A 144,179-nucleotide genomic window follows, 5' to 3' on the forward strand; every position below is an offset into this window, starting at 1 on the left:
ATAAATAGAATAGGGAATATTCCATAGAATCATTAACTTCGAGTTTGGGAAACTTTGGTCGATGGTCTTGGTCGATGGCATCGACCAAAGAGGATCAACCAAAACATTTTTCAACAGAAAATCCAGAATTAGTTCAGCAACTTTGGGCAGGGATTTGGAGGGCTATACAGGGTCAAATTGAGTGGGGTTTTCTTCTACAAGTTAACCAAGAAGTCTAGTTTTGGGAAATACCTTCGAATTATGCACTGGGAGTCCATTAGGTACTTCAAATAATTCATTCTTCCTCGATGCGCAGATTCTCACTAAACACCAACAATGTACTCAAGCAAGGGGTATCATCATCAATGTCCATGGGCTCGGACTCCGAATCAAAATTATCAAACAAAAGGGTCCACAAGTCTCTTCTACCACCGCTTTGGGTCTTCGGACCTATAAACAACAATGGATCCAGGTCAAGGTCAGGGTTAGGATAGGGCTGGATTTTACAACTAACTTGATGAACATTGTACTCCCATCACAATTCAACATGAAATTGATGATGGACTGTCTAGTGGGACCAGTCCCACCATTGGCCATCACAGTCACTCCATAATGAGCCCACATGTGCTTTAATCCATTAATATACTCATTTAACTCCTTATGCTTAGGCAAATAGACACTATATATCTCATATGAAGTGGACCCTGTACACCACTCCTAGCCCTACCTATCTCCTCAACCATATCCCTATACTAGGGCCCTTGGGCTGTATGTGCTGGAATACTATGGTAATAAGCCCCTTTTGAGAAAGTCATCCCCACTTTTTCCTTCACACTCCCCCATAAGTGCTTCAACTTTCTCTACTTTTTCTTAGGTTTTCTGTATAGGGCCAGATCATTGCGAAGAATCTCCAGATCCGGATCTATAGGATGTGTTGATGAAGCTCAACCCCTTGTTGGGGCCCGTGGGATAGGAACCTCTTGCCTCACACTCGACTCCTCATAGGGACTTGGGAGCTACCTGAGCCTCCCATACATGTTGGTTCTCTAAAGGACCCACAACCCATAGACCTATGTTGCCTCCTCATGTCATCAACCCTCTACTGCTCCCTACTCACCATCATCGCCCTCCTGATCTGTTCGGCCTCTAGGTCAAGGTGACATCCATACTCTCTTGGCTCCTCTAGATCATAATCCTCGGGCTCTCGAATGTCATCTAGGCATGCATCCTCGAACTCTTGCCTCTATGTTCTCTTCTCTTTCCTCTTTTGCTTTCCCCCACTAATATATGAAATTATTGCCTTCTTGACCTTTGAGGGCACCTTTTGGCACCCTACTATATCCCTGTTTCCATCAACTAGATGCATCTTTAGTCTAGTGGCCCCACCTCCTCCTATTTTTTCTTGTAGTAATTACACTCGCTCTTCCATCAATTGTCAATGGCTGCCCGTGTTGCCAAGCTATGTTTGACTACTTTGAAAGAGAGTGCCTAATACAATAAATACACACTAAATATCTTGGAAAGCTCCACAATATGCTCCAAAAATTCCATACATGTTTCTAATAATAACATTTTATTTATAAAAAATATATAAAAAAATTTTTAGTATATAATAATTTTAAAAAATATAAAATACACACTAATTATCTTAAAAAGCTCCAAAACATGCTCCAAAATTGCATCCATGTTTCCACTAATACTCTCCTATTTTTAAATTTAAAGAAATTAATTTTTTTAATTTTTAAATATTTTTAAAATTATTTAAATATATATTAAATATAGTAAAAATAGATAATTAACAAAACAAAATTTGATTCAACACCATCACAGCAATATGGTGTCTCAACACTCACATACATTAATTTGAAGCTCATACATCTACTATACATACACATTTTTAGCAATATACATAATTTACAAAATAATTTTTAATAATAGAAAAATAAAAATAGTAGGAAGAACCAAAAATTAATTTTGACACTACAAATTCATAGATCGACACTCTAAAGTAAACATACTTAAATTTGGAAGCAATCCAAGAATAATTAAGGCACAAACAAAACAAAAATAAAAAAAATGAAGTTGGTTACTCACCTTGCAAAATTTGAGAAAATCCACAAATGGAGGACCAAATCTAGTGTTTGAATGAATGGAGTTCTAGAGATTAGGTGAAAAGAGGGATGAAAGCAAGAGAAAGATAAAAAAAAATTAAAATAAGGTCGAAATCAGAGAGGCAATAGGATCGATATGGTCAAAAATCTCGAAAATCACGATGTGTCAAAATAACAATCGAAAAAGGTGATTTTATAAATTGCGAAGGTATTGTTTCGGGTTGATACGAAATATCGTGCCGTATTGACCAAAATATTGTCGTATCGATTGAAATATTGTGTCGTATTGATCAATACGATACATTTCGTGTTCCTATCCTTGCATTTCGTTTAGTTTTTTAAAATTGCAGACATTTCGACCGAAATTGTCGAAATTTCGGTTGAATTTTCTTCTATGATTCTAACATGTAATAACTAATGTTGCTCCTTATCCTACAATCCTAGATTTATTTGGGTGGTCAGACTATTCAATTCTACAATGTTTTGGTTGTTTCGTAAGGGTGAAGAAATGAAGAACAAAAGTTTTTTGAAAACAATACAACCACCAATGGTACTACTGCTCCAACTGGCTTGAAACGTTATCCTACTCTTCCTCCTCTTTTGGTAAGATTTGATGGGACAAACTTGATTTGATCTCATTTAGCATATCTGACAATTGCCGGAAGGACTGGTTGGCCACATTATGGGCACTACAGTCAAGCCTACAAACACCGACACTTCTCAAGATAAGTGGATTTCGAATGAGTCTCTCATTATGTCGTTTCATCTGAATTCCATGAATCTAAATATTGCCAGGGGATATTTATTTCATGATACTGCAACCTAGATCCGGAAGGCAATACTAGAGGTTGGGGAATAATGCAAAAGTTTATGAGCTACATAAGAAGCTTTATGAGACTACACAAAAGGAACAAACTGTTGTCCAATATTATGCTGAGTTGCGATCTCTTTGGCAAGAGTTGGATCATTATGGGGATTATCAACCCACTAATCCGGATGATGTGGCTACTTACAGGAAGCATGTTGATAAGATTCAGGTATATGACTTCTTAGCTAGTTTGAATGTGGAATAAAATTAAATCATGGTACAAGTATCGAGTCGTTCTCCCTTGCTACACTAGAACAGTCTTATGCCCTTGTTTGGTGTAGGAAAGTCGTTGCTTAGCCATGCTTCATGGTCAAACTGTGGAGAAATCAACCCTATGGTCTACTAGCACCAAATTTTATCCAACCAAGGAGATTGTCAAGTATGAGCATTGTAAAAAACCATATTATACCAAGGCCAACTGTTGGAAGCTCCATGGAAAGCCTAATGAGCAAAAGAGGGCACAAAGGAGGGGCAAACCAAAGGAAAATCTTTCTGAGACGGTTCCCACAACAACTACTGCGGACATTGGTCTTTCCTAAGAGTAATTAGCCACTTTGCAATGTATTTAGCAACCTTCTACTGCTAATGCTGCCTTTACTACTGCTCCTTCCACTTCCCAAACCAATTATTATCATGCTACATCAAGTAACACTTTTAAAGGCTTCCATGTTTCTTTTGTGTATGCTCCTTAGATTATTAACACAGGAACTACAAATCATATGATAGGTTCTGCATCCTCTTTTTTATATTATTCTCCTGCCTTAGGGAAAGATAAAGTTCGCATTGCTGATGGTTCTCATTCTTCCATTATTGGGAAAAGGGACCATTCAACATTCTTCGTCTCTTTCTTTGTCTATAGTTTTGCATGTTCCCTCTTTCTCTAACGATCTACTTTCTATTTGTAGTCTTACACATGACTTGAATTGTAAAGTGACAATTTTCCCTTCCTATTGTGTCTTTTAGGATCTGGTCATAAGGAAGGAGATTGGATGTAGTAAGCTAGACAATGAATTGTACTTATTGGAACCGATTGAAGGATCTCCTTCAAGTATGACTGCATCTCCTCATCAAGTTCATTCAGTTTTGTCAGACATTCATCAGTGGCATCGTAGGCTAGGTCACCCCCTCTAGGAACCCTCAAGAAAGTATCCCTTAATTTAGTTTCCTCTTGTAATAAAGAGGATTTTTTTTTTTTTATGAATCTTGCATTTTTTTTTAGCAGACTTGTTCTACTTATTTACCTTCTCTTAATAATAGAAAATCTATTCCTTTTGTTTTGATTTATATTGATGTGTGGGGCCCTTGCCAACATGTGTTTGTTACTGGTCATAGATACTTTGTCACTCTCCTACTTGGATTTATCTTCTAAAGCAAAAATATGAGGTTTTTCGATGTTTTCAAGATTTTCATAATATGGTTAAAACTCAGTTTAATGCGACTGTGAAGATCCTTCACAGTGACAACAGCGCAGAGTATATTGATAGTGAATTTCAGAGATCTCTCTTTGATTCTAACGTAATACACCAAACCAAGTGTGTTGATAAAGTTGCCCAACATGGGGTTGCCGAAAGAAAAAAAGGGCATCTATTAGGGATCAAGGGCGGACCTACATTGGAGCCGGGGGCATGCCCCCCCCCCCCCCCCCCTGGAAAAGGTCACTGCCTTTTTTTCTTTTTTTTTTTCACATGTGAAATATCACTATTTGGCCCCCCCCTCAATATTGAGAACAATTTTTAAAGGTAAACTAATGGGTATAAATGGCATTCCTAATTAAAAACTAACTCCTCAATCCCTATTTATTCTCCTCTCTCTTCTCTCTCATCTTATCTTCTTATTTATTCTCTTCTCTTTCTATAAATGTGGGTTAAGGAAATTTTGAAAATAAAAATATTATTAGTTATTCAAAGTGTCATTCCTAATCAGAAACTAACTCCTCAATCCCTTTTTATTCTCTTTTGTCTCCTCTCTCCTCCCTCCTCTTTTCTTCCTATTCTATAACCGTGGGTTAAAGAAAATTTGGAAAAAAAAATCTTATCCACAATTAAGTACTCTTTTTCTTTCTCAATTTATTTATCTTTTCTCCTTTTTTTTGTAATTCTTTTTATTTAATTTTATATTCTCCTGCAATTTTTGTTATTTGATTTTATATTGTGAATAAAATATCTATAGTTAGTAAAGTAACTAACTACCATTGGTTTGCATCTCCTACCAAAAAAAAAAATTTTGGTTTGCATCTCCTACCAAAGAAAATTTTGGTTTGCATCTAACCTTTTAGGGTTGAAGTCATGTGTCATTTTTTTTTTTTTTATTGTTGTTTTAATTTACCTATATTTTGTTTGGAAAAAAAATTATCATCATTAATAAAAAAATTCAAATATGTGTGGGCCCCACAAAATATATATGGGCCTATGCTTTAATATAATAAAATAATTTAGAGGTGGGACTCCCAATGGGTCTTATAAGGACCCACACATTATGTGTGGTGAAAAAGCATTAGTTCTTCTCCAATGGAAATGTCATCTGGGACTTTCATTCTTGGCCCCCCAGTTGAATCCTAGTTCCGCCCCTGTTAGAAATAGCCCATTCTATTATGGTTGCTATGAATGTCTCTGACTAATACTGAAGTGATGTAATACTCAATGCCTCTTACCTTATAAATAGGATGCCTAGTAAGATACTTGGTTTTAAGTGTCCTAATGAAATGCTCCAAGGAGACCCTTTATTTGTTATTCTCCTAAAAGTTTTTAGATGTGTGTGTTATGCTAGAATCATATCCCACCAGAGTAAGTTGATTCCCCACAGCCTATGATGCATATTACTTGGGTATTCTACTACTCATAAGAGGTACAAATATTATCATCCTCCTTCCAGGAGAACCATTGTGTCCATGGATGTGATATTTAATGAGTTTTACCCTCACTATACACCTCTCCAAGGGGAGAGTCGTAGAGGAGAGGTGTTCTTTCCAACTTTGAACTTTCCTACCACACACGACCACAACACAACTTAGAAGTTCAAAAAGAGATTCCTGACTAGGGAGAGACTTCGGCCAATACACCTAAGGACTCTAATTCTCCCCCTCTTTTTTTCGAACCCTGTGAGGAACCTGATCAAAGGGAGACCACGCCTATGAGGCACACTATCGAGGTCTTTCAAAACAAGATTGACTAGAACAAGGAGGTACATACTTGTTAGAGGAAGAATTACAATGGGCCAAAGTAGGTGGAGAAAATTGACATGTTATCAATTCAGTCTCTTACTCCAAGATCAGATTCTACTGTTCCCCATAAGTGTCTTCTTCTATCTTCCTCTTGCTATCAGAAAAAGAGTTAGATCATTTACTCAACATCCCATTGGTAAACATGTTTCTTATGACTCTTTGTTTGACCCCTACCATACTTTTATATCACCTCTATCATTTGTTTCTGATCCTAAGAGTAGGCAAAAAGCCTATGTTGGTAGAAGACGAGACGGAAGGCAGCTATGGTAGAGGAAATGCGGACAATGAAAAAAATGATACTTAGGAGCTGGTTATACTTCCTATAAGGAAAAAACCCGTGGACTATAAGTTGGTGTTTGTGGTTAAACAGAATATGGATGGATCAGTCAATTGGTTGAAGGCTACATTGGTTGCAAAGGGGTTTGCCCAGACCTATGGAGTTGATTATCAAGAGACTTTTGCCCTTTTACAACACTGAACACTTTTAGAAATAGAAGCATACTTACATATCTATCTCATATCATATTGCATCATGTATGTTCTGCTATCATGTTATATGAGTTGTTTGTGGAATGAACTACCTTGCTAAGTTCTTTTGAACTCATCCTTTTTGGAACAACTTTGTTAGATCTTTCTATAGGTACTGATGACTATGAGAACCAGTACTAAGAGACCACAGCGGATGAGTCATACGGTTCCCAAAGTGCTGGCTGTTATGACTACGATGATGAAGACTACCAGTGTGAAGTTGGAACTTTTCAAGATTAGTCGGACTCAGGTGCTTGTGTGTCAGCATTGGGATACTGAAGTCTTTACGTTTAGATATACCTTTTATAGATTTGAAGAGACTTATGTTTAGACTTAGTTTATTTCTTTTCTTATACTCTTGAGATGATTGTAATTTCATTTACATTTTGATCTACTTTTTCCATTCTTGCTGTTATAGAGTGATTTTCCACTACACTCTATATTTGATTTATTCTTTTTGGTATCTTTGATTATTCATTTATAATATTTACACATTGATTTAGTCTTGTTCTCAATTATATTATTGTGAATGTGGGAGGATGATTTTCACGAACTGATCTTTGGGGCTATGGATCACAAACTCGATTATCGCGGTTAGGGTATTGGCTGGGTGGATGTTACAACCACTCTCTCACTCCACCGTTGGTGTAAGTATTGGCACATGTCAAGGTTATACCTAGCCCAATGCAAGTCATCTACTGAGTCATATCAACTTAGGGTGGATACTTCCCTTTCTTACCTCTTGCAATCTGTTTCGTTATCTTTCCCGTAGAGTCATCCTATCCTATGGCTCCAACAAACTCGAACTATGGACTCTTAACCCTATTAGTCATCCACATATAATAAACGGGAAGCTCTCATGTCCTCTCATGGGTTGTCTACAGGTCTTGAGCACCCATGAGCCTAGGCTTATTATAATGCGACCCTACCAATGAATGGCCCCAACAATGTGATTGTGTCCTCTCAAGTTGCATACCAATCTTGAGCGCCCGCAATCCCCATTGTTTCCACTGGGTCACTTGCCTTCAATACCCATGCCGATAGGGTGAGATATGCCGGGGTTTCTAACCAATCACTTTTAGACAACCTAGGTATGACATCTAGTAATCATGGAAAGCGCCAAGGGGCATCATAGGAATGCATCCCATTCCACTTCTACTGATGTCCCAAGACAGAAACACCCAATTGGCATTCCCCATTCCACAATCACAACCTAAGGAATCTTATTACAATATGATTTCAAACATAATATTATATCATAACTCATTCACATTCAACAAAGATGCATAACACTATTGCTAAAACATTCTAAAATTGCAAAGGCATATCTATCATGAATAAGTCCTAAAATAGTAATGTAGATCAAGCATTCAAGTACTATTGCAAAATAAGAAAGTAACTTACGTTATTTGTAAGTGAATGTTCGCACCTTGTTATCGACTTGAAACCGTTGAAGAGTAGCCCAAAAGGTAGAATCAAACTTGCCAAAGAAGCCCTAATATTATGATGATTTAATGTTAGGAACAAACCCTAAAGGTTCGAAGATGAAAAGAGGGCAAATCAAGGCATTCTGCTGTCTCGGTACCCTTTGGTTGCCCGGGGTTGCCAAGCCAATTGACCAAGGCTACTATGTTCGGACAGTAAAACCTATAATCAATCAGAAACTCATCGTTTGGGTTCCAAATCACTCCAAAGTTAATTAGAAAACTCTGAAATAATGGTAGAACACTATCTAGTATGACTTAGGCATCAATCAATGCCAAAGGAATGAAAACCTAATGAGTCCCATATTATGTTTCATCCAAAATCAAACCGCAAATTCACGAATAGACTAGAGTGAATGGAGATCACTCTAAGACTAAGAAGACAAAAGAATAAGGTCTAAAAACAACATAGATTATGATCTAGCATGGATTGGAATCAAACTAATCAAAGAGAAAAACAATCATACAAATTTATGCTAGGTCTTTACTGAAATCATATCGTGAAGTTCAAGGAAGAGCTAGAGTGAATGGAGATTCACTCTAGAACTAAGAGAATGAAAGAGTAGGTCATTACAATAACTTTAGACCTTCTTCAAAGTCTCTACAGTAGGTAGAAACAATAGAGAAAGTAGAATTAAAGAGAAGATAATGATTGCTAACCTTGTAGAAGAAGAATCATCGGACAAAAAACTTCACGAATGCTTGGAAATCTTCCTTCACCTTGGAGAGAGAGCTCTAGAGTGTCTCTAACATTTTTTGATGGTCTTATGATATAATGACACGATTTAGAATGAAAAATACTTAAATAGGGCTTCGAAAACCTAATTTCCCAAAAGTGACAATTTTGCCCAGATTGGTTGGTCGCTTGGGGTGACCAAGGCAGGCTACCAACTATCCCCTTTTTGGTCAAAATGAAATTTTTGTACTTCAAAAGCTCTAACTTCTTCTTGAGTCCTTTTCCAAGTTATAGAAGGATCTTACCTGGTTTTCCGGGACCTTCCACTTGTATCATTACTGTATTCTTGGTCCATCTACCAAGTCCGTCATCATTCAAGCTAAATCCTATTTCAAAATCAAACAAGGTTTCTATCTTAGCATCATCTCCATCTACTTCCATTGGTTCTAAGTCACAACTAATGGGTTCAATTTGGATGGCCCATAGATGTCTTTGTCACATCCCTCCAGCCAGTACCCTATCTAGAATACCCAGAGGTGTGATCTACAGCCCCAAAGATCAAGTTTAGGGCGATCATACCCCACATAGCACAATAATATAATCAAGAGCAAGAACAAATCATTGTATTAAAGTAAATTAAGAAACAATCAAGTGTGGATCTCAAAAGGATCACAAAAGAAAATCAAAGTGCAGAATAAAAGATACCCAACAAAGAGATAATTGTAGAGTATAACAGAAAATAACTCTACAAACCAATGCGGAAGGTAGATCGAATCTAAGATAATACAACTAAATAAACTACGGAAAGTAAATAAACAAAGAAGTCTAAGGGTCAAATCAAGTCTTCCATCAGTTCTTCTTCTTCTTCTTCGATCTTCGTCTTCTTCACCTTGGGCTTATGCACTTGCATCTTTGGATCTTCATCTAACTCTCGATCCCAACGGCGAGCAAGACGGTGTCTATTACTATCAATATGAGCCATCAAAGTGGTCCATACCGGTGTATAGGTCGTACCACTGGTCACTAGCTTCTCCCACTTTGTCCGCAACTGTATTATATAAGGAAGGGTCCTCCATACTGGTGCACGTGATCTCTTCTGAACTTACAAAGTCATCTAAAAACATATTCCCCGAAGGGTGAGCTCAAAAGAACTCAGCAAGCAGTTCAAACACAATTAACAATTATAAACAATCACAATCTCAAGATCAAGAACAAGGCATGAATGCAAATGATATGAAACAGTATGCAAGAATGCTTCTAACTCTATATATGTTGGTCTCTATTGACAGACATGCTTTAAGATAGAACACCATACTCCTCTGGGTTATGTTAAATCACTCTCTCTCAAGCATCTCGGTGTCTTGGGTTCTCCGGTGGTAATTGGGTCCTACATCCTTCTCGGACATTCCATGGCTGGGGTTTAGGTCAACACTATCGCTCACCACCATTGGTTTGAGTATTGGCGCATGTCAGGGTTAATCTTAACCCAATGCAAGTCATCTACTTAGTTATATCACCTCAAGGTTAGATACTTCCATTCCTCGCCTCTCGCGATCCTTTCTGGTATCCTTCCCACTAGAGTCATCGTATCCTATGGCACTATCCAACTCGGACTACGGACTCATTAACCCTATTGGTCGTCCACAAATAGTGAACGAGAAGCTCTCATTTCCTCTCACGGGTTGGTTACCGGTCTTGAGCACCCACAAATCCCCATTGTTGCCACATGTCACTTTGTTTCAATTCCTTTCTGAATCGGGTCTAATATAATAGGGTAATCCTAGCCAAACACTGCTAGACAAGTCCGAGGTATGTCAACCAATAATTAGGGAAAGCGCCAAGGAGCACCATAGTAAAACGTCAAGGGGCACCATAGGAAAGCGTCCCATATCACCTCCACTTGTGTCCAATGACAGAAATGCCAAATGGGCATTCCCCATTCCCTAATCACAACCTAGGCAATCACACCATGATTCCATACATATATCAAAGCAAGATCCATTCACAATCCAATCATTCCCATTCATAATAAAAATGTAAATCACATCAAGAATAGTATATTGTAATTGCATAATTAAAACAATATAGAAAAGAATATAATATAGTAGCTATCATATGCAAACCAAATCAAGCAACATATAGAATGCAATATGTCAATTGTGAGTGAATGTACTCACCTTGAATTCAACTTCATAAACTTCGAGAAAAAGATCAATGGGCAAGTCCAAAATCACCAAAATAACCCTAAACAAACATGTATTGAACATAAGGAGCAAACCCTCACTATCGGAGACAAAACGGAAGCAAAACAGAGAAAATTTGTTGTCATTGACTCTGTTGGTCGCTCAGGGGTTGGTCTCTCCAAGCGACCAAAGGTGAGCGACCAACGCATTGTTCTATAGACAGAAAACACTAAATTGGCCATAACTTCTTTGTTTGAAGTCCAATTATTCCTAAATTCAAAGGGGAGTTCCACAAAAATATAGTAAGACTATATATGATGATATAACCATCAAACATGGTCAATGGAATAAAATTCTAATCGAATCATAAAATAGGGTTTTTACCGAAATCCGTCCGTGTATCTCACGGAAAGACTAGAGAGAAAGGGGTTTCACTCTAGGAAAGAAAGAATAGTAGTTCAAAATCAAGAATTGGCATTGTGAAGGGTCTAACATGAAATAGTAATCAAGGTCTTCGAATGGATACCCATTCTTGAAGGTTACCCTAGAATTTCTCCACAAAATCAAACCACAGCAGATTCACAAAGTGATAGAGAGAAAAGGGATTCACCCTAAAAATATGGGGATAAAAGGGAGGTCAAGGTAATGGTATGAGACCTTCCTCATAATCACTAGAGGTAGATAGAAAACAATGAGAGAGTAAATCTCGAGAGAAACCGGTCGATTACTAACCTTGTAGAAGAGGATTCGATGGAGAAACTCTAACGGATGCTTGGGGATTTTCCTTGGCTTTCAAGAGGAGGTTCTAAGGTTCTTCCCACGTTATCCAGAGGCTTTAGAACATTATGGGACGAATTAGAACGAAAAACACTTAAATAGGACTTCAAAATCCTAATTCCAAGGAATTGACCAAACTGCCCCTGTCACCTTTGGTCGGTCAGGGTTGGTCACTTGGAGAGACCAAGCTTGCCAGTAAGGTCAAAAATAGGTTTTGATCCCCAAAGGCCACTAGAGGGATGTGACAGTTCCCTACTTGGAAACCTTGTCTGATTTGGGGAAGAAACTACATCTTGATGTTGAAGAGCTTGGTTGATGAACTTGAGGCCTAGTTGGACATGTTTTGGAAGGTCCCTCAATGCTAGGTAAGTCACTTGTTGAGTTGGGAGAAGCCCCATTGAAAATTTTGAGGTTTGGAGCTTGAATTCCCTGTTTTTGGGCTTGTTGTCAGCCTGGGTTGATCAAACTAAGCAACCCACCGAGAGACCCACAATGACAAGGGCTTATGTGTAAATTGCTGGATTTTAGGTTTTTAAAGCTCTATTTAATAAAACTTCGTGGTAATCAGCCCCTCATTGTTTTAAAGCCTCCAGAAAATGTGGGAACCCTCTCTCAAGCATTCACATTGGAGTTGTGTAGATCCTCATCGAATCCTCAAAGCTTTTTGGCGATTCTTCTTCTTTAAGGTTGGTATTCACTACTACCCACACTTCATCTTCTATTTCTTTTGGTTTCTTCTATTCTCTTTGTTTTGGAGGACGATCATATGTCATTCCCATGATTGATCCTCCAATCCTTGTTGTTCTAGAGTGGATCTGTGAAACCCAGCCCTAACCTTGACCCGGAAACCTTGTTATTTGTAGGTCCGATGACCCGAAGTAAAGTAAGAAGTCAGCTTTGGGCCATCCCAGTAGAGGACTTGGTGTCTGGCTTTGAATCCATGAAGGTTGATGATGAGGTTCTATTTATGGAAACAGAATCCTGATGAAGATCTAATTAGTTGATGGACTTGGAGTGCTCTCTATCTTGGTTTGAAGGCATTTCTACCTACTAGGTAAGTCACTTGACTTGTGTGCAAAACCCCTTTAGGTTTGGATTTGATCTGGGCCTTCAATTCCCTGTTTTGGCCTTGCTGTCTGCATTGGTCGACTGATTGGTCGATCAGGCCGCCGACCAATCCACTCGACCAATGGGTGCTGTCTTTGGCAATTAGGTTGATTCTTGCTCTATTTAAGTCTAACCTCGAGTCCACTTCGTATTTGCTGCCTCCAAACCCTCTGGAACGAACCAAAGACCTCTGCAAGTCATCTCTCTTGCATCCTTGGAGTTTTCTTGGCGGATCTTCGTCGGAACTCTTCTTTTTGCATCAAAAGGTATGTCTACTCTCTCTTCTTCTCCTACATCTTTGTTTTTCTTTCCTTTTTGAGTTGAGACAGTAGAAGAGATGCTGCATCCTCTGTTGCAAACATCTCTGAACATGTTCTCATGATCATCCTAAGGATTTAAGGCTAGAACAATGATCTTAACCATGATCATTGCAAGCTTTTGAAGGATTCATGATCAAACCATGATTTAATCTCTCGTTAATTTCCTAATCTGAATTCTGATCTCTTTGGATCTTCTTTCATTGATCATGTTAGTGGTTAATGGTTGTGTTTTCTTTCTATGATCCATAATCTATAGAATTCTAGTTGTTCTCTTCTACCTTACTATGTGTTCTTCATGATGCATGATAGTACATATATGGTAGGTTTTATTTCCTTATTTAGATTTATGCTTCTAAGCCTTATTCTATGAAGACCTATGCATGTTTTCATGTTTTCATCACCGAAAGCAATGATCCATCCTCCTATTGTTCTTGTCCTTGTTTTCTATTTCAAAATTCATCAAGATCCATGTTTGATTTATTTATGGTAACTTTTTGTTTCCTAATTTGGATCTTGATACCTTGATTTGATTAGTGTTTTGAGGTCCCCTATATGCTAGAATACTACCGATGTAGTCTACCCCTTGATTAGTACCCTTTTGAACCACCAAATTCGGATTTCATATCTCAAAACTCCGATTTTTCTAAGCTATCGTCTGCATTGGTCGACTGATTGGTCGACCGGACCACTCGACCAATCCACTCGACCAATGAGTACAAAGCAACTCCAGCATTGGTCCGTTTCGGATGCTTTGCTATATTTTCTGTTAGGGATCTTTCCTAATATGTTGTATATACTTGTTTAGGACCTTCTTCTCAAGTTTGCCAAGATCTTACTTGATTTCTTAGGATTCTTTGCGAGTTATAAAAGGTAAGGATGGTTATTTCCTTAATTACATAGATAGCATGAATCTAGTTTCTATATTTGAATATCATTAATATGTTTCCTAAATTAGATTCTTACAATGATATTCTACTGTTGCATAACTTTGATTACAGTAGCATTACTTATTCATATTGAATTGATTCATGTATGATTTACTTGCCAATGTTATACAAATGATTGTAAATATTGATTTCTTTCCATATATGGAGTTACCATATATGTGATGATATGAATTGATGCATGTGTATGCTTACGTATGGTTTGGAAAGGAGAGGTGTCCTTTTGACATTTCTGTCCTTGGACTACTACGGGAATATTATGGGATGTTTCCGGAGATGCCCTCTGGACACCTTCCTAAACCGTTGGATGACATATATAGGATTGTCTAGTAGTGTTTGGCTAGGATGTCCTGTTATGTCGGACCCTAATCGGAGGGGTATTGAGACCGAACGACCCGTGGTAGCAATGGGGATTCATGGGCGCTCAAGACCGGTAACCAACCCGTGAGAGGACAGGAATCACATTGTGGGGGCCATTTATTGGTAGGGTTGCATATGGTTAGACTTGGGCTCACGGGCGCTTAAGACCGGTAACCAACCCGTGAGAGGACGTGAGAGCTTCCCGTTTACCATATGTGGATGATCAATAGGGTTGGTGAGTCCGTAGTCGGGGACTATGAGGACTCTAGTGTGAAGGATACCGGAAAGGATCGTCGGGACGAGGAATGGAAGTATCTCGGATCTGACTTGATGTAACCAAGTAGAAGACTTGCATTTGGCTAGGTATTACCCCCGACATGCGCCAAGACTTATACCAAATGGTTGTGAGAGAGTGTGTTGACTTAACCCCCCTGCCAAGGTTTGTCCCGAGGGATGAAGGACCCATTACCAATCGGTCGCCCGAGATATCTTAAATGGTTGGAGGGAATCCAAGATATCTTAAATGGTTGAGGATGTGAGTGGACTTTCCTAAAGAAGTACGGTGCTATGACTTAAAGCATGTCTGCCAATAGAGACCAGCATACATAGAGTTAGAATCATTCATTCATTGTTTGTCTCATATCATATTGCATTTATGTTTGTTCCGGAATTCTGCCATTTATGTTATTATGGATTTTAATCGCCTTACCGAGTTTCTTTGAAACTCATTCCTTTATTGTACAATGTTGTTAGACTATCCTGCAGTACGGAATACTATGACGGTCCCTATGAAGAAGCGCAAGGCGAAGAGGCATATCTCCAGGGAAGGTGATTGCGGTTACCACAATTACTCGAAGATCCCGCGGGTGGTTATGCTCCGTACGATGCTTAGTCCGACCATTGAGTGGAAGCGTCCTTGTGCTATTTATGAGATCTACACCTACAAGGATGTCGTCTACAAAGTGGAGAATAATTTAGTTACCCAATGTACTTGCTACTGGGATTAGCTTTTATCTAGTTTATTCTTTCGAGCTACTTTTCCGCTGGATGTAAAGTGGGATTTTTGCTTCACTTTACTTATCTGTTTGACACTCTGATTATATCTATTATTCTGTTTCGTTTATGATTCATTCTTTCATTATTGGATCTATGATTTATCTTCCGCACTCTTGTTATGGTTGTTCATGATTATGTTATTGTTTATGTGGGAGGTTGATCACTCGATACCTGATCTTCGGGCTGTGGATCACACTCTCGGGTATGCCGATAGGGTACCGGGCTGGGAGGGCGTGATGATTGGTATCAGAGCCCAAGGTTCGAGGAGATCCTAACCACAAAAGGCAACAACTGAACATTCCCTGAGTCATTGATCTGAAGTGACTCTTCTACTCTTAGAAGTGAATAATAGAACACCTGAATTAGAAACTTGAACTTTGAGGCATAACAGAACATTTCGAATAACATACCATAATTATACTTGAACAAATGTCACTAATGCAAGGAAAAGAAAAGTGCATAACATACAATAATTAAAGAGAAACAAAATGAACTTCATTAATTTCAAAAGTTTTTACAATGATTACATCTGAAATGCATAAATGGGAAATCCTAAGGTACAGTCTATCTAGGTGATCTACTCGATCTCTATATGCTCCGAACTCCTCTCGCTAGCCGAGTCACCCGATGCTCTATCCTCGTCTGTCGAGACTCCATCCTCTCGTACATCTGCTCTGTCCGACCTCCATCCTCTCTAGCATGGAAGTCATCGATCTCATCTGTGCACCAAGATCTGAAGTCTCCGGAACCGCATGTGAAGGGCCACCGCCTCGAAGTGTGATGAAGGAAACTCGTGATGCACGGGCTCGACCTCGCGCATATCTGTATCATCTCCGGCCTGATCATCACTATCGGGACCGATATCCTCTCCTCCATCCTCTCGATCCCTCATCCTCATCCTCCGATCCATCATCATCCTCACCCTCTGGACCGGAGATCTCTCCTAACCGATGTAGTCTCATCCGTCGAATGGTCCGAGTCCCAATGGGGTATCCCCGTGATCTAGTGTCCATCGGAGTATCCTCGAAACTCACCCCGAAATGCCCGAAGATCAAAGTAAGAAGCCTCCCATAGCAAAGGTTCCGCATGCTAGGCCGCAGAACTAAGTCCAGCATGACCTGCTGAATGATGTAAGAAAGATCGATCTCGAAGCCCATGTAGATGCGGTAAATGACCAAGGCCTCCATCACCGTGACCCGATGGTGATGTCCGGCTTTCGGCATGATGTTTCGGCCGACTATGCGACCGATAATACGTGCAGAACCCGTCATCCGTCCGCTAGTCCACGGTGTGAAGCATCGGCGGCTATCCCATAGCGTAGAGCATATCTCGCGAAGCTCGTACGGCATCGATGGCTGTCCAGTGTCTGCTCCGGCAGGTATCCACACACACTGCTGTGGGTAGTAAGGAACCTCGCAAGATCTCGGCCGTTGTCCGGGTAGAGAAGCGAATCCGAGTCGAAGGACCCCGCTCCCCGAGGACAAGTCCGAGTGGATGTCCCCGGCCCCGAGCCTCCTCTCGTGTAAGTAAGGTTGCTGAAGAACAACCTCACTAGCTCCGGGTATACCGGCAAATCCTCGGTGAAGAGGTGAGTCCACCGTAAAGTGTCGAACCTCTGCCGGATCCTGAAGGCTCCGAGCTGGCGTAAGTGAAGTAGACGCCCCATCTCGATGTTACAATAGCTGAAGTAGGCCTCGTACGAAACTCGGCCCGAGGTGTGTCAAATAGGTCCGGTCTCCTAACCTCCTCTCCGGGCTCAAAAGGAACCCGACCTCTGCCCCCGAGAGCACCTACGATGCGACCTCTACCTCTACCTCCTCCTCGTCCTCCCCTCTGCATGATGTATCTGTGGAAGAGACAAGAGACAATTCCAATTAGTGCTATTTCAAGATTTGAGCCAAAAGGGTATTTTCGTAATTTTCCGGAAAATTTCAAATTTGGGGGAAATTTGATTTGAACATACTAGCATGTGCACAATACTTGGAATTTCATGTCTATGAAGTTGTTTTGATGAAAATCGATCGAAAACATGGATTAAAGCGAAAATTCAGCAAGAAGAAATTTGGGGATTTTGCAATTTAGGTCAAAATTGGATTTTTGAAAAGTTGAAATTGGTTAAATCAAATTGTATGGACCTATCTACAATGTCATCTTGAGCATGTAGCATTTGATCTCGTGCGAAAATTTCAAGCGGTTTGAGAGAAAACGAAATTTTTCTAAAGATATCGATTTCGGTATAAAACTTTGCGAGATGAGCACCAAATGTGTTAAAACTTGTTGTCTATGCATGTCATTGTGTTTAAAACCTAGGGAATATGTTTCTAAGCATTCCTAAGCATGATTTCTAGCAGTGGATACAAGTAAAGCATGGTTTTATTGAAATGCAAGCATGAGAAGATGAAAATGGAAGAAAGAATGAGAGATTTACCTTGTTTGTGAAGATGGTGTGTTGTGTTGTTGTTGTTGAAGCACTAAATCACCTCAAGAACACTTGTGGGAACTCTTGGATATTTTCCCTAGAGCTCTCTCACCTTTGGAAGAAGTTAGAATGAGGTTGGAATGTGAAAATGGGGCTTATAATGCGAATTTTCGCATTCTGTCTTCATTGGTCGACTGATTGGTCGACTGGGTCACTCGACCAACCACTCGACCAATGGTCACAGTGGACCTCATTTGCTGTTGAATTTTTGGAAAATGTGATTTTTGCCTTATGGAATATTGTTTGATGACTATATGGATATATTTGAGCATGATTTAAGTTTTCAAATCATTTGGACTTGTGGTTTATGTTGAATCTTCGAAAATTCGGTATTTTGATGTTCTCGGTTTTGCGTAATGGTTACTCCGAGAAGTGGGCGTGGTGAATCCAAGTGGTCATGGAGGTGGTGAAATACCTCGGGGAGGTGGTGAAGTACCTCATGGAGGTGGTGAGATACCAAATGCTGATCAGGGTACTCATGAGATCCCCGGTGCCCCGAATGTTGGAAGTTTCAGGAGATATTGCCAATATTATGGGCAATATGATGCAGCAGACAAGCGGCTCGGTTCAACCAGATGTTGGTGGGTTTCATGACTCTGCATAATGAGACCCGGGCTGGTGCTAATGTGAATCCTCATGCCGCAGTCCCGAATGCGGGAGGTTTAGCTGGAACTCCTCATACTCGCCTTTGATGGAGAGTTTTCCGAAGATGCAAGTACCCACTTTCTACTGGAGTTACCAAGGACCCCTTGTTTCCTAACAAGTGGCTTCGTGAGTTGGAGAAGGCTTTCCGACATCTGCAATGCTCGGAAGCTCGAAGATTTTGTTTGCGGAGCAGAAGTTGCAACAAGAAGCCGATGCATGGTGGATCTCCACTCGTCTCGTTTTGGAAGGTTTGCATGCGGGAGTTGTAACTTGGGAGTTATTCAAAGAGGCTTTTTGTATGAACTACTTTCCCGAGGCGGTGAAGGATGCAAAGGAAGCTGAGTTTATGATTCGACTCAAGGAACTTTGTCCGTGTTGGAGTACCAACGAAGTTCGAGGAGCTTCATTTCTTTGCTCCAGATTCTTTGAAGGAAGACCTCGCCAAAGCAAAGAAGTTCTTCAAAGGACTGCGCCTCGCCATTAAAGCTTATCTCACAGTCCAGCCTATAGTGAGCTATGCTCAAGTGGTGCGAGAACTCGAAGAAGTTGGAAGAAACAGAGAAGGAAAGTGCTCGTGTGCGGAAGCCTTGGCGAGTCAAGGAATTCTGGTCCGTGCGTGGATCGCAATGACCGTCGTTATGTGAGACCTACACCCTACCCCACTCCTACCTTTCGGGCTAAGAGTGTAGGTCGAACACGGGGTTTCAGCAGCCCGGCCGGTTTAAACAAGATGGCGGAAACCGACCACCAGCAAATGCAAGTGCAAGTGCAAGTGCGAGTGCAAGGCCTTTTGTTCGAAGTCCTCTGTTGCAGCCACCCCCTGTTGGATCCAGCAATCCTGTTTGCTTCTACCGCAAGCAAGCTGGTCATTTTGCTCGTGCCTGTCCGAGCGGCCCGCCAGCAGCCTGCCCCAGTGGTGAAGAGTGCTCCTGCTCCTCCCTCTGGTAGAGTTTTCAGTATTTCCGATGCTTGAGCAGGATCCAAGCCATGATGTGATTACAGGTACATTGTTAGTCGCTTCTATTTCTGCATTTGTCTTATTTGATACGGGTGCATCTCATTCGTTCATGTCATCTCGCATTCATCAAGAAGACTAACCTAATCCCCGAGAAGTTGTCTAGTTGTTTATTGATTAGTACACCTACTGGTCCTGTTGTGAAACTAGATAAGGGGTTATCTAAATGTCCCGTGTTGATTGGTGAGAAGAACTTGGAAGCCAATTTTGTGATTCTTGACATGAAGGACTTCGATGTTATTTTGGGAATTGATTGGTCGACAGCCCATAAAGCCGTGTTCCTTTGTTCCTCAAAGAAGATTCAGTTCCATATTTGTGGAAGTCCGGTCTTTGAATTTCAAGGTGAAAAGAGAAGGGTTTGTAAGAAGGTGCTGTCTGCACCGATGCAAGTCTATGCCCTAGTGGATGATGCTTCATCCGAAGGCAAGGGTATAGTGGAGAAAAGAGTCGACGAAGTCGAGTTGTCTGCGACTTTGTTGATGTCTTCCCGATGATCTATCGGGAGTGCCTCCGGACAGAGATGTCGAATTCTCTATTGATCTCGTCCCCGGTGCCGCTCCGGTATCTAAAGCTCCGTATAGGATGGCTCCTACCGAGTTGAAAGAGTTGCAAAATCAGTTGAATGAGCTCATTGATAGAGGTTTCGTACAGCCTAGTGTGTCACCTTGGGGAGCTCCGGTCTTGTTCGTCAAGAAGAAAGACGGTAGTATGCGCTTGTGCATCGACTACCGTGAGTTGAATAAGTTGACTATCAAGAATAGATATCCACTGCCCGTAATCGATGATCTCTTCGATCGGTTGAAGGGTGCAGTTGTGTTCTCGAAGATTGACTTAAGGTCCGGATATCACCAATTGAAAGTGAAGTCTAGTGATATCTTCAAGACAGCTTTTCGAACGCGGTATGGTCACTACGAGTTTAGAGTCATGCCTTTCGGATTGACCAATGCTCTGCGGTGTTCATGGACCTCATGAACCGAGTATTTCATGATGTGCTTGATAAGTTTGTGATTGTTTTCATTGATGACATCTTGATCTATTCGAAGAGCGAAGAAGAGCATGCGAGTCATCTAAGTTTCACTTTGCAAAGGTTGCGGGAAAAGAAGTTGTTTGCTAAGTTTAGCAAGTGTGATTTACGGCTTAAGAGAGTGGTTTTCCTTGGTCATGTAGTTTCAGCCGAAGGTATTCGTGTCGATCCCGAAAAGGTCCAAGCTGTGGCTGATTGGGAGAGACCGAAGTCGATGAACGGAAATAAGAAGTTTTCTTGGATTGGCGGGTTACTACCGAAGGTTTATTGAGAACTTTTCTCGGTTGGCTGCTCCTATGACTAAGTTGACCAGGAAAGAAGAGAAGTTTGTTTGGTCTGACGCCTGTGAAAAGAATTTTCAGGAGTTGAAGGATAGATTGACAAGTGCCCCGGTTTTGACTATACCTGATAGTTCCGGTGGTATGACAGTTTATACCGATGCGTCAAAGATTGGTTTGGGTTGTGTACTGATGCAACATGGCAAGGTCGTAGCCTATGCTTCTCGGCAATTGAAGGATTATGAGCGGAATTACCCCACTCACGATCTAGAACTTGCCGCCGTTGTCTTTGCTTTGAAGATTTGGAGACATTATCTTTACGGTGAGAAGATTGCCATTTTCACGGATCATAAGAGTTTGAAATACTTCTTTACCCAAAAGGAGTTGAACATGAGACAAAGGAGATGGTTGGAACTCATCTCCGATTATGATTGTGATATTCAAGTATCATCCTGGGAAAGCAAATGTTGTTGCCGATGCTCTTAGTAGGAAGAACCAGGAAGAAGACTTTGGATTTAAATGCTTTGAGTTTACCATTGTGGTCTTCTATTGAGAGTTTTGGTTTGGAAATCGTCCCCGAGAATTCTGATTTTATTCTTTCGCCATGACGGCAAGATCTGGTCTTAGAGATAAGATTGTTGCTCTGCAGAGTTCCGATCGGGAGTTTTTGACCAAAGTTGAGAAGATTTCTTCGAATCCCGAGTCGGATCCCGACTTTGGTATATCCATGGATGGTGCTTTGTTGTTTAGAGGAAGACCGTGTGTGCCTGCAAACGATGAAGTTAAGAATGAAATATTGAAGGAAGCACACCGATCGGTCTTTACTATACACCCGGGAAGCACCAAGATGTACAAGGACTTGAAGGAACATTTTTGGTGGATTGGTCTAAAGGCGGATGTTGACGATTTTGTTGCCAAGTGTGAGACTTGCCAACGTGTTAAAGCCGTTCGACAACCTCCATCTGGATTACTTCAACCCCTTCCTATTCCTAGTTGGAAGTGGGAAGATATCTCCATGGACTTTGTGACTAGCTTGCCTCGGACAAGTAAAGGCAATGACACCGTGTGGGTGATTGTTGATAGGTTGACCAAATCAGCCCATTTCATTCCTATGAAGATCACTCATACTCGGATAAGCTAGCCAGGCTTTATGTGGATAATGTGGTTCGTCTGCATGGTGTGCCTTTGAGTATTGTTTCGGATCGTGATCCTAGGTTCACCTCAAGGTTTTGGAACAGGTTTGCGAAGGCCTTGGGAACCCAATTGAACTTGAGTACAGCTCATCATCCACGGTCGATGGACAATCCGAGCGGACAATTCGGACATTGGAAGACATGCTCGATCTTGTGTGGTGGATATGGGTGGTAATTGGGATGAACACCTAGCTTTGGTTGAGTTTGCCTATAACAACGGTTATCAAGCAACAATAGGCATGGCTCCATTCAGGGCTTTGTATGGTAGTACTTGTAGGACACCTTTGTACTTGGATCGAGACAGGTGAAAGAAAAGTCTTAGGTCCCGAGATGATTGAAGCTACAAGTGCTATGGTAGATATGATAAGAGAGAGGATTAAGTCCGCCTGATCGAGAGCAGAAATCTTATGCTGATAAGAGAAGGACCGATTTGGAATTTCAAGTTGGAGAGAAAGTTTTTCCGAAGGTCTCACCAATGAAGGGTGTGATGAGATTCAATGTTAAGGGTAAGCTTAGCCCTCGTTACATTGGACCTTTCGAGATTTTGGAAAAGGTTGGACCTCGTTGCGTATCGATTAGCATTACCTCCGCCTCTTGCTGGTGTGCACAATGTGTTTCATATTTCGATGCTCCGAAAATACATAGAGAATCCGAAACACATTTTGCAGCAAGCACTCGAAGGACTTAGTGCTGATTTGACCTATGATGAAGAACCGGCCGAAATCCCGGATAGGAAGGACAAGCAGCTGCGGAATCGCGCCATTCCTTTGGTGAAGATTCGGTGGAAGAACCATACCCCTGAAGAAGCTTCTTGGGAGAAGGAAGAAGACATGAAGGAGAAGTTTCCTTACCTCTTTGGAAGCACAGTGCGCTTTCCAATTTCGGGACGAAATTTCTTTAAGGGGGGGGAGAATGTGAAACCCAGCCCTAACCTTGACCCGGAAACCTTGTTATTTGTAGGTCCGATGACCCGAAGTAAAGTAAGAAGTCAGCTTTGGGCCATCCCGAAGAGAGGACTTGGTGTCCGGCTTTGAATCCATGAAGGTTGATGATGAGGTTCTATTTATGGAAACAGAATCCCGATGAAGATCTAATTAGTTGATGGACTTGGAGTGCTCTCTATCTTGGTTTGAAGGCATTTCTACCTACTAGGTAAGTCACTTGACTTGTGTGCAAAACCCCTTTAGGTTTGGATTTGATCTGGGCCTTCAATTCCCTGTTTTGGCCTTCTTTGTCTCGCATTGGTCGACCGATTGGTCGACCGGGCCGTCGACCAATCCACTCGACCAATGGGTGCTTGTCTTTGGCAATTAGGTTGATTCTTGCTCTATTTAAGTCTAACCTCGAGTCCACTTCGTATTTGCTGCCTCCAAACCCTCTGGAACGAACCAAAGACCTCTGCAAGTCATCTCTCTTGCATCCTTGGAGTTTTCTTGGCGGATCTTCGTCGGAACTCTTCTTTTTGCATCAAAAGGTATGTCTACTCTCTCTTCTTCTCCTACATCTTTGTTTTTCTTTCCTTTTTGAGTTGAGACAGTAGAAGAGATGCTGCATCCTCTGTTGCAAACATCTCTCGAACATGTTCTCATGATCATCCTAAGGATTTAAGGCTAGAACAATGATCTTAACCATGATCATTGCAAGCTTTTGAAGGATTCATGATCAAACCATGATTTAATCTCTGTTAATTTCCTAATCTGAATTCTGATCTCTTTGGATCTTCTTTCATTGATCATGTTAGTGGTTAATGGTTGTGTTTTCTTTCTATGATCCATAATCTATAGAATTCTAGTTGTTCTCTTCTACCTTACTATGTGTTCTTCATGATGCATGATAGTACATATATGGTAGGTTTTATTTCCTTATTTAGATTTATGCTTCTAAGCCTTATTCTATGAAGACCTATGCATGTTTTCATGTTTTCATCACCGAAAGCAATGATCCATCCTCCTATTGTTCTTGTCCTTGTTTTCTATTTCAAAATTCATCAAGATCCATGTTTGATTTATTTATGGTAACTTTTTGTTTCCTAATTTGGATCTTGATACCTTGATTTGATTAGTGTTTTGAGGTCCCCTATATGCTAGAATACTACTGATGTAGTCTACCCCTTGATTAGTACCCTTTTGAACCACCAAATTCGGATTTCATATCTCAAAACTCTGATTTTTCTAAGCTATCGTCCGCATTGGTCGATTGATTGGTCGACTGGACCACTCGACCAATCCACTCGACCAATGAGTACAAAGCAACTCCAGAATTGGTCCGCTTTCGGATGCTTTGCTATATTTTCTGTTAGGGATCTTTCCTAATATGTTGTATATACTTGTTTAGGACCTTCTTCTCAAGTTTGCCAAGATCTTACTTGATTTCTTAGGATTCTTTGCGAGTTATAAAAGGTAAGGATGGTTATTTCCTTAATTACATAGATAGCATGAATCTAGTTTCTATATTTGAATATCATTAATATGTTTCCTAAATTAGATTCTTACAATGATATTCTACTGTTGCATAACTTTGATTACAGTAGCATTACTTATTCATATTGAATTGATTCATGTATGATTTACTTGCCAATGTTATACAAATGATTGTAAATATTGATTTCTTTCCATATATGGAGTTACCATATATGTGATGATATGAATTGATGCATGTGTATGCTTACGTATGGTTTGGAAAGGAGAGGTGTCCTTTTGACATTTCTGTCCTTGGACTACTACGGGAATATTATGGGATGTTTCCGGAGATGCCCTCTGGACACCTTCCTAAACTGTTGGATGACATATATAGGATTGTCTAGTAGTGTTTGGCTAGGATGTCCTGTTATGTCAGACCCTAATCGGAGGGGTATTGAGACCGAACGACCCGTGGTAGCAATGGGGATTCATGGGCGCTCAAGACCGGTAACCAACCCGTGAGAGGACAGGAATCACATTGTGGGGGCCATTTATTGGTAGGGTTGCATATGGTTAGACTTGGGCTCACGGGCGCTTAAGACCGGTAACCAACCCGTGAGAGGACGTGAGAGCTTCCCGTTTACCATATGTGGATGATCAATAGGGTTGGTGAGTCCGTAGTCGGGGACTATGAGGACTCTAGTGTGAAGGATACCGGAAAGGATCGTCGGGGACGAGGAATGGAAGTATCTGGATCCGACTTGATGTAACCAAGTAGAAGACTTGCATTTGGCTAGGTATTACCCCGACATGCGCCAAGACTTATACCAAATGGTTGTGAGAGAGTGTGTTGACTTAACCCCCCGCCAAGGTTTGTCCCGAGGGATGAAGGACCCATTACCAATCGGTCGCCCGAGATATCTTAAATGGTTGGAGGGAATCCAAGATATCTTAAATGGTTGAGGATGTGAGTGGACTTTCCTAAAGAAGTACGGTGCTATGACTTAAAGCATGTCTCGCCAATAGAGACCAGCATACATAGAGTTAGAATCATTCATTCATTGTTTGTCTCATATCATATTGCATTTATGTTTGTTCGGAATTCTGCCATTTATGTTATTATGGATTTTAATCGCCTTACCGAGTTTCTTTGAAACTCATTCCTTTATTGTACAATGTTGTTAGACTATCCTGCAGGTACGGAATACTATGACGGTCCCTATGAAGAAGCGCAAGGCGAAGAGGCATATCTCCGGGAAGGTGATTGCGGTTACCACAATTACTCTGAAGATCCCGCGGGTGGTTATGCTCCGTACGATGCTTAGTCCGACCATTGAGTGGAAGCGTCCTTGTGCTATTTATGAGATCTACACCTACAAGGATGTCGTCTACAAAGTGGAGAATAATTTAGTTACCCAATGTACTTGCTACTGGGATTAGCTTTTATCTAGTTTATTCTTTCGAGCTACTTTTCCGCTGGATGTAAAGTGGGATTTTTGCTTCACTTTACTTATCTGTTTGACACTCTGATTATATCTATTATTCTGTTTCGTTTATGATTCATTCTTTCATTATTGGATCTATGATTTATCTTCCGCACTCTTGTTATGGTTGTTCATGATTATGTTATTGTTTATGTGGGAGGTTGATCACTCGATACCTGATCTTCGGGCTGTGGATCACACTCTCGGGTATGCCAGATAGGGTACCGGCTGGGAGGGCGTGACAGGATCTCCATACACTCAATGACTTTGCAAATCTCCACAACATGATTTCGAAGGGATATCAAGTGTGATCTTCATGGTTGACTATCCCTTCTATGTTTTTTATTTCTAAAACATGATAGAATCATTCCCATGATTATTTCCATCTAAGATTTATTGTTCTTTTCTTTCTAGAGTGAATTCTCACTCTCTAGCCTCTTCGTAGAATTCACGGTTTGATTTTGATAAAACCTAGCTTTTGATTAATTTAGAATTCTACTCTATTGATCATTATTGATTCATAATCTATGCTAGATAGTCTTAGACTACTATTCCAGAGTCTCCCTTAAAATTTCGGAGTGTTTCGAATCCCGGAAGTTGAGTTTCGGATCAAAATTTAGGGTTTTTGTTTGTACAAAACACCGGTGGTCGATCAGTGGGTCTATCAAACTGAGCAATCCAGCTAAGCTGCCCACAGTGTCAATGATAGCAAGTTTGGTCTATTTTTGTCCATTTCACTTCCAATCTTCGAGGGTTTGTTCCTAATGCTTAACCTATGTTTGTTTAGGGTTTAATTGCTAACTTTGGACCTGTCCTCATTCTTTTCTTTGGAATTCTTCGAAGTTAAAAAAGGTAAGGACGTTTGTTCCCTAATAACCTAAAATACAAGTTTGCTTGTATTTGATTCGGATTGCATGATCAGACTACTGTTCTTATAATTTTCTTATAGTTATATTGCTGCTGTAATTACTTTAACTACAGTAGGACTTGCTCATGTAATTCAATTGTTATTTTGATCATGTGTGATTGGTTTTTTCCCTATGTATTGATTCATCAATTGTGCTTATGAATGACTGATTTGGAATGTGATTGCTTAAGTGTAATTGGGGAATAGGGAATGTCCTTTTGACATTCTATCTTTAGACATTAGTGGAGGTGGTATGGGACACTTTCCTATGGTTCCTATGGTTCCCCTTGACTCTTTCCCTAATTATTGGTTAACATACCTAGGGCTTGTCTAGTAGTGTTTGGCTAGGATTACCCTATTATATCATACCTGATTAGGAAAGTAATTGAGACCGAGTAACCCGTGGCAGCAATGGGGATTTGTGGGCACTCAAGACCAGTAACCAACCCGTGAGAGGACATGAATCACATTGTGGGGGTCATTCATTAGTAGGGTTGCAATAGCAAACTTGGGCTCATGGGCACTCAAGACCGGTAACCAACCTGTGAGAGGACATGAGAGCTTCCCGTTTACTATTTGTGGATGACCAATAGGGTTGATGAGTCCGTAGTCCGAGTTGGTTGTAGCCGTAGGATACGCTGACGCTAGTGGGAAGGATATCGGAAAGGATCGCGAGAGGCGAGGAATGGAAGTATTTAACTCTAACTTGATATAATAAAGTAGAAGACTTGCATTGGGCTAAGTTTAACCTTGACATGCGCCAATACTCAGACCAATGATGATGTGAGAGAGCGGTGACCTAAACCCCATCCATGGAATGTCCTAGAGGGATGCAGGACCCAATTACCACCGGAGAACCCAAGATACTGAGATGGTTGAGGGAGAGTGATTTGAGACCTACTGTCACACCCCGCCCGCCAGGCCCGGTTAACCGCCCGACAACCTGCGGATGTGAACCGTCACAGGATCCATGGTTTTAGTCTATCAATAATAATAAATACAAATACAGATAATCAAGAGCAAGAATAGTGCAATAATTAATAAACAGGTTACAGGAGTCCAAATACTCCGATAAATATCCAAGAAATAATCAAAGGAAAGAATCAAGAATCAAATGTAATATCGAGTTCAGCGGAAGCAAAAGAATAATTAAATAATCTTCATCTTCAGGAGGCTTCATGCTCTGCAAGTTCATGTATCACTGTCTGTGCCACATCAGCTTCAAACGAGAAGGCTCTTTCATACGAATCATCTCCAACTTCCTACGTTGTGCAACCATCTGTACAGTTTATATAATACATACAATGAAAGGAATGAGTTCCAACGAACTCAGTAAGGAACAAGCAATTCTCATATATATGTCAATACAATCCACGAATGCACATATGAAATGATATGGATGATATGCAGAAATATAAATGCTACTAAGATCTAACTATGCAAGTCTCTAATGGCTGACATGCTTTAAGATATACACCAGTCCTCCTTTGGGTAAGTCTCATCACTCTGATCCGGCAAGGACTGGTTACCTCTCAGAGGGATCCTGGGCAAAGGGGTAAGTCCACACCTGGCTCTCAAACCATGGCTGGGGGTTAAGTCAACACTCTCTCACCACAACCATTGGCAATGAGTACTGGCGCATGTCGGGGTTTCTAATCCAATGCAAGGTCATAATGGTAACATACTATATGGAGTCTAGATACTTCCCCTATGGCACCGACCAACTCGGTTCAGTATCCTTCACAACCTAGGAGTAAGAATCCTCACGGACTGGCTACCTCTGTTGGACTCTACTCCTTAACCCTATGGTCATCCACATATTATTGGGGCGGATGCTCTCATGACTCCTCATGACACCCGGTCCGTTCCTTGGACGTCCATGAGCCCAACCCTAACATATGCAACCCTACCATTACATGACCAACAGTGGACCACTGAGTCTCTGCACAGACTGGTTACCGCTGTTGGATGAAACATAGTCACGTCACCATTGTCACGGGTCACCCGGCTTCAATCCCCCTGCCGAAAGGGTAATAGCATGTGGGGTACCTAGCCATGCAATTCTAGACACTCCTAAGTATGTCATCCAGTAATCATGATACTGCTGGAGACATCAGCAGGCATGTGTCCCATTCCACAGCCTTCTGATATCCCAAGCCAAGATATCCCAATGGAATACCCCTTCCATCACAATCACACTACATCACTCTTTATCATATCATGAACAATTGTGCAATATCATAAAAGATGAAGTACATCAAGGAACACCACAAACAGCAAGTGTACAATAAGATTCACATGCTTTATACAATTACAGCAAGTTACATGATCAAAGAATAATAAATAGAACAACAGAATCATCATGTATATGCAATTGCATATAAATAAGAATGCATGTCCTTACCTGTAATTTAGTAGAAGTCCTCTAACTTGCAATCCAAAAACTATTATAAGACTTTTATTTGAAACAGAGAACACCTAGGCATAGGGTTACAAGAATGTATAAGAGTCAAGAGTCAAAACAAATCCAAAATCAAACTTACACAGACACTGGAAACCGGCCGGTCGCTTGAGCCGGTCGCTTAAGTTGAGCGACCGCCACTAGTGACCGCCCCAAAAACAGAGAGTTTCAGATCCGAAACTCAGGCTTCTGATCATCCGTTTTCAATCCGGATTTCGAGTGATCATGGCCAAAGTCTCGAATCTAACACTCCAAGAGACACTAGGTGAAAAGAAACCTAACAATTATCATAAATGGATTACCCAGAAACTCTCCCCTTGACTGGATCTATCCATTAACAAATGCAGGGATTCGTTTCTGGACAGGATCTCATCAAGAACATTGGAAAGGGAGTACAACAAATCAAATGGGTAACCACTAACAAAAAGGGAATGGGTTCATATCAATTAGAGGTTAAAAAGAAGAGAATTGCAGATGGAGATTCATTACCTTAATCAGAATCACCAAGAATAGAAGAGAAAAGGTTTCATATCATTAACAGCACTTCAGACCTGAATCCTGCACGATTCCACTGCTGCCTAATCGCCCAAAATAGCAATCCCGAACATAATAATGCGTTAATAGGGCGAGGGATGCTATTTATAACGAACAGGGGGCAAAATAGGGCATTTTCTCGCAAGCAGAACCGGGCGGTCGCTTAAGGCGGTCGCTTGGTTTAATCAACCGCCACTAGCAACCGCCCCCATGTATATTGCTATACAAGGGTGCTTTGCTCATGGGGTTAAAGACCAAGTACAACCTAACCTAAATGAAGACATGGGGGAGATCATAGTCCGAAAAATCAATCATAATAGGTTTGTAACAAAGAGGTTAGGGTTTCATCATAACATATGGCTCATGAAAAGGTTATGATCACGGAAAGAGAGAGAATGATTGTTATCAAGAAATAACAAGAAATCATAGGAAATATAGTTTAGGTTAACAGAAACATTACCCATGAGGTTTCCCTCACATGGAAGGTTACAAGAGGTTTCCAGAAAGATCATTCAAGGGTTAGGGTTTCAAGGAATTTATTTGGCTAGGGTTAAGATCATGATGATGATCATAGATCTCAAAGAATAGAATGAGATCATGGAATAGATGGTTGCAAGGATGCATCATCTTTTTCCTGATCTCAAACAAGAACAAGAATGAAGAAAGAGTAATTAGAAATCCTAATTAGGTTAAACATGGATCCTGTGACGAATCGCACCCGCGGGTCGTGGGGCGGTAACCGGGCCTGGCGGGCGGGGTGTGACACCTACCCAGAGGAGTATGGTGCTATGACTTAAAGCATGTCTGCCACTAGTGACCAGTATGCGTAGAGTTAAAATCATACTTGCATGTCTGTTTCATATCATATTGCATCCTTTATGTTTTGCTATCATGTTATATGTGTTGTTGTGGAATAAACTGTCTTGTTGAGTTCTTTTGAACTCACTCCTTGTTAGATCTATCTACAGGTACAAATGAGTATGAAGGACAATTATATGAAATTGCCCCGGATTATAATTGTCCCGGATGACTCATACTACTCCCAAGGTGCTAGTTGTTATGACTACTACGGTGAGGACTACCAAGGTGACTGTGGAGCGTATCAAGATCAGTGCAACTCTAATGCTAGTGCAGCGGCACTGGGATATTGAGACTTATACTCATAGAAGGATTTGGTTTAAGTTTAAAGAGATATTAGAATTAGTTTTCTTCTTTTCTTTCCATTTTTGGAATCGATTGTAATCTTAGTTTAGTTTTTGAGCTACTTTTCTATTGCTATTGTAGAGTAATTTTCCGCTACACTTTACATTGATTTATTCTATTGATATCATTTTCCACACTCTGATTATATTGTAGACTCTCTTTGAATCTTGCCTTGATTATTCAATTATAATAATTAAACATTGATTTTGTCTTGTTCTTGATTGTATTATTGTAGATGTGGGATGTTGATTTCCTCGAGCTGATTTTTGGGGCTGTGGATCACACACTCAAGTACGCCAGATAGGGTATCGGCTAGGTAGAATGTGACATTCAGTGCACCTCAAGCTTTAGAGAACAAAGAGCTTCAACTGCACCTTCGACCAACACCTTCTGTCGAGAGAACACAAGACTCGTTCAAGGTTCTCATTCCGTCAAGTTGAATAGCGTGAATCCCCCAATGTCTCACCCTTTTATAGTCAGGGTAGATTCCTCTCATTCCACCCAATCCCCAAAAATGGCCTCATTCACATTTTTACTCTAAAAATTGAAATCCTTTTCCGACCAAATGGGGTCAAAGATCCGGTTCATGAATCCAGCGATTTCACAACCAAACAAGCCCTTAAGACTTTTTCTTTCCTCTAAGCCCCGTAAAACTGCACTGACTGCCCCTAAATCTTGATGCAACAAAACCTATGCCTGAGACCCCCTAAATCTTCTCCTCATGAATCTTGCATCATGTTTTTGGAAGTTCAAGCTAGTGATGTATTTGCTTCATTGGTCTCATGAGGCCTTTTGGATTTTTTTTTTTCTCTCAAGACTTTCGGTTCTTTTGTTTCTTTCTTCCTTTTTTTTTTTTTTTTGGGGGGGGAGTTGGGGTGGTTTTTGGAATCTCATTTGGAAGTTCAAGCTAGTGATGTATTTGCTTCATTGGTCTCATGAGGCCTTTTGGATTTTTTTTCTCTCAAGATTTTCGATTCTTTTGTTTCTTTCTTACTCTTCTTTTTTTTTCTTCTTCTTTTGTTGTTGTTTCTTTTTGGTTTTTTTTGTTTTTTTGTTTTTTTTTTTTTGAGTTGGGGTGGAGGGGGATAATAGATTCAAGATATCAAGCCTCTGGATTCTGCAGGTTTCTTTTCCTTTACGATTTCAGATTTAAATGGAACCGATTAGGGCTTCGGGTTTTATGGTGGAAACATGTTTTGGGAAGGGAAACTATGATAAATATTGTGGACGTTGAAGAATAATGATTAAGGATTTCTCATCACCCATCTATTAGACACTTGATTTCAATATGGGGTAAGACAGATCTTTTCGTTCTAACACTTTTTTTTTTTTGATCGAAAAAAAAACTATATTACTAAAAAGAGTTTATGTGAGGTACACTTCTGCTCACTAATAAAAACAATATTGCTGCTATTACTATTTGCAGACCATAATGCTAAATTAGTAAAATTAGAGAGAAGTGAAGGGGATTTGAAACTACAAAACGCTGTTCCATCATAGTTTGTCAAAATAGCGATCAACTGTGTTGTCAAATGCATCAGCCAAGCCTGTTGATATGGTTTGGGTAGCAAATCAAAGACCATTTCCAAGTTGCACCAAATTTCATATGGTCTCGTGCCCATAGATGATGTTATAGATAGTCCCACTTGAATTGCCCCCATCAATGCCTTTATGCTTTCATTGTTTTCTATTTTTTTTCACTAAAAGGGTCATTTTATAACGCGAAGAAAAAAAAGGAAAAAAAAAATACAACAATTAGAACCTTAATATGAACCATCCTCGCTCACCCGCAACAACAGTTGCCCCCAATACAACTTTCCTCACTGGTTCCTACTCACATTTGATAACAATTAAACCATTATAATTGGACACTTCAATTTCTAACACTTAATAGCTACTTAACACCGTTTGAAGGAAGAGAACAGTAGTTTTCATAAATGCACGGTTTATGTACATTTTCTATCGAAGAGAGTTACCAATAATTTTCCTTCTTTTATTTTTAATTTTTTTTATTATTCTTCTAATTTTTATACCATAGGTCATCTAACACAATACCTGATAGAATACATTTCTTTTGTACCATGACTCGTTTTAGGTTCTGAGATCACCATTCAGTTGATCTCACCAACGAACCAACATTAGATAAAAGGGTTTGTTGATGAGATCAGCTCAATAGGTGATTTTCACAACCTAAACAAATCATGGCACACAAAATTGTACTGCACTAAGAATCAAAATATAGAATTCTGACAATTCCATGAATTTCAGATACACATATTTGTCACAAGTTTTCGTAAATCTCATTATAATTGGAGCTTCTTTACATCTTTGTATACAAAATTCTACATTGGCTTCAATGAAAATACTAGCAGCCTCCGGGTCAAAGAAGCAAAGACCAGCACAAATGCTATTACTCAAGAACCATTATTATGTTTCCACCCCAAAAAAAAAAAATTCATCATTATGGGGAAGGACCTATTGGATTGTGGGCTTCAATATCAACATGACGGATCCCAGGAACAATCGCCTGGATTTCCTGCTCCAGTCTATCAACTTCACTTCCTAGAGCTGTCACCACTTCCTCACCTGTCATAAGGGGATTCTAAGTCATTAGTATTTAATTAAATGTGCAATGTTAGTATATCAAAATCCCTGAGGTTCACACATACCATAGCATGACATTGTCTTCAGAAGCAGAGCATCATCTTTATGCTTTGCAGCTTCTCGAAACTGTCCAGAGCATCAGTGCGTATTACTTCTTGTATGCAAGCCAATAATTTCATATAAAATAAGAAGACTACAATATTATCCAAAGAACAGCTTGAGAATTTATCCAATAGTCGGCCTTGTTGAGAACTAACAATAAAAGTAAACTACACAAAAATAAGAGCTATGGCAGGACCAAAATACCATCATTAAGACCATTAGTCAGTTCTGCTTATTTCAACTTATGAATATCCTTCAAAAATCAAAACTATAGTACCATTCATAAGAAAAACTACCCTCATCTCTCCAACACATGAAAGCTGCTCAATGAAACTGAATTCATTGTTGGCCTGGATCCAAATCAATGAACAAGACATCTTTTTCTCTTGGCAAATTACACCTCCGGTGTCCAGTCTTCAAAAGTGGGACTCAAGGACTTGAGGTGTCCTTTTAGTTAGTCCTACTCTAAAAATGACAATTTTCAAATTTATCCCCATCAATTCCATGTTAACTCCAACTTCCTAACCCTGCCGCTCCTAATGCTCACAGCCTCGCTCCACCACGTCTTCCCCAGATTGTGTGCATGTCCAACCTAGAGGTATGACGCTGACCTCAGTTTCCAGAGGCACCATGTCAAGAAACTTGGGTATATATGCTCAACTATTCCACCAATACACATAAATATTCTCATTCACAGTTTCTTTTAATGAATGATGATTTAATTATAATTGATAATGCTTGAAGAACAGATAAAACTGGAATTACCTGTCGAGCCCATTCATCACGTCCAGTCCTTTCAAGATAATTCTGCACCACCATAACACCATTGAAATCTGTGGAGTAATAACTATCAGTCAGATTTTATTGGGGCGGATAAACAAACAAGATTTTATGGGCTGTTAAGTAAAATAAGCTGAAAGATATACAACATCTGTACAGGCTGTACATGTGACGTTTCCATAGTAGTCATCTTAGAATAGCAAAATTGGCCTCCCTTCATTCTGGCAATCGAGCTACTTTCCAGAAACCTCATTGAACTTAGGAATCTTAAACTTCTCAAAGTTATCATGTTGCTGGATAGCACCAGCCATCTCATCTTTCATCGCTGTCAGGCAACTAAGTAAAACCTTCCTAGTATTAAGGCGAACCATTCTCTCAACTTTCTGGCCAAACCATTAAACTCAGAAAAAGCAGTCTCTTTTTCAGAAAAATTGTTTCCAAATAAGACTGCCTTTCATCCTTTCTGGGGATCAAAGAAATGGACATAGGTTCAACTTACTTGGGAACTGACCTCTTTTCTTCTAGATCAGAATCTAATGACTCAGCCTTTATTTTTTCTAGAATAAAGAATGCTTGACTACTTGGAAATTTAACCATCTCTCTTTTGTAAGAAAGGAAATATTAATTCGACATGTTAAATGAATATTATGCTTATAAGACACAATCATAATTATCATTGTCAAGTAAAATAATAATGATAATTTTACATGACTACACTTATACACAACATAGAAGCCCCTATTATTCACAGAAGAAAAAACAAAGCATCCCTATCGACACTTATTTAGTGTAATTATCCAAATGATGACACCATATATGAAAGTCAAATTACAATAAACAAAAGCAGAAACACTAAAAAGCATAACAATAATATAAAGCAATGTAATCATATAAAGGGTCAACATGGTGCACTGTCAACTTGAACCCAAGAAAGAACCTGGATGCCCAGCAGATTCTTTGACAACCACGTTAGTTAGTAAGATACAAGCTTCATATCTAAAGTAGAAAAACAGAAATAAAGATCACCTATTTCTGCTTTAAATCTAAACAATCCAAGTCCAATGACCTTACTTTTGCAATCACATACAGCATCCACAACCTTCTTTGACAACCATGCTAGTTAGTAAGATATAAGCTTAATAGTAGAAAAACAGAAATAAAGATCACCTATTTCTGCTTTAAATCTAAAGAATCCAGGTCCAATGACCTCACTTTTGCAATCATATACAGCATCCACAACCTACAAATGTCAAGACACCTATCAATAATAAAACAGGAGAAGCACGAATACCAAAGTATAAAACAAAACAGTAAGTATGATATATACCAGATCATTCTTCAAAAAATGAAGGACCTTTTCCATATCATTATCATCAATTGCTCTGCCAATCAAAGCATGACGATTTCTCTGGATGAGAAAAATAGCAACCTGCAAGACAATTACAGCTCATTCACATTTTTGAACAAATATTCATGCATAAAGTCAAAGGTTCCTTCCCACTAAATCCAGTAGAGCACTTAAAACAAACTTGAAATAAGGAATTCATATAGGCATATATAAATCAACCTCTGGAAAGATTCTGTTCGGCTCTGTCAGAAGATGAGGAACCTAGGTTATGAATTTAACCACACTAGGAACATGAAAAATCTGGACCCGTTCTGAACAACCCAAGAGTTCTTTTTTACTGGCAGCTCACTGCATAAGGAGCCATTTGGTTGTGTAATTCTGTGGAATTGGAAACATTTGAATCACGACTCTGCACTTGAAAATTTGTGTGGCCGAGGAAAAAAAAGTCGGAGTCACTAGACTCCAATGCATCACCTAAATACACATTTTACACTAAATGCTGACTTCTTGTTGAGAGGTGATCTCAGAAACACATCCACATACTTTACCCTTAATATAAAAAAGATGGACTCAGAAAACTAGACAGGTTTTTTAGGTAGACTTAATTCTAGGGCTCAAGATAACCAAATAGTTTTATATTACCATAGGTTTTACAGAACTATTCCCATTGCAACTAGATTCCAAATCAAAACATGATACAAAATTACGCAACCAAACACCTCCTAGGAGATTCCTGTGGAAATACCAAATCCAATGGGAGCTTCTTTTTTCTTGTAAAAATAGTTCTTGGATTCCTTCTTAATTGAATCTTACCAAAAAGATGATTAGCAAAAATCAACAAAGGGATTCAATGTCCTATTTAAAATGTGATTTCAGGACAGAAATCAAATATCCATTTTGCTTTGGTAGGTAAAACCAAAATCTCAAAATCTCTAGTTGAGTATACCCCAAAGAGACAAAAACAGAGATCCTCAGATCACTGAAGCTATATCATGGACTCTCACACAGCACAACCTGTCAACCAGAATAAGCTTCAATCGTGCATCTTTTCCAAAGAAGGGAGCAAGTCAAGAGATATTAACCATTTGCTAATTTTCCTGACTGATCATTTAACTGCCCACCAGTTCATGATTCCCAACATCAAATTTTTTTTCCAGCAAACCCCCATTTTTTATGTCAGAGATTGAATATGTTGCTTTCTTTTTCATCTAAAAATCTATCAGATAGGAAATCCCAAAATAGCACCTCTCTGTCTTTCCAACAGCTGCTGGGATCTGCATCCAGTGGATGCTAATTGAGAACCTGACTCCAACTACCTACTCTTCTTCCCTCGTGCTTCAGAACCAGATTCAAAATGTTATGTAACCTGAACTAATGCAACTGGGAATGCCTAAGTTTCCCTCTCGACTTTGGATCTTAGCACCCAAAAAGTCTGTCAGTGTTTGATCCCATTTCCTTGGCTTTCAACTGCAGCTCTCATATCGAGTTAGCCTAATCAAAGCTAACTCCAGTAACACACATATCCTTTTCTCAAAGTTGAAAAGTGAGGAGCGACTTAGATTGAGAAATTACACCATGATCCCTATTTTTTGTAAGACTTTTGATTCTGGGTCTCCGTTTTTCGAAACAATTTGAGGATGGAGAAGATTTCTTCCTCTTCTTTATATATACACAATTAGATGAATAGCCGCATCGAATAAAGGAAGTAAGAGCCCCTTCTATCAATAGATCTACTCCAGTCCCAGAAAGAAAAGAAGCAACTCCCCTAACGAACAGATTTCAGGAAAGTGATAAACAGAAAAATAATGTAGTAAATCATAGTTCTCAAGGCATCGTTAAGTGTATACTAGACACTGCCTAGGCATCCAGGGGGCCTAGGCAACAGCCATCTTTATGGTATTGAACGGCTTGCTTTTATTTATGCTAAATATCATTTAAACTAATTTTTAACTTAAGATATTTTTCATAGATAAGCAAATTTACTTCTATTTGAATCTTAATAGGGTAATTTTCATCTGGACCCCCTGAGGTTTGGTCCATATCATTTTTAGTCCAAATAAATGGAAACTTTGCATCTGCCTCCCCTGAGGTATCCAATCAGATCAATTAAGGACAAATTATGATTTTTATGACCAAAATACCCTTAACTATAACTTCACAATTAAATCAAACAGTGAAAATAAAAAGAGTGGGATATTTACTCCATTAAACTAGAAACCTAGAAATCCTCAACTATGGCCGCTTCGATTCCTTTACTTCCTCCGCTCTAAAACTCCAACAGCGTCCTGAATTGTGTAGCTCTAGCCTTCTATGCTTTCATTCAAGCAGAGACATGAATCATTTCAAGTTAAAAGGGAAATTATTCTTTCCCGTCAAAAGAACAGACCAAAAGGCCTACCGTCAAGAAGCAAACCTCACAATAGTACTTTCTACACCTTCTTCTACACTCAAGACTCCAACCTGATAGTCGAAGTCGGTTTTGACACAACCAGGACAAACGCAATTCATAGAGATTCTAGGAAACTTTTTGGAAAAAATCCTTGTGTAATCATTCAATGCTGCCTTGGAGACTATATAAGCAGCCATGTGAGTAGGCCAATCTTTTGTTTCTGCAACTTCACACTCCTTGAAATTCTTCAGAAGTTCATTCAATAGTTCATCCAATCTCTCATCTGTAAGACCCTCATCACTGAGCAGTACCTTCCTAATCCTTTCACCAGAAAATTTATGGGAAAAAAAGAAAAAAGAAAATATCCCAATTCACAGAATTCAATCGTCTCTTCCCTAAACAGAGACCTTTGTTCATAGTTCATACCTTCAGCATTTCATGGAGGAAGGAACATTTCATCTCAAACCTTTCTCATCTCTAGCTGTTAGCACCACTGCAACTTTATTAGAAACTAACTGGCGGCAAATCCCAAGTCCAAATCCCCTATTCCCTCCTATAACCACTGCAACCCTGTAACGGAATGGTGATCAATGTTACTAGTAATAGGATTTTTTTCAAGAAGAAGAAAGAAAAATTGAACCATGGAAGAAGAGAGAAAATCCCTCATCGGAAAGAAGAATGTCCCTTTTAACTAGAAATGGTTCATGTCTCTGCTTGAATGAAAGCATAGAAGGCTAGAGCTACACTGTTCATGATGTTGTTGGAGTTTTAGAGCCGAAGGGAGTAAAGGAATCGAAGCGGCCATAGCAGGATTTGGAGGTAGGTTTCATGTTTAATGGAGTAAATATCCCATTCTTTTTATTTTCACTGTTTGATTTAATTGTGAAAATCCTACTGTAGAATAGATGTAAGGGTATTTTGGTCATAAAAATTATAATTTGTCCTTAATTGATCTTATTGGATACCTCAGGGGATATGCAAAGTTTCCATTTATTTGGACTAAAAATGACTTGGATCAAACCTCAAGGGGTCCAGATGAAAATTACCCATCTTAATACAAATAGTACAAAATCAAATTCCAAAGGGACAAAAAAATCAAAAACCCTCATTCAAGAACAAAAACTAGATTTTTAGTGGTAGGTGAAACTTTCAACTTTCTAATGCTGGAGTTTTTCTCAAATCTAAAAATTTCATATATCTTAATATCATAAATATGTACAAACCAAAAGTAAAATAAAATAGTCCATTTGTTTTTATATAAAAATAGATATTTTCATCCAAGGCAATTTCAACAGCATGCGTACACATCAAATTAGGTTTAACTGGAATATGTCTCCTTCAATATAAATTAGATATGAGAAATCGTGGATTTGTTGGAAAGCTGGTCTTGAGTTCTGCCTAATAAAAAATGATCCATTAAAATTAAAACCATTTGACCAGTAAACTTTTCTTAAGACAAAAAAATTTCTCCAAATCTGGAATGATTTAATTTTTCATAGAATAATCATATTTTTCTAAGAATAGTATTAACCAAATGTGAGACTAGTTGTACAACAAACATGACTAATTCCAACTTCCAAGAACAGTATAAATCAAATGCACAAATTATCTGTCTTAATCTTCCAATGGTTTGCTGACTCATAGTTTTATGTTGATTTAGAAACAGCCTTTATGCGATAGCAGGGGTAAGGTTGCATTCCAGACCCAGTAGAAGCTAAGTGTCAAGCACTGGATATGCTCTTTTTCTGTTAATGTAATGCAACTTCACAATTACCTGTTACAGCTATTTAATAATTAACCACAATCACCATGGGGACCAGGTAAGTGTGTAAATGCCAGGAACCCGCTTGGATGCCAAGGTATGTTTAGGCAGGGACTAGGCAGCAAAGCTAGCAGTATACTTAAGAGGGTATGAGTGACAACTATTTTGAAGAATATGGACATCTATACATTACAATAAAGAAAGGGAATGTTATGTAAATGAAACAAAGTTCAATATTGAAATAAGAAATTATCCCTAACACTATACTTGAAAGAGCCAAACAGGCTTTCATTGGTGTGCTCTGGGAATGGGGGGAAACAGCTCCAGCATTGAATTCCATCCTTTTCTTGTTTTCTGCCCCATCTTCCTAATACCCTACTTCCGTCTCCTCTGCTCAACTACCTTCTTCATCATCCCTTCTTCGACCCTTGGGTCTTCTTCCTCTACGTTATCAACATCCTCTTTCTTCATCATTGCTTCCCACTACTTCCTCCTCTACCTCCTGCTCCTCCGCCTTCATCTCTGCTCCCAACTATTTCTTCCTCTACCTGCTCTTCCTTCCTCCACCTCCAACCCCTCGTCTTCCTTCCTCCACCTCCACCTCCTTTTCCATCTTCTCCTTATTCTTCTCCCTCACTCTAGTCCTTCCTTCCTCTGCCACTGTCCTTCTGTGGTGGCAGTGGTGGTAGTAGTGGCCAGTGGCAGCACTGCTCAAAGTTATCACAGTATCTACGCGACCCAAGTTGTTGTAGGGAACCTGCACATGGTTGACCAAGAAAACAGAATATGCAATCAAGGCCCCCACCTAGGTGATACATTGAAAACTATGCTGCTCCCTCTCCTTTTTATTTCCACTTTCCTCTTATCTATCCCTTCTCTACAATCCACCAATTTCCATTTCCCCTTCCTTCTCACTGCTTCATTCCACCTGGGAGCCTCTAGGGTTCCTCTGCTACCTAGGCAACACTAAAGTCACATTTCATGACTAGAAATAAGAAACAATCATAGCTTTCTCATATGCAACCATGAACCATCCATGATACAAAATGATATTCAACTTCAAAGCAGAAGAAAGAAAAATTAGGGAGAGAAGCATGACATACAATTCCAAGTAGATTACCGACAACAATAGAACCGATGGGATCATAAATTGCATTTCCTGTCTTATTTACAGCCACTAGTGATGCTGCAGCAATAAGAAGGCCAGTTACTGCGGCACCATCCTGCATATGATAATTATGAATTATCTAAGAAAGGCAAAATAAACTTTAAGCAAATGTGCATAAAATGTAAATAGAAAAAAATTAATAAACACAATAAACAAAAGGATATGGTGCTGCAGAAAACTGAATGCATGACTGGAAAGAATGATATAAGGTGACCTGCCACTCCACATACCCATATTGACTCTTGGCAGATGCTTCCCAGAGGGGTACTGGAATACCCTACAACTACACCACCAACCCATGGCAAAAATTTTAGGGGTAAGGCTACGTAGGAAAGTAGCCCCCCAGACTCTACTTCCGTGCAAGCCTTCAGCATTGGGTTCGCATATAACTAATGTAGACTAGGTCAATGAGTCTTAACCTCGCAAGGTTACAGACTCACTGATGCAGGAGCCATGTGATGCAGTTCCAACGCCAAATTGGTCTAGCTTCCTTTAAAATCAGCCTAAGGTTGATAGATATGGGGTTGGGCCTTTGTTCTATACATTTATGTGGTCACAAACCTATGTAAAAGTTTAGTGCCTAGGCTAAGTACGAAAATAGTCTAGTCAATTGTTTTAATTAATGTAAATTCTGCTTGTGCAGAAGCCTTCAGTACTGGGTTCACTCTTTTTTCTAATGTAAATTCTGCCTAACTTAAGTTATAAGGGCAGAATAATCTTTTCTTATTCTTTATTTCAGTTTTTTAAGAGTCTTAAGTTAATCCAGGCTAGTTCGTTTTTATTATTTTAGTTAAATTAGCTTTTAAGTCCTAATTTCAATAGGGCATCGTAAGTCATAACTAAGGCTATACATAAGCCCCGCGTCGATTCGATTAGAGAACATATTTGAATTAAAGAAAATAAGCTTCCCTTTCAAGCACTCTGGCGATTTTATTTTGGTTCTATCAATTTGTTTGACGATCCAAGCATTAGGAGTTTTGGTTTTGTCAATTAGTTTGAAGATCCAAACCCTAGGAAGGTTCTAGGTGAAATCAAGCCTACACACCAACAACTGATTGAAGATCAGAGTTCAACCTCCATTCTCCATCTAAGTATTCCATCCTCAAGGCTCCATTCAGGAATTATTGGCAGCCTACATCAATCCCCTTCTCCAATTTCATCTTTCTCTTTTTTCTATTTTTCTCGAATTTTCCGACTTCTTGAAATACCCAAAATTCAAGGAGCTACACCAATCTAACCATTAGATCTCTCCCAAACTTTAGGTACATCATCTTGACAGCACTAGTGACCTTACTTAGGTCCCAATTTCAGCCCTGACAAACCAACCAAACTCTAGATCTATCCATCCTTGTCATTATCATGCTACTTTCCCTTCAAATTCAAGAAACACAATATCTCCCAATCCACCCATCCAAAATCATTCACACTTAAAGAGATTTTTATAAAGTTGTATCCGATTCCCTTAAGTTTTCATCCCCGTTCCAGCCTACCCCATCTCAACAAAAGACCCAACAGACCAAGGTTAACCATCATTATCCCATCAAACAAAATACATGTCCCATTCTGTTAAGATGCATGGTTTGAGATCTTGGCGAGATCTCGCTCAAGATCCCACTTTTTTCAGAAGGCAAGACGAGATGGAGGGCAAGTCTGGAGAATTCTCATATCTTGGGCAAGATCTCGCCCCTATTTCTTTCTTGGACTAAAATATGGTCCAAACATGGTCCAACCAACCTGATTTACGGCACTAATAAGGCCTTATCTCATCCTCTCTTCCTGCTCTCGCTCCCTCTCTCTCTCTCTCTCTCTCTCTCTCACTGCAACTCACCATATCTCACCTAATTACACCTTTTTGGCCAAATTTCTTGCTGCTTTCAGCCAGATTTCAAGTTGCAACCACTCTTAGCACATCTACAACATCAAATTACTATCATTCAAGCTCATTTCGAGTAGATCTTCAACAAAGGTGAAATTTTTTCCCAAATTTTGATTTTTTTCAAATATCATGTTCTACACTAGGTGTTTTTGTGCAAAGTAAAAATATGTTGAGCTACTTGCTTTGATCTACACTTTCATAGAAAAACATTTAATTTTCTGTGAAATTAAAATTAAAAAAATATTGAAAAATACTTAGGTTATGAATGTGATTCTAATTTATGTTAGACTACATTGGAAGGGCTATAACCTCATGTACTCATATTTTGTTTTTTCATGCTTGCATCTATTTCTTTTTAAATTTCAGATTTTAATAATAAAATAAGATAATTCAAAAAATATTTTTTTAATGAAAACTTGCTTATGTTGTGTAGTTTACTTTAACAATACAAACATGTTTGTATGAGCATGCTATGTATATGTTCTCAGAACAAAGTGTGTGTTTTTTGTCTTGTAAATTATTTTTACATGTTTTTAATGAGGAATAAATTATTCTATTGATATGTGGGAATGTGTATGTATGTGTTTGAGTGTTTCAGCTTAAATGGCTAGTAGTGGGAGTAGCACTGGCATTGGTAGTGGGGTTGGGGCATAGGACATTGTTTGGTAACATGGGGAGGCATTGACCACCAACAAGAAGAAATGCAAATGCAAATATAGTCTAAAGACATTGAATTCTGGTGGTGCAACCAAAATGAAGCAATACTTGGCAGGAGGATACAAAGATGTTGCCAAGTGTGCTAACTGCTAAAGTTCCATATGAATTGCAGCAGGCCATTGCAGCAAGTTTAAAAGAAGGGAGACAAAAAAGAAAAGAAAAGAGGCAGCCAAGATACAAAAGCAAAGGGAGTTTGAGGATGCAGTGTTACAGAGGCCTTATGTTGCTGATGTTGATGAGGATTCGGCCGACAATGAGATGAGGAGGGCTTTGGGTGTCACGTCAAACGTTGAGTGGAGACAAACGAGGGTTGCAATAGAAGCTAACATGTAGTTCTTACATTTTGAGGATTTAAGGCAGTATGAGCAGGCTCGAGGAGCAGGTGGATCTAGGTTAAGGCAGCCATGCCACCTAGATATAGCATTCAGGGAAGTGAGAGGAGGAAGACTACATATTTAAATCCCATATTTGACCAAAACCCCTCCCTCTTCAGGCATTAAGCCACCTACCAAGTACCAAGAAGCATCCCACACATGTTTGGTGGAAGTAAAGAAGGCAGTAGGGAGGAGGAGGCTAGGTTGGCCAATCAGCAAATTTATGCTCTACAACAACATTGCAGCCAATGTAGCCAACACTCCATACTACTAGGGGATGATTAATGCGGACCGCTAGGGTAGGTATAGGGGTTAAAGGCCCAACCCCCTAGGAATTGATGCATAAATATTTACCGAAGGTGAAGAAGGAGGTGAAGGACTACATTGGTACATTCAAGGAACAATGGGCAACATATGGTGTCATTGTGATGGCTGATGGATGGACCAATCCTACTAGATAGTCCATCATTAATTTCATGATGAATTGTAATGGAAAGAGAATGTTTCTTAAGTCTGCGGATGCCTCAGATAAATTGAAAGATTTTGACTACCTCTACAAGCTTGTAAGGCAGGTGGTCCTCAAGGACAAGGTAGGGGCAAGCAACGTTATCCAAGTTGTTACAGATAATGGTGCCAACTTCAAGAAGGCAGGGGAAATGTCGACGAACAAGAAAAGCAGCAGAATTCACCTTTTCTAGACACCATGTGCAGCACACTCCATTGAACTCATGTTAAAGGACTTGGGGCAAGAGGAAATCGATTGGCTGTGTAGTTGCGAGGGCAAGGAAGATTATTAATTTTATTTATAACCATGGGTATATATTGAAGATGATGTGGCAGCAGTGTAAGGGTGAACTAGTGAGACCAAGATTGACTAGATTTGCCACCAACTATGTGGCTTTGAAAAGCTTCCAAAAGAATGTGGTGGGTCCTCGACACACATTTGTGAGGAGTGGTTTAGGTAGCATGGATAGCTCACCTGAAGGAAGAGAAGCCCAACAAACCATTGATGATTCCTTCTAGAGGGAGCTCAATAAGACAGTTGGCATTTTGGAGCCTATTGTGTTTGTTTTGAGGATGGTGGATGCAGAGAAAAAGCCCACATTGCCGCATATATATGCGCCCTTCAGCAGATGAAGGAGTCAGTCAGAGTCGCTACCCCTAAATCCTACACAACCTACTCAAGGATCACTAATAGCAGATGGAAGAAGCACTTGATGCATCCTTTGCACTTGGCTGGTTAGTCACTTTTAAGTTTTTTGTATAATTTAGGGATAATTACTATTGGCCCCCTGTACTTTGATTTTATTACTATTGTATCCCCTGTACTTTTCAAAATTACTAATCCAACCTTCAACTTTGTCTATAATTACTATTGCCTCCCTACCGTTAAGTTCCGTTAGTTAACTGATGATGTGGCATCTTTATATTTTCTCAAAAACCCCAAAATACCCTTATACTTATCTCTTTATTTATTTACCTTTTTGTCAAGTTACAGTAGTACCCTTAATTAACTGTGGGAAAAAAACTATAATCTGTTTTATTCTTTAATAATAAAAAATAAAAAACAAAAAAAATACCAAAATAAAGAAAGAATGATTGAATAAAACTCAAATAGCGAAGAGGAAGGAAATCAATTCAACTCTTGGAGACTGAATATCACCTAAAAAATTCAAAATAAATGAGTTTAGTGAGGTGGGAAACCAAATCGGATTTGAATTTTGTCAATATCATTAATTCAAAATAAATGAAGTTTAGGGTAAAATTGACATTTAATATGGTTTTATAAATAGGATAGAATCATCTTTTAGTTTCTTAATTTTAATGAAGGGCAAATTAGACATTAAATATTCAAACTTAACGGCAACTTAACACCGTTATAAGGAAGGGGGGGCAACAGTAATTTCGTAAAGCACAGGGTTTTATTAGTAATAAAATCAAATTCCAGGGGGGCAACGGTAATTATCCCTATAATTTATTATATTGTTGATTGCATTCTTATAAACAAGTAAACAACTAAGATTATAGCCAAGTTTTAAATTTCCACAATACAAGCTTACTATCTCACCCAAAGTACCACTACAAGAATAGTCTAGGGCTTGATGTCAAGTTGATGACTGCGGTGCAAGACATGGCTGGAGAAGCTCATGCCAAATCCCGTCATACAGGGGACAATTAATGGAGAGGTGAGAACTTATTTAATGGTTTCTTCACCTTCTTACAGATACAATAATTAGACTTGTACTAAGTTTTTGTCAAAACTTACACAATTGGTGTACAGGTCAGGGAGTTCAGGGATGCCTCTAAGAGTTTTGGCAAGCCTTCTACAGTTTCATCTAGGCATAAAACTGATCCTGGTAAGTAGTCAATTACTATAAATGATAAGTCTATAAGAATAAAGATCTACTTGCCTAATGCATTCTTATATTTGGTCATGCAGTTGACTGGTGGATGATATATGGAGCTGGTTCACCAAATCTGAGGGACATGACAACGGTTCCCATGCCGCTCGGACTTATACTAGGAGTAGGAAGACCATATTGGACCAGGAACATATAAGTGATGAACTGATGATGCAAGCATGCAGGATCCAATATTCAACATGGGGAGCATGAGCATAAATCACAGTCATAGTGGTACTCAACAACAGAGTTGGCAATCATCGGAGTACACATAGGGGATTACACCAATGGGTCAGATTATAGTGGGTACTCTTCATATAAAGGGCATGCTATTCCTTAAGACTCTTCACCTGGAAAGTACACATATGGGAGTGAAGGTGAGCTTTTGACTGATTAATTCAGGAACCCCTACCCATATACTCACCAGCAATACCAACAGCAAGAGTAGCAATTTTCATGGCACCCACCCATATTGAAGGTTACCCTAGAGTTTTGTTACTCTAGTATTCTGACATGGAGACATATCAAGGCCACATACTCTGATATAAGACATACTACAATGACTCCTTGACTAGGGAGTCGTATGCAGCAGCCATTCAGAATGATATGTTACTGAATGTTGAGTGATACCACCCAGCCAGCCAGCCAGTCATCAGGTTTGAATATTCAAACTTTAAACTTTTACAATTGTACAACTAATTTAAATTACTTAATTGTTTCACTTTAGTACTTTAAGTCTTTAACATTGATTAAAATTGAATATGTGACTTTTTATTTCTATTCACAAGCATGAATTGCTTGGAAACCGGAGTCTCCGCAAATCCACAAGGCCATGGGATCACATGTAACTACTGCGGAAGCGCCCTTAATGGAGGGAAATGCTGCTTCAAGTGACACTTGGTTGGGATTCTGATGACATTTTCGTTAGTTGATCTATTGATGTATTTGATAAACTTGCTTTTCATTTATATGCCTTAAAGGTTCTATATTATATGTTGTATAATCTTGCATTCCCAATCTTGCAGCATTTCAATTTCACACTTAGGGCCAACTTAGAACTCATACTTAGGATTGTTTTCTCACAAATCTAAGGCCACCAATGTGTTCAGAAGGCCAAAATTAGGGTAATTACCAAGTTTGAGCCTGTTAAGAAGGGCAATTTGGGAAAGGACAGTTCCATCGAGAGTTAGCGCAAGAGATAGTAATTAGGTGTTCTATACCAATCGAAATTGGTTGATACTTTCCTGTTTTGATTCTAATTTGTTTCCTATATAGAATAGACTTGTAAATTAGCCTATATATAGTGAAGTTATTTTTAGGAGTGCTCATCAATTCTATCTAAGCCTCCACAACTAAGTCGTCACTTCCATCTTCTCCTCTCCCTCGTTCTTCATCTTATTCTTTCTCAAAATAACATGGTATCAGAGCTGTAGGTCCTCTTATTCCTTTCGATTATAAGAGTTGCTAGTACAAACAGTTGATTCTATAAAAAGAAAAGAAATTGTACCTGGTGTGAGAGTCGTTTCCAGAAATTAAAGGGATGCAACACCTTACGCTGCACTTGTTGGTGGTTTTTGTTTGAAGATTAATGCAGCTCCTTACACTGCCATTATTTTGGTGTCCCTGTTGAAGATTGGTGCAAGAGAATGCTCAAACTAAGCTGTGCGATGACCTCTTCTCAAGATCGTTGCCACGATTGATGCCAGAATCTACATTTTTCATGTACGAATAAACTGCAATTGATTGAGATATTTTTTGTCCTGTGAATTGGGGCTGAGGAAGAGTGACTGTAGTCCTCCTCACTCTCGATCTGTTTAGGGTTGAGAGGATCACGATTCTTAGGAGCAGAAGCAGCCGCCGGAGTAGTTGCTGGTGTGGCTACTGGTTGTGGGGTGAGAAACAATCGGAGTTTTCACCGACCAACGCTGCTTTAGATTAGAGAAAGAGAGAGAGAGACTTCGAGAAAAAGAGGTTGGGTGACATGCGATCATCTGAAATTATAGTTATGAAACTTCGTGAGCAAGTTTTCTGGTTTTAAGTTGTTTTTCTGGTTCGGTTGGTTCAAATGGTCCAAGTTGGTTTAATTATGGTTATGAGATTAATCTTATTCTGGGAATAATTCTGATTCTGGGATTAATCTAGGAATAATTCTGATTCTGGAATTACTCTGATTCTGAGACTAAGCTGGGATTAAATCTGATTATGGGATTAATCTGATTTGATTTCTGGGATTAATCTGATTTGATTTTTGAGATTAATCTAATTTGGTTTTAATTTTGTTTGGATATGGGAGAAACTTCAAGTAAAAATACCATGACTGAAATTATTTTTTTATCCTTTCATCGGTTAACTGAGAAGAAATTGGAGGGTGTATCAAATTTCCACAAGTGGATGGCTATAGTTAGAATTGTTCTTACTGCACGGGGACAAATAGATCATTTGACTAAGACTGTACCTAAAGATGATGATACTTGGGCAATTATTGATGCTCGAATACTTGGGCAGATGTTTAATTCCATGGCTGATAATATTGTAGATTTGGTTACTCACTTACAAACTGTGAAGGAATTATGGGAGTATTTGAATGTGTTGTATTTTGGTCAGAATAATCTGGCTAGAATCTACAAATTGTCCCAGGAATTTTATCGAGTAGATAGGAAAGGCAGAGATATTATTGCAAATTTTAAAAGAATGTATGAAGAACTAAACTCTATTCTACCTATCTCCTCTGATGTCAAAACTATGCAAAATCAAAGAGAGCAATTAGCTATTATGGGTTTCTTGGGAGGTCTCGGAAAGGAGTTTGAGGCAGTTAGAGCACAGGTTCTTGGTAGTGACCATGTACCCACATTAGCTGATACATTTTCAAGAGTTCTTCGTGTTGCAAGGGAGAGTAGTACCAATAACTTTACAGAAATTCAGCTTTGGCAACAGTCTCCAGTACCACTTCTGGAGGACAGGCCTCTGGTGGATGGAATACAAGACGCACTCAAGGAAATAATACTAGAAAATATTCGGATTCACACAACTCCACTGACAGCATAGGACAAGTTAAGACTTGTCATCATTCTGGTCGTCCATGACATATTCAACGATATTGTTGGAAGCTTCATGGGAAGCCCCCCCCCCCCCACACACATGGCTAATGCAATCATCACCTCTAAATCAGCCTCTACAACTACTAAAGTTCATCCTGAGGGTATGACTATAAAGATGACTGAGGAAGATTATATTTGTTTCACTCAGTTTCAAGCCACTCAACCACAATCTGCCACTGCCACTACCACCCTTGTTCAGACAGGTAATGCTACTGCTTGCCTTTCAACCACATCTCGCCCATGGATAATTGATTCAAGAGCTTTTGATCATATAATCGGGGCTACAGGTATATTTTCCTCTTTTGTTCTATCATCCTCTTTGGTTACACTTGCTGATGGCTCTCATATCAATGTTAAAGGAGTGGGTACAGTTCAACTCACTCCATCCATTACCCTACCCTCTGTTCTCTACATACCTAATTTGCCCTTTAACTTATTATATGTTCACAAATTTACTTCCACTAATCACTGTTTGGTGAAATGCTTTCCTAGATATTGTTTGTTTCAGGATCTTACGACAAAGAAGATGCTTGGAAGAGGCCGTATGTCTGGGAGGTTGTATCTATTCGAGGAGATATCCTCTACTGCTTGTTCTAGTATTTCCATCCCCATCAAATACATTGTCGGTTGGGGCATCCCTCTTTGGAAAACCTAAAATTGGTAGATAAAAGTTTTCATTCTCTTTCTAAGTTGGACTATGAGTCTTGTCAGTTTGGAAAACTTTATCGTGTGAGTTTTCCCCCTCGTATAAATAACATATCAGACCACCCTTTCTCTTTAGTTCATTCTGATGTGTGGGGACCTTGTCCTATTACTTCTACTTCAGGTTACAAATACTTCGTTACATTTGTGGATGACTTTTCAAGAGTCACTTGGCTTTATTTAATGAAAAATCATTCAGAATTATTTGACATATTCTGCAATTTTGTTATTGAAATTCGTACTCAATTTAGTGTTCCTATTCGTACTTTTCATAGTGATAATGCCAAAGAATAGTTCTCTTGATCCCTTTTGAAAATTTATGGCTTCTAATGGGATTCTTCACCAATCCTCCTGTGTTGATACTCCTCAACAAAATGGGGTTACAAAAAGAAAAAATAGACACTTATTGGAGGTCAACCGTTCTCTCTTATTTAAGATGAAGGTTCCTAAATCCTTTTGGGCTAATGCAGTTTCAACTGCTTGTTATCTTATTAACAGGATGCATTCATCTGTCTTAAAAGGTAGCATTCCTCATTCTCTCTTATTTCCTTTGCCCCCCCCCCCCGGCATATTTGGTTGTGTATGTTACATTCGTAATCATCGCCCAAAGATCTCTAAACTTGATCCTTGTGCACTTAAGTGTAAGTTTGTGGGGTACTCTCGCACTCAAAAGGGATATCGTTGTTATTCTTCTGACTTACGAAGATATTTTGTTACTGGAGATGTGTCATTTTTTGAGTCCACTCTTTTTTCTACTGAATCTCATAGTTTAACTAACCTAAATGATGATCTATGTATTACTCAAAGTGTTTTTCTACAGGGTATAGTTCCTTCACCTCCACCTCCGCCAGGCATCACGAAAGTGTACATACGCCGTCCAGAACCACCTACTCCCCCCTCTGCACCTACAGTCTCTACCTTTGTGCCGACTTCGTCTGTTGATCCTGTGGACGTTCCTGCCAAATCTGACCTTGATATTCCCATTGCTCTTCGGAAAGACACTCGTCCTTATGTTAAGTATCCCATCTCTAAGTTTATTTCATATTCTGCTTTATCACCTAGGTTTTCTATTGTTCTATCTACTATAGCGACTTATCCTATTCCTAAGAATGTTCTTGAAGCCTTGTCTAATCCTAGGTGGGTCAGTGCAATAAACAAAGAATTACAAGCCTTAGAAGACAATCAGACTTGGGATCTTGTGCTTTTACCCTCAGGAAAAACAACTATTGGTTGTAGGTGAATATTCACTGTGAAAGTTAATCATGATGGTTCTTTAGCTCGCCTGAAAGCTCGTCTCATTGCAAAGGCCTATGCTCAAGTTTATGGCGTGGATTATATAGATACTTTTTCGCCGGTTGCAAAGCTTACTTCCATCCGCATTATAATCTCTCTTGCTGCTACCTACCAATGGCCCTTGTTTCAATTAGATGTGAAGAATGCCATCCTTCATGGAGATCTGCAGAAGGAAGTGTATATGGAGCAACCACCTGGGTTTGTTGCTTAGGGGGAGAAGAACAAGGTTCGTCACCTCCACAAATCATTATTTAGTCTCAAGTAGTCACCTCGAGCATGGTTTGGAGAATTCACTACTGTTGTAATAGAATTTGGGATGACTCGCTGTGAAAGTGATCACTCTGTATTCATTAAAAACTCTGATGCACGCAAAATCTTTCTTGTAGTTTATGTTGATGATATTGTAATTACAAGAGATGACACTTCAGGAATTGATAGGTTAAAAACCTATTTACAAGAGAAATTTCAGACCAAAGACTTGGGCAAGTTAAAAGTATTTTCTAGGAATTGAAGTTGCCAAATCAACAAAGGGCAACTTCTTGTCTCAACGGAAGTATGTACTGGATTTGCTATCTGAAACAGGAATGTTGGGATCAAAACCCCTAGACACTCCCCATGGAAAATAACTTAAAGTTTATGCCAGAAGATGGAAGTATTCTTGATGATCCAGAGAAGTACAAAAGGCTTGTTGGAAAGCTGAATTATCTGACTGTGACTCGACCTGACATTGCCTTTCCTGTTAGTGTTGTGAGTCAATTTTTGTCTGCCCCACGAACAACACATTGGGATGCAATTATTCAAATCCTGCGGTATCTTAAGAAAGCACCAGGACGCAGACTTCTTTACACTAATCATGGACATAAAAATACTGAAGGATTCTCTGATGCTGATTGGGTTGGATCACCTACTGATAGAAGATCGACTACGGGCTATTGCACATTTGTTAGAGGAAATCTTGTGTCGTGGAAGAGTAAGAAACAAATTGTGGTAGCAAGATCAAGCGCAGAATCTGAGTATCGTGCTATGGCACAGGCAACATGTGAGATGGTATGGATAAAACAATTACTCTAGGAATTAAGAATTATTAATGACACACCAATGAAGTTATGGTGTGATAATCAAGTTGCGATTCATATAGCATCAAACCAGTCTTTCATGAACGTACCAAGCATATTGAAGTTGATTGCCACTTTGTTCGTGAGAAGAACTACAAGGCATAATATCCCCCAAGCATGTGAGGACTGGAGAACAACTCACAGATTTTGCTCACTAAAGCTCTAGGGAGTACAAGGGTTACCTATATTTGTAACAAGCTGGGAAAGAGTAATATATATGCTCCAGCTTGAGGGGGAGTGTTAAGAAGGGCAATTTGGGAAAGGATAGTTCCATCAAGAGTTAGCGCAAGGCGCTAACTCTCGATAGGAAAAAGAGATAGTAATTAGGTGTTTTATATCAAACGAAATAGGTTGATACTTTCCTATTTTGATTCTACTTTGTTTCCTATATAGAATAGACTTGAAAATTAGCCTATATATAGTGAAGTTATTTTTAGGAGTGCTCATCAGTTCTATCTAAGCCTCCACAACTTAGTCGTCACTTCCATCTTCTCCTCTCCCTGGTTCTTCACCTTATTCTTTCTCAAATTAACAGAGCCCAACCTGGACCTTAAAATCCCCCCGAGATGGGCCATCAAGTTGGCCCAAAAAAAATGACCATATCTCGACTCAGAGCTCACCAACTCTGTCGAGATCTTGGTTTTTGAAAGGGCAACACCCCTAGCGAGAGTGAGTTCTGAAACATGTTAAGATGTCACTATGCAATGGAGCAAAGGTGGGCTATATCACAAATTGCATAAAAGCTCCAAAAACAGCTGATTCCATTTTTTTAACCGGTAAAATAAAAATTCTACTATAGTGAATTGTCTCATTTTGCGCACATGATGCAAATCCAGCACTGAATTGGCCTATTTTCTTTTGAAATCAACCGCGGTTGATGGATATGGGTGTTGGGCCTTTGTTTAATATGTTTTGTGTGGTCACTGTCATGGGCCTATTCTATAAGCCCATAATTTCAGTGCTTAAGTTGAATGCAAAAACAGTTTAATTAATAGCTTTAATTCATATAAATTATACCTAACTTAAGTTACAAGCGCAGATCAGTATTTTTTATGTCTTATTTCAGTTTTAAGAGTCTAACTGAATCTAGGCTAGTTAGTTTCTATTTCCTAGTTTAAATCAGTTGCTAAGTCCTAATTTTGGTAGAACTTCTTATGTAAGGCTACAGATAAGCTCAAGAGAAGCCCCACAGGCAGAAATAGGGCCTAGGATTGCTGCCTAACACCCTACTGCCCAGTAGGACATCCGAACTGGATGAAGAGCATTTTGGTAATTTGCGCACTCTTAATCAGGCCATAGAACAAAATTCCCTCAAAACTTCAAAATTTCACATTTTGAGAGAGTCAAACCAAACCCGGTGGATACCAAAACAAAATCACAGGTTTCCATTGAAACCTGCGAAATTTCGTCGAAAATGCTCGAAACTTGCAAAATATGCGAAACCAAGTTGAAACCTGGGTCAATTAGTTCAACCTGATGGTTTTTTTCCCCCTTATAGTCACGAATTTCAAACAAAACCCAAGCAGAACTTCAAGTTTCAACCCTTTGTTTCCCCTTAATTTCAACCTTTGTGAGCCCATTTCAGGTGATTTTAAGCCATTTCCTTCCCTCCTTTGGTGTTTTCAACTGTTTTTTTTTTTTTTTTTTTTGTGGCCATTTCAAGGTTTTTGACAAGGTAATCGAAATTTTCCCAATTTTTTATTTTTTCTTTGTTTCATGATCAAAATGATGTTGGATTTTTTGAGTTTAATATATGTTGTCTCTAGTAGCTAGATCTACAAATGTATGTTGTTATATTTAATTTTTGAAGTGAACCGGTATATCTATATTTTTCTGATTTTAAAAGATACCTACCAAAATTATATTTTTCAAAAATAACTCACATATAGATGATGTATTGGCTTTGTTTTGATGTTTACAAGACACCTCACTCAATCTACGTTGTGATGCGATCCAAATTAAGTTTAGGATGTTTAATTTTGATTTCATACATTTAATAATTACTACTAATTAATATATTAATTATAAAAAATATATTTTTAAATAGCAAAAAAAATTCCCAAAGCTTAGGAGTACCTTAGGTCATAACTAATGTGTGTTTAGGCTAAAACTTAGTTACTTTGAATTTGAAGTTTTGAACCTAAAAATTATATATTGAATGTTATCATTATAATGTATTTGTTAAAAACCTCTCTATGTATATGACTTTGAATAACATATCTATATTGATATTTTTTTTTAAACAAAATGCAAGTGTCAATGTGTTCTTTATGCTTTAATTAGCTTATTTGCAAAGTCTCACTCTAAAATACTCCCTAAAACCTGTCAAGACTTGCAAGAAAAAGTCTCAAGTTCCCACGAAGTTTCCCAAGTTTCGACCTAAATTTCCCATTTTCACAAAGTTGAAACCTAAGTTTCCCTCAAATTTTGTTCTATGAATCAAGGCAATTAGATTTAGTTGGATTCAGCATGTTAACAGGAGTCCAACTCTATTTTTATTATGGTATTTGAGTTGGTCATTGTCGAGTTAAGAAAGAGTCCTAGTCTAGTTAGGAGTCCTATTTAGACAAGGATTCCTATAGTTTCTGTCCAAATTTTACTAGGAGACTATCCTACTCTTGTGTAATTTGGATCATTCCAGGATGAGATTAAGTAAGAGTCCTTAGTGGAGTAGGAGTCCCAAGTAAAAGAAGAAGTCCTCCTTTGTTTTGGTTTCAAAGTTGAGTCCAAGTTTTAAGTCATTCATTGTAGGATACAAATAAAGCCTCAAACATGTAATAAAATAAGTTTTGATGATTAATCAAATTTTCTTGAAGGAGATATCCAGTGGATTGAGGAGTTCTAAGGGAGGAAACCCTGTGGCAGCCTAATTGAGGCCATTTTCCCCGCGGTTTGTCCTCTTCAAACTCTACATCAAGTAAGCAAAGCACCCACCATTCCCCCTTTTCCCATCGATTCCTAGTCTAAAACCCCTTCCCCCCGCCTCCAACATCCTTTTCTTTCTCCCCAAACCCTAACTCCCATATCTCTTAATCCCTTCCCCCAACTCCCACCCCCTTGGGACAATCACCCTCATATCCCTCCCCAGCATTCAACCACCATCCCTCACCCCAATTGTCCATCTAAAAGCCCTAAACCTGCACTTCATCCTCTTTCCCCAAAACCCTAATAACCCTAATCTTCCATATCTAGATCTCTCAATCCCCACCCGAATCCCTTTCCCTTTTGGGTTCTAAACATCTTTCCCCTCCCTAACCTTCAAGTCTATCCTAACCTTGGCCCCCTCCCACTTTGAAACTCTAGAACTAGAAACCCTAAATTGTCCTTAAACCCTAGACTTGAAATTGGATCAGAATTGGAAAGTAACTATATTTAGATTTTTTTTCTTCAACCGTAAAGGAGAAGGGTTGGTGTGTGAGGTCGGTAATCAACATCAGAAAAAATCTAGCCAAATCCTTTTCATGGATTCGACCTTATATGATAAACGTTATGCTAAAGTGTCCCCTGAGAAAAGAAGCAACGCGCTACACTATGGCCAAGGTGTAGTTATAAGTGGGCAAGGGTTAGCTAGAGCATCCCATGTAAGTAACGCGTTGCATCGGTGCCTTGATATGGTGGTAAGTAGGCAAGGGTTCTCGCACCGGGGACAAATGCGAGTAAAGAAGCTAGTTCAGAAACGTAGGATTAGACTAGCATCTTGGAAGATAGGATCTTTAACAAGTAAGAGCTTAGAATTGATAAATGTCATGACTCATGAGTAAAAGAAGGATTAATATAGCTTGCATTCAAGTGACTAGATAGAAGGGTAAAAAAGCTAAAAAGTTGGATGACTTTAAACTTTGGTATACTGGAGATAAAACTAATAAAAATAAAGTAGGTATAATAGTGGATAAAGATTTTAAAAATGATGTGGATGTTAAAAGAGTAGGTGATAGGATTACTGCCATCAAGCTTGTAATGGAGAAAGAGATTATAAACATAATTTGTGCATATGCACCTCAAGTAGGATTGGATGAAAGTTTAAAAGTTAGAATTTTTGGAAAATATAGAAGAATTAATGCAAGGAATTCGTCAAGGAGAAAAGATTATCATAGGGGCGATTTTAATGGACATATCAAAAAAGATCAAAGAAGCTATGAGAGTGTACATGGAGGATATGGTTTTCGAAAAAGGTATGAGGAAGGGATCTCAATTTTAGATTTTCTTGTTGTTTGTTATCTATCTATTATAAATATTTACTTCAAAAAGAGAGAGAAGCATTTAATTACCTTCAAAAGTAGACATCATAGAAGCCAAATAGATTCCTTCATAACTAGGAGGACTAATAGATTGTTGTGCAAGAATTGCAAGGTGATACAAGGGGAAAGCTTAACTGCACAACATAGACTTTTGATACTAGTTCTTTGGAGTCCATGACACTATAACATCTATAGTTGGAGCAACTTCTTCGCTGTTATAAGGAAACATTTATCTAATTCTGTTTATATCTTTTTCATCTTTTCATGTATTTAAAATTATAAATGTGAAGTATTTTTGCTAAACATTGTCGGATTTTTGTTCGCGCCTGCGTGGATATCCTTTGCACAGGCTTCGAATGGGTGACACCTAGCGGTTGAAAATCCAATGGCTAGAAATTAGGATATAATCGTCAATTTATGTCTTATTTCTATAACTTTCTCACGTTTACAACTGACCTCTTCAATTTATCCAAATTCACAAACAGAACCCCGTTTCATGATTTGGGGAAAAATCTAACCCAATCCTAGATGAACCTCAACTCCTTCCTCTCAATGCGACAAACGATTAGCCTTCTTTCTTACTTTGGAAATCGAATATTTCCAATATTTCGATCAGACGCTGCAAAAAAAAAAAAAAAACCCACTTCTGAAGTAGATGATGATAAACTTTGTTGCTTCTATGATGTTAATGGCAACGAGGGCTAGAGATTTCATCCTTTAACCATGGAACAAAACGAAATGCAAGGCAATGGTATGCTATAAAGTGTCCATTTTTGACCTGTTTTTTGACCTATCGTCAATTTCGAGCCTATCAAGCCATATCACCTCAGACATTTCGACCCTCTTTTCAAATTTTTTTTTATTTCTCTTGATTTCATCCCTCTTTTCACCTAATTTCTACAACTCCATTTCATTCAAACACTAGATTTGCTCATTTATTTGTGCATTTTCTCAAATCTTGTAAGGTGAGTAACCAACTTCCTCATTTTTTTATTTTTGTTTCGTTTGTGCCTTAGATCTTCTTGGATTGCTTCCAAATTTAAGTATGTTTACTTTAAAGTGTTGATCTATAAATTTGTAGTGTCAAAATTAATTTTTTATTCTTCCTACTATTTTTTTATTTTTCTGTTATTAAAAATTATTTAGTAAATTATGTATATTGCTAAATATGTTATGTATAGTAGATGTATGAGCTTCAAATTAATGTATGTGAGAGTTGAGACACCATATTGGAGTGATGGTGTTGAATCAATTTTTTTCTGTTAATTATGTAATTTTACTGTATTTATATATATATATATATATATATATATATATATATAATATATATAAATTAAACTAATTAATTAAATATTTAAAAAACTAATTAATTTATGTTTTAAATTTAAAAATAGGAGGCTATTATTGGAAGCATGTATGCAATTTTTGGAGCATGTTGTGGAGCCTTTTAAGATAGTTAGTGTGTATTTTATATATTTTTAAATTAATTATATATTAAAAAATACTTATATTTTTTTTTATATTTAAAAATAGGAGGTTATTATTAGAAGCATGTATGTATTTTCTTGAGCATCTTGTGGGGCTTTTCAAGGTACTTAGTGTGTATTTCTTGTATCAAGCACTCTTTTTCTTGTATTTGGTAACATTCTCGCTTCTTCTCATATGTAGTATATACTTGGATGTTACATTTTCAACTAATATTACTGCTTTTTTGGTAAACTAGTAGTTCTATAGTGAAGGGCGGGCCTGGAGCAATGGTGGAGTCTCTCCATTGTGCGCTGGAGGTCGCGGGTTCGAATCAGCCTCTTTGCAAAAAAAAAAAAAAAAGCAGGGGTAAGGCTGCATAGAAAGTCCCTTCCCCAGACCACACAGTGTGGGAGCTTTGGCACTGGGTACGCCCTTTTTTTTTAGTAGTTCTATAGTGTTTATTATGCTTAAAATAGATAGTATACAAGAATTCAAATCATTTTGAGTCCATTTGAAGCCCGAAATTGAAGTTACAATTGTCGAAGAAAAAAAAAAAGTGTCCAGTTTCGGTTGAAAATTTTCGACCGAAACATCGAAATTTCGGCCTTTTGCAATGTCAAAATTCCAGTTTTGACTGAAATTTGTTCCTTGCCTCTAACCTACCGCTTCCTCGGCTAATATTACTGCTTTTCAAATATTTTGTTATAAATGTAGTTTTCGTTTATCGTTCTCTTTCTGGATAACTTGCATTTTTTAGGGATTTTGTTAGCTTGGTATTTCAAGGCTTGATGGAGAAGATGAACAACCATATATGGAGAAGATTGAATACGTCACTGTAGGCAAAATCTTTCGGTTGAGATTCTTCAATTAGAAAGCAAGATCTAGGTTCACCTGATGGAAGATGGATTAGGTCACTGGCAGTGGAAGGGAGCAACATAGTTAGGCTAGGGTTTTAGTTCAATCTGAATTGTTTTTTTTTTCCGGCTTTCTTTTTTGTGAATTTACTTTGAATCAGGGGTGTATAATTGTAAATTGTAAAGAATTTCAAAAGTTAAAAATAAAGTTAACTCATTTGAACCATTTGATGAAAAGCCCGAAAGCTGTCAAAAACAGGGCATGCGCGGAGGATATCCGCATAGGCACGAACATCATGCACTCTAATATTTGTAGACCAACTCTCACTACTTTATTCAACTATTTTTATTCTGTTTCTTTTGTTGATGACCATTCTCAGTCCACTTGGACATTTTTATTAGAACAAAAAAGCAATGTGTATGCTGCCTTCACCAACTCTTATCAATTAATTCACACCCAATTCTAAAAGGGTGGTGAGCATAAGGGTTTGCAACATTTTTTTTACTGACAAGGGCATTTCACATCAGATTGCTCATATTAATACATCCTATGGCAATGGGGTGGCTGAAGGGGGGAATAAAGAAGCATATTTTTGAAGTCACACGGAGTCTCTTGTTTGGCATGCATGTTCCTAAAGCTTTTTGGTTGGCGCCTTTCTTGTTGCCATTTATCAAATCAACCGCATGCCAACCCAACTCGTAGCCTTTAAAACTCCTTTGGCAACTGTCACCCAATTTCTGTAACCTTCCCTATCCTCAATTGTTTGGGTGTGTTTGCCATGTCTATCTTACCAAATCCTCGCGGACGGAGTTCAATCACAATGCCCTCAAGTCTCTTTCTTTATTTTTTTCTCCCCTTCCAAGGGATACAATTATTACCATCTTTCTTCCCGTTGGTGCCTTGTTTCCAAGGAGGTTACCTTCTTTGAGTCTTTTTTTTTTCTTTTCCTCTCTCTCCTCTCCTCAGCATCCAAGTTTGGAGGAGAATCATAAGAATCAGAGGCTATTGAAATTCCTTTCCCACCGTTTCCTGCCTAACATTTCTATTTGACATTCAAAAACATCAAGGAGGACTATCGTTGGTAATTTAGGTGGTTGCTTTAGCTATGAGAAGGACTAACATATGGTTTACTAGAGAACAAATAGCAAAGAAAAAAGTACCTACAAAGAGTCCCTCTCAGATTCAGATCCACACCCTAAACCCTCTCTCCCTGAGTCAGGTAACATAACTCCCTCTACCTGATTTAGACTTCCCTATTACCATTCAAATGTTCAAGAAGATTTGTACTAATACCATAGTCAAGTTGTTTTCCCATGATGCTACATCTCTTACAGGTGTAGCCTTCTCTGCTGCCATCTCTTCATCCTCTATTCCTAAAAATCTTGGTGAAGCTATGTTTGACCAAAAAGTGGAAGGAAGTTATGTGTGACGAACTGAGAGCATTTGAGAAGAATGGCACATGGCAACCTGTTGAGCATAGATGGGCCTATACAATCAAGTATGTTCACATGGTACCAAGGAAAGATATAAAGCTAGATTAGTTGCCAAAGGTTATAGGAATGAGTGATTGACTATAAGAGACATTTTCCAATGTGGCTAAGCACGACCATGGTAGGAAATGTCGCCAAAACTTGGTGATATTTCGGTGTTTCGGTAAGTAGCAAATGTAACTCCCATTGAAAACAAAGAAAATAAAATATGTCAGTGATATATTGCCAAAACAGGGCCACATCGCCAGAGCTTCTCTCTCTTCCATTACCTTGATTCTTGCACCCTTTGTGTCAATATATAGTATAATGGAGTATCAGCAAGTGATGGATCCACCCAGGCACAATACTTGGTATTGAGATGATGGGATCATTATGTACTTGCCTACACTTATATAGCTGTACATGATATATACTTGACTACTTGTAAACTTGTAATGAATTTTAGTTGTCCTTTTCCCCCTCCCCTACAATTTAATGAAGATCTCTGCATGAAATCTTGCATCATTTGCATATTTGTATTTGTTTAAATTCATGCTCCAAACTTCCAATTTCGCCTGCATACACACGGGCATGTGCCGATTAAGAACACCCTTTAGGTTAGGTTCTAAGCAAAAACAACACTCCCAATGTGTTTATTAGCCTCAAATTAGGCTAGACACCAAAAACCAGCCCAAATTCCTGGGGGCGAAATTTCAACGAAACATTCCCATATTTCAGCGATATATCAGGGTTTCGATGATTTCACTGGGTGGCAAAACGGTGAGTTTTGCAAAAATTTCACACTATGAGCACGATTCATTTAGGGTCTTATCCATGACTCCCAATATAGATCAGCCCTTGTGCCATCTTGATGTCAATAACGCTTTTCTTCATCGTGGCTTAGAAGAGGAAGTCTACATGCAGCCTCCTCAAGGGTTCAAATTTCCTTAATGCTAAAAGAAAACTCTCTCCTAAAAACGGCATTATATGGGCTCAAACAATCTCCCTAGGCTTAGTTAGAAAGGTTTAGGCAGGCAAATCTAAGGAATGGGTATTCTCATAGTCAAGCTAATCATACATTTTTTATCCTAAGGAAAGGCAACAGGATCACAGGTCTCATACTCTCGTTGTTTATGTGGATGACATTGTAGTCATTGGGAATAAGGTGTCTAGATCGAAAACAAGCATAAATATTTGTCAAAGGAAATTTGAGCTGGATCTGTTAAAAGAAATAGGGATGTTGGGCACAAACCAACAAACCCTCTGATCAGCCAAAACCACAAGCTTAGTGAAGATTGTGTCTCTCCTCTCCTTGATGTTGCCTAGTACCAAGGGCTGGTTAGCAAGCTGTTTTACCTATCATTGACTAGACCAACTGTATCCTATGCTGTTGGGATCATGAGCCAATTTATGCATGCTACCAAAACTAGTTAAGCGAGGAACAACCTGTTGTAGCCAGGTTAAGTGCTGAAGCACAATTTCCAGCCATGGCCCATGGGGTTTGTGAACTTATCTGGTTAAAGAGGTAAGTCCAAGAGGTGGGATTGACTTCATAGAACCTATATGGCTATTGTGACAGGCTGTCATAAGATTGCCCACAATCCAGTCTAGCATGATCAAACAACATATTCAAGTGGATACAAATTTCATCTAAGACAACATTCACCCTAGATATGTCGGCACTGCCTTTGGGAAGGCTAGTGATCAACTGAATCATATCTTCACCAAAGAGTGGCTCCTACACCAATTCATAGCCTTCTTAGATGGCTGGGAATTCTACATATTTACACTCCAGCTTGAGGGGGAGTATTGGAATGTAATAGGGGCACTTTCATCATTTATTCTGTCTATATCAGTTTAAGTTTTCTCTCTAACCTCTCTAGGAATGTAATTTCCAATATATTTTAAGTAATAAATATACAAAAGAGTGCTTCTCACCCTTGCCCAGGTTTTGCACACTTCTAAACTTTCCCCCGTCTTCTCTCTTCCTTTTGTTTCCTCCTCCTGCCTCCTCAACTCCTCAGCTCTTGTTCTCTTTCAATTGTTGACCTAACTTTCTAACTGGGCCATGGTATCTGTGAGCTTTTGTAGATGAAGTCTCTCCCAACGGATCTGGCTGTTCCTAGTATCCTTCCTATGGTGCTACATTGTGATAGCAAGTCAGTCATAGTATCGCTCATAATACAGTTCAGCATGACTGGATGAAACATATGGAGATTGATCACTACTCCATTAAAGAAAAGCAAGATTCAAACGTTAGCCATGTTCCTTTTGTTTAGTTCGGTGACCAAGGCTGATGTGCCTATTCAAGGTCTTAGAACTTCTGTTTTCATTCTATTGTATGCAAGTTGGGCATGTATGACATCTAGCACCAACTTGAGGGAAGTGTTTTATTTAATATGGGTAGGTGGTACAAACATAGAACTGTCGTAGGGTATTTCTCTCTCTGTACCCTCTCATTCTATCATAAATACAGGCTGGCTGCCTCTCATTGAAACTAGTCAGATCCCCAGTCAACAATAACTCAAATAGGAATACCTCTGTCATTACGGCAACAGATGTGGGATCATGACCACGCCATACATAATCCCGCACTTTCATTCCTTCTGCAGCTGCACCTTTCCTAACAGCATGTATAGCAACAATGAGCGAAGCACCTACAGAGACCAAGTTAGCGTAAACTAATAATTAAATCACTACCTGATTCAGAAACATTTCAGAAGATGGTGGATGGGAGAAGAAATTAAATCATCATACCTTCAATAATGAATGACCCACCAATCACAAGGGCTGCATAATGGATATTTTCAGGGGGCTGCGCAACATGTGCTTATAAATCAGTAGACATCACTTCCAAGCTTTCAAGTCTAGAACAGTATTGTGCTTAGTAAACCATTCATTAAACTAATGATTTGGATAATTGGTTACCTGTGAGGTCCACAAGTTCTGAAATCCATGAACAATTGTTGCACCAGAACCAAGGCAAAATATACCAACTGCAGATATCAAAGACCAGACAAATCTCTCCTTTGAGTAGCCATAGCTGTATGAAAGGAGTAAAAGCAACCAAAAATCAGAAATATTCTACCCATAAAAGAATCAATAACACTAAGTACATGCTACTAAAAATATAAGTGAAGCATGTCCTCCTGTAACAAGCAAAGTAAGTTGCACATTCTTACAAAGGCATAACCCACCAAAACCAGACTAATTCTTTCTTTTGGATCACAGTAATACCACAAGTTGTCCAACCAATAAATGGTTTCAAGTCAACTGTTCCCCCAAGTAGAAAAGTTAACCGAGTCTAAACCACCTGGCCTTAAATTTAAGAATTGGGTGGTCCCAGCCAGGTTTGAGTCACTTACCTAATTTTTCAACCAGAACAATAGACTGGCTAATTCAAAGTAGGTCATTTTACATCCCAACCTGTCACACTTCACTGTGGAATCACTAGCAACACAGCCTGTTTGGATTCAAGGGATTTAACCAATGCAGTTAGATTAGTAGCAGAGCTCATAGAGGTAAGCCAACCAATACCCAACTTAGTTCATCACCAAAATATGGTTATTAGCCAACTTAGCTCTTCACCCAATATGGTTATTTAGCCTGAATCCTGCACCAGTGCAACCAGGGTCAATTTTCCTTCTCTACTAATCCAAATAAAAATCAAAGCTCAGAAATTCAAGCCGAAGAGAGTTGGATGGGTGCAAGTCTAATTATGAGCTCTGGCAACTTCCAAAAACTAGATTCACCTTTTGGTTTCTGTTAGGGCCCTGGGATCGTGCCATGTGGAGGGGAGAGAGAGAGAGAGGATTACTAATGGTTGGGGTTATAAAAAGGGGAAAGGTGTGAGGAAAGCGTATGAGATGTTTTATGAGAGTGTTTGGGCAGCCTATGGCTGAGGGGCAGCATTGTATGCTGTGTGGTGACTGGCGCCATTAAAATCAGTTTATTTTGTTAACTCCTTCGTTTTGATATTTAATTTCAGTATTTGATTCGCTGGTTCATATCAACTGGTATCAAGTGTGAAATCCCCCAGATTTCTAACCTTCTTACCCATGGTTTCAGGACCGCGAACCCAGAACTCGAGTAGGCGACAACTGTGGGCCATTCGAGTCAAGCCCGAAAGTTCTGAAATTGACCCCATGGTAGTGGATGACCCTATTGATGACTTGACTACTCTCTTAGAGTTTAAGAGGAGAGAAAGTCAATCATGAAGGCATCAAAAAGAGATTTTGGCACATCCAGAAACCGATGAAGGAAAATCCAAATGATGAAGTAAATATTCCCAAACATAGGCCCTTGAAAGACCTTTCAAACGAATAGAAAATCACCAGAATTGGACCCAGTTGAGGGGGCAACCAAGGGCCGGTCGATCGGGCCGGTTGACTGCCCTGGTTTGACCGCTCCTTGCCCAGTTCGGGGCACTTTCGGAAAAACAGGTTTAAAAACCCTATTTTATGCCTCCACTTATCACAAAACATATTTCTTATTGCTAGAGTGGGGCTGAGGGTTAGGGAGAAGAGAAAACCTAGTTTTAATGGTTTTCATCATCATTGAATGCTAGGTTTTGGTAGTTGGGATTATTGGATTGCAAAATGCTTCCCTTTACTTCTTTTTATGTCTCCCAATGTTTTTTAGAGATGATTATATGAATCATTGTATTCAAAATCATTTTGAACCTCCCAAAGACGCCCACGGGCATTCACAAGAGCCAAATTTGGGGCTTTTCGTTTGAGGCCTAGTTGGGATGAATTGTTGGCACTTGAAGGACCCTTTTACTGTTAATTTGAAGACCCGCTTCGATCCGATTTTGAATGGGGAGACGAAATATGGAATTTGCTCAAAACTAAGTTGATGGTGGGTTGACCAGCCATTCAACCAGCCCTGTAAGCCTATACAACCAACCATTCAACCGGCCATATTAGGGAAGTGAGTTCTGGACCTCTTTTGAACCCAAATTGATTTTCAATCGTTATTTACTCTCTCTCTTATGCAACTAGGATTATTTTGGGTCTAATTACACTCTCTTGGGTGAGCATTGTGGGATTTTGGAGAGCTTTACTAACTTGAAAGCTGTATACTTAACCATACCTTGTATGATTGATGGTGTTATTTAACTTTCATCATTGATATCTTGCATTACTTTTGATATATTATATCTTGTGAGTATTGTGTGTGATTTTGAGCAAATGAAAGGTAAGAAAGTATGTTTGTTTCTATTTTTCAAATCTAATGAATGATGATATGACAATGCGTGGGATTGGTTTTGGAACTTAGTTCTCTTGTATCTATTTACCAACTAGGGTTGTGGGTTCACCAATTACCCTAATGACTTATATGACTATGCATTTAGACCTAAGTAAATGAGTGCTAAGTGTCTAGAAGTGTTTGGCTAGATAACCTCATAAGTAATACTACCCTTCCGGTAGGTGTATTGAAACTGATTAACCCGTGATGTCAGTAGATAAGTCATATAAGCATTAAGTAGACTCACTGCCATCATGAGATGGTAAGGTTACATATAATAGATAAGTCCTCATGGGCACTCAAGACCGGCAACCAACCCGTGAGAGGACATGGTTAAGAAATGGAAACCAACAGATGTCTCCCGTTGAGGATCCCATTTCTAGGTGGATAAGGATATCGGACCAATAGATGCCTCCCGTTGAGGAATGATAACTGGACCATATATACTATGAGACTATATGACTATGCATTGGGCTAGAGTAGTCCTTGACACGCGTTAGCTCTCATGCCAAACAGTGATGTGAGAGAGTGGTGACTTATACCCCAGCCATGGATTGATGTGACTTGACCCAACAACCGCAAAGAACCTAATAGACGTCTTTTGTTGAGGGAGAGTGAATGAGACCGCCCAGAGGAGACTAGTGTACGACTTAATACGTGTCTACCATGGAGATTTCATGATAAAGTTAGAAGCATAACATCCTATATATTCATTAATTATATTATTATCATTAATTATATTATCGTTATTAACCTTATATGTGTGATGTGGGAATTTGTGAATGAATGCATGATATGATTGTTAAGTTGACCTCACTAAGTTCTGTTGAACTCATTCCTTTTATATGTATACTCTTTTAGATTATACTATAGGTTATGAGGACTCCATTCAAACGGAGGATCCGTCATCGGCAGACTATTATAAAGGAGCGACTAGAGAGGAGGTGGACCCGCATGGAGCTTTGTGCCCATATCAGGACTGTTCTTGTAGAGCTGGGTTCCAGTACGGAGCTAGCAATGCTGTGGGATTCAATAGTGTCCTTTATGGCAATATTTTTAAATTTATATCCTCATATCCTTCGAGAAGGGAGAGGACATCTTCCACCAAGACATTTAGCTATTTCTGCTGCAAACTATTATTTCCTTCAAACTCTAATATTCTTTTGATCAACATCAATTAACATTTAACTTTAGTTAATGGATGATTGTAATCTCATTATAAACTCAGATTTTTATAACTTAATATTTGAACTTTATTTATTTTTGTCCTTGATTATGCTACGCCATATGTCTGTATAGATTTGTCACTAAACCTTGGTCCTGTAGTGTATCACCCCCAGGGGTATTCAAGTGTGACCGAATCCAATTGGGTGGGGTGTGACATCAAATGTTAGGGCCCTAGAATGGTGCCATGTGGGGGAGAGAGAGAGAGAGAGAGAGAGAGGAGGGATGTACTGTTGGTTGGGGTTATAAATAGAGGAAAAGTGTGAGGAAAGGGTATGAGATTGTTTTATGTGAGTATTTGAGCACATGGTAGAAGATCTCGCTCTCAAGCGAGATCTCGCCACCTTGAAAAAGAGAGATCTCGACCATCTCGGTGAGATCTCGGTCGAGATATACAATTTTTTGGCGTCAACTCGATGACCCATCTCGGTGGGTTTTAGGGTCCCAATTGGGTTGAAACTTGGTACATAGCCTATTTAAGGCCTTTTGAACACATTGGTGGCCTTGGATTTAACAAAAAACAACCTTATGTGTGATTTCTAAGTCTTCCCATAGTGTGAAACCGAAATGTTGTAGGATTAGGGAATGCAAGGTTATACAACATGTAATATAGAACCTTTAAGGCATATAAATGAAGAGCAAGTGTATCAAATGCATCAAATAACCTAAATGATATTTAAATTTCATCCATATGAGTATCAAAATCTCAATTTTCAAGAATAAAATAATAAAATTATACAACCATTAGAAGTTATATTTAAGTCATTAAATCATAAGTTCATAAGACAAGAAGAGAATGACTGATCTTCCTTCGATGTTGTAGATATGCTAAGAGTAGTTGCGAGTGAAAATCCAGCCAAAATCCACAAAAAAAGGTAAAATTTGAGAGTTCTAGAGAGATTTAGGGTGAGATATGGTGAGATATCCCAACTTGCTACTCTCTCCCTCCATCTCGTCTCGCCTATGTAAAAAAACGAGATATCTCGCAAGATCTCGGCAAGGTCTAGCGAGATCCCCCACCATGTTTGGGCAGCCTATGGCTGAGGGGCAGTATTGTATGCTATGGGGTCGGTGGCACCATTAAAACCAATTTATCTTGTTAATTCCTTTGTTTTGATATTAATTTTAGTTCGATTCGCGGGTTCTTATCAACTGGTATCAGAGAGCATTTTGATCCACGAGAAGAGATGGAGACCGGATTGTCCATGTTTTCTGGCAAAGGGGTGCACTAAATGGCTTCTCAAAGTTATCCTCTTTTGATAATATGATGTAACACAATAAGGGGAACTTCCCCTATTTTGGTTTCCTTATTGGTTTGGGTCTTTGGTGTTAGTGGTTTCCTAATTAGGTCTATCGTGGTTGTCTTATTTGTTTGGGTATTTGGTGTCAGTGGTTTCCTTATTAGGTCTATGGTCATTAGTGTCCTAGTAGAAGTGAGTTCCAACTAAAATTTAGGCTTAAGTAGGTAAAATTTTAAAGTAATATTTGAGTTTCCTTTTGCAATTCTATTTTCAGTTTATTATATATATGTGATTGTTGGTACGGTAAAACGTACATTTTGTCACCCAGCCTTGTTTTCAATAATCATGTTTTCTTCTCCCTCATATATCTTTCCTCTTCTCTCTACCTAGTATTTGTTACAGATATTGGGTTTGTTTACATGGGTTTGCGAGTCATAAGTTTCTAGTTTGAAGAACAGGACCCTGGTTCAATGAAGAAGATGAACTAGAGTTTCCATAAAGACTTAACATGGGAAATCTCATGTTGATGGTTGATCTATTAACTGTGAATCTTGTATGCTCTGTTCAGCAGTGGTTTTTTTTGTTTCTCTTGAAGAAGAAAAAAATTCAGCACTTTATTTTCAGTTTTTTGAGCTTCGTTTGGAGGTTTCTGAAAATTGCTTTGAGGTTTCGCTTCACTCAGAGATTTCGTCTGAAGTTTTCTAAGCTTCGCTTGGAGTTTCTGCTCTGCATCTGTTGCGGGTGTTGTTCTTCTTCTGCTTGTGCTTTTGGTGTAGAGTTTTGCCCTCCGATCTACTCTTCATCGTCATTGGAGTTTTTGCTCTGCGGCTGGCACAGTGGTTGTTCTTCATCTGATCTGATCATTGGCTGTTGTGTTCTTCAATTGGTGCTGATATGAGATCTTATCAGATAATAGAGTTTCGTCCTTGGTTGGTCTTATGATTGCATTTGCTGATCTTCTTTGTCGTCAGTACTTTGAGTTCTTTAATTGTTTTTGGTTGTTTGTGCTGCTGATGTGCCTAAGGATATCTTGAAAATAAGCAAGAGACTTGAGGCTGAATTTTCAGGCCAAGAGTAGAACTGGAGTCGCGGAGATTCAAACCCGCAATCGCAACCCCACAATTGATATTCTGAGCTTTCTTCAAAGTTCTCTGCGATTTTAGGGGTTTGCAGTTTGTTTTAAAACTGCCAGTTCAACTAGTTATTGGTTCAGGTTTTGATTCAAACCCTGGTTTAGTTTTGGGTTCAATTCCTGGTTCGTTTTCTGATTCTATTTTCTGCTTCTGTTCTTGATCCTACTTTCTAGTTCTGTTCTTGATTCTGTTTTTTTTTGTTACGTTCCTGCTTCGGTTTTCTAGTTATGTTCCTGATACAGTTTCCTGATTCCTAGACTTGCTTTATTTTGTGTTTCCATCATTGTTTGGCTTAAATCTAGACTTATCCTCCTTCCAAGTTTACTCTTTGGCCTCTATTTGTGTTTCATTTTGCGGATTTCTCTAGTTACACTAATCCCATTCCCGTTTCAATTTTGTGGTAAAATTTTGTGATATTTACTGATTTATCTTTTAATTTATTTACCACCAACCCCTTGAAAAAATCTAATTTATTATGTTGCCATTACTTTGATGAACATCACATCCATTTGGGATTTTATTTGTCATTGTATGAGGATTATTGAAGACATTGGGGATTTTATTTATGGGATCTTTTGTAATGATTTTCTTGAGATATTCGTCACATGAAGTGATATCAGTTGCTTTTAGTCATGTGCAATGAAACACATGAGGGGGAGATTGAAGATGTCGACTGCAAGAAACTTTTAAAAATTTTAATGGATTCAAGAGTGAGACTGAAAGTTGCAGTGCTTTCCTCTCGTTGGTTGCTGTGAAGATATGGATTTACACTAGTTGATTCGGGTGCTGATTTAAGCTTGTTGGAGTCTGATTCCTACACGGTTTGAGACTGATGCTGCCTCTAAAGTTTATTTTATTTGTCCAAGCTGGAGCTTTCTTTGTGCATACACCAGCTTGATGGGGAGTGTTACAGATAATTAGAGATAATATGATATAACAAACTAGGGGGGATCCCCCTATCGTGGTTTCTTTATTGGTTTGGGTATTTGGTGTTAGTGGTTTCCTTATTGGGTCTTGGTCATTACTGTCCTAGTCTAAGTGAGTTCCTGATAAGATCACGAATCAAATACCAAAATTGATATCAAAACAAAGGAATTAACAAGATAATTTAGCATTAATGGTGCCAGTCACCCCCAACAGCATTCAATGCTGCACCTCAGCCATAGGCTGCCCATGACCCTCACAAATACATTCCATACCTTCTCCTCTCAATTCTCCTCCCCCCCCCCCCCCAAAAAAAAAAACTTTTTGGTGTGAATCAATTCCCCCTTCAACTAACATTAACACTCTCTCTCCTCCACATGGCTTCATCCTAAAGCCCGAACACTACCAACACCTCAAAATTCACCTTGTCCTCGACGTGAAGGAAAATTTGAAGTTTGGTCTTCACATGCTTGCCGCACAACTACATCATTTCTATGTCCTCAAGAACAAACCTCCTTGGAACCCAGCAGATGCTACACCCAAAGAACTCCATGCTGCCCATATAAAGGAAAAGCTTGGAATCTTCAGTGGATGGAATAATCACACCTAGAATAGCTCCTGGAACTGCATTCAGCTGTAAACCAGTAACGTAAGCATCTGTATAGAACACAACATCTGCTACACTAAGTTTTGCATCGAAATATGAAGCAAGGATTTTCAGCAGATTGGCAGCTCTGATCCTCCGATTTTCATTAGCACCCATTTTCCATAAAATATGACCCCTTGTGTTACATTTCCTGTCATACACTGCATAATCTTCGAGAAGCAAGAATTCACCATCATGAAAAACATCAGGTGCTGGATTTGAACAAGTAAATGATGAGAGACCTGTCTCTGCTGTGAGTGTAGATCGAGCCCCCTGAAAAGTAATGTCATGTGTGCTTAGGCAACACAATACACCAATGAGCATCACCAAGAAGGCATGAGGTGATCACCATGATCTTCTTTGCAGATTCCAAATCGGAGTTTCGATTAACCACTCCAAAAAACACTCAATTTCCACTTGCCGCCAAATCAAAACCAAGTCCACCATCAAATGCGTAAAAGTCACTGGGTTTCATAAAGAATTGCTGCAGAAGGAGTGCAAGGGGCCCCACAAGCAATGATCCCAGCCCCGGTTCAAGCAGCCCTAGCTCGAAGTCTAACCTAACCCCATTCGCAGGCCAGCATGCACGAGTGGCCATCTTCCTTATCGTTGGAACCTGCAGGCAATCCACGAAATAGCGCCATTTGTGAATCTGCTCCGCCAGAACTTCCCTCAGAGATCCTTCGGCGTCATCTTCGATGGCACTAAGCCGCCCCATCAACATTAGGTTGATTGCAGCCCTATTTGGTTCAGCTTCACATCACTGCTCAATGTGATGGAAGAAGAAGAAGAAGAAGGAATAGAGGGTTGACAAAGATACCCCTGTTCATTGTTCTTCAGAAATGGGTCGTTTAAAAAAAGTGTAAAGTATAGCTTTTGGGCCCTTGCTTGCATGGGCTCTAACCAAATGTTGGGCTGGGCATGGAGATATAACACTGAACAGGCCACTGCCTAGCGTCTCGAGTCTTTGGTCCATAAAGTAAGTTGGTGGGCCGTTGTTCTTTTGAATTAATTTGGCTCCTTACAGCCCACACTACAGATTCAAAAGCTTGGACCACTAGTGTGATTCGGTCCAACTTAATGGACTAAGCCCGTCTAGCAGTACCAAGCTCAGCTTGGTTCTCAGCCTCCGGTTCAACCAAAAACCCTTCTTGAACTGTTTCTTCCCCATCATTTTCCCTTCTTCCATACAAAACCCTAAATGTCTCCTCTTCTTCCACGCCAACTCTGCTACTCCCATCTCTTCTCAACTGTGGGCACACATACATCTAAAATCACGCAGTAATGGCCTCCACCGCCCACGTGGTGCCTTCTATGCTGATTTTGCAACCCGACAAGTGTTACGGCCATCGCCTCCACCTCTATCCAAGGTGGTTTCATCAGGGCTCGTGCTAGGGCCAGTCTCTCCCCTGAATCGAAGGTGCCTTTCCAACTTAACATTCTCTTTGTTCTCCTCCTCCGCCTCTGTGAATAAATCAATCAATGTCTCATCACCATTGAATCAATATTCTATGCCTTCACCGGTTTACCCCAAGTCTGAATCGCTCTAAGATCTTTAAAAAATCCTTCTACAACTTCAATCTTCACAGCTTCCAAGGATTTGAATATTCCATGAACCACAGCACAACATGTGCCCTCGACCCGCTTGATTCCTATGTCCCCTATTTCTCTAGGCATTCAACCTCATTACCGAACTGTAGTCCCAAAGCTTCCTTGAAGCACGGCCGATTGAATTCCAGCCAGTTTCTCTAGTAAATCCAATCTAAAGCATCCCCTGGCAGGTGTTGCGGTGCCACTCCCAACCTCAGATGTCGTCGATTTAGTGTTCATAACAGAATTGCAAAACTTCAAGAAGCCATTTATGCGCATCGCCTTCACCGGAAAACAAGATGATCTGATGTCCATCCCTTCATGTGGATCAAAACCCATTCTGATACCAGTTGATAAGATCATGAACAAATACAAAAATTGATATCAAAACAAAGGAATTAACAAGATAATCTAGCTTTAATGGTAGCAGTCACCCCAACAGCATTCAATGCTGCCCTTAGCCATAGGCTGCCCAAAACCCTGTGATATGCATTCCATACCCTCTCCTCTCAATTCCCCCTATTTATTACCCTTCAACTAAACATTAACAATCTCTTTCCTCCACATGGCGTCGTCCTAGGGCCCTAACAGTTTCCAACTAGGATTTAGGTTTAATTTGGTAAGAGTAGAGTTATATTTGAGTTTCCTTTTGTAATTTTATTTTCAGTTTATTATACATATGTGCTTGCTGGTACGGTAGAACATACAGATTCTATTGCCCAACCCTATTCTTTAATTATTCTCTTTTCTTCACCCTCATCTCTCTTTCTTTTTTTCTCTACCTAGTACTTGTTAGTTGTTACAAATCTTGGGATTGTTTACAGTTGGAAACACCAGATCGAGGATGAGCACAAATTAAGGGTTGTGCTCCTACACTTGGAAGGGGATGCTTTTGATTGGATTTACCCGAAAAATTTATCAAAACTCAACTGGTCAATCTTCAAAAATGCTTTGAAACTTGATTAAAGGATGAAGCAGAGCCTACAAATACCGCTATTTCAGAGGACAACATCAATGTCATGGTTTCCTATAGTGAAGTTTGTAGTGTCTAGAGACACCTTCACGATAGAGAAGAAAGCAAGGTAGGGGCGGATGAGTCAAAGGGCCAAGCAGTGGAAGGGATCCGTGAACCCTTTGAAATCGATGGGGTGAAAAAAAGGGAGAAATTTTCGCTATTATCTCAACACCTGCAGATTCCAAGAGATGGCGTACTCGAGCCTTGGGGCAATGGAAGATACTATGGATGACAATGAAATTCAGTTGCAAAAGCCTCCCCAAATGGAAGAGAGGGTTGATTGGGGAGCAAAAGCGCTAGCGAAAACCCTATGGAGAAGGGCGGAAACGATGGACGAGGAGGACTTGTGTGCAACGTGGGAGTAATTACTCCTCAAATCCCAATGTTGTTTGCCAAATATCAAGGAGACCGGATGATTGCAGATATGCCGGCAGCAGCTAGGGAGAAAACTAGGGCATTCATCGTGAGTTTCATTTGGAAAGAGACAGTCCAAGGAGAGGACCTAGATGGAACGATGGCCCAAAACCAAGTGTAGGTCGAGTTTATTAGACCCCTGGGCCATTGGCATTATTTGTTTCAATGTAATAAAACAAGGAAATGGGCCTCAAGGACCTCAACTAAGGTGTAGACCCAAACGATTCTAGATTAGGCTCATAAAACTAAAACCTGCAATTGGGCTCCAAGGATTAAAAATAGGCCCAACCTAGCTGGTGGACTAGGAGGCATGTAAACAAGGGACCTGAAATTCTACGGCCCATTTGCAAAGCATAATGGCAAAGGGCACTTTTTGAACATCATTATTCTTCCTTATAGCTTCAATCCAGCGCCTACAAAAGCTCAATGATGCAACCAGCCCCAAGACAGCCTCAAAAGAGTCAAAAGGGGGCCAAGCCCAGGCGCAAATGGAAGCCAAACCGGGGAGACCAAACCAGACCAGTGGCAAATTGGTCATTTTCCACCCCTGATTCAACTCTTATTTAGTTGGGTCAAGTCCAGCTAAAATTCTGGAGTCTAAATATGTTCTTATTTTATTGGGAGTCCTTGTCGGGTTGTTAGTTGGTTAGGATAGGGTTCCTTATCTTAAGGGACTTTATCATAAAGTTGGTTTTAAGTTAGTTTTATTCTAAAATTAGTAGTTGAGTCCTATTTAAGGGGCAAGTTTAGGATCCCTATTAGAAAGAGAGTCCTTAGTAGGTTTTGATAGTGATGGTAGTTGTGGCATCCACTCTTTAATGAGCCAAACCTTAACAGATGGAAACATGACCACCAACCAATCCTCCTTATTGTCAAGAAGATGGTTTTAACTTTCTCTTCTAAGGCTGGTAAGGTTTCCACCGTCGTCCTCCCATGGATCCCCCTCTGTGCATACCGCTCACAACCTCTCGACACTCCTCCCCTCCCAACCCTTATGAACTCCCTCCGCCTCCAGCCACCATTACCAACCTTGTGTCTGGCCTATCCCTTGCATCTCCCCTAATACCACCGGCTGAAACCACTAAACCATGGAACTCTCTATTCCAATCCTCCAACCCCTAAGCAACAACACTAGACCTTTCTTTCTTCCCCCCTGACCCTGCTATTATTAACCCCATTGCTCATTGCCCTAATACCTCCACTGCCACTAGAATCCTTCGATGGCAACATGCCATCCTTGGACAATTCCTCGGCCCTGTCCCACCCATTAATATCCTCAAATCCTCCCTAGCTAAACATGGAAAGCCATCGGTACCATGGAAACTCACCTCTTTAACTCGAAACTTTCCCTGTTCAACTTTGATTCCCGGCGTGTAAGTCCTGTGCTATTGAAGGCTCACCTTGGTTTGTCAGCAAATCTCCTGTGTTTATCAAACCTTGGACACCATTGATGCCCCTCCACAAGGTCGACTTCAGCACCCTTCCCCTGTGGATAAATCTCCATGGGCTCCCTCTTGAGTTCTGGAATACAGACTGCCTGAGTCGAATAGGCTCGGTTATTGGGAAGCCCCTCCGTTCGGATTCGAAAACCATCAATTTCAAACACCTTGCTTATGGAGGATCTATATCGAATACTTTGCTTCTGCTCCGCTACCGTCTCTTATTCAAATTGAAGATGACAACGGTTTAAAATATGATCAACTGATTGGATATGACTGGATCCCTGATCGTTGCAACATCTGTTCCTGTTTTGGCCATGACACCAACATCTGCTCATCTGTGCCAAGATGCAATCACCTCACTCCTACAACAAATCCAAAACCAACCGTGGATTTCATGCCCTACGAGTTCCCTGAAGCTCCGCTGACAAAAATTGTTAATGTTTTGGAAAGAATCACCATCTCAGTAGATCCTTCTACCTCTGCCGCCGCTTTGATGGAAACCCCGCCTGAGATTGTGCCCGCTGCAACAGAAGTTCAAGCAACTCCAGTAGCCAATACTTACCGGAGACAAAGAAGACAAAATAAGCTCCGTACGGTAGTCGTTGCTCCTAAAATTTTGCAGGTTTCCTCTGAATCTGCCAATCTGCCTCCTGAGGTTGATGATGTTGTCATTGTCCACACTATTGCTGCTCCATCTTCGACTAAAGGTACGTCTACTATAGACCGGTCACAGAGGCATTCTTGGTCTCTCTCCTCTGACGATAAAGCTTCGATATTCCTTCCCTTGCAAACCACGAAGGCAGTAATGCTGCAAACCCTCTGCTGCAACCCCTGTTCTCCACCTCAAACCATCTCGACGAAACAAGTAACCCTCTGAACTTAACCCCTTTATCTCCTCCCAACCCAAATCCCTTATTACCTAAACCACCCTTCACCCATTCCTTCCGTGAGGGGCCCACTCATGGCTTAAGCCTCTCATGGAATTTACCCCTTTGTGGTCCTAGGCCCTCGTCTCGGGCCCACTTTACCCTTAATGGCCTCCTCCTTTATCTCCCCCTAAGCCCATCACTTACCCTCCATCCATTAATTTAGCCCATAACAAGCTAAAGCCCAATACCCCTTTTCACACCCTTAACCCTAAAATATCCCACCATAACCGTGTTGATCCCACTCCAAATAACCACCCTTTGTCCCAAACCTCATCACATGAACCTACCTCTCCCCTCTCGGAGTCTTCAATTGACCCTGATCTCTTTTAAACCCCCTCTCTGTTAAACTCCCCCTTGTGTGAGACAGACCACATATCCCCCCACTGCATTTCTCAGCCAATCTCAAATTCTCCTTTCATTATCAGCCCCAACCCAAGGAGCCATTTGACTACTCTACCCCTGTCCCATCATTATGTTTGATCTCCTTATCTGGAATGTAAGGGGTATTAACTCCCTAACTAAACAATTGGAAGTTAAGAACTCCCTCAAAGAATCAAAAGTTTCATTTTGTGCGCTCCTTGAAACCCATGTCCTCCAAAATAATGCGCTTCGGATTGCTCGAGCTATAGCCCCCTCTTGGTCATTCATGTCAAATTATGATCATTCTTCTAATGGGAGAATTTTGATTCTTTAGGACCCGTCAAAATTTCAAATTTCTCTCAATAACTCCTCTCCCCAATTCATGCACCTCAACATATCGGCATATCCCCTCCTTCCCCTTATCTCCCTTTCTTTATCACCATCATCTATGGATTCAATCGTGCTTCCCACCGTCTCCCTCTTTGGGAGGATATCCGGTCCATCTCTTTATCCATTGCTAATCAGCCTTGGTGCATTAATGGAGACTTCAACATTGTCCACTCTTCCCATAAGAGAATTGGTGGGCACCCCTCTCACTCAGTTGCAATCGATGCTTTCAACTCCTGTATCAAAGACTTTGGCCTTTCTGATCTCCGTTGGTCAGACCATCTTCTTTACTTGGCATAACCGTTGTGTGGGCTCGGTTAGAATTGCCTCTAAGCTAGACTGATTCCTCACTAATGATTCTTGGCTCTCCAATTTTCCTTCTTCCATGCCACTTTCTCCCTTCCTAGCCTTTCCGATCACTCCCCTTGTCTCGTCCATATCCTTCCCCCTCTTTCCTTTGACCCAAAGCCTTTTAAATTCTTTAACATGTGGGCTACCAGCTCTTCCTTCTTGCCTACTTTTTCTGAGGCCTGGGAGAAGCCGGTTTATTACCATTCTCTCCCCCTCATCACTTTCTCCCGGAAGCTCAAAAACACCAAAGAAGCCCTTCATTCCTGGAATGCTTCCACCTTTGGTAATATCTCCTCTAGGGTCACTTCTTGTCGATCGGATCTTCTTCGCATCCAGTCCCTCATTCATGATGACCCTTTCAACTCTTCTTTGGCGGACGCTGAGAATTTGCTCCCTAGGGAGCTCTCCTCTCTTGCCTCCCAAGAAGAAAGTTTTCTTCACTAGAAAGCTCGAGGACTCCAATACTACTTATTTTCACCGGTCCCTCAAAGCTCGCCTCAATCACAATTTCATTCCCATCCTTCTCTCTAGTAATGGTTCCTGGAATTCTAATCCGCCCAGCATCAAGGCCGAAGTTGTCTCTTTCTTCACCAACCTCCTCTCCCCTCCTTCTCTCCCTCCCCGCTCTCCCCTTCCCCCCTAATCTTTTTAACAAATTTCTTGACCCTTCCTCTCTCCCTTCCCTCTGTGCTATCCCTTACACTGAGGAAATTCTTCTTGCTATTCACTCCCACAAGCCTAACCGTTCCCCTGGGCCTGATGGATTTAGTATGGGGTTCTTCCTCTCTTCTTGGGACCTTATTGAGAACAACCTTCTAAAAGCCATTCGTAGCTTTTTCCTCAACCCTTCCCATCTCTCCTCCATCAATCAAACTTTCATTTGTCTTATTCCCAAAAATTCGGGTGCTTCTTCGCTCTCAGACTTCCACCTTATTTCCCTCTGCAATCTCCTCTACAAATTCATCTCTAAGGTCCTTGCAAATAGACTCAAGAAGGTTATGCCCCTTCTTGTGAGTTCTAACCAATATGCTTTCATCTTTGGTCGTAGCATTGCAAATAACATCCTCCGTTGTGCAGAAATTGCATGTGGTTTTAATAGATCTCCCCACTCCCCTGCTGCTCTTATGAAGGTTGATCTCCACAAAGCCTTTGATTTTATCCGCTGGGACTTTATTAGTGATGTTCTCTACCTTATAAGATTCCTGCCCTCCTTCATCCACTGGATTGAGATCTGTATCTCTATCCCCCACTTCTCCATTATCACTAATGGCACCCTTGTCGGTTACTTCCCTACTCGTGTTGGTATCCGTCAAGGTTGCGCACTCTCTCCTTAACTCTTCTCTCTTGCCCTAGAGGTTCTCTCTCGTATCCTCCAATTGAGCATTGATCAGCATCTCATCTCCCCCATTCCCAAATGCAAATCCCTCAATCTCTCCCACCTTGCTTTCGCTGATGATGTGATGATCTTCTCCAAAGCTGATCATCAATCCATTTCCTCCATCCTCTCTACCTTCGAGTCCCTCTCCAGTCTTAAAGTTAACCTTGATAAGTCTACCATCTTCCTCTATAATATTCCTGACTCGTTACGCACTTCTCTCCTTCAGCTCATAGGTTTCAAGCCTAGTTCTTTCCCGATGACTTACCTTGGTCTTCCCCTTATCCCTGGAAGGCTCACTCATCACCACTATTCTCTAATGCTTGAAAGGCAAGCTTCTCTCTTTCACTAGCCGAGTAGTGCTCATAAAATCAGTTCTGCACTCGTCATACCTTTACTGGTGTGGTATCTTTTCTCTCCCCAAATCGACCATACTTGCTAAGGAATCTCTTTTATGTGCTTTCCTCTGGAAGGGTCAAGAAACCTCCCGCTGCCTTCATCCCATCAATTGGTCAACTATATGTCGCCCAAAATCCAAAGGGGGTCTTGGCATTCACCGCACCTTGGATGTCAATATGGCTTGTCTCCTCAAACTCATTTGGAAAATTATATCCAAACAGGATTCCATTTTGGTCAATTGAGTTCACTCTTACCTCCTCTATTCTGACTCCTTCTGGACTGTCTCCATCCCCTCCAACCCTTCCTGGGTTTGGAGAAAGCTTCTCCTTCTAGGTTGTGTGCGCTCAAGGCGATCTTTACTCTAATCTCCACTGGTTTCACCACCTCCTTTTGGCTTGACCCGTGGCATCCGATGGGCATTTTTCACCCTCCTTAGCCCCCGCACTGTTTACAACACCCGCATTCCCAAATCCACCCCCCTTTCCTCATTCATTTATGATTGCTCCTGGTCCCCTCCCCCCACTGCCGTCTCACACAAGTTTGGAATTCTCTCCCTGCTCTCTCTCAAATTCCCTTCACCATATTACTGTTTGGCTACCTACCCCCACTAAAACATTCACCACGTCCTTGGCTCGGGACCTCCTCCGTACCCCTTCCCTCACCCCCCAGCCCCCCATTGATTTGGTTTAAAGGTCATATCTTGCCACTCTCTCACCCTTTGGAGAGCCCTCAAGCTTGCCCTTCCCACCTAAGCCTTCCTCATTAGCCATTACATCCTTGTAAACCCAAACTATACCCTTTGTTGGTGTAACCATGAGGACCTTGATCACCTAGTTTTCCTTTGCCCTTTCTCCAACTCCCTTTGGAGAAAAGCCCTTGCTTCTATTTGGCCCCGCTGGCATCGCTCCTTTGGGTTTGTTAGGGATTGGTCTTGGGTTTTAAGAAGTTTTTCAAGTTCATCCATTTGTGACCGGATCGGTAAACTTGTTTTTGGTGCTATTATTCATCACCTATGGTGGGAACGCAATCTTAGAAGATGGACCTCCAAATCCCGATCTATTAACATGATTTGGAAGGCCATCTGTTTTGATGTTTCTGCTAGAGTTTCTCCTTTTCCCCATCCCCCCGTTGATGACACCCCAAACAGGCTTATTGTTGTATCCTGGGGGTCTCAATTCCTCTTTCTAGCCTCCTGTTTAAAGGTTGGTTTGTTGTATCTTTTCTTAGGTTTATTTAATTATTCATTCATCCAAAAAAGAAAATTTGGGATTTGAAGGCTATCTAGTTGATCAATGTAATTTTCAGCTTGAGTTTATGAATGAACATTGATGGAAGAATTGACTGTGAGAGTCGTGGGAACCCAAGGGGTGACATGCGGCTGGTTTTGCTATTATTTCTGCACCTTCAAGTTCTTCACCCTCTTCTCCAAGCACTGAAGTGATTGTTCCAGCAGGCCATTCAGTTTCCAAGTAAGTTCAGCCTTTTTCCCCCATCGCCTTGACCTAGGAATCCACTATAACCCCATCGCAAGCACCCCTGCCCTTCCCCTGCACTTTCAGCGTGAGCCTATCCCACTCTAACCACCATGGCCTTCCCCCTCTTCTTCTTCCTCCCTGCGTCACAGCATACCACCCTCCCCTGTTTTACCTTAATCCCTAGCCCCATTAGACCCCCTTCACCCTCCCCTAGCATCGCCCTAAGCCCTAGAGTCCATTCCTATAAGCAATTGCCCAACCAGCCTAGTTACACTAATCCGGAAAATTTCTGCAACTCATCTTCTTCAATATAGTTCTGCAGAATTTTTCAAAACCCTAGATTAACCTAAATCAGACGCAAAACCCAACTCCAGCCAATGGTTGGACCTTAGAACTACCCAAAACCCTTCGGTTCAGTCATTCCCCTTTGCTGGACTTTCCTGGGCTAACCCTAAGTCTAAGGAATTTACCTAATTGACCCTAACCCTAGACCCAAGTTAGATTACTCGAGTCCCAGCAGCAACAGCTGGGGGGCAACCAGCATTGTTCTGCTCAAACCGAGACCAGGATCGGTGCAGGCACAAGGCAACTTCTTTTCCCAACGAAGTCCCAGATTAGGGTGGTTTATCCCGCCAGAATTTTAATCCAAGCTTGACGATATACAACCAATCAGATTTGCACACCAGGGTCACCAAAGCTCAACAGCAGTGGAGGAAAAACCACACTTGACAGCAATGCTGATCCATTTCTTGGTCGAAGGCAACTCTGGAGGGCATTCTGGCAGCGGCAACTCTCACATGGTTCATTTACGGCATAGCCTTGCTCATTTGCTTGGGTATTTGAAGTTTGAACTGTGTAGACTAACACATCTAAGAAGGAATTGGAGTTCTTATAGGATGTCTCTGTCAATTCAAATGACCTGACTACCAGAGAGCTCACTACACCTAACAATCTTAGAAAGAAAGAGGAAAGGAACTCCTTTTGGAGTTGAAGATTTGTTTTACCATGTAAAAATGGTGGAAACCCAAAAATTCAGTCTAGACTTTTGGAGCTGTGAAGAAGTACTTTCCATCAGTGTGGTTCTTTCTGGGATTTTTACATATTCCAGCACCTTTCTGGGCTAAGATTTGAGGAAGTTGCAGATACTAAGGGAAGTATAATATGGTCATACCTGTGTCATATCTCTTCAACATGGTTCCTTATCACACAACAGTGCATGGCAGATTCAGGTGGCATTGATAATTTCTCAATTCCAAAAAGGAAGCTGAAGGTTGGTTTTACACACAATACTGATGGACACGGGTTAAATCTTTGGAAATGAGCATGCTACTTGGCTTCAACGCACAATGCTGAATTGGCATGGCTGTGAGGCAAGGATGTAAATACCAAACTTATACTATTCCTTCACTCTGAAGTGAATTTCCAGGGGCCAACAGTGTTAGGGCCTTGGGATCATGCCATGTGGAGGAGAGAGAGGACTACCATTGGTAGGGGGTTATAAATAGAGGAAATGTGTGAGGAAAGGGTATGAGATGTTTGATGTGAGTGGTTGGGCAGCCTATGGCTGAGGGACAGCATTGTATGCTGTGGGGGTGACTAGCACCATTAAAAACAGTTTATATCATCAATTCCTTTGTTTTGATATTAATTTTGGTATTCCATTCACACGTTCCTATCAGTTTAAGTCTTTTCCAAATTCCTAGTTCTTTTAGGATTATCTTTTCTGTTGTTTAGAAAGTTTTTAAAGTCCAATCAAGTTCTTTTGACTAATAACATACACTAATGGAATTTAAAAAATTCAAGTCAATAGGAAATATACCCAAAGTAAAGCATGTACCATTAGTTGATGGTTTAACAGATCCCATCTAATCATTTAAGCCCAATATGTTTTTCTTCTGTTTTTCTGGTTTTCAGTTCAGAAAACTTTAGTCATATACCTTAGCAAGAGATGCTAGTCAGTGAATTAGCTTGGGTCAAAGATTTAAGCAACTCTAAAGTTTAAGACTTCATTAAAAAAATCATATCTGAGAATGGAAAATAAAAAGATGGCAGAAAAACAATAGAAGATGATTAAAACAGCTATAGCATAGTTGTCACCGTGGCTGGGCAAGCAAGGCATCTGAGAGATGGGGACAAATCAAAGCAAGATGCCTAAGCAATGCCTAGACAACTATGGTTATTAGCAGTTCAAGGAGTAACATAAGAAAAGAATATTGACCCTGGTGTTACAAGATATCAAATAGCATATATAGAACTCACGGGTGCAGAGCATCTGGACCACGCCTTGAGCTACTCAGACCATAAGCTAGGAGGGCCTATAAATCAACAGGACATGTCTATAAATCAGGAATGAAAGCACACGGAAAAGCAAAGCTACATATTAAAAAGAACAAATATACAAAGTTCAACAAAAGTTTGTTGCCAGAATTGAACATGGTGATGCCCTTAGTGCAAGATATTAAGTACCTGATTTGCAAAATCTGCAAGAGAGTGCACAACTTCAGCTAATATGACATGGCTGGAAGTTGCCCACCATACTGAAAATTTCAGAGAGAACACAAGGAAGTTGCACCATAATGCAGTGGTCACTGCTCGTTGGCTGAATACAATTCATTTATTGTTAAGAGACAAACAAAAGTAGTGTCAGATTAGGAAGAAGGGAGCTAAAAGTTTCATGCAGTTATAGAAATCTAGGGGTAAGCTACAACCTAGTTAAATACCCAAAAAAATTCCAAACGAATTACATATGTACCATCAAGTTTGCTTCACAATTTAAATTGCAAAGTCAGCTCTTCCCATTACAAAGTTCTACTTTAATCAAAGATACACTAATTCGAATAGAATAACATAAGAAAATAGAGCTAATGAATTTCAAATTTATTCTATCAGATAGTTAGACTAGGTTGGCAGTTGTAGATCTAGATACATAATAAAATAGAGGTTTAGAAATAACTGGTCATGGTTATGTAAGGTTTTTAGCGAATCAGCAGAGAAATTGTTGATTGATGGTTCAAGAACACATTCTACACTTCTACACCTGCAGATCCCAACTTAACATTTTCCAAAGGGCTCATTTTATTTCAATTGGAAATATTAGCAAGGTATGATACACACACACACACACACACACACACACACACAAGGAATTAATCTAGAGATGGAAAATTCGTCCACCGGGTTTTATCAATTTGCAAAGTCTTCCTCAGTTAATTAAAAGAATCAAATTGGCTGATATTATGACAATACTAGGTAGCACAGATACAAATTATAGGAGAAGTTGATCATTGAAATATAAAAAACAAGTTTGGTTTCTTGATAATGTTTCCCAGAGAAAACGTGGTAGCATCTGAGTTAATGATAAAATGCTACCCATAAAAGAAATCATATGGCTGCCTTCTTTAACCAATCTGCCATACCATAATTAGCTTTCTTATCATTAAATCTATGACAGGAGACAGAGAGAGAGAGAGAGAGAGAGAGAGAGAGATGGCAAGAAAATTGCTAAATTTCTAATTACTTTCAAAAAACCACCTTTTACCCTATTGGTTTCAAATTTTAAAAATCATTGTCTTTGCCCATTGTACATACCCAAATTTCCTTGGACCAAAACAAAAACAGATACCCCAAATCAAGCACCCCGAAAGAGAAAGACCTAGATTCATGTGGCAACAGTGTAATTAAAACCTACCCTTTTTCCACCCAATTCAAGTTGGTTTCGCTTAGAGATCTTCAATTGGCACTCAATCCTATTGAGGCTACATCAACTGTGCTAACATTCAGGCAGAAAATGCCTAGGCAAAACCTAAGGAAAGGATTACTCAAGTTAGTTCTAAATAAAAAATAAAATAAAATAAAAACCAGATATTATGGGTTCAGAGTGAGAGCCTTAGGACAACAGCTAAGTTGGGTTATTGCAAATTGCCAGTTGCCAGTTGCAGGATTGAAACTAGGAAACATCCCCTCGTGCTATGGAGAGGATAAGGCTGAATACATTTGCCTCTCCCAGACCTTGGAGTAGCAGTAGCCTTGTGTTCTGAGTCAGTGGGTTGCTCTTATTTTTTTCCCTCAGTACCTAAAATGTGTCTTGTTTCAAGATCTTAAATTCATAAGCCTCCATAAGGTTGCTCATATTTATGCATCACCCAGGTTAGCCCCTCCGAGACCTTGCAATAGTGGAAGTCTCATGCATTGAGTGGCTCCCTTTTTTCAACGCCTAAAACATGGCCTGTTGGAAGAAAATATGTTTATATCTGTACATCACCTGTGAAGGCTATATTCTATAGGTCATTGGGTTTACAACAAATATCCACTACCCATAATTTGGATTTCCCTCAACCAGTATCACACCAGTATGTTGGCTTCTACTTGCCTCTGGTATCCCTTTCTCTTGCATCACAACATTGGGAAAACTAAAAACAATGACACAACAACTAGACAAATCATTTTCCAAAATTTCACTTGGTCAGGCACCAATAACACCACCGCTTCATTTTTATATTAGACCTATATAATTTTCAAGGTGGGCGACACTTTGAGCATTTGAACCCATGTCAAACAATGAAAACCATTATTGCCTGCGCTACCAAGTAAAATACATATCACTGGGGTGGATTATTTCAACCCCCATCAAAATCAAAAATATTTCATCAAGATTCAAGTAAACTGTGAAACGTCAAAATTTGGTAAATCTTTGGGAAGTTAGGGGAAATAAATGAAGTACCTGAATGTATTTAAAGCATACACACATACATGGATAATTAGTTAGAAAAATGAAAACAGAACACTCAAGTTGAGAGTTTATTTTAGATCCTATTTTGCTAATAAAAGCATTTGAACATTACTCAAATCTAGTAAAAAAAAATATTTGAAACACGAGACAAACCTCTTCTATAGTTCCATCCCAAATGTCGTCCTTGTGGGAGCTTGGATAAGTTTGGGAGAAGTTAAAAATCCCCAAACACATGTTAAATTTAGAAAAAATTCCAAGGGTTCTGACAATTTCAAACTTATTTTCCTAATTTTGACAATTTAAAATCAATCTGCCTTGAAATTTGTTACTTAATTGTGATTATTCAATAATTTCCACCAGAATTTCAACATTTCTATCATTCTTCTCAATTTTTCATTAAAATAAGGATGTAGGGGGCCTACAAAGGTATATATTGGCTAGAGCATGAAGCTAAGAAAATAGTGCAAAAAGCAAGGGAGAAGACAAATGAAGATCTACATAATAAGCAAAGCGAAAAGGAAAGGGAAAAGCTAATTATAAGATAGCTAAGATAATGGATAGAAGAGCAAAGATCTCGACAATTTTAGATGAATCAAAAGTGAAGATAGTAAAGTACTAGTATGTGATGAGGATATCAATAAGAGATGTAAAGTATATTTCTCTAGCTTACTAAACACAGATTTTTAGTTCTCTGTGACTTAGAAGATTACACCATTGGCCATGGCACCAATTTTCAAACATATATACAAAGAATTACGATGTCCGAAGTAAGAAAATACCTAAAGAAGATGAAAATAGGCAAAGCACCAAGTCCTAATGAAATCTCAATATTAGTATGGAAGAGTTTAGAACCTATGGGCAAGCTTGGCAAACGAAGTTGTATAATAGGATTATGAGCACCAGAAAAATTCCAGATGAATGGAGGAGAAGCATGGTGGTCCCAATTAACAAATATGAGGTAGATATTCAAAGTCGTAATATCCATAAAGGCATAAAACTGATGAGTCATACTATGAGATTATGGGAGAGAATAATCGAAACTTGTTTAAAACCAAAAGCCACTATTATAAAGAACTAATTTGGTTTTATACCGAAAAAATCTAAAATCGAAGCTATTTACCTTATTAAGGAACTTACAAAAAGGTGTGGAAAGTGTAAAAAAGATCTTTAATGGTTCTTATTAACCTAGAAAAAGCTTATTACAACATCCCTAAAACATTAATTTAGTAAGTATTAGAGAAAATAAATGTTGCAAGTAAATATGTGGATATAATTAAATATATGTATGATTGTTCAGTGACAAGTTTAAGAACGACAGAAGGACATGGCGGTGAATTTCTAATTACATTTTAGTTACATCAAGGGTCAGCTTTAAACCCATATTTATTTACACTTATAATGGATAATTTAACCAGAGACATTCAAAAGGACATTCCTTGGTGTGTGCTTTTTGCTGATGACATTGTCTTGGTAAATGAAAATAAGTAGGGATTAATACTAACCTAGAACCACAAAGAGCAACTTTGGGATCAAAAGGCTCCTAAATGGTCAATTTCGATCAAATCCTCAAAAATCCACTCAACAATTGTTCAATTCCTTTCGTTTGTTCTTTTTTTTTTCGTTGGCTTTCCCTTTCCGTTTCCTTCCTTTCCTCCTTCCTTTCCTCCTTTTTTTTTTTGATTTCTCTTGTTTTTCTTTCCCTTTTCTGTTTCCTTTCCTTCCCTTTTTGCTCCTCCTTTGTGCTTTTCTATCTTGCGGTGTCCCTTCCTCTTTTTTGATTTTTGTTTCTTTGTGCCTTTCTGTTTTGCTTCATTTATATTGTTTCTTTGGTGATTCTTGTTTTTGTCTTTTTTTTGTTCTTCCTCTATTTTTTTATTTTTCTGTTATTTTATTTACTAAATTATGTATATTGTTAAAAATGTTTATGTATAGTACTGTATGCTTCATGGATGTATGTGAGTTCACCTTTCTTGTGGTTTGATTTTTTTTTTCTGTTATTATGTAATTTTCTGTATTTAATATATTTTTAATTTAATATTTTATATTTTTATTTCTTTTTATTTATGTATTTGCTTTCATTTTTGGCATGTTGTGGATATTTTTGATAGTTAGTGTGTATTTTATATATTTTTTATTTATATATTTACTTATATAGTTATACTATTTTTTTTTTTTAAAATGGGTTATTATTCATGTATGTCATTTTTGGGCATATTGTGGCTTTTCAAGATCTTAGTATGTGTTTCTTGTATCGCACTCTATTTTGATTCTCTTGGATCTCCGCGGTGATGGGGTGTTATTCTCGCTGTGCCCTGTTGGGTGCTCTGCTTTTTTCCCTGCCTTGGGTCGGCTGGCCTCTTTTGTGGTGGCGAGAACACGGGATGAGTTCGGGTGCCCTTAGATGCCTTCCGGTCGGTTTGGTGGGATAGCCGCTCCCTCCGCGTCGTGGGGCTGTTTGGCGGGTTGTGACATCGGGGCGTGGTTGTGGTCCTCTGGCTGGTTGGGGGTGTGTGCTCCGTCCCTTGGGGGTCTCGTGTCCGCTCCTTCCCCGCCCTCGTCTTCCTCGCTCCTCGATCCGGATCTTGAGATTCTTCGCTGATCCGCCCTTTTGCGCCGGCATAACGAGAAAGTTAAGCACTTATGGGGGAGTGTGAAGGAGAAATGGGGATGCTTTCTCCAAATGGGCCATTACCATATGTTCCACACTCCTCGGCCCTACTCGAGATATGATTACATCGGGTTTCCCCCACTCCATTGAGATATACAATGTGTTTTGCCTAAGCATAAAAGGACATAAATGAATACATTAAGGGATTAAAGCCCATGTATCATTATGAGTACTCGATGGTATGGTTGCTGGTCCCACTGGCTCCATCATCAATTTCATGTTGATTGTGATGGGAGGACTTTCCTCAGTCGGTAGATGCATCCGGTGAGAGAGGATGCAGATACATTTACATTCTGCAAGTGGTGAGGAGGTTGGGTGAAAATGTATTCAAATTGTATGATAATGGCTCCAACTCGAAAGTTGGTTAAGATCAGAGAACTCCAGTATCTAAAGTCTAAACATATAGTATTAATTTTCATTTGTAAATACATATATTTACATTACACATATACATGTACACTTTATAACTTTGTATTGATGGCTTGATGCCTTGATGGATGACGATATGGCTCTTTTGGACTCCTTGTCTGCTCACTTGCATTGACTTAATGTTGAAGGAGATTGGAAAGGTCAAGCTTGTAAGAATACGGTGGACCAAGCTCGACATGTTAGCACCTTCATATATAACCACACCTATGCATTAAGGATGATGAGGGACAAGTGTCGGGTGATTAGTGAGGCCGCTCCGTTTGCTACTTTGGATCCTCGCTTTAGGTAGGACCCTTGGGTATGTTTCATCTGGTTTCTGGGGTTCTTCATCAGTGGAGGAGGAGAGCTCATTACTATCCTTATAGTTTCCCATTGGTAGTATAATCTTCTTTTGTGTTGGTGGTTCCAAAACCTACCTACTCCACTTTTCTCTGATTCCTTCTCTCTCCCACCCCATCCTTCATCATCCTGTGATCTTGTTCCATCCTTTCATAGGCTGGTGAGTTTTGTTGTTAAGTACTTAAGTCTAGTTTTATTTATTTTCATTATGTTATCCCTTTAAGGCTTAGCATTAACTATTCCCTTTTATGACATACTTTTTCTTACCCTACTATTTAAATCCCAGTACCATTCGGACATTTGGATAGCAGTTTGATGGATCTTTCCAGCGTAGTGGAGAAGTTCAACCATCCTAACACCTCATCCTTATGGGGTGAGATATGATTAAATCATTTGATATTCACAATTCGTAGTTTTATACTAAGTCATTAACCTAGTGTAGTAACTGTAACTCTGTCTACTATTTTGTTTTTCTCTTTATATATTGATAAACTTTTGGGATGCCCTTAGCTTCTCTCTTTTCTTTCCCCGCCCTCGGTTCTTCTTTATTTCATTATACATTATACATTTAATTATTATATTCTATATTCTATCTTTAATTTAGTTATTTAGTATTAATACTTATCTATGTTTTTCACTGTGGTGTTCATTTGGACTGATTCACCACTTTGATTCCAATCTCTCCCACATTTCCTCTGGTTGTGCTTAGCACCTTCCCTCATTCACTCAACCACCGATTTGTGCTCTAGGACCTTGTCTACCTACACTATAATATGAGGCGAGGGTCATATTGCGTGCCCCTTCGTTCCCTTTTTGGATGATGATATCCCGATTTTTGGATCGGATGTGAGGCTTCTTTGGTGGGTGGTCTTCCCTTCTTCGTCTTTGGGGACTTCTCCCGCCCTCCCCCCCTCCCTTCTCCCCCCTATCTCCACCCGTGTTTGTTTTCTCCCCGTTCTCCCTCCTGCGTGTGGTGTGTTCGTGTTTTGGGGTGGGTGTCCTCTGTCTTCTTCCTGCCCCCCACCCCCTCTTCCCCCCGTTCCGTCTTCCCCCCCTTCCCTCCTCTCTCCTTTTCCTCTCTTTCGGGGGCCTCTCCCCCCTCATTTCCTCCTCCTCCTCCTTTTCTTTCTGCTTTTCTCTCCTCCCCTCTTCCTCTCTCTCCTCTTTCTCTTTTTTTCTCTCCTTTTTTTCCTTTGGTTTCCTTTTCCCTCTCCTTCTTCTCCCTCCCCCCCTTTTTTCCCTTCTTTTTCCCTCCCCTTCTTTCTCCCCTCCCTTTCTTCCTTTCCTTCTCCTTCCCCCTTCTTTCTTTTTCTCTTCCACCTATTCCACCCCCCCCCACCACCGTTCCTTTGTTCCCTTCCCCCTTATCTTTCTTTCCCTCTCTTTTCTTTCCCTTTCCCTCTTTTTTTCTTTTTTCCCCTCTTTTCTTTCTTTTTTTTTCTTTTTCTCCTTCTTCTCTTCTTCTTTCTTATTTTTTCTTTTTTTTTTTCTGTTTTTTTTTTTTTTTTTCTTTCTCCTCTTTTCTTTCTCTTTTTTTCTTCCTTGAGGGGGTTTTTTTTTTTTCCCGGCGGAAAAAAAAAAAAAGGGGGGGGGGGGGGGGGGGGTGGGTGTGGGGGGGGGGGGGGGGGGGGGTTCGGGGGGTTTTCTGGCGGCTTTCTCCTTCCAACACACAGAAAATTTGTGGAGGGCCCTTGTGCGCCCCCCTATGGTGTAGGGCAGGGGGGTTGGGCTATTAAAAGCATCATGTAGATAAACTTAGCACAACAACAATGAGGATTCTAAAATGGATAAGTGGAAAAACAAGGAATGATAAGGTAAGCAATGATCCTATTAGAGCTGGTCAATAGCAGCTCCAATGCATAAGCTACAAGAAAGTCGGTTGAGGCGGCATGGTTGCGTTCAATGAAGCCCTTTCGATGCCCCTATATGGACAAGTGATTCAGTTCAGATCAACTACAAGAGCTAGGGCAAGACCTAAGACAACCTTAGGAAAAAGTAGTGAGAAAGGATATGCATGGCCTAGGCCTTGTATCTAGTATGGCCTCAAAAAAATTGATTGGAAGGCAAGAATCCATGTAGTCAACCCCATTTAGATGGGATAAGGCAAGTTGTTGTCATTGTTGTTGATATATTGTATTCGTTGTATTTCAAATGTGATTTCATTTTGGAGTCCATAGAAACCACAATACTTCACCAAACACCATTTTGCTCAAAATTTTGAACATTGGATGTCAATGAATCCAATTCTCTTACCATTGATCCCTCGCTATTGCAATGACAGCAAAAGATTGTGTGACGTATCAAGCTGAAAATGAATGCACAAGCACATATCCTAAATTCCCCCACAAAATATCATATATGATCCACCTGTTCACATTTAAATGTTATAAAGTAGCCCCATTCACATACATTACCAGTTCCATCAAATTCCTACTTTAAGGACAGAAATTTCCCAAGAAGACGAAAGACAAAGCAAACATCTAATTGAAGGGTTTGGCTTTATAGGCATATTGACTCTACCGTCTATAGCAGTGACAAACAGCAGAACAGTTTAACCAGATGTTGGGACCGAAAGAGGAGAAATAATATGAGAATATAAGAATAACTGAACAAAAGAATGAAGACTGAGACCGAGGAAAGCTTGCCTTGGATCATCGATTTGTGTTTTCTTAACCTCAGCAATTTCAGTCTTCTTGGTTTCCGAAACTCGAGTAAAGAAAACTACAAAACAGATTAATCAAATTTCAACTACTAATGAAATTCATCAAGACAGAATCCAGCAATGCGGAAGAATTTTTAAAGCTTACAATGAGAAAATGAATGCCGATAGAAAGAATCGTATGAAAAGGAACTACAAGAACCGACTCCACTCAAACAATTTGCAGACAAAAAATCACGCAGGTTAAACGCTCGTCCACTAAAGCGAGAAGATGTGCCAAATGTGAACAGCCGATCATCTGTAAATCCCTCTTTAGCTAATGGCGGTGTTTCATGAAGGTAACGAGAGGAAGAAGACGAGATTCCCGCTGATGAAAAGCTCAAAGCGGGAACCCGAAGACGAGAGAGCGAACGAGAGTTAGGCATCAAATGGAGGTAAATATTTCTTCCCTGCATGCTACATGCTATGAGAGTGTAACGAAGAGCTAGAGAGAATTAACGCGAGTATATTCACGGATTAGGGAAATATTTCTTTTCTGCGATTTCTTTTAGGCAATAGGGTTTTGCGGGTCGAAGGAGTATATTCCCGGATTTTTGTTTGTTGCTGCTGGCTGCCGACGGCTCTAATTGATCCACGTCATCAAAATAGAAATCAACGGATGAGATTTAAACAATAAAAGGTTATTGTAAATATTAATTTTCTTTCTCAGACTTTAATCCTTAAAGTTTTACTAATTTACAATAACAGGTCCTTCATTCACCCGATACCCAAACCCTCTCTCTCGTTTTTTCTTCCCCACACCGACACTATGATTTTGGAAGCACGATTCCTAGAAATCAGGGCACTCCGATGACATAACCCCGCCGTTGAAGGTCAACAGTCGTCGGTGATTTATCGTCTTCAAGAATGGTTGGATTTGGTGAGTTTCGATTGCATGTCTACATTTTTTTTTTTCATTTTCGACAAGGGAATCCATTAAAATGGTAGGCGTTCTACTCTCTACCTTTTCTAGGGCTTCGAATAATCTATGGTTTCTTCTCTGATCTCCTTCTATTACGTGGTTTCTGTATCCATAGGCCCTACCAAACCAGCGAACTATTGATTACCCTAGCATCAAGCTTTGATCGTCGGTGATGGCGGGACAGGTATTAATGTGTTTGTCGTTTTTTCTTTTTCTTCCGATTATAGATCGGTTTCCTTTTTTTCATTGTTTCTTCGTGTTCCCTGATTGATGTGTTTCAATGTATTTGTTTTTTCATTTTCCTGTTTAGGTTTAGGTTCAATGCTGATTGCATCTCTCTAATTAAGTAGAACTCTTTCTGATTGCATATCTACATTTTCCTAGCTTTTTCTACTTCAATATGTTGTATTAAGCTAGAAAATTACTCATTTAATCGAGTTTGCTACTGATGGATCTCTGCCTCTTACTATGGTTTTGCTCTCGAAGGAGTATGTATTCAAAAAGGCAGATTTGTAGTGTTCAATAACAGCTGTTCATCTTTGTGGGTATAGTTTTTGCAGATTTATTCAATAATAGTTATGATTAAAGTTAAAATTTTGATGACTTTCAGCATGCATTTGCTCAAGCTAATGAATCTGAATTTTATGGGACTCAAGTAAACATGAACGTGTGGAATCCAAACATACATAACAACACAAAGAAATTTAGCCTTTCTCAAAAATGGGTTATTGCAGGTGCGAGACTTAATCCAATCAACACTATAGAAGTTGGATGGATGGTAAGTCTTTTATCAAAGATATAACAAAAGCTAAAAGAATTAGTATCTGGTATTGTTGTTTTAATTTTCTTATTTAGATAAAGAATATTTCTTCTTTCATCCCTAAATGGTCATTTGTATTAAATGAAAAGCAAAAAAATATAGTACATGCAAATAGTTGGGATAATGTTAACTTTCAGCTGTGTGTTGCCTTATCTCCCCTTCTACTATGTTGCACTAGATTCTTTTTCAAGCTCTAGAATAGGTGATTATATTCTAGGTTTGAGGTAGCCTAAACTTATAGATCATAAAAACACTATGATATTTTGTGATGGCCTTGACATACTGACATCATTGATTAATATCAACTATTTGTATTGGTAATTTGGTAGCATGACATGCTTTCGAGATTTTAATATATGACCTTAAAATTTTTTATGTTTGTATACTCCTAAAGGTATCTTGGTAAAAAGTCCTTCCCCTTGTACTATTGTATTGGTGTCCTGTTTTCATACAGAATCCATGAATGCATCTGAAATGCCATATCAAAGTATTTTCTCTACTCCCAGGCTATTTTGGTGTGTATTCTGTTCTAATTTGGTCTTTATCGCATTTGATATGAATATGCTACCAAAATTCATAATCTAACTAACTGACGCCACCCTAAAAATCTCTTAGACCAAAGCACAATCTTGATTCCAAAATTAGTATAGTAACTCACAATATGTACATGTTGGAAGGTAACACTAAATTATGGAAAATCAGAGGGTGCATTTGAGTATTGGTTCCACTCGGTTTCAACTACCCCACCAATCTCATGATTCTCCTTTCCTTCTGTAGCTGACCTGAATTGTGTTTGAACTCTTTTTTTTTTTTTGGATGAATAAATAATTAAATTACCAAAAGCCAAGGAAAGCAACGAAAGGAACAAGAAAAAGGGGGGGGGGGCAAGAAAGAAGCTGAGAGACTCCAAGAACTAACAATTTGCCTATTTCTTGGAGAATCTACAACAGGGGGGAGGGGGAGAGAATGCAAATACAAATAAACATCAAGCGAGGGGCAAGAAAGTAGCTGAGAGACTCCAAGAACTAACAATTAGCCTATTTCTTGGAGAATCAGCAACAGGGGGTGAGGGAGAGAACGCAGTCTCGAATAAACATCAAAGTAGATGGCATTCCAAATCATATCACTTGAACTGGATTTGGAGGACCATCTTCGCATGTTACGCTCCCACCAAAGATGGTGAATAGTGGCGGCAAAGACAAGCTTACCCACAAGGTCACAAGCAGAGGTACCGACAAAGATTCTCAAGATCCAGTTCCATTCATGTGCAAAACCAAAAGAACAACGGGATCTAGGCCAAATGGATGCAAGGGCGCGGGACCAAACAGAGCGAGAAAGAGGGCAACAGAAAAATAGGTGGTTAATATCCTCTGAACTATTCCAGCAAATGGTACAGTTTGGGTTGGCGGGAATGTGACGGCTGATGAGAAAAGCTTGGGTGGGTAGGGCAAGGCTAAGGGTTCTCCAAAGAGTAATGGGTGGAAAAGCTTGCATGGCGAGGGATGTGGCCTTTGAACCAAACAAGAGGGGACCAAGGGGTAGAGGGAGAAGGGGTTCTTAGGAGGTTCCAAGCCGATGTAGTAGAAAAGGGGGTTGAGTGGGGGTGCAGCCAAACAATGCGGTTGTCGGAGAGGGGGGATAAGGGGGGGAGGGAGCTCCAAACCTGTGTGAGACTGGGGTGGGGGGAGGGGGACCAAGAACCAAAGGAGATGAAAGAGGAAAGGGGGGCGATTTTTGGGATACGGGTGTTATAAACTGTTCTAGGGCCAAGAATAGTGTACAAGATACCCATCGGATGCCAGGGGTCTAGCCAAAAGGAAGTGGAGTTACCAGAAGAAACACTGACAGAAATGGCAGGGAGGGCTTGACCACGGAGTGTAAAATCCGGCCTTATCCTAACCCTAACTTGGCCCGGATTTTATTCTGTTGCAGGTCCGAAGACCCGAAGTGGTGGTAGAAGAGACCTATGGGCCCTCTTAGTGGATGATTCGATGCTTGATGCTGAGCCTATGGACATTGACAATGATGCCCCTCACTTGTGCACCTTGTCAGTGTTGAGTAAAAATCTGCGCATCGATGAAGATTGAATTAGTTGAATCACTTCCCGGAACCCCGTGATCAATCCGAAGGTATTTTCTGAAACTAGCCTTGTTGATTGACTTGTAGGAGAAAACCCCGCTCAATTTGACCCTGTATAGCCTTCCGAATCCACTCCTGAAGTTGCTGTCATAGCTTGGTCGAGTGCTTGGTCGACTGACAGTCGACCAGCTAGTCGACCAAGAGTAATGAAATTCGAGTTTGCACTAAATCTCTTCCCATTTTGCCCCTACCTTTTTGGAACTCGTGAATGAGGACCTAAACTAATCATTTGCACTCCAGAGCTCGAGGTTGGACACTCTCTTGGGCTATTCCTTGATGTTTGGGAAGATCTTTGACTCCATTCTTTATTGTATACACTAATCATCAACTCAAGGTATGATTTCTTCTATTCCTCTTCTAATCTATTCATGTTTCTATCAATTAATGATCTTGAAACCATGGCTGAAGTGCTGCAACCTTGCAAACACTTAACCATGAGTTTCCCCCCTTTCAATTTCTTAATCCTCCCCCACTCTTGCTATGCTATGATTCAAATGAGATTAATTGCACTCCATCACTTTGATTCTATTCAATCTAACCTATTTTGATTCTAATCTGATATGTAGATGCATGCTAAGCTTAGGCTGTAATGAAATTAAGATTCTAGCTTGATTCTTAGCACTCATTTGATTGATTCTTATCATCCCTTTCAATTTCTATAAGTTCCAATTTAATTCTTGCTAAGCATCATATAGAACCTAAAATTCGATTTGGGTTGATTGAACCGTTGGATCATCATGAAAATTAGTGTGTAGCATCCTCTTACTGTTATAAACATGCCCTCCAAATTTCATGACGATCGGAGCACCAAAAGGGCAGTTTCGGATCAAGTTTTCATTGCTGTCCTGAAGATAACAAGTCTTGGTCGACTGACAGTCGACCAAGCCTGATATGGAGAAAATATGATCGAACCGGGTTCATACTTGGTTTGATTCTTGACTCCGGTAGAGACAGAAGGAATTGACTCGCTCCCGAGCCAACCGAATCCGTAAGGTGGCTTGCTGAGGAAGAAAACTTATTCAGCTACAAGCACGCCCTAATTCAACTTATGGATTAGGTTAATTACCCTAATGATGGCAGACTCGAATTGACGGCTGTGGCTAATCATTATCGAAGGGATAATCATCGCATAACCTAAAGGTTACCTCAGGAGTCCTCTACTAGTCCAAACTAGTAGAAGTCTATCGCTCAATGGATCTAACTGTTAAGATCCAACGACTACCCGAAGAAGGCTCAAGTGCATCCAACGAAGGAGATTCGAAGGTACACTCTATATAAACCTCACTGCCATACGAGGTGAGGGACTCAGATTCATATACACACTAGTAGACGTAAACTACCAGGGGCTTACGATCTAGATCACCTTTCCCATTTCTTCATTCCTTAGCTCTGTGCTTCTAGTAGAGCCGTTTGTGATTAAGTTCATCAATTGACTTAGCCTTCGGAGGTGGACTCCCGACCCCCGCGGTCGGGCCACATCTGACGCTTTCGTTTTGCAGGTCATCACGAGGAGATCTAAGGGTTGAGCAGATTTTGGACGCATCATTTGGCGCCGTCTGTGGGAAAGACTTATAAAGCCATGGTGACTAGATCAGCAGCAGCCGTTGCACAACGCGATTCCGGTGTTCAGATCCCTAGAGTGAATAATCCAGATGTTCCCCAGGGAAGCCAAAATCCTATTGAGGTAGATGGTGGTCAGGGAGGACATAATCCTCCAGAGACATTCCAAGAACAATTGAATCAGGTGAAAATTCAACTCTTGGAGGTGAGCCAAGCACTCCGCGTACTCACCAGACGAGTGGTTTTACCACAAGAACCTGATCATCGCGATTCAGGGAGGCGTGCGCTGCCACGTGATCAAAGATTGGCTGAAGACTGGAATATCAGTCGAACTTTTCGTGAAGGAGACCGAGGACCTTGGAGAATTGACGATCAACCTAGGCGAGACGATCAGTTTGACAGACCACAGGAAAGTACAACCGATTCAAATACAAGTTTGGATACAGGGGTGAGAACTCACCCACCAACTGTCAGAAGAACCGTTCGTGATGATCGAGCAGTTCGCGATGAGCAGAATGTTCGTGATGGACGGGCCGTTCGTGATGATCGAATAGCTCGTGAAGATCGTGTTAATTGAGGTCGTGATCATATTGCTGAAGATCACCCGACCCAGATTGGTCAAGAATTGGCCAACATCAATCAAGAGTTAGGGCAGTTGGCTAAGGGAAGGATAACTGAGGATATTTACTCAGTCATTCGGAAGACCCCCTTTGCCGAGCCAATTGCGGGATATCAGTTTCCCCATAACTTTCGTTTGCCTACCTTTTCTACATTCGATGGCTCCGGAGATCCAACGGCCCACATTGGCTATTATAAGCAGACCATGGTAGTTTCAAGTAATTCTGATGAAATTTTGTGCAGGGTTTTTGGTTCATCTTTAACTGGAGCAGCACAAAAGTGGTTTTCGAACCTCCCCTCTGGAAGGATCGTAAACTTTGATGAATTGGCGCTCAAATTCATAGGGCGATTCCAGAGTGGAATATAGGTCAAGAAAACAGAAGAAACCTTGTTTACTGTCAGACAAGGAAAAAGCGAATCAATCAGAGAGTTTCTGAAAAGATTCAACAAAGTAACGATGGAGATAGAAAATTTGGATGAGCAAGTAGCCAAAACTGCTCTATTCACTGGACTCACTAACCAGAAACTCCTAGAGTTATTACTACAGGATATGCCTGCAACTTATACTGAGTTGGTACAGAGATGCCAGAAGCAGGCCGAAGTTATGGAGATCCTAGATGCGCGCCAAGGAGATAACAAAGTCTCCAATAAGGAACAGAAGGCTCTTGAGCAGAAGCAGAAGCCGAAGAAAAACGTCGGCCATCGGGTTGGAAAATCTCAAGCTTGGCGCCAGAGGTCTCCCGGTAAAAGTGAATATACTCCATTGAATGTTCCTCGGGCTGATATTCTAAATATCATCAAAAGAAATAATATTTTGAAGTGGCCACCTAAAATTCTTTTGAAACCTGGAGAGCAGTAGGATAGAGAAAAGTATTGCCGATTCCACAAGGACTATGGTCATTATACAAATGACTGTCGTCATCTGAAAGTAGATATTGAGAGATTAATATCTCAGGGACACTTGTCCAATTTTGTTAGCAGAAGAAAGGAGGAGCCACGTGAGCCACGCGTGGCTGCCCCTAAAAGGGATCGTTCGGTTAGTTCAGAACGATCAAGGGAGGCTCCGAAGTCTAAGAAGGGCAAGGAGGTGACCGAAGCTACTCGGTCACCGATCCTTACCATTTTCGGAGGACCAGAGCCCAAATCACTCCGAAGTTTGAAAACAAAATCCAAATTTGTCGGAACCGGAGAGACGCAGAAGCGAAAGAAGCTGAAATGGTGAAGATTCTATCACCTTTGGCGAGGACAATGAAAGAGGCGTTTGTTTACCTCATGATGATGCCATAGTCATCAAGGTAGAGATTGCATGTCGGGAAGTGCATAGAGTTTTGGTTGATACAGGGTCCGCAACTGACCTAATTTCTTATGAAGTGTATCAAAAATTGAAGGTGGATGAAGACTTGATGGAGCCTTCATCCACGCATCTATATAGTTTTGCAGGGTCATCTGCGGTGGCGGAAGGATCTGTCCAGTTGGACTTATCTATTGGAAGTTTTCCTAAGGAAACAACCGTCCTAATCAATTTTTTGGTGGTTCGGGAACTGCCAGCCTATAATGTTATCCTCGGGCGACCATATTTATCCAAGATAGGTGCTATTGTTTCGACAAAACACCTGAAGATAAAATTCCCGACTGATATGGGAATCGGTCAAGTTTCCTCTAACCAGAGGATCTCTCGGCAATGTTACGTTGCCTATTTAAAAGACAAGGAGGGCCCGAGGAAGGTGACTGCCCTACCTATAGAAGTTCGAGACGATCGGGAAGAAGCAGAAATGCAAAGGCCCGAACCAAGGGAGAAGTTGGAGCAAATCCAACCGTGTACCGAGGATAAGAAGAAAATTACTTATATCGGGTCTGAACAGCTGGAGGAATTCAAAGATGAGTTGAAGTTATTTCTTCAACAGAATAATGACATATTTGCACGGTCTGCTGAAGACATGCCAGGAATCGATCGGGCTGTCGCAGAGCATAAACTCTGGATAGATCCGAAGGTGAAGCCAGTGATACAAAAAAGGAGAAATTTCTCCATTGAAAAGTATGAAGCCGTTCGAGGCGAAGTTGAAAAACTAAAGAATTCTGGTTTCATAGAACCAATTGAATGCCCAACTTGGTTGGCTAATGTGGTAATGGTAAAAAGGCGAATGGGAAGTGGAGGATGTGTACAGACTACACAGATCTCAACAAGGCCTGCCCTAAAGATTGCTATCCGTTGCCTCGGATTGACCTCTTGATAGATGCGACTGCAGAATATGAAACTCTAAGTTTCATGGATGCCTACTCAGGGTATAATCAGATCCTTATGAATAAGGAAAATGAGAAGTTTACGGCTTTCATGACTGATCGTGAAAGCTACTATTATAAAGTCATGCCATTTGGCCTGAAAAATGCAGGAGCTACATATCAGAGGGCTGTCAACCAGATTTTCAAAGATTTGATAGGGAAGAATGTTGAAGCTTATGTTGACGACATGCTTGTGAAGAGCTTTACAAAAGCAAATCATATTGCAGATTTGACTGAGGTATTCTCAAGATCGCTGAAAAATATCAAATGAAGTCGAATCCGAGAAAAGTGCGCCTTTGGAGTTTCCTCAGGCAAATTTTTGGGCTTCATGGTGTCACAGAGAGGTATTGAGGCTAATCCTGCCAAAATACAGGCTCTGGTTGATATGGAGGCTCCCAAAACTGTTCGTGATGTGCAGTGTTTAACAGGGAGAGTTGCCGCTTTGAATCGATTCATCTCCAAGTCTGGAGAAAAGTGTTTGCCATTCTTCAAGGCACTCAAAGATTTGAGGGGCAGCAAGGAAGCAAAATGGACCGAAGAATGCCAGAAAGCTTTCGAGGAGTTAAAAGAAGCACTCGGACAACCGCCGATCTTGTCCCGTCCAAAGAAGGGGGAAATATTACAGCTATATCTAGCGACGTCCCTTTCAGCGGTTAGTGCAATACTTGTTCGTGAGAAGGATAAAAAACAGTGGCCGATTTACTATGTGAGCCACATATTGCTAGATGCGGAGACACGATATTCGCAGATTGAGAAGCAGGCTCTGGCTCTCATGATGGCCGCCAGGAAGCTAAGGCCATACTTTCAGGCTCATCCAATTGAGGTATTTACAACTTTTCCTCTCAGGAAAGTTCTTAATAAACCTGATTTATCTGGAAGGATGGTGTCCTGGTCGGTTGAACTCAGTGAGTTCCAAGTGAGCTTTAAGCCCAGAACCGCAATCAAGGCTCAGGCGCTAGCCGATTTTGTAGTAGAAACTACTGCACCGGTGGAATCCACCATCGAGGATCCCATTATACCAACCACTTGGGAGGTATATGTGGATGGTTCGAGTAATAAAGATGGAGCAGGAGCTGGAATTCTATTAAAAAGTCCAGCAGAATTTATTATTCGATATGCTTTGAGATTTGCATTTAGAGCAAGTAATAACGAAGCAGAATATGAGGTTCTGATAGCTGGACTTCGGTTGTCAAAAGCATTGTCTATTGCAGATGTTACTATTTATAGTGACTCTCAACTTATAGTCAACCAAGTCCAGGGGGAGTATGGTATTAAAGAACCACGCTTGCAGAAATATCAAGAGATAGTGCAGGCATTTCAAAAGCAATTTCGGAATTTGAAGATATCTCAGATTCCGAGGACTGAAAATTCAGTGGCAGATGAGCTATCCCGACTAGCCAATGCCAAACAAAAGAATCTAGACCCTTCGGTCTACATTGAAGAGATAACATTTCCAAGTTATCATGAGAAAGAAATTTCTTATATTGAAGCAGAGCGTTGCTGGATGGATCCGATAATCGAGTATCTGGGAGATGACAAATTACCTGAGGATCCGAAAGAGGCAAGGTTGATCAAGATACGATCAGCGAGATTTGTCATTCAGAATGGGAGACTATACAAAAGATCTTATTCTGGACCCCTTATTAGATGTATAGGCCCCAAAGGAGCAAAGTCAGCTTTGGCTGAGGTTCAAATTCCCTGGCCCACAAAATTCTAAGACTTGGGTTATATTGGCCTAAGATCCAAGAGGCTGCTATGGAGTATGTTCGTCGATGTGGCAACTGTCAAATTCATGCTACAGTGTCAAAGCGCTTGGCGGAAACCATGACTTCAATTCTAGATCCCATTCCCTTTGAGATGTGGGGAATTGATATCATGGGCAAATTCACCAAAGCGTCAGGGCGGACGGAATATTTGATAGTAGCAATTGATTACTTCACGAAATGGGTTGAAGCCAGTGCACTGGCAACAATTAATGAGAAAAAAGTGGAGAAATTCGTGATTGTGTCAATCATATATCGTTTTGGGATTCCAAAAATTATCGTCATTGACCATGGGACTCAGTTCGACTGTCCGCAATTTGAGCAATTTTGCAGAACATATGTGATCGAGCATCGTATGTCCTCAGTGGCATACCCCCAGAGCAATGGACAAGTAGAGGTTACTAACCGAATGCTACTGGAGGGGATAAAGAGAAGACTCGAAGCTGATAAGGCTTCTTGGGTCGAAGAACTTCATAACGTACTATGGGCCTATAGAACTATGGTTCGAACACCCACAGGAGAAACTCCATTCAGGTTAGCATATGGGTCCGAAGCATTGGCACCGGTGGAGAAAATGGCGGGGACATTACGGGATCGAGAGTTAGAGGAAAAAGCAAACAAGCAAGGACTGCTTGATAGTCTTGATCTGTTGGACGAAGTTCGAGCAAAGGCAATAGCATGAACTCAACATTATCAAAGAAGGATAGCGTCTCATTATAATACTCGAGTGAAGAATCGTCGATACTTAGCCGGAGATTTGGTGTTGAGAAATACCTCAGCTTCCGACCCACGTCACCAAAGAAAATTGGACCCTTCCTAGGAAGGACCTTATATGGTTGTAAAACCAGTCGGTTCAGGAGCTTACAGGCTGAAGAACATCAACACCCAAAAAGAGTTGGATCGTTCGTGGAATGCCAGGCATCTCAAAATTTTTTATACTTGATGATGATTTCAATTTTGTTCGTGATGTAAACATTTTCAACTCAATCAATGCAATTATGGGCTTTCAACAAATTTTCTTTTGATTGGGGGGCATCATACACCACATTCAAGAACAAGATCCAACTATAAGGCATCGGATGAAAATCCGTGTGGGTCCTGCAACACTTATGGAATTTTTTCGGAATTTCTTAAGTCAAGGCATCGGATGAAAATCCGAGTGAGTTCCTTCCGCAAGGCATCGGTTTGAAACCCGAGTAAGTTACTTCAAGACTTATTGAATTTTCAAATTATCCTTAAGTTAAGGCATTGGTTTAATACCCGAGTGAGTTCCTTCTACAAGGCATTGGTTTAATACCTGAGTGAGTTCCTTCTACAAGGCATCGGTTTAAAACCCGAGTGAGTTCCTTCTCCAACTTATTGTGTTTCTCCGGAAATCCTTAAGTAAAGGCATCGGTTTAAAACCCGAGTGAGTTCCTTCTCAGACTTATTGTATTTCTCTGGAAATCCTTAAGTAAAGGCATCGGTTTAAAACCCGAGTGAGTTCCTTCTCAGACTTATTGTATTTCTCCGGAAATCTTTAAGTAAAGGCATTGTTCTAAACAACTAAGACCTAGTACAACAGCGATTCAAGTGACTAGCAAAGTTCAAGATGAAGTTAATTTCTTATTTCTTCAAAAGACCAGAAGAGGCCGGTCTCAACATCAAACATAAGATTACAAGAGCTGGATACAATCTTTGATCAAAAAAGAAAGTCATCATCGATGATCATTAAGAAGTCATAGAAGATCGGCACAACTTTGCTAGAACAAACACATGAGTCAACCATTGGTATGGATTCAAGGAAAAGAAGAGGAGAAATGAGGATTACAAAAAACATTTCAGTATGCATAAAATCCTCCGCAATTTCATACTCTTTGTCCAGCTTGTCCAGGAGAAGTATGGTCCTCGACCAAACTTGCATTTAAGGCGAGCTCGTCATAATTGACTCCTTCCAGGGGAGAATAAACAGGAGAATCTTCCAGATAATGCATAATATTTGGATTGGAAGGCGGAGGATCAATCTTATCTTTGGTCCAGTCAGGAGGAGGAAGGCCCAGGTTGGTAAATACTTCAGGATGACAAACAGCACTGTAGGGAGTCGTATCAAAATAAGGATCCTTCCTTAGTATTGATTCCCATACTTTGTTCTCACCATCCCGGTACGCCTGCAAGTTATAAGCATTCAGCATATCAACAAAGGGCTTACTGTGTAAATACTTGAAGATACAGGCTCTGCGAACATTAGTTGGAAGGGATTCGGGCAAAGGAACGACAGCTTGCCTTTGGGGTAATGTTTCAAATCCTTTGGCTCCTGACTTTCCAACTCCTCGCTCCAGATGCCAAATCTTCTCCCTGGCATCATCCAAGTCTGACCGAAGACGATCGATCACCGAATTCTTTTCTCTTTCCTAAGGCGAGCAATCTCAGCATCTTTAGCTTCAGAAATTTCCCGAAGCCCGGAAACTTCATTGCTCAACCTATTGAGCCTAGAGGCTGCTTCCACTTGGTTGTGGAAGTTACCAGTAAGACTCCTGCAAACAACTTCCGAGTTAAAAAGGAGCAGAAGAGTAATATTCAGAATCAAAAGATAATGAAGAAAACTTACATCACCATTGACTTCATAAAGACCTCATCTGGAAGTTTGGAAAGAACTGCGCTCTCAGAAGTCATTCGAGCAGCAGTGCACCATTCCAAAGCTCTGTCAAACTCGTTTGACACTAATTCGGGCGAAGGATGAGAAGGATGAGCTACATCAAGAGAAGGATGAGCTGCATCACTTGTCACCCGATGGCGCTTCCTGGTGGCAAAATCCTCCAACTCCAAAGGAGAGAAGGAGGATGCCAACAAGCACTAGAATTGGAAATAGGAGCAGCACCTGCTGGGACCACACCTTCATCAGACGCCAACATAGTTGCCTAAGATGCCCAAAAAGTCTCCTTCGGGGGTGCACGAACGGTCTCTGCAGCAGGGGCGTCAGCAGCGCCATCAACAACGGAGTGATCAAGATCTTCCTGGGAAAAACGAGCGATCACTTCAGGCAGAAGAGGCGTAGGAGCGGCATCAATAGAAACTGTGGCAATCTGACTTGAAGATTCACCAACAGCAGTCGCCTTACGCTTGGAGGATTCACTAGCTGAAACCACCTCACTGGCCCCAACCACCTCCGACGGAACGATTTTCTTACAAGATTTCGCTCTGATAAAGTTCGGGTTGATCCTGGGAGCCACTATATAAACAGAAAAGCCGTATCAGTACAGATATCCAACAACGAAAGAAAGGAGGGAAAACCCTAGTTCTCTATTAGCTATGAAAAACCCGATTAACTAAACCCCAAGTACTACTACTGTGCAATTTACTCAGGGGGAAGGGGGAAATAGATGAGTAATCAAAAAACTCACTTGTTCAGAAGTTGATAGAGTTATTGTTGGAGTACGAGGAATACGGAAGTAAGCAGGAGGACGGAATGTCGCTTTATCAAATCTAACTTGCAGATAGTAGGATAGATGGAGAGTACCCACGAAGGCTTTAAATAGCCTCAGGTATTAAGACGACGGTTGAGAGCTAAAGACAACCAATGGCCTAGATCGAAATGACGCTTCGAAATCTGCAACAAGCAAGATCAACGGTCGGAGGGAGGCCACATGGAAACATGTGGAGGCGAGCACCTGATGCAGGGATACCTCCAATCGTCGCACCGCCATTGTGATAATGGATGTATTACCGATTCATTGGAAACAGTGAATGGTATACCAAAGCAAGGAAACGTTTGGACTTCGCAGATACCAGAAGGGAAACGTGTGGACTTTGTAGTAAATGAAGGAGTGGGGAAGATTAATACATCTTTCCAAAACTTATCTTCATAATATCTCTACAAGATTATTATTCGTCGAAGAATGTGAAGTTAAGTGATAAGTTTTATCATTTATATTTTGATATTCAAGACAAGATTTCAGTAGGAGACGAGGAAATAGTAAGGCCAACATGAAAAAGAAGTATCTATTCATTAGCAAGGAGGTCAATCTTTACAAAAAAAAAAAAAAAGATAACTCCCTAAGCCTCTTCTTCATTGTTGCCCGAGGAGCCCTGGTCAGGAGGACTTTTCTCAGGATCCTGAGAAGAGCCTTCCTCAAGATTAATGTTGTCAGAGTCCTCTTTAGCAGCAGCTTGTGACTCGGCTTGTGACTTTTCCTCTGGAAGTGCCGGCTTGTCAACTAGATATGCCTCATATTGTGGGTCAGCTGGAAAAGGATCATCTTCTTCCCGAGCCCAGTCTAGAGATCCATGCCTAATTTCCCGAAGACCTCTTTATGGCACACCTCACGAAAGGGAGCAGTATCGAAGGAAGGGATTGATGCGAGAATTCGCTCCCAAACGTCATTCTGCCCCAAGCGATAAGCTTGGATGTTGTAGGCATCCAATAGTTGGGAGAAAGGTTCGCTGTTCAGGTATTTCCGAACACAATCCTTCCGAAGCTCTGGCTTGATGTGCTCGGGCTTGCTGGGAATCGCCAACTTCAAGTATTCTTCGTTCTCTATACATTTAAATCCAAGCCTGTCACCGAACAACGTGGCAGCTTCTTTTTGCTTCCTGGCCTCGCGCTCGGCAGCAGTAGCACGAGCCTTTGAAGAATTAAGGGCCTCCTTGAGGGAGTTCACTTCTTCCTCGTGCTTTCTTTGCAGCTCGTCGGCAGCTGCAGTAAGCCGGTCTATCTCAGAATTGGCTTTGGCCAAATTCTCTTCACAGGTTTGCAGCAAGGAGCTGTTGCGGCCAACCCGGCTCAATGCTTCCATGTGTTGATAGAAGCTCAACACAGCATTCCTGGGAAGGCGGAAATTATCAAAAGAAGTCGTAAGAAATTATGAAAAAATAAGTAAGCAAGAAGACCGGTACCTTGTGGATTGACTAACAAGGGCAACGTCGTCCGGGGTTTCAAATTCCTGGTGATCAGAAGGAATAACACTGAGGGAGCTCCACTCTGCAGCTTTCTCAGGATCCTGCGTCACCTTGTCGGTCAACTTCAGGGTCCACTGGGGGGTGAAGACCTCCTCACAATCCGCATAATTTTTGGATTTTTTGTGGGAGGAAGCATCAACTATATCATGCCTCCTTTTGGTTCGGGCGGAGGAGGAGACATTAGACCTCTCCACCATTCGCTTCTTCCCTTTACCCGAAGCATCAGCCACGGGCCTGATATTCCTGATACCCCTGTAAGAGGGGTCGGGAGAGGGAACAGAAGCCTCTTGATCAACGGTCAAGGCTCTCTAGGCGATCGTTGCTCGGCTGTCACAACGGCCCTAGCAGCCTTCACTCGCAGGTTCTCGGGGTTCATTCTGGGAGGCACTGCAAAGAAGAGCAAAAGTCAGAATTAAAGATATATCACTTCAAGAAAATTAAAGGATGATGGTTAGAAGCTCACAATGAGCCAAGCCCCAGTACTGAAGAATGGAGTTATACTCCACCTCAAGTCCATGTATCTCTTGATACCATGGAATGGATTTGATCTTCCTGATGGCCGCCTTGTCTTCTTTGGATAAGGGAAGGCCTCAATTATTCTCAGAAGAAGAAGTACACCGCCTCCAGACGGTCGGGAAGTTAAGATCTGATGGAGGCGCTTGACAAAAAAAGTATCGTTCGCGCCATCTTTTGTGGTTAGAAGGGCAAGTTCCTTTGACAATGATGCTACCCCTCCAATCAAGTTCAGCTTTATTGCGTTTGGACAGAAAAACCCAGCCGGGAGGATGGGAGATAGAAAGAACATGAAAATGTACAAAGAGAGAAAGAGATGGCGTAATGCCAAGTTCAAAACACAAACCCAAGAAGCCGACGATGAGACGCCAGCTATTGGGAAGGAGCATTCTAGGACAAATGTCCCAATGATTCAGAACGGCTGAGAACAAAGGATTAAAAAAGGGAAGGCGAACCCCGCTTTCAAGTGCATCTATGTACAGAGAAAATTCACCCGAAAGGGTTGAATCAACCCTCTCATCAGGATAGGGAGCCCTAACTTGATAAGAGGAAGGAAAATCAAAATCTTGGATTGCTGAAAGAAGGGTTTCCTCCTTGAAAATGGAGGGAACAGAGCCAGGTCCGCCATCGGACCTGGAAGTTTGAGGCTGCCTGGAAGACTCAGCAGTTACCCTGGAAGTCTTGGAAGATCCAGACTCAGGAAGGACAGAAGGAGTTTCGGTTTTTCTCTCTAAACCTTTTTGAGAAACTTCAGCAAACTCAAGCCAGAGGACAGTTAGGGTTTTGTTATCACTATCCGACTGTTCGGAAGGAGGAGAAGCAAAAGCTTCATTACCACTACTATTACTAACATTGGGTACCAGAGAAACCCTATTATCCGCCATTACTTGTTTCAGTAAGGTACAAAAAGAAAAAGACCAGTAAACTTACTGATTCAGTGAGGCAAAAGCTATAGAGCAGGAAGGCGCGAAGCAGACGACAAAGGTTCAAATTCCGGACAGGAAGAATGAAACCTACGAAGACAACGAACCGCTTTTAAAGCACGTGCACGAGTGTTCGGGATCTGAACGATCGAGATTGATTCAAAATCGACGATCGAGATTAGAAGACGTTTTGAAAGTTTGAACTCACGAATCCGAAACAGGCGTTCGGAAACCGTCGCTTGGGTTACGTGAGCCACGACAGATTGACTGCAAGGAGACACGTGGCATTACCCTCACAACGCTCGAGGAAAAGTGACCACCGCATTAAATGTGATATGACATTTAATGGAACACGCAGAGACTATTGCCTGATGGAGAACCCAGTTAAAAACCAAGCCTTCGAGATCGACCGAATGCTTGGTCTGGGGGGCTCGTGATATGGAGAAAATATGATCGAACCGGGTTCATACTTGGTTTGATCCTCAACTCCGGTCGAGACAGAAGGAATCGACTCACTCTCGAGTGAACTGAATCCTTAAAGTGGCTTGCTGAGGAAGAAAACTTATTCAGCTACAAGCACGCCCTAATTCAACTTATGGATTAGGTTAATTACCCTAATGATGGCAGACTCGAATTGACGGCTGCGGCTAATCATTATCGAAGGGATAATCATCGCATAACCTAAAGGTTATCTCAGGAGTCCTCTACTAGTCCAAACTAGTAGAAGTCTATCGCTCAACGGATCTAACTGATAGGATCCAACGACTACCCGAAGAAGGCTCAAGTGCATCCAACGAAGGAGGTTCGAAGGTACACTCTATATAAACCTCACTGCCATACAAGGTGAGGGACTCAGATTCATATACACATTGGTAGACGTAAACTACCAGGGGCTTACGATCTAGATCACCTTTCCCAGTTCTTCATTCCTTAGCTCTGTGCTTCTAGTAGAGCCGTTTGTGATTAAGTTCATCAACTGACTTAGCCTTCGGAGGTGGACTCCCGAACCCCGCGGTTGGGCCACATCTGACGCTTTCGTTTTGCAGGTCATCACGAGGAGATCTAAGGGCTGAGCAGATTTTGGACGCATCAAAGCCAGTCAACCAAGAGTTGTTAAGGCCCTGTACTCAGCCAATTTGATCCGTTTGAACCCCAATTCAATTGTTTTCTTCTCTGACATTAATTGTATGATTATCTAGGGTATCAACACTTATTTTGGGACCATACTTGGTAATCATTGAATCTATTTACAACTTGAGTAAGGTAAGGACAGTCGTTAACTCAAGTATGTTAATTATACCAACATGCTTACATTATGGGAACTTATTGGTTATGATCATATGAGTAATCCTTTACTATACATGATTGTTATGTGTTTTCTTATCAGTAATAGAATGTATATATCATTTAGAATATCATGCTCAGTTTTACTTTATGATTCATGTATGATCAATCATGTTATGATATGTAATTGTTTATATGACGAATCATTGATTTAGTATAATATGATGAGATTGAGATTGTGATTGACTACGTATGACTTGGGATTGAGAGGTGTCCTTTCGACACTTCTGTCCTTGGACATTGGAGGGAGTAGTATGGGATATTCCCCGAAGGTGTCCATCGACGCTTTCCCGGGTTATTGGATGACATGTATAGGATTGTCTAGGTGTATGGTTAGGATTTCCCTTGTCGTATCAGACCCGAATCGGAAGGGTATTGAGACCGAATAACCCGTGGTAGAATATGGTTGAAGGACGCTCAAGACCGGTACCCACTCCGTGAGAGGACTTGAACTATATTGCGGATACCCGAAAGGGGCCATTTATTGGTAGGGTTGCATATGGATAGACTTGGGCTCACGGGCGCTCAAGACCGGTAACCAACCCGTGAGAGGACGTGAGAGCTTCCCGTTTACTATATGTGGATGACCAGTATGGTTGATGAGTCCGTAATCCAGGATTACGCTGACTCTAGTGTGAAGGATACCGGAAAGGATCGCCGGGGGTGAGGAATGGACATATTCGGATCTGACATGATATAATATGACTGAGTAGATGACTTGCATTGGGCTAGGCTTTACTGTGACATGCACCAGTACTTATGCCAAACGGTGATGTGAGAGAGTGGTGACTAAATCCCCAACCATGGTTTTGAGATGACTTTACCGAACTTCCCCGGGCAGACCCAAGATATCTTATGATTGAGGGGGAGTGACTGACGACCCAAAGAAGTATGGTGCCATGACTTAAAGCATGTCTACCTTAGAGACTAGCATACTTAAGGTTAGAATCATCATTCATCATTGTCTCATATCATATTGCATCCTATTTTGACTTGTGTTGAATGAACTGTGGATTATGAAACGACTTGCCTTGCTGAGTTCTTTTGAACTCATTCCTTTTGTGCAATTTGTTAGATTATAATGCAGGTACAGAAGACCTTGATGGCACGTCCTATGACCCGAGCTATGATCCCGCATACTACCCTTCGGGTGATGGCTACGCGGAGAGTCAGGATTGCTATACAGAAGAGGATTATAGTGCGTACCAAGGTTAGCCCCACATTAGTGAGGGAGCGGCCACGTTGGGTTTACTTCATCCATACTTCGAAGAGGATATCATTAGGATAGAGGAAACCTATGTGTAGGCCCCATTTCCCTGGAGTGACTGTAATCATTTGGATATTCTCTCTCTAGTTCCTATGGATTTGTTCATAACACTGGTTGTAACTTAACTTGATTTATCACTGTTCCGCTGATGATGAAGGAGTGACTTCTGATCACTCTTTCTCTTTGAGACTCCGTTACTTAGAATTTGATACTTAATGTTTCTGCACTTTGATTTACTATCTTCTCTTATTTAATTGATCTATTTATGGCTTGTTTTACATATTGATTATATTGTTCATGATTATGTTATCGTGTATGTGGGAGGCATGGCCGCTCGATCTGGATCTTCAGGCTGTGGATCACATCCCGGGTATGCCAGATAGGATACCGGCTGGGTGGATGTGACACGGAGAATCAGGAGTTTCCTCCAAATCCAGGAGGGGTTGGAGGGGGGCGCGGCGCAACAGTCCAAATCGAGTAATTCTTGAGGAGATAGGCATATACCCAGGAAACCCAAATGGAATCATGTCTGGAGGCAATCTTCCAAATGAGTTTCATGAGACAAGCCATATTCATATCACGGATACGGCGGAAGCCGAGACCACCCTTAGATTTGGGACAACAAATGGATTTCCAGCTAATAGGATGAAGGAAGCTGGGGGATTCCTGACCTTTCCAAAGGAAAGCACAGAAAAGGACTCAAGAGAATGGATGATAGATTTAGGAAGGGAAAAGATACCATACCAGTAGAGATAGGAGGATTGGAGGACAGAGTGGATAAGCAGCATTCTCCCCGCAAAAGAAAGTAGCTTACTCTTCTAGAGTTGAAACTTCTTTCAAATATGATCAAGCATGGGGGAGCAATGGTGGCGAGTGAGCCTACTAGGGATGAGGGGAAGACCAAGATAGGTCATAGGAAAAGAGCCAGGGGTGAAACTAGAGAGTGCCAGGAGAGAAGCCCTAGAGGAATCAGAGATACCAGAGAGAAAGATGGTGGATTTCTCAAAGTTGACTCTAAGGCCAGAAAGGGCTTCGAAACGGGAGAGGGTTTCCAGGATAGAGGAAATGGAGGAGTGGTCAGCCTTAGAGAAGATCATAAGGTCATCAGCAAAGGCGAGGTGGGTGAGCTTAAGAGAACGACATTTGGGAATGGGAGAAATGAGCATCTGATCAGTTTTGGATTGGATAAGACGTGATAGCACTTCCAACGCTAAAGTGAAGAGATAAGGGGAAAGGGTGTAATATCCAGCCCTATTCTAACCTTGACCCTGACCTGGATCCACTGTTGTATCAGGTTCGAAGACCCGAAGCGGTGGAAGAAGAGATTTATGGACCATTCTGATTGATGATCATGATTCGGAGATCGAGCCCATGGACATTGACAATGATACCCCTTGCTTAAATGCATTGTCAGTGTTTAAGGAAAGTCTGCGCATCGGAGAAGATTAATATGGTTGATGTACCAAATGACCTCCTGTGCACAATCCGAAGGTATTCCCCGAAACTAGACTTCTTGATTGAATTGTGGAAGAAAACCTCACTCAATTTGACCTTGTATAGCCTTTCAAATCCCTACTTGAAGTTGCTGTTCTAAACCTGAGTTTTCTGCTGAAAATATTTTGGTCGATCGTTTTGGTTGATACCATCGACCAAGGACCATCGACCAAAATATCCCAGTCTGCCAAGTTAATGATTCCATGGAATATTCATTTTCTATTTAATGTGACCTCGAGCCTTGAGCCTTTTGCAATCATTTTTCTCACCTGGGAACGTGGGGAGAGCTTCCCAAAGCAGCTCCTTGGTTAGTGTGAAGGGTATCTCATCAAAGACACTTAGTTTATCATTGATTCTTGTCTTCATCTTCCACACTAAGGTATGACTCCTCATTCCACTCTCGACCCTACCATTTTCTACTCTTTTCTATTGTCATCTTGCTGATGAGACATTTGGAATGGTGCTGCAACCTTGCAACCACCACTCCAAGTGCCTACTCATGCTCAATCCATGATTCCCTTAGCCATTCATTGATGCTATGCTTATATCTCATGCCTAGCATATGTATTCCATGATTTACCTATTAACATCATACCGTTTGATATCAAATTGAGCTATAGAGTGTATTATGTTCATGTTTAACATTGCCATATGATTCCAATCGAATTTCTATTAGTTCCTCTAGCTATTGCATGCTATTCCTCATCAATGCAATCAATTCCAACTCATGCCATGATGTTTATCACTTGAACTTGATAGCTCAAATTGGGGCTTTTTAATTAGACCATTGGATTGGGTTAATTCCTTGATTTATAGTGTCCTACTACTGTTGTTAAGTATGCCTCCAAGTTTCAAATTGATCCGAACACCGGAAGACTCATTTCGGACCAAAATCCCCAAAATCCACTATTCTGCCCCGAGGACAATTTTGGTCGATCCTTTTGGTCGATACCATCGACCAAGACCATCGATCAAAGTTGTTGCTGACAGCAACCTTGGTCAGTTTTGACCCAAATGACATCCGATCTTCCCGACTTCTTTTCTAACTTATTATTGATGTTTGTTTAGGGCCTTAACAATTCTATTGGACTATTCTTGGTATTCTCAATTCATCATCAACTCATCCAAGGTAAGGATGGTTATATCCATAAACATATAAGTCATCAAATATTGAACTGTGCTTTATTTAAAGAATGAAATCCCTAAATTTCCTTTCAATCATTATGAGACTGTTACATATGTGTTAGAACAGTAGCATTTAAATCTTTATACTTTTGTTGTGTTACTTTATCATTTTGATTTGCTTATGATTATAACGATTCGTTTCAATATCATGATTTGATTACTATTGTGAATATGCATTGGATGCATGAGAAATGATGAGATTTGATGTGTGATTGCTTACGTATGACTTGGGATTTGGGGGTGTCCTACTGACACTTCTGTCTTTGGGCATCGGAGGGAATAGTATGGGATGTTCTCTGATGGTGCCTATCGACACTTTCCCGAGTTATTGGATGACATACATAGGATTGTCTAGTTGTGTGGCTAGGTTCATCCTTGTCGTGTCAGACCCGAATCGGAAGGGCATTGAGACCGAACAACCCGTGGTAGTGTATGGTTGGATGGGCGCTCTAGGCCGGTAGCCAATCCGGTAGGGGACATAAACTATGCTACGGATACCTGAAAGGGGCCATTTATTGGTAGAGTTGCATATGGATAGACTTGGGCTCACGGGCGCTCAAGACCGGTAACCAATCCGTGAGAGCTTCCCGTTTACTATATGTGGATGACCAATAGGGTTGATGAGTCCAAAATCCGGGATTTCGCTGACTCTAGTGTGAAGGATACTGGAAAGGATCGCCGGGGGCGAGGAATGGACGTATCTGAATATGACTTGACCGACTGAGTAGATGACTTGCATTGGGCTAGGCTTTACTGTGACATGCGCCAAGACTTGACCAAATGGTGATGTGAGAGAGTGGTGACCGATCCCCTTACCACGGCTTTTTGATGACTTTACCGATCTTCCCCGGGCATTCCCAAGATATGGAAATGGGAGAGTGACTGACGACCCCGAGAAGTACGGTGCTATGACTTAAAGCATGTCTACCCTAGAGACCAAGCATTCATAGAGTTAGGCTCATATCTGCATCATATGTTCCATATCACATTGCGTTACTATATGTTCTGAATGTGTATGATTTCTAATTATGGAATAACTTCCTTGTTGAGTTCTTCGAACTCATTCCTTTTTGTGCAAATGTTTTAGATTACATTCCAGGTACCGAAGATTACGATGGCACCTCCTATGAGGCGGACTATGATTCCACATACTACCCTCCGGGTAGTGGCGTCGGTGAGGATCCGTATATTGGAGCCGAGGAGGATTACTATCCGCACCAGGGTTAGCCCCACAGTTGTGCGGGAGCGGCAGCGTTGGGTTTACTTCATCCGTATGGTTGAGGAGACTACCATTAGTATAGAAGAAACCCTAGCATAGTGCCCCATTCCCCTGGTGTATTTGTGGAACCTTGGATATTGTAATTAACTTGTCTTTGAATTATTCTGGTGACATTTGGATATGTAACTAACTTGATTTACTTCTTTTCCGCTGCTCTGAGAGGGTGGCTACCACACCTTCTCACCCTTTATGATTTTGATCACACTTTATTATTATCTATATTCCGCACTCTGATTTAGTTAATCTTATCTTATTCATGATACTTAGTATTAACTGTTTTTACCATTGATTATTACTGTTAATGATTGTGTTACCGTGTATGTGGGAGGCATGGACCTCAGATCATTGATCCTTGGACTGTGGATCACATCCCGAGTATTCCAAATGGGGTACTGGCTGGGTGGATGTGACAAAGGGGGCATCCTTGACGAATACCAATACGCGAGGAGAAGAAGCCAGCAGGGGAGCCATTGGTGATGACCGAGAAGTGAGGAGTTGAGATGCAAGTCTCGACCCAATGGACAAAGGGTGGGGGGGGGGGAAGCCCATCACCTAGAGGACTTCATTGATAAAATCCCAACGAATAGAGTCAAAGGCTTTATGAAGATCAACCTTCATAAGAGCAGCCGGGGAATGGCTAACTCTATCAAAGCCTCGGACAATTTTAGCACAAAGGAGGATATTATCAGAGATGCTCCAACCGGCAATGAAGGCCGACTGATTGGGGCTGACAAGAGAGGGGATAACCAATTTAAGACGATTGGCCAGGATTTTGGAATCCCTAGTTGCAAATTGCAATCCTAACGTAGCTTCATTGATGATGGTTTTTCCATGTTGAAGCAATTAATCAATTCTTTTATAAAGTTCTAATCCAAGGATAAGCCTGTTGTTGGGTGTTTAGAACATATATGTAAATCTCAACCAAGTAAACTATTCTCAGTATTTAGTCTTAGGGGCTGTAACACATTACTGGCATAGATGAATTTTATTAAGAGTTCCTGTCTTTTTAGGTCTCATCTCATCCATACCTAGCATGTTGTATGTTGACATTTATTGAGCCCTCATTTTGCAAAACTTATCCCAACTTGAACATGGTAGTCTCCCGAGAAGGATTAATTGTTTGTATGATAGAAATTGGGTGGTTAAGGTTTGGAGGTTTTGCCAATAGTGGATGGTTCTCTTTGTGATTTTTCCCCTAGAAAAACAATAAGTAGTAATGTCTACTTCTTCATTGTGGAGATAGTATTTTGTCACATGATGCCTTTGTGGAAATGGAATGTCTGGGTTATCTTGTGTTATTTGGAAAAGGTGGTAATGCCCTCTTAGTGTGCTTCATGATCCACCCAATTACCTTGCCAAGCTGGTAATTTGCCTAGTGAGGTCCATCCACTACCTAGTCATTATGCCTCAACTCTTTACTTTCTTACGACCAAACATATTTACCATCTTGATGACTTCCTCAATGGTCCCTTTCATCTGTATAATCTGTGGAAGTTCTGTGCTTGATAAGATTTGCCTTGTCTTGTTTTTTTGAATCCTGGCATGTTGATCTCTCTCTTGTGGTTATTATGTTTAGATGTTGATAATTCTAGGTGTAATTGATACAAGAACTAGGCTTATCACACTTTGTTATCTCTGCGTTTTCTTTGGTTTAGTTTTCAATATGTGTTGGAACTTTTGTGTTGATTTTTCACCTTTTGCTTATACAAGTTGTAGAGAAGTTACAATCTAATGGTACATCTAAGAGAGAGAGCTGGCTGACAGAGCTGCCAGACGTTGCACTTGGAACAGGAGTCATAGAGAAGATGAAACTTGAGAAAGTTTTTGACGTGGCTTGGCAAGGCAAATGCTCTGGTACGGCGTATGTTTCCTTCTTCTCTCTCTCTTTTCTATTTACCTGGGTGCATGCACAGTTGTGATTGAGGGAACTAGAAGAGCCAGAACCACCTAAAATGACTAGATGTAGTGGTGAGAAAGACATGCATATCTTAGGTATCAAACATTGAATAGACTTGATTGGCAAAATAGGATACATGCAATTTTGATAGCATTGAATTGATTTTGTATCAATGATATCTGAAACATTTAATAACAGCCTTTTTATTTGTTCTAAATTATTATTGTGCTTAAGTTTTCTCTAGTGATGCAGATACATTGGAGGAAATGAATCTGAGAGGCACTTTTCATTGATAAATGAAGCATATTATTCAATGTTAGTGGGAGATTTTATTTGTTTAATGAGTGCAATTAAAAATGTTCTAATTTTGTATTATTTACTCTATTTTTATGTAGGAAGATAAGGATGAGAACAACAACATCGAAGGTCTAGGAGTTCTTACATCCCCAAGAATTCAAAAGAAGCTTTACTTGGAAGAGAAGTGTTTGGTTCCTATAGGGCTTATTGAAGCCTTAGCAAAGAATGAGGAAATTAAGTTAAATTCAATCATCACGAAAGGTCTCGTTAAGTTGATTGAATCAGAGTGTTTGTAAAGCATGATAAACTGAATTAACTACTAATTGTGTTGTGTTCTTAAATTCGTTTTTTGGTTGCACACATCTTAACCTAGATGTTCAATTTGTAATTTAGTTAAGTTTGTATGTCAATCTTTTTCTTGTGAGTATTGTACAAGAAATAGATTATTGTTGTCTTGCTTATGTCTTTTTTTAGTAGAAATTATTTGTTCATGAAATGGGTTTCCTATTTTAAATTTTAATTATGAAAAAAAAAAATCGAGCTCTGCAGGTGAATGTTGTGTTCTTACATTTGTTTTTTGGCATTATTTCCGAACTCTGCTATCATCTATTTGCTTATATTCGAGCTCTGCTTGCACTTGGCTTATTGTCACCTTTATATTGGAATAACACATAACACATAACACAGACAATGACATGCATGCAGTCTAAAGAAACTTCACCTATTTTGTTTGGTTTTTTGTGTGGGCAAACATTTTTCACCTGAGAAAATAAAAACCAACACATAGCTAGTATATTGCACCTGCAATTCCAAGTGCCAAACGTAGTTTATCGCCTTCCATACTTAGAACTCTGAATATGAATGACTTCAAGAGCTAGAAATGGTAGAGAGTTAGGAAAGAACTGAACACAATGCTTGGTTTTTCAGATCTGGGTAATTGCATCCATATTTATAGCTGGTGTTTGCATGGAATCCTAGAAGGGATATATGGGTTTGATTATCAGGAGATAGTTGGTGTTCAAACTAAAATCATAAGACAAGCACGAAGAGAGAGAGAGACAATCCATTGTATTTGTGAGTTTGCTTATGTCGAGACGTCAATAGATTTCCACTAACTTGGTAAAGAAAATGAATAATTACTATTAGCCCACTGTACTTTGATTTTATTACTATTGTATCCCCTATACTTCACAAAATTATTAATCCAACCTTCAACTTTGTCTATAATTACTATTGCCCCCTACCGTTAAGTTCCGTTAGTTAACTGATGATGTGGCATCTTTATATTTTCTCAAAAATTCCAAAACACCCTTATACTTATCTCTTTACTTATTTACCCTTTTGTCAAGTTACAGTAGTACCTTTAATTCAATGTGGACAAAAAATAACTATAATCCGTTTTATTCTAAAATAAAAAATAAAAAAAACTAAATAAAGAAATAATGATTGAATAAAACTCAAATAGAAACAGAAGAGGAAGGAAAATCGAATTCAACTCAAATTGGAAACTGAATATCTCCTAAATTTTTTTTTTAAATAAATGAAGTTTAGTGAGGGTGGGAAACCAAATTGGATTTGGATTTTGTTCATTTATTTAATTCAAAATAAATGAAGTTTAGTGAAGGTGGGAAACCAAATCGAATTTGAATTTTGCTCATTTCTTTAATTCAAAATAGATGCAGTTTTGTGAATGTGGAGACCAAATTGGATTTGGATTTTGCCCATTTCATTAATTCAAAATAAATGAAGTTTAGAGTAAAATTGACAATTAATGTGGTTTTATAAATGGGATAACATCGTCTTTTGATTTCTTAATTTTAATGAAGGGCAAATTAGACATTACATATTCAAACTTAACGGCAACTTAATACCATTATAAGGAAGGGGGCAACAGTAATTTCGTAATTTCGTAAAGAACAAAGTTTTATTAATAATAAAATCAAACTACAAGGGACAACAATAATTATCACTAAAGAAAACCATGTTTTTTTTGTACTGGAAATCCGGAAGTGATAGTCAGAATCTTAAATTAAATATCTTTTGCTACTCAACTCAACAAGTTGTGTCCTCTGTGGAGTCAAATATGTTGGCCGCAGGCTTATTCCCAGGCTTTTGGCCAGATTGTTTATTTTTCTCTCCCAGTAGCTCAAGTGGAATTGAATTGAAGGGTTTTAAAATAGCATAAAACGTGCATATGCCCGGGATAGATGTTAGAATAGCATCTGATTACTCCAATTTTGCTGGGGTCAGTGGGTAAAAAGCCATTAAGTCTCAATGCTCAACCACATCCAAAGAAATCTGAGACATGACCGATAAAACTGCAAAAAAGTTGTACTGAGCAAGACGAAAGTTCGTCTATTTTTACAACTGCTGGCATCTGCAGTATAAAGTCGTCATATTAGAAACTGTACATATGAAGAAGTGAACCAATAGCCGGAGACTGGGAAACCACGTATCTCACTTCGACTTCCATTGTCAAAGAAAAAATGTTCCCGCAGCAATCTGTTGACCCCGTGAAATGGTGTTTCCTTCATCCAACTAATTTCAAGAGAAACTGTCCAGGTCTAGCTGGGAAGCCTGAAGCTTTTCAATTTCGAGTCTCAAAGTTCCTTTCACAGGTTTATGGATCTTCCACTTAGCATCCTAAAACAAGGGATGAAAATGTATGCATTATGAGATGCTGGGTACAATTAATTAAGAATCAACTAAAAAGAAATATGATATCAGCACATCAAGCAATAGAAATTAGCTCAAGCACAATGACAACTGGAAGTCAAGAAGTAAATAAGATGCAGAAAGTAGAGATAAATTAAGCAGGAGCAGTTCAAATTGTTATTACATGGAGGCTTCCCCACAAGCAGAGTTAGACAGGGACAATTACTTGGACAAGGCAATGATCTGTTCATTTAATTTTGGATTAGCAAGTCAAACTAAAAGATGCCAAAGATAAAATAGCTGTCACAGTGCCCAGGTGAACCATGGTGGTTAAGGAACTAAAAATCCATGGCAACACAAACAGGGCAAGAAGACCTAATATTGGTGACCTAGACAGCACCAGTAAACAAGGTAAGAGAGACGGGCTTGGATGTACACGTTGTCTGGACAACTAAGTTAAGACACTCATGAAAATGATAAATTAAATGATTCATCCAAGAAGACATCACTAAAAAATTTAAAAAAGACAGCAGCCAACCAAACACGCTAACTTTCCTCCTTTACCTGGGTTCAAACTGCCTGCACAAAACACAAACACAAGCCCTGTCAATGCATTGACTCTAATTATAAACCTTTGTTTTTAATTTTCATATTTTTAACAAATACTTGCTGTTTTGGAATAGGGAAAAAGCTAGCAAAACAACCAGTTCTTTGGCAAAATTGCATGTCCGCACTCCTCCCAAGACCCAGATTACTGTAGCACCACCTCCTATAAAATGTCTAACATGATCTCCACAACCCAAGGGGGTAAAAAAAAAATGCATATCAACTAATAGCCCTCCAACAAGGCAAAAGACTGTACATGTACAGAGCAGCAGAATGTCTCCCTTTGGAATATTTTGGTTCAGCATAGAGAATTGACAATGTAATATGACGTTTTAAGTTAATTCATTTCCAATTTAATTTGATAAGTTTAGTCAAAACAAAACGTCAACTTTATAATAAATATATACATAACATGCTCTAAAGAATTTTTTTTTTAAATGGTGCCACTCAAGTGTCGAAACCCTTTTTCTTTCATTTTAGGGTTTACTAATTCAACTCAGTGTGTATGTTTCAGATTCCAACCACCCAATTACCATAATCCAGATAACACAACCTGATTCAATCAGAACAAGAACCTATGACAGACTCATGCCACCAGGCACCATTGTGACTTAGACTTTTATTTCTGCATTTCTAATCTACTTTCTGTTTCCTCTCTTGCGTCTGCTCTTTTAAACTCTTACAATCCCAAAAAAAATAGTAGCATAGAACCCTTTTTGACGCAAGTTTTCTAATAAATGAAAAATCACAAAAACTTCATCTGTAAAGTAAACAAATAAACTGTTGAATGCAGTCTAAATCAACCTAAATGAGCATATTGCAAAAATGATGAGGGAAATTATTTTCAAAACTAAAACCTCATTAAGGAAAAGAGGGAACAAGAAAGATACAAATACCAGTTTAGAAACTAAAAATCAAATCAAATAGAGTAACAGATTACTTGCAAATAATAAGCTATCAAGAGTGTTGGACATGGGTGTGTGGGAAAATGGGCAAGGACGTCATCCCATTTGATCAAGGATTCCGTGTTTACCAGAGGAGACATCATAGAGATCATTATCCACTGTGTCTCTGTGGATTGTTGATGAGTTCTGTGGCTATCGTATTGCTAGAGCACACCCTGAGGACCAACACTTGTAACCTGAGGTCAAGGCATCGAAAAAGCCTCTGAGCAAAATTGCTGGGGCAGACTGCATAGAAAACTTGCACCCCCCCCCCAAAACAAAAAAAAGGGACTCTGCTTGTGCGGGAGCCTCTCAACAAAATTGCTGGGGTAAGGCTGCAAGGGTAGGGTGACTTTTTCTTTTCCCCCTACAAGATGTCTTGTAATCAGCCCATTCCCTTCTTCCCCATGATTTACTTAATAGGCTTTAGATACCTCTTGTGACCATTCACCCTCCCCCATGGTTTGCCCTGTTCCCTCTTTTAATGCTTATCAGTAGAAACATAAAGCTAATGAAGAATAGTTCCTCTCACACTTGATTACTCTTCTTTCTACTTTTTCTTCTTCTTGCCACCATTATTTGTTCTATCTTCTTCTTGTTTTCTCCTAAACCCTGCTTTCCTATTTCTTCTAATGCAGCTCTCTGTGTTTTCTTTTCTGTCCAGAATTTCTGTATCCCCACCCCCTGGTCCTTCTCCTTTGTCCTTGTAATCTCCAATAATTTTGCATTGTTCAATGAAGTTAATGAACTGAACTACAATGTCAAGGAAGCTGTTTCACTAAGAGCGTCCCCTAAATCTGAACAGTATTCATTTTTCTAACCTCTTAAGTGTCGCCTGGTTTCAAATCCCCATAGCATCCAATTGAACATTACTAAGTTGAATGTCATTGCTAAGTTGAATGTATATAGCGTATGATTTTTGTCATTCACCGCCCATTGTTATTGCTGTTTGCTTCATGTATGTGTATCATGTACATAGACACAGTAAATGAAATTAAAATAATCAAAAAACCTATAACTAAATTGGACCCAGCTCATCATGATCTGTGTTCAAAAACAGATTCAGAACAGTCCAAGACCATGCCGCATAATTATTGCATCATGCGAACCCAATCTGAAACCCAAATCCCATCTGGACAGCAGGTTAAGTTGCTTCAACAAAATGAAGATACCTTGAAGGATGTCCAACTAATTGGGATGGGCAATGAATCCTTGCCCTTGAGACAACTATACTCTTGGTCGTACATGATACAGTGCCTAACCTAGGCATGTCTTTCCTCACCACTTTCACCTAAGGTCATTTTGATTGATGTGATTGAAAATGTGAACTATAATTATATACAACCTCATGTGAGATGCATGCATGCCAACATGTCAGGACCCTCAGTATTAGTTTATTTTTGAACCAGCCTAGCTTGTATATATCAAAAGACAGCTAGTGGTAGAGCCCAGTGTATTTAAATCTGAGCTGTGGACCATCTCATGGATGTACACATTGACATCTATCTAACACCCAACCTAACAAACAGAATTTTGTATCTCTTCTCCAATTGTACTATGAATATGGGATTCAATAAAGACCTTGACATAGACAAACTACAACCTGAAACAACAAGGACATCATACACTATAATTGATATTAGGTTTTTAGACAACAGAGAAATTGTGTGGTTCGATAATGCTTTATTGTTTTTACTAATAAGTTAGACCTCCATCTGCAACCAACAACCCATTCATTAACTAATTTTCCAAAGCAAGACAAACGTATTTCAAATTGAAAAGTATGGATGGAGATTTAAAGGAACACCAAAGTAAGGACAAAAAAGTAATTTAGTAACAAGAGCATACTTTTATAAGGCCACTTTTCTTGTCAAGCATAGTCCTTCCATATTTTGTTTTGTGCTCTTTCCCATGATCATCTACTAAGGTAAGGCAACAATCTTTTTTAGGTAAGTTCAGCTTGCAGAATCCAGTAGGAAGTCCCTATAACAGAAACAAATGCTGCCATAATTAGACAAGCAAGATTCACCCTTATTCATTGAATTTATGCATTAAAGAAGGTGTTTTGACCTCACCAGCCAAAAGCCCCGGGTAACATGAGACCAATGCATAAATTTCCGGGTTCTAGGTTTGATTGAACCTCCATAGCCTGCTCCATTACAGAAGAGTACTGTTGGTGAGGTGCTTGAAACCGATTGTTGGTTGCCCTCTTTTGCTTACAGCTTCAAATAAATTAAAGGGGCATGATTATTACATTCATATACAATAATTCAAGAAAACAACCAAGAATGAACTGAAACTGGCAACAGACAAATAATACAACCAGAAGAATAATAGTGGTTCAGAAACACTCACTAGCTTCTATTAATCTTTGGTTCATCTGCAACTACTTGTTCAAATATCAAAGATATTTACATCAACTCAGTGCATTATAGTTCTCAAAGGATGAACTACAGAAGAAGAAGAGAGAGACAGTAATATATCGGTAAAAAATGCTGCAGACCTGGACTATGGAGTATTCAGTACATCTGAGCAGTAAAGAAAAGGAGAAAAAGAGAAAGGGTTTTCTAGACTGACCTGCAAATGGTTAAGAGAAGAAAGTGAAGCCGGAGGAGCAGAATATATTTTTTTGACCCGTAACAGCTTTGCCTTTCTCCTGCTGGGTTTCTTTCTTGTATAAAAATGCTAAAGAAAACAGGGAAGAACAAGCACAAGAAATCATATAACAGTGACATTAACTGCTGCAGAACATGAAGAATGAGAATGAAGGGGATATTTGGTACTTCAGAGCAAGGAAGAAATTGACCGAATCGCAGGTGATCCGGCCTTCGACTTCATCGCCCGGACCAATATTTGGTCTTGTACTACCTTTTCAGCTAATAAACCTGGACGTTTTGACAACTTGAATTTATCTTCGTATACTCAATCGTCCGTGCCGGCTCTGCTGTCACCTCTGTTGTTTGGTGTGGTTCTTACACAGTCACAATTGCCGCTGTCGTTGGTGTCTCTTATGCTAAGCCTATCTTTCTTAATCTATTTTGATAATTATTATAATAAAATGAAAATGGTAGCAATAATAGATAGTTTAAAACCATTATAGATCTGTCCTGGCTACATATTTTTTCGGCATCGATCTTTGGCTGCAACTAAAGGGGTTTGGCTGGCATGCTTCCTTTTTGTTCTTGGTTTCCTTGTGTTGTGTCTTGGGGTGTTTGGGGCTTGGCGTGGTGTTTGGGCGAGGGTGTTGGTGATGGGATAGAATCCAACTGGAACGTTGGAATGGTTGTGTGGTCGTTTCGGTTGTGGTCGTCTCCGGAATTTGATACTTTTCCGATATTGTTTCGTTTCGTTTTTTGCGCATTTGCCGTTTCGCAATTTCGGTCGTTTTCTTCTGTTGGAACTGGGACAGAGTGAATTGATCTTCCATGCTATTCTGGTTTTCGTAAATATCCTGAGATTCAGGCTTTCTTACTGGAATGAACTCAAAGACTGAAATCTACATTGTGATGCTTCACTTGGAGCAGTTAGCTTTCATGAAATCTTCATCTCATATACCATAATTTAGAGACATAGCTAAACCACAAAAGATAAAAAGGGTTTGTAGGATTGGAAAAGCCATCACTACCAAAGAGTTAAGAAACTAATAAACCAAATGAGGGATAACATAGAGATTTATAGCACTGAACTAACCAGTAATCAGATGAAATTGATAGACCCTAAAACATGAGGGGAAGTGCACTGACATAAGCTTGAACACTAGTCATGAGGGGAAGTCATCAAAGTGAAGTCACAAAAATCTGGTTTATCTACACACACACACTCAACACACAAAAGTTGGTTTAGATATAAAGGCAAAAGTCACCAAGGGGAAGCCATTAGCATGCCAATATGCCATACCTGGTATAGATAAAAAGGCAATAATCAGCTATGGGAAAGTCAAAACTCAAGAGAAAGATTCAAACAAAAGCAGCCACTAAGGTGCTGCTCTCCATATAAGGTTTCAAAAAACAAAAAGACACCACTCATTAGCCCTTCAAAGGTTATCTGCACATAAGCAACAAACAAACAATATCAAGCCTTTACATTTAAAATTACAATAAGCCATCTTAAAGTTGTTTAATACCCATGTACCTGCAGCAAAGAAACAGAAGCCGCTACTCACCTGTTCAGCAGGCTGAGATAAAGAATATTACCCTAAAAAAATGATGCATCATATTTTAAGTCATTTATGCCATCTAATACAGTTCCCTCTTTAAATAAGAAATATACCTGAGTCTCAGATGTTTGAGATGAATGGATGGTCAGTATGACAAAATTAGGTGTTCCATGCTCTTATAATATGAGTAGAATAGAGTTAAAATGAAAAACGTGAATACTTAAGAGTCTAAATACAACCAATTACTTGAAAGTGAGAATAGTTTACCATTACAAGACCACTTGGATGGTTGCCCAAATTTGAGGGACCATGACTCATTGCCTTTTGGCCTTTCCTCTTTTTCTTTTCCAACACACTTTTAATTCTCTTGCTAACATTGCTATTGGAACCCTCAAATTTCTTCATCATTTTCCTTTTGAATCCTTTAAAAACATTCACATTAGGAATCTTATCTAGGAACTCCTCTTCCTTTGAATAAAGGGTAGACAAAGCAAGAGTGTCCAAATGTTGACAGATATCATGAGCTATACTTTTCACATATTCAAAACCCTCTACCGATCTAGATGCTTGTGATGCAATCCTTACAAAGGTGCGACAAACAAAAGTATAACACTTCGTATGATCTAAGGTCACATCTTCTTCAACTTGTTTTTCTTTGTTATATGTTGATGACATATTTCTAGCAGTACGTGTCCATCGACTCAAAATGTATGCTTCAAGAATAAACTTAATGTCTAATTTGTCTAACACCTTCAACACATGACAACATAGTATGCTTATTGATTCAAACTTTTTGCAGCTACATTCAACAGTGAAAACCTGTGGATTGCATTTTACTTGATATTCCTTCTCTGTCTTTTATATCCTAACAACATATTCCCGCACTTTTGTACATTCAATCCGGTGTTTTATTTAGCACATAGACACCCAGTCATACTCAATTTGGAAGATGTCAAATATTTTGGGAGTGTACAATGTTGTTTCCTGACACATAATAGGAGAAAGTTCATGCTTATTCTTTGGTCTCTTATTTCGGGCATTAAATTCGGCATTCAATTCATTTTCACGCTTTGATTCTACTATTCTTCCAAATTGTTCTAGAAAGTGTATAATGTGCATAGTACACTTTGTGTGCTCTTTCATGTCAGCATTTAAGCTTTCACTCAATTGTGTACTCCGCATTCCTCCTGTGAATGTATATTTCATGTAACACCTTGCCCATTGTGTTTTAGTTTGTAAGCATGATCCAACCATGAATTATCTCCAACAATATAGTACGAGCTGAAGGAATTTCTCTATGTAGTCTCAAAATCCACTTCCTCCTCATACTCATACATACACTTTGAACTATTGGTAGTAAACTTGTTACATCATTTCTTAAGTTCCCTAAATGCTTGATTGCATTTTGCATTAGGTGCCATAAACATAAACCATGAAATGTTCCACTAAAAACCTTAGAGATTGCCAATATCATGGCGGCATCTTGATCGGTAAAAATTGTTTTGGGCTCTTTTTGTGCATGAGTTTCCAAAAATGTGTTGAATAACCACTGAAAGGATTCCGCTGTCTCATTATACAAAAGAGCTGCACCAAATACAACTACTTCTTTGTGATGATTAAAACCGGAAAAAAATACCAAAAGGCATGTTTTCCTTATTGGTATAGAATGTTGTATCAAAGGTAACATCACCGAAAAGTGCATAATCAATTAACATCTTCGCATCAGCCCAACATATGTTTGTAATCAACTCATCTACATCCAATTGCACCATATAAAAAAATGATGGATTAGCCCTAACTTCATTTCCAAAATAACGAAGCATGCTCCCCACTTTACCATAATGCAATTCTCCTTTATGCCGGCTGGTCTGTAAATAATTCTAATGATCTATGGGAATATAACCAATGTTATGATTTCCACCAGCCTGTACACCCATGTATACAATCATGTCCTTGGTTCTAATCCCAGCTTTATTAGCCAACTCAATTTCATATGCTTGTGCCTCTGAGATTTTACATTGTGAACGCATCATGTGAGTGGTAGATGGAGTGTGCAACTCATGATTATGAGCTTCAACAAAATCGAAGCCTTCATACTTCCCATTTTTCATATACTTGATCCTTATACGAGCTTCATAATCATTCCTTGTCTCCCCTCTTGGATTCTTGACTGTAGGTCTGTCACGCTTATCTCCCATTTTCAAACCCTGTTTCGAGCATGCAAACCTCCAAGATGTTAGCTTTGAGCTATCATCTGCACTTTTATGTGCATATTGTCTCTTAATACTAAAGCCCATCATACAACCATAAGAATTGTAGAACTGATAACCATTTTCTTTAAAATTAAATTGCATGCCGATTTTAGGCTTAGTTTTGGCAACTCCATCCATTTTGACATTCAACATCCTTCACTTATCTTCTTTTCCCCCAAGTATTTGAAGATGATAAGCCTTGACCGTAAAAGAAAAATGCATAAAAACTAATAAATAAGATATATGAGTATAAAATCAAATGGAACAAGATTGCACAAAGCTGCATAGATTAGGACTAGTAACTAGGCGTAGATCTAAGATAACATTAAGAGAAGTGGTGAGAAAGCCTATGCATAGATTAGGGCTAGTAATTAGTACAACTTCAAATAAAACTTATTGGAATGCAAGGATCCAAATAACCCACCCCATTTAATTAGGAAAAGTCTCGTTGTTGTTCCACATAGACACATATTATCTATCAAAAAGAAACTCAAACATTTCACTTATCATAATGCTTAATCATTGAGCTCACCTAAGTTAAGCACTGACAATATCTTACTCTATAGCATGGTTTGATAGAAGGAAAAATAACTCCTATTATATTAGTAAATGTTGGCATTGATGAAACCAAAGCAAGAGTAACAAGTGCAACAAAACATAGGTCTTCTATGTATAAGGTCCAACTGAAAAGGCCAATTTCTTGCAAGAAATACACACAGGAGAATCAATTCATATGCCAGCTACATTTTACCAATTTCTAATTCAAGGCAAAATTGGGTCAATCATGCTTCAGGTAAGTAGGATTATTTTGAGGTGTAATGGTATGCGGAATCTTGGAAGTAAAATGAAGAGAAAGTTCACAAGAACACTACAAATCTGCCTTCTTGAATACATACTCCTTCGAAAGCAAATCCATAGTAAGAGACAGAGATCCATCAATAGCAAACTCGATTAAATGAGTAATTTTCTAGTTTAATACAGCATAGGGAAGTAGAAAAAGCTAGGAAAATGTAGAGATGCAATCAGAAAGAGTTCTACTTAATCAGAGAGATGCAATCAGTGTTGAACCTAAACCTAAATAGGAAAATGAAAAAACAAATACATTGAAACACATCAATCAGGGAACACGAAGAAACAGTGAAGAAAAGGAAACCGATCTGTAAACAGAAGAAAAAGAAAAAACGACAAACACATTAATACCTGCCCCACCATCACCGACGATCAAAGCTTGAAGCTAGGGTAATCAACAGTTTGCTGGTTTGGTAGTGCCTATGGATATAGAAACCATGTAACAGAAGGAGATCAGAGAAGACACCATAGATTATTCGAAGCCCTAGAAAAGGTAGAGAGTAGAATGCCTACCATTTTAATGGATTTCCTTGCTGAAAATTTTTAAAAAATGTAGAGATGCAATCGAAACTCACCAAATCCAACCATTCTTGAAGACGATGAATCGCTGATGACTACTGACCTTCAACGACGGGGTTATGCCACCGGAGTGCCCTGATTTCTCGGAATCATGCTTCCAAAATCACATCGTCGGTGTGGGGAAGAAAAAACGAGAGAGAGAGAGGGTTTGGGTATCGGGTGAATGAAGGACCTGTTATTGTAAATTAGTAAAACTTTAAGAATTAAAGTGTGAGAAAGAAAATCAATATTTACAATAACCTTTCATTGTTTAAATCTTAGCCGTTGATTTCCATTTTGATGACATGGCTCAATTAGAGCCGTTGGCAGCAACCAGCAGCTGCTGCCACAAATAAAAATCCGGAAATATACTCCTGCGACCCGCACAAAACCCTATTTCCTTAAAAAATCGCAGAAAGTTTTAATTCTCTCTAGCTCTTTTTCAGTTACACTCTCATCTTCAAGAGAAATGGTTTAGTATGCAGGGAAGAAATATTTACCTCCATTTGATGTCTAACTCTCCCACGCTCTCTCATCTTCAGGTTCTCGCTTTGAGCTTTTCATCAGCGGGAGTCTCGTCTTCTTCCTCTCGTTACCTTAATGAAACACCGCCATTAGCTAAAGAGGGATTTACAGATGATCAGCGGTTCACATTTGGCACATCTTCTTGCTTGAGTGGACGAGCGTTTAACCTTTCCAATTCATTGCGTGATTTTTTGTCTGTAAATTGTTTAAGTGGAGTCAGTTCTTGTAGGTCCTTTTCATACGATTCTTTCTATAGGCATTCATTTTCTCATTGTAAGCTTTAAAAAATCTTCCTCATTGCTGTTGGATGTTGTCTTGGATGGATTTCATTAGTAGTTGAAATTTGATTAATTTGTTTTGTAGTTTTCTTTACTCGAGCTTCGGAAACTAAGAAGACTGAAATTGCTGAGGTTAAGAAAACACAAATTGATGATCCGAGGCAAGCTTTCCTCAGTCTCAGTCTCAGTCTCAGTCTTCATTCTTTTGTTCAGAGTGAGAGCCTTAGCAAAACAACTAAGTTGGGTTATTGCAAATTGCCAATTGCCAGTTGCAGGATTGAAACTAGGAAACATCCCCTCGTGCTATGCAGAGGATAAGGCTGAATACATTTGCCTCTCCCATAAAGTGATTACCTTATGTACCCACCCGAAAGTGAAATAGTCCCTCTAAAAGCTTTTGCGGAGCAGGAGTTCGCTCCGAAACTTGGATTAACCATAAATAAAGAAGGTCGTGTAGAGGATGATGTTTCCTAGATGAAGTGGAGAGGTTCCTTCAGGGTCTTATCTGATTGACATATTCATTCAAAGCTCAAAGAAAATTTGTATAGGACCATTGTACGACCAGCTATAGTGTAAGGCATGGAGTGTTAGGCTATTAAGAAGCATCATGTAGATAAACTTAGCACAACAACAATGAGGATGCTAAAATGGATAAGTGGAAAAACAAGGAATGATAAGGTAAGCAATGATCCTATCAGAGCTGGTCAATAGCAGCTCCAATGCATAAGCTACAAGAAAGCCGGTTGAGGTGGCATGGTTGCGTTCAGTGAAGCCCTTTCGATGCCCCTATATGGGAAGTGATTCAGTTCAGATCAACTACAAGAGCTAGGGCAAGACCTAAGACAACCTTAGGAAGAAATAGTGAGAAAGGATATGCATGGCCTAGGCCTTGTATCTAGTATGGCCTAAAAAAAATTGATTGGAAGGCAAGGATCCATATAGTCAACCCCATTTAGATGGGATAAGGCAAGTTGTTGTCATTGTTGTTGATATATTGTATTCTTTGTATTTCAAATCTGATTTCATTTTGGGGTCCATAGAAACCACAATACTTCACCAAACACCATTTTGCTCAAAATTTTGAACATTGGATGTCAATGAATCCAATTCTCTTACCTTTGATCCCTCGCTATTGCAATGACAGCAAAAGATTGTGTGACATATCAAGCTGAAAAGGAATGCACAAGCACATATCCTAAATTCCCCCACAAAATATCACTATATGAACCTCGCTATTGCAATGACAGCAAAAGATTGTGTGACATATCAAGCTGAAAAGGAATGCACAAGCACAATCCTAAATTCCCCCACAAAATATCACTATATGATTCACCTGTTCACATTTAAATGTTATAAAGTAGCCCCATTCACATACATTACCAGTTCCATCAAATTCCTACTTTAAGGACAGAAATTTCCTAAGAAGACGAAAGACAAGCAAACATCTAATTGATGGGTTTGGCTTTATAGGCATAATGACTCTACTGTCTATAGCAGTGACGAACAGCAGAACAGGTTAACCAGAAGTTGGGACCGAAGGAGGAGAAATAATATGAGAATATAAGAATAACGAACAAAAGAATGAAGACTGAGACCGAGGAGGAAAGCTTGCCTTGATCATCAATTTGTGTTTTCTTAACCTCAGCAATTTCAGTCTTCTTAGTTTCCGAAGCTCGAGTAAAGAAAACTACAAAACAGATTAATCATATTTCAAACTAATGAAATCCATCCAAGACAGCATCCAATAGAAAGAATCGTATGAAAAGAAACTACAAGAACGACTCCACTCAAACAATTTACAAACAAAAAATCACGCAATGAATTCAAAAGGTTAAACGCTCGTCCCTCAAGAAGATGTGCCAAATGTAAACCGCCGATCTGCAGATCCCTCTTTAGCCAATGGCGGTGTTTCACAAATGGAGGTAAATATTTCTTCCCTGCATGCTAAACCATTTCTCTGAGAGTGTAACTGAAGAAGAGAATTAAAATTAAAGTTTTCTACGATTTTTTAAGGAAATAGGGTTTTGTGAGGTTCGCAAGGTTGCTAATTAGGATAAGATTGATTCTATTTTTAATGACCAGGGTCTTTTTGATTCTGTAATTTCAGTTGAAGGGAATCGCAGTCTCTTGCTATCCCTCCTGAGATTTAGGTTTTTAATGTGGTTTCAACTTTTAAGTCTCAACCCTTGATCCATATAAGGCGTCTGGACCTGATGGTTTCATTTTTTAGAATTTTTGGGATGTGGTGGGGTGGGGGTATCTGTAATCTCATCAGGTCTTTTTTCTTTTAACTAGTGCTTTGCTTTTTGGATGAAATCACATGTTGATAGCTGTCGTTCCTAAGTCAGTAGATGCAGCCAAAGTTTCTTAATTTAGGCGTATTAGCTTATGTAACAATAGCTCTAAAATTGTAGCAAAATTATTGGCCAACATGATTAAACCTTTTCTCAACAGGATCATTTCTCTTTTCAAGAGGCTTTTGTGTCAAGAAGACAAATTTTGGTAATATATATATTGCTCATGAAGTGTTCCATTAAAAAAAAAAATAAAAAAAACTAAGAAAATAGGGCAGATTTGGCAAAGGCCTGTGATCGTATTGAATGGAGTTTTCTTTTGGTCGTATTAACTTTTGTAGGTTTTTATAGTAATTGGATAGCTCTTATAGAGAGACTTGTTAAGTCTTTTTCTTTCTCTAGTAAGTTTCAGGGTCCACCTTTTGATTGGTTTTACCCTTTTAGGGGCCTTCTAAAAAGGTTGTCCCTTTAGTTCTTATCTTTTTTATGTGTCATGGAAGGAGTATCCCGTCTGCTCCTTGCAATTAGGGAGTTGGGATATTTTAGAGGCATTAAGATTGGTCGAGCCTCCCTTCAGATAACTCACTTATTTTTTGCTGATGATGCATTTATTTTTTGTAGAGCCATGTCTCAAGATTTAGAAGCAATAAAAGTTATCTTAGATTTATTCTCTTGCTTTATTTTGTCAAAACATTAATCATGAAAAGAGTGGGTGTTTTTTAAGTGTTAATGTAACTCCTCAAGGCCATATTTCTTGCTGCCAAACCCTAGGAGTTCCTGAGATAGACTTTTCAAGCAAATATTTGGGAACTTGTCTCTTTCAATCCCGATCCCGTGTCAAGGATTTTCAATTCTTGATAGACAAGGTGGCTTCTTGTCCAGCTTCTTAGAAATCTAAGTGTCTCTCATATGCAGGTAGGCAAGTATTGGTAAAGTTGGTACTTTCTGTCATTCCTTCTTTCCTGATGGGTTGTTTCTGTATCCCAAAATCTGTTCGTCAAAAACTTGACTCTATTGTTTATAGATTCTTGTTGGGGGCATTCTAAGAATTAGACGAGGGGTTCTTTTATTAAGAAAAAAGATGTTTTCAAACCACTTTGGCAGGGAGGGTTAGGTTTTAGATCAACACAAATTCAAAATCAAGCTTTATTCCTTAAGCTTTCTTGGCGTCTAATCTTAGAACCCTCTTCCTTGTGGGCTAGGTTAATTAAAGGTACTTCCCAACCGCCTCTCGTTTTGACCCACAAGTTTGGAAGAAAAGGGGTCAAGAGTGTGGAATAGTATTACCTCTACTCTACCAATTTTGAAATCTATGGTTATACGGAGATTGGGGAATGGGGGTAGTACTCATTTTTGGTTTGATCCTTGGATCCCCTCAATCCCCCACAAGATCTCTTCCTTTTGAACCTCTTAATGATAATGATTTAAAATGGGTTACGCATGGTACAGTTAATGGACTCTGGAATAGGACTAGGTTACAATCTTTGGTTCCTTCTCATTTCATTTATGAGATTTTGTCTATCAGGTTATCTATAGATGAGGACTGCTAGCAGTGTTCATTATCTCAATCCTAAGAAAATTTTGTACTAGGATGGCTTGTGAAATCGCTCACAACCCTAACCCGAAAATCTATTGTAGGTCCGAAAATCTAGAGTGCAGGAAGAAGACTGTGAAAGGAAAAGCATCCAATTCTAGAGACATTTCCAGATGAGCAATTGTTGTCAGTGAATATGATACCTTGATATGCAGATATTGTCAATTATCTTGTGACTGATGAAACCCCATTCCATTGGTCCTCCCAAGATAAATATCGATTCCATTCACAAGTGAAATATTTTTTCTGGGATGATCCATATTTGTTTAAAATGGGTGCAGATCAAATCATTAGGCGTTGCGTACCTGAGCATGAACAAATGTCTGTTCTTTCATTTTGCCTTGATCATGCCTGTGGGGGTCATTTTGGGCCTAGGAAAACTGCAGAAAAAGTGCTTCAATGTGAGTTCTATTGGCCTACAATATTTAAGGATTCCTTTTCTTTTTGCAGAGCTTGCAAGGCTTGTCAATCCCTTGGTCGAGTGACCAAAAGGAACATGATGCCCCTAAATCCGATTTTAATTGTTGAAATTTTTGATGTCTGGGGTATTGATTTTATGGGACCATTCCCTAATTCTTATGGGAATCTATATATTATGTTGGCTGTCAATTATGTGAGCAAATGGATAGAGGCCATAGCTTGTAAATCAAATGATCACAAAGTGGTAGTCAAATTCTTAAGGGAAAATATATTTTCTTGTTTTGGCACTCCTCGTGCTTTGATTAGTGATAGGGGCAACCATTTCTGTAATCGACATTTTGAGGCCTTGATGAAAAAATACAGAATCACCCATAAGCTTGCTACTGCATACCATCCGCAAACGAGTGGTCAGGTAGAGGTTTCCAATAGGCAGATTAAGCAGATTTTAGAAAAGACAGTCAATCCCACTCGTAAGGATTGGTCGAACTGTTTGATTGATGCTTTATGGCCCCCACATAACTGCATATAAGACGGATTTGGGTCAATCTCCGTACCGCTTAGTGTATGGTAAGGCTTGTCACCTACCGGTTGAATTGGAGCATCGGGCTTTCTAGGCAATCAAGAAATTGAATTTTGATCTTGACGATGCAGGTATCCACCGTCGCCTCCAACTATCTGAGTTGGAGGAACTTAGAAATGAAGCCTATGAAAACTCAAAAATTTACAAGGCTAAAACTAAAACCTTTCATGATAAGCATATTGTTAGGAAATCATTTTCTGTTGGTGATAGGGTTTTGTTGTACAACACTCGGCTGCATTTGTTTCCAGGAAAATTGCTATCTAGATGGGAAGGTCCATTTATTATTCACCGTGTTTTTAACCATGGTGATGTGAAAATAATTGATCCTCATTCTAATCAAAATTTCAAAGTGAATGGTCAACGTCTAAAGGCTTTCCTTGAAATGCCAAGTGTTGATAGTGTAGAGGTCATAGATCTCTATGAGCCCTTTTTACACTGATGATTGAGAAACTTCAAGGTAATGCCCTCTTTTTGCCTTGTCATTGTCTTTCTTTTCATGCATGCATTGAGGACATTGCATTACTTAAGTGTGGGGGGAATACCTTTGGCTTCTTTGTGAATTTTAACTTGGCTTTTGGTTAGTGTACATACTATTTCAATTGCTATGATGTGTGAAATGAGAGTGATTTTGGTACCCATTGTGAACACATAAAAACCCTGTTGAGAGGAAGGTTACTTGTATGTATGTTGAGATGAGAATTTCCTTAGAAAAATAAAAGGCCCTTAACTTGAGGCGTTGGACCATCTATAGGTTTTGTGGGTCCTTGTTTCTTTGGTTAGAGGTTGAGATCAATCTTTTGTATGGCATGACAAAAGTTCAAAAAGAAGTGAAAAGAAAAAAAAGAAGAAAAAAGAAAAAAAAGAAGAAAAAAGAGTAGAAAGTAAAAGTTGAATTTCTTGGAACTAGACAGGGCACTCCAACTCAGGAATCGAGGTGACTTGATCGAAACTAGTGGTTTAAAGGCTTGTTGCACATGCTATGTGTAACCGTGATTCCTACAAAAGTGAGTTAGGATTTTATGTTGTTGCATTAGTTTCTTTTCTGCATATGTCATTTTTTTATTCTTGCTTGAGGACAAGCTTAGTCTAAGTGTGGGGGAATCTGATGAGCACATTTATGTGTGAAATCTTAGGGCATAAAACATGCATTTTTAACACTTTGTGTGGAGCTACCTTGGGTTTTATGTTGTTTTTGCAGATTTTATGAATTTTCAGGACTTAAGCGAATATTTGGAGTTTTGGGTATGAAACATGCGATTTTACATGTCAAGAGGTTCGTTCAAATTCTCAAGTGCGAAAGTGGGCTTGATTTGGAGCATGATGGGCTAGAGATGCAATTATGGGCCAACTCCAGAATATCTTGTAAAATTAGATTAGGATTTTTATTTTATTTTTCTTTATTGTAATTGAGAATTGTATGGGGCCCACAAGTAGTTAAAGATTAGGATTTTCTATTTTTTTTAGAAGATTTTATTTTGTTAGATTTTATTTATTTATCTAATTAGTTTTTCTCTCTCTTCCCACTTTCTATTATTTTCATTATTTTATTTTATTCTTTTTCCTTAATTAACCCAAAATCGTTTTTCTAAATGTATATATTTTTCTTCCTTCTTTCCTTCTTTCCTTCTTCCACTCTTTCTCTTTCTTCTCCACCTTCTCTACGTGTAACTCAATCTTAAGTTTTATTTTTTATTTATTTATTCTTTTTCTCCACTTTCCCTCTCTCTCTATCTTTATTTCTAACTAATTTTGCTCTTTCTTTATTTGTTTTCTTTTTCTATTTTACTCTTTTGTTGTTATTATTATTATTATTATTAGTATTATTATTTTATTTCTTTGCTTGTAAATTATTCTCCTTCTTCTATAAATATTACCTCCCTCTTAGGTCTAGTACACACTTTACTTTCTCTTTAGTTTTACATTAGTCTTACAGTTTACTTTAGTCTTGCACTTTCTATTCTCTTTAGTTTGCTCTAGTTTTCTCTAGTTCTTTGATTAATTTGTGGGCTCTAGTTCTAGTTTTTAGATTGAATGCTTAGGAAGATTGAAGTTGTGTAATTTTTCTTTTATGCAAGTGTAGTTCCTTTAGTTTTATCAATGCAATTTCAAGTTCAAGTTCAAATTCAAGTTCAAATTCAAGTTTCAAGTTTGAGGATTCGCTTTCTCTCTGGGTCTAGCAATTGCAGATCTAGTTTATTCTAGATCTGGTTGTTAGGGTTGGTTGAGATTCGAATCGTTTATTCAAGTTTTGTTTGGAAGATGCAAGTAATTAAGATTCTTCAATAGTCTTCTCTCCCCCCTCCATTCCCGCTTCTATCTACCCCTCCATATTCTTAATTTAGGATTTACTTTCAACATTATTTATTGTTCTCCCTTCCCCTGGATCCTTGATCAGAGATGCCTACAGTCGTGCCTCTCTTTGGTTAAGGCTTCCTTGTCCTTTTATTGCTTTGTTATTTACTTTCTGTTATTTACTGTCTGCCTATTCATTCATCATCTTGGACCACATAACCGAGCAAGCCTACAGTCGTGCCTCTGCTTCTGGTGACGGGTGGTGTTGCATCTGCATTTCCTTTTTATTTTTATTGTTCGCATTTTTTTTCCTGTCTTTTATTTATGCATTAGTTATGTTTGCTTTATTTTTTTCGTTTCAATTCAATTGCATTAGATGTATGGATTAGGATCGTTGGTTTAGTTTAAGTAATTAGTTAACAAAAATTGAATCATTCCACTCTCGCATTACTATTAAGAAGTTGAATTCTAGGTGGCATATCTCCCTGAGATTGACCCATTAGCTACACGATACTGTGCGCTTGCGGTTATTTTATTTTGCAAACAAATATGTTTTTAGATGACTTCGCAAGTTTAGAAGAGATCCCGTGCACTAGTATGGCGGACCCTTCCTTATATAATACAGCTGCGGACACAGTGGGAGAAGCAAGTGACCAGTGGTACAACCTATACACCGGTATGGACCACTTTGATGGCTCATATTGATAGTAGTAGACACCGTCTTGCTTGCCGTTGGGATCGAGAGTTAGATGAAGATCCAAAGATGCAAGTGCATAAGCCCAAGGTGAAGAAGACGAAGATCGAAGAAGAAGAAGAAGAAGAAGAACTGATGGAAGACTTGATTGACCCTTAGACTTCTTTGTTTATTTACTTTCCGTAGTTTATTTAGTTGTATTATCTTAGATTCGATCTACCTTCCGCATTGGTTTGTAGAGTTATTTTCTACTATACTCTACAATTATCTCTTTGTTGGGTATCTATTATTTTGCACTCGATTTTCTTTTGTGATCCTTCCTGAGATCCACACTTGATTGTTTCTTAATTTACTTTAATACAATGATTTGTTCATGCTCTTAATTATATTATTGTGCTATGTGGGGTATGACAGCCCTAAACTTGATCTTTGGGGCTATAGATCACACCTCTGGGTTCCAGATAGGGTACTGGCTGGAGGGATGTGTCAAAGACATCTGTGGGCCATCCAAATTGAACCCATTAGTTGTGACTTCGAACCAATGGAAGTAGATGGAGATGATGCTAAGATAGAAACCTTATTTGATTTCGAAGTAAAATTTAGCTTGAATGATGACGGACTTGGTAGATGGACCAAGAACGACGACGTCGAGTTGGCGGCGGAGGAAGACTCGGCATTCAGGCGAGCCGCCCGGTGGTGTGGTACGTAGTGGGTAACAGTAATGATACAAGTGGAAGGTCCCGGAAAACCAGGTAAGACCCTTCTATAACTTGAAAAAGGACTCAAGAAGAAGTTAGAGCTTTTGGAGTCCAAAATTTTCATTTTGACCAAAAAGGGGATAGTTGGCAGCCTGCCTTGAGCGACCAACCAATCTTGGGGCAGAATTGTCACTTTTGGGAAATTAGGTTTTCGAAGCCCTATTTAAGTATTTTTCATTCTAAATCGTATCATTATATCATAAGACCATAAAAAAAAATGTCAGAGACACTCTAGAGCTCTCTCTCCAAGGTGAAGGAAGATTTCCAAGCATTCGTGAAGTTTTTCGTCCGATGATTCTTCTTCTACAAGGTTAGCAATCATTATCTTCTCTTTATTTCTACTTTCTCTATTGTTTCTACCTACTGTAGAGACTTTGAAGAAGGTCTAAAGTTATTGTAATGACCTACTCTTTCATTCTGTTAGTTCTAGAGTGAATCTCCATTCACTCTAGCTCTTCCTTGAACTTCACGATATGATTTCAGTAAAGACCTAGCATAAATTTGTATGATTGTTATTCTCTTTGATTAGTTTGATTCCAATACATGCTAAATCATAATCTATGTTGTTTTTAGACCTTATTCTTTTGTCTTCTTAGTCTTAGAGTGATCTCCATTCACTCTAGTCTATTAGTAAATTTGCGGTTTGATTTTGGATGAAACATAATATGGGACTCGTTAGGTTTTCATTCCTTTGGCCTTGATTGATGCCTAAGTCATACTAGATAGTGTTCTACCTCTCTCTCACATCACCATTGGTCTAAGTATTGGCGCATGTCAAGGTAAAGCCTAGCCAAATGCAAGTCATCTACATAGTTATATCAACTTAGATCCAGATACGTCCATTCCTTGCTCCGGGCGATCCTTTCCGGTATCCTTCTCACTAGAGTCAGCGTATCCTATGGCTAGAACCAACTCGGACTATCACATTCACTCAGCTGGTACCCTACCTAGCATACCCGGGTATGTGATCCACAACCACGAAGATCAAGTATTGAGGAACCATGCCTCACACATACACGATAACATAATCATGAACAAAAATAATCAATGTAATGACACATAAACAATGAGATCAAGACAAGATTAAAAGAGATAATATAATCAGAGTGCGGAAGTAAATGATACCAATGTATAATATAATCAGAGTGTAGAGAGTGAGGGGAAATCACTCCCTAAATCGTAGCGGAAAGTAGTTCGAATCACAGTTAAGGGTTACAATCCAAGTCTCAAAAAGATAATTAAAGGGATAAATATCTAAACAAATGTTTCCTCGGTCTTATACAAATTATCCTCAAAGACATAAACAAGAGACATTAGACATAGCCAAATCTGCTCCCGAGAAGATCTAGTCCTAGTACAAAGCATAATCCAATGAGGGATCTTCACCGTAGTCTTCGTGGTCACCGGCACCTTGATGGTAGTGTGACTCATCAAATGGGCACTTCATAGAATTGGCCATCCAATTCTTCAGTACCTGTGGAATAGTCTAACAAAACATTTGCTAAAAAAGAAGTGAGTTTAAAAGAACTCAGCAAGGCAAGTTATTCCATAATACATAATTAACATGATTCAAAGCATAACATGATGCAAGATGATATGAAACAGATGATGCAAATATGATTCTAACTCTATGTATGCTAGTCTCTATGGTAGACATGCTTTAAGTCATAGCACCATACTTTCTTGGGTAGGTCTGGTCACTCGGCTCCGGTAGGTAATGGGTCCTGTATCCCCCGGGACAATCCATGGCTAAGGTTTAAGTCACCGTTCTCTCACATCACCATTTGGTGTAAGTATTGGCGCATGTCATGGTAAAGCCTAGCCCAATGCAAGTCATCTACTTAGTCGTATCAAGTCAAATCCGGATACTTCCATTCCTCGTCCTAGGCAATCCTTTTCGGTATCCTTCACACTAGAGTCAGCATAATCCCGGACTACGGACTCATCAACCCTATTGGTCATCCATAAATAATAGACGGGAAGCTCTCACGTCCTCTCACGGGTTGGTTACCGGTCTTGAGCGCCCGTGAGCCTAGGTCTAGCTATTTGCAATTCTACCAATAAATGGCCTCTAACGAGTATCTGCAATGTGATGTATATCCTCTCACGGATTGGTTACCGGTCTTGAGCGCCCACAAATCCCCATTACTACCACGGGTCGTTCGGTCTCAATACCCTTCTGATTCGGGTCTGATACAACAGGGACATCCTAGCCAACACCACTAGACAAGTCCTATGTATGACATCCAATAATCTAGGAAAGCGTCAATGGGCATCATCGGAAACATCCCATACTATTCCCTCTGATGTCGAAGGACAGAAATGTCAAAAGGACATTCCCCAATCCCAAATCATACTTATCCAATCACGTTCTCAATTCCATCACCTATGCACAAATGATATTTCATCATATAGAAAGATATATAATGTAACATGATCAATCACATATGTAATTAACAAGAATGAACAATCATGATAAACAAAAGTATGTATAACATGGTACTACTATCTTGACGTGCATACAACAGTCATATGATGTTAGAAATACAACAAAGAAGGTAAATCTACTAAGTATCCATCATAGAGGCAAGATTCACATAATCTGTGTAATTATGATAATAATTGTCCTTACCTTAAATCGAATTGAAGATACTCCAAAGATCAATTAGAATGGTCCCAAGTTTAGTACTTGCACCCTAGACAATCATATATGCAATATCAGAAGAAGAATCAAGCAAATCAGAGGTTAAACGGATCAAATCGAGCAAATATATCAAAGTTGTGTTCAGCTGGTCGACTGGTTGGTTGACTGACTCAGTCGACCAAGTGAACAGTGTCGGGGCTGAATTGAGATTTTTTATCCGAAACCTATCTTCCGAGGCTCAGATCACTCCAAAATTTGGAGGGAGTGTTTGGAACAGTAAATGAAGACTATCTAGCAAAGATTTAACATCAATCAATGGTCTAATTAAGAATCCCCAATTTGAAACCCTAGCTTCTAAATGCTAAATGTCATGTTCTTCAATGAAATCAATTGCAAATGCAAGGAACATTAGGGAATCAATTAAGGGAATGATAAGCAATAGATTAGAATCATATACTAATAAGAAATTAGACTTAGCATACTATAGAAATTAGTTTAGGAGATGAAATCATGTTTCTATGAAGAGAATCATGAAAATGCAAGGTTAAGAATAAAAATGGGGAGAATAGCATAGATGGATTGAGAGGGGTTTATGCATTTGCAAGGAGAGAACACAAGAAGAGGTGGTTGCAAGGTTGCAGCACCATCTTCATGGTCTCAACAGCAAGAAAGAGTAGATTAGAGAGAGAATGAGAGAATACATACCTTGTAGAAGAGATTTGAGTAGGGAGACAATGATTCTTGAAGGAATGCTTCACCACTACCAAGGAGAGTTCTTAGGAGGCTCTCTCCACATTCTCAGGAGGCTAAAGGAATAGAATAGGGTTCTGATCCTTATGTAGGCAGTAAAATAATTTGAAAATCACAATTTTCGCATTTAATAACCAATTGGTCGATCGAAAGCGATCAAGTAGTCTAATCGAGCAACGATCGACAAAGGATGACAGCAACTTAGATCAGGGAAATGGAAGGCCAGATCAACTCAAATGGCTTTCTCCTATAGCTCAATCAACAAGTCTAGGTCAGAGTATTACCTTCAAATCAAGTTCGGAAGTGCATTAGGTACTTCAACTAATCTCCCCCTCTTCAAGGTACAGCTTCTTACCAAACACTAACGGTGCATCCAAGTATGGGGCACCATCATCAATGTCCATGGGTTAGGAATCAAACACCATGTCTTCAACTGAGAGGACCCACAACTGTCTTCTCCCTCCACTTCAGGTCTTCGGGCCTACAAACATCAAGGATTCAGGGTCAGGGTTAGGGTTAGGCTAGGGTTGGATTCACATTCTCCCCCCCCCCCTTAAAGGAAATCTCATCCTCAAAATTGAAAGCGTACCTGAGCTTCCAAAAAGATGAGGAAACTTCTCCTTTATGTCTTCTTCCTTCTCCTATGAAGCTTCTTCAGGGGTGTGATTTTTCCACTGAATCTTTACCAAAGGAATGGTACGATTTCGCAACTGTTTGTCCTTTTTGTCTAGGATTTCGGCTGGCTCTTCATCATAGGAAAGATCAGCCCTAAGTCCTTCAGGTGCTTTCTATAGTATGTGTTCCAGGTTCTTTGTGTATTTTCGAAGCATCGACACATGAAACACATTATGAACTCCAGCAATAGATGGGGGTAAGGCCAAACGATATGCGACGGGTCCAACCTTCTCAAGAATCTCGAAAGGTCCAATGAAGCAAGGGCTAAGATTTCCTTTCACATTGAATCTCATCACACCCTTCATAGGTGATACTTTAAGGAAAATTTTCTCTCTAATCTGAAATTCCAAATCGATCCTTCAGTTATCCGCATAGGATTTCCGTCTAGACTGAGTAGACTTAATCCTTTTTCTAATCATATCAACCATCGCACTTGTAGCTTCAATCGTTTCCAGACCCAAGACTCTTCTTTCACCGGTCTCAGTCCAACACAAAGGTGTCCTACAAGTGTTAAAAGCCTTGAATGGAGCCATGCCTATTGTCGCTTGATAACTGTTGTTATAGGCAAACTCAACCAAAGCTAAGTGTTCATCCCAATTGCCACCCATATCCACAACAAAAGATCTAGGCATATCTTCCAAAATTTGAATTGCCCGCTCAGATTGTCCATCAGACTGTGGATGATGAGCATTGCTTAGATTCAACTAGGTTCCCAAGGCTTTCTGCAAACTATTCCAAAACCTTGAGGTGAACCTAGGATCACGATCAGAAACAATACTTACTGGCACTCCGTGTAGACACACCACATTGTCCACATAAAGCCTAGCTAGCTTATCCAAAGTATGAGTGATCTTCATAGGAATGAAATGGGCTGATTTGGTCAACCTATCAACGATTACCCATACAATGTCATTGCCTTTACTTGTCCAAGGCAAGCTAGTCACGAAGTCCATAGAAATGTCTTCCCACTTCCAACTAGGAATAGGAAGGGGCTGAAGTAATCCAGACGGAGGTTGACGAATGGCTTTCACACGCTGACAAGTCTCACACTTGCCCACAAAATCTTCCGCCTTCAAACCAATCCACCAAAAATGCTCCCTTAAATCCTTGTACATCTTGGTACTTCCTGGGTGTACTGTGAAAATAGACTGGTGTGCTTCCTTCAATATTTCGTTCTTAAATTCTTCAATAGCCGAAATCAAGCTCATTTCAAGTAGATCTCCAACCAAGGAGGACAATGATGTTGCTCGACAACTCACAGTCTTGGTGGATCCACGGGCCCAGAGGACCACATGCAACTACTACAGTAGAGCCCTCAATGGAGGCAAACACCAATTCAAGCGACAACCAACTATGATACACCCATGTGCCTTGCTTCCCTAACCCTGCGAGGGAATAGATGGTAGA

At 39.7% G+C, this 144,179-nt stretch overlaps 1 protein-coding gene and 1 long non-coding RNA gene across 8 annotated transcripts; both read right to left on the reverse strand.

The window, feature by feature from the left end:
• Window positions 1–33,011: 33,011 nt before the first annotated feature.
• On the reverse strand, window positions 33,012–92,516 carry LOC149015961 (Cation efflux family protein). Its single transcript, XM_089156936.1, has 13 exons — window positions 92,122–92,516; window positions 91,960–92,035; window positions 83,616–83,748; window positions 83,409–83,464; window positions 63,923–64,037; window positions 63,752–63,809; window positions 63,533–63,651; window positions 41,324–41,443; window positions 36,049–36,150; window positions 35,889–35,961; window positions 34,707–34,774; window positions 33,905–33,965; window positions 33,012–33,821 (listed from the first exon to the last, which is right to left on the reverse strand). Exons 1-13 carry the CDS (start codon window positions 92,426–92,428, stop codon window positions 33,697–33,699), a joined length of 1,413 nt encoding a protein of 470 aa, XP_089013062.1. The 5' UTR covers window positions 92,429–92,516; the 3' UTR covers window positions 33,012–33,696.
• Window positions 92,517–119,496: 26,980 nt separating this feature from the next.
• LOC149015962 (uncharacterized) lies at window positions 119,497–132,055 on the reverse strand. 7 transcript variants are annotated; one of them, XR_016173603.1, is made up of 7 exons: window positions 131,876–132,055; window positions 129,062–131,758; window positions 124,031–124,138; window positions 123,809–123,903; window positions 123,529–123,675; window positions 123,302–123,436; window positions 119,497–119,891 (listed from the first exon to the last, which is right to left on the reverse strand). It is a non-coding gene; the product is annotated as an uncharacterized LOC149015962 (long non-coding RNA). The 7 variants fall into 7 exon arrangements; XR_016173602.1 differs by having other exon boundaries at window positions 129,062–129,988; window positions 131,684–132,055; XR_016173601.1 differs by having other exon boundaries at window positions 129,062–129,461; window positions 129,769–132,055.
• Between the last annotated feature and the right edge of the window lie 12,124 nt (window positions 132,056–144,179).

Source organism: Hakea prostrata, chromosome 5 (genome assembly GCF_041222555.1).
Source record: "Hakea prostrata isolate BN-2017 chromosome 5, UWA_Hpros_2, whole genome shotgun sequence".
NCBI classification, from domain to species: domain Eukaryota; kingdom Viridiplantae; phylum Streptophyta; class Magnoliopsida; order Proteales; family Proteaceae; genus Hakea; species Hakea prostrata.

Excerpts from the sequence above, each read along its gene's own strand:
- LOC149015961 (XM_089156936.1), bottom strand. The coding sequence starts at position 92,428 with ATGCAGGGAAGAAATATTTACCTCCATTTGATGCCTAACTCTCGTTCG. Across the intron at positions 64,038-83,408 it reads GGTCCAGATGCTCTGCACCC|CTATGGCTACTCAAAGGAGA; the intron begins GTGAGTTCTATA and ends CCTTTCATACAG. Across the intron at positions 33,822-33,904 it reads GAAGACAATGTCATGCTATG|GTGAGGAAGTGGTGACAGCT; the intron begins GTATGTGTGAAC and ends CCCTTATGACAG.